The following is a 144,179-nucleotide window of genomic DNA, read 5'->3' as shown; positions in this document are numbered from 1 at the left end:
TTCTCAAAATTATTTTCAATACCTATTCTCTATAACACCTCAGATTAATCTTCAGAGAATAATAGGAACAAATTCAAATCATGCAAAGTAAGACTAAATAATTCTTAACATAATAAAATGCTGTTGAATAATGATTTAAACCAAAACTGAAAATGTGTATCTGAAGTTTGAGGAACAAAATCTAAAGATCTGATTATTCAAAGATGTAAGGTAATTATCAGGTAATCAAAGGCAAATACACCTCACGTTAATCAATTATGTGAGGACAATTAGTATTATCTCTAAGATATAAAGGATTTTTACAGGAAGCAGTATATTGGACGATGTCTTGCAAATCTACTGTAATTCTTTAAGGAACGAAGTTGATTACTGGATAATGCCTTTTGGAAAACATAAGTAAGAAGGTAAGTTTCATAAGGAAAGAAGTATAAATAGCAAATTAACTTATTGAGAACTGGGTTGCAAGCAAAATATGTAGAAAATGATCCTGCTATTAGCTCTGTAACAGAAATAAAATACCATGGATGCTGGGACTGTGACATTTGCAAAAAAAAACACTAGCACAGAAACTCCTGAATTTACAGAGCAGCTTTTGAAGGTTTTTTTTTGGATTGTGGGCATCACAGGCAGATTTCATTACCTGATGTTAGATGGCCTTGAGAAGGTGTTACTAAACCACGTTCTTGAATTGCTGGAGTTGTTTTGGTCCAGGTACAATGCTTCCACAATGATGCTTGTGAGAGGATTTAACTTGATGAACTTCAAGAAGTGCTAATGTTTCCAAGTGAGGGTGGTGTGAGACTTGGAAGGGAACTTGCAGATGGATCATGACAGCGTGCACCTGCTATTCAATTTCGTCATCATAATAGAAGTTGTGGGTTTGGGAGAAGCATTTGAAAAAGCTTAAATGAGTAACTGCCATGGAATTTGATGCACAAAGGAGGCACAATGTTTCAAAGGTAGAAGGGATGAATGTTCAATGTGGTAGATCGGAGTCAAGCAAGCTGTCTCCTGGATGGTGTTGGAGCCAAATGATTGTATTCCATCACTCTTGACTTGATTCTTGCAGACACCATTAAGACTTCAGGCAGTAGGAGGTAAGTCAGGCAGTATGGGTGGCTCTGCGGCACAGGAGGGAAGGAAAAGGAGTGGGAGAGCTATAGTGATAGGGGATTCGATTGTAAGGAGAATAGACAGGCGTTTCTGCCGCTGCAAACGAGACTCCAGGATGGTATGTTGCCTCCCTGGTGCAAGGGTCAAGGATGTCTCTGAGCGGCTGCAGGACATTCTGGAATGGGAGGGTGAACAGCCAGTGGTCGTGCTGCACATAGGTACAACGATATAGGTAAAAAACAGGATGAGGTCCTACAAGGTGAATTTAGGGAGTTAGGAGATAAACTAAAAAGTAGGACCACAAAGGTAATAATCTCTGGATTACTACCAGTGCCATGTGCTAGTCAGAGTAGAAATAGGAGGATATTTCAGTTGAATATGTGGCTTGAAAAATGGTGCAAGGGGGAGGGATTCAAATTTCTGGTGCATTGGAACCAATTCTGGGGGAGGTGGGACCGGTATAAACAGGACGGTCTGCACCTGGGCTGGACTGGAACCAATGTCCTAGGGGGAGCGTTTGCTACTGCTGTTCAGGAGGATTTAAACTAATGTGGCAGGGGGATGGAAACAAGTGCAGAGAGACAGAGGGGTGTAAAATGAGGGTAGATGCAAAAAGTAGTAAGGTGAAAAGTAAAAGTGGCAGGCAGGCAAATCCAAGGCAAAAAGCAAAAAAAGCCACTTTTCAACATAATTGTAAAAGGGCTATGAGTGTTGTAAAAACAAGCCTGAAGGCTTTGTGTGTCAATGCGAGGAGCATTCGTAACGAGGTGGATGAATTGAATGTGCAGATAGTTATGAAAGAATATGATATAGTTGGGATCACAGAGACATGGCTTCAGGGTGACCAAGGATGGGAGCTCAACATTCAGGGATATTCATTATTCAGGAGGGATAGACAGGAAGGAAAAGGAGGTGGGGTAGCATTGCTGGTTAGAGAGGAGATTAACGCAATAGAAAGGAAGGACATTAGCCTGGAGGATGTGGAATTGATATGGGTAGAGCTGCATAACACTAAGGGGCAGAAAACACTGGTGGGAGTTGTGTACAGGCCACCTAACAGTAGTAGTGAGGTTGGGGATGGCATTAAACAGGAAATTAGAAATGCATGCAATAAAAGAACAGTAGTTATAATAGGTGACTTCAATCTACATATAGATTGGGTGAACCAAATTGGTAAGGGTGCTGAGAAAGAGGATTTCTTGGAATGTATGCGGGATGGTTTTCTGAACCAACATGTCAAGGAACCAACTAGAGAGCAGGCCATTCTAGATTGGGTATTGAGCAATGAGGAAGGGTTAGTTAGCAATCTTTTCGTGCGAGGCCCTTTGGGTAAGAGTGAACATAATATGGTGGAATTCTTCATTAAGATAGAAAGTGACATAGTTAATTCAGAAACAAAGGTTCTGAACTTAAAGAAGGGTAACTTTGAAGGTATGAGACGTGAATTAGCTATGATAGACTGGCAAATGATACTTCAAGGGTTGATGGTGGATATGCAATGGCAAGCATTTAAAGATCACATGGATGAACTACAACAATTGTTCATCCCAGTTTGGCAAAAGGATAAACCAGGGAAGGTAGTGCACCCGTGGCTAACAAGGGAAATTAGGGATAGTATCAAGTCCCAAGAAGAAGCATATAAATTAGCAAAAAAAAGCGGCACACCTGAGGACTGGGAGAAATTCAGAGACCAGCAGGGGAGGACAAAGGACTTAGTTAGGAAAGGGAAAAAAGATTATGAGAGAAAGCTGGCAGGGAACATAAAAACTGATTGTAAAAACTTTTATAGATATGTGAAAAGAAAAAGATTGGTCAAGACAAATGTAGGTCCCTTGCAGTCAGAAACAGATGAATTGATCATAGGGAACAAAGACATGGCAGACCAATTGAATAACTACTTTGGTTCTGCCTTCACTAAGGAGGACATAAATAATCTTCCGGAAATAGTAAGGGACCGAGGGTCTGGTGAGATGGAGGAACTGAGGGAAATACATGTTAGTAGGGAAGTGGTGTTAGGTAAATTGAAGGGATTAAAGGCAGATAAATCCCCAGGGCCAGATGGTCTGCATCCCAGAGTGATTAAGGAAGTAGCCCAAGAAATAGTGGATGCATTAGTGATAATTTTTCAAAACTCCTTAGATTCTGGATTAGTTCCTGAGGATTGGAGGGTGGCTAATGTAACCTCACTTTCTAAAAAAAGGAGGGAGAGAAAATCCGGGGAATTATAGACCGGTGAGTCTGACATTGGTGGTGGGGAAAATGCTAGAGTCAGTTATCAAAGATGTGATAACAGCACGTTTAGAAAGAGGTGAAATCATCAGACAAAGTCAACATGGATTTGTGAAAGGAAAATCATGTCTGATGAATCTTATAGAATTTTTTGAAGATGTAACTAGTAGAGTGGATAGGGGAGAGCCAGTGGATGTGGTATATTTAGATTTTCAAAAGGCTTTTGACAAGGTCCCACACAGGAGGTTAGAGTGCAAACTTAAAGCACACGGTATTGGGGGTATGGTATTGATGTGGATAGAGAATTGGTTGGCAGACAAGAAGCAAAGAGTGGGAGTAAATGGGACCTTTTCAGAATGGCAGGCAGTGACTAGTGGGGTACCGCAAGGCTCAGTGCTGGGACCCCAGTTGTTTACAATATATATTAATGATTTAGACGAGGGAATTAAATGCAGCATTTCCAAGTTTGATGATGACACAAAGCTGGGCGGCGGTGTTAGCTGTGAGGAGGATGCTAAGAGGATGCAGAGTGACTTGGATAGGTTAGGTGAGTGGGCAAATTCATGGCAGATGCAATTTAATGTGGAAAAATGTGAGGTTATCCACTTTGGATGCAAGAACAGGAAAACAGATTATTATCTGAATGGTGGCCGATTAGGAAAAGGGGAGGTGCAATGAGATCTGGGTGTCATTGTACACCGGTCATTGAAGGTGGGCATGCAGGTACAGCAGGTGGTGAAAAAGGCAAATGGTATGTTGGCATTCATAGCAAAAGGATTTGAGTACAGGAGCAGGGAGGTTCTACTGCAGTTGTACAAGGCCTTGGTGAGACCGCACCTAGAGTATCGTGTGCAGTTTTGGTCCCTTAATCTGAGGAAAGACATTTCTTCAGATGAACATTGTGCAATTGTCAGCAAAGATCACCAACTGTTTGTACAATGGAAAGAATATCAAAGGTTTCAGGGGTCCTTTTAATGTCAGGGAAATGTATACAATACACATCCTGAAATACATTTTCTTCGCAACTATCCTCAAAAACAGAGGAATGCCCAAAGAATGAATGACAGTTTAATGTTAGAACCCCAAGGCCTCCCCAGCTCCCCCTCCCACACATAAGAAGTACCAAAGCAATGACCCCCCCCCTTCCTTCACCAGCAAAACAAAGCGTTGCCACCCCCCCACCGAGCAGTCAAGTGTGCAGCAAAGCATCAGTAAAGACACGGACTTGCAGTACCTCAGAGGCTACTCGTTCACCTGGTAATTTGACACACCACAGACTCTCTCACTCCCTAATAAGGGAAAAAGAGGTGTCTCCATTTCACAGCGCGAGGGGAGACATAACAATCAACTCACTGACATACAATGTTTAAAGTTCATTGTGTTGCTTTTTCTGAGCTTTGTGCCCAAAGAACTCGGGTCTCTGGGCACACAGCCAGCAACCAGCTTGCTCTTTCAATCTTCCGTCTCCCATGATACACCAGGCAGCAGCACCGACCTTGAGTCCGCCCACCTCCAGAGCGATAAAGTCCTGGAACTCTGAAGGCAAGCTAATCTTCTCGGCTGCGTCTTTGGCATACCGAATAACAGCCTGTCGTGAGACCCCGAGAGCTGGTCCCATTCCCACAAAGAACTGTAGTCAGCATGTAACTCCAGGTCAGGGTCTTCAAAAGAACCCTGAAATGGAAAAATAGAGATGCTAAAGATAGAAATAGAAATATCATTGAATATCATTGAAGAAGCAATTGAAAAATGTTTAGGTGAAGGCCAAAGCCCCAAGGAACTCTTGCAGTGTTATTTTGGGGCTCTAATGATGGCCTCCAACAACATGACCACTCTCCTCTATGAGATATAATTACTGTCATTGGAATCCATTCCCTTTGCCGCACATTGATTTTGGATACCAGGGCTTTTCAATGTATCATTCAGTAAAATGCTACTTTAATGATAAAGTACTCATTCCTATCTCACTTCTGGAATTCAACTATTTAATCTATATATAGACGAAAAGTATAATGAGAATTGAAGTCATGTGGTCTTTGCAAAATCCAAAATGAATGTTGATTAGCAGGTTATATGTGCTAAGACAGGGCAATTGTTGAAACGCTATTTTCATGATGACAGAATAATTTTGGTATAGGTGGCAGTTTACTAGATTCCATTTCCACTGCTTTTTGTGGACAGAGCTTATCTGATGTAATTGTTCAATTTGTCATTTAGGTCGAATCAATAATGTTTTGGATTGATGGTCTTTTACCGTAAGTAGGAAAGCTTGAAGACTCTCTGTAAACTCAAAGACTATTGTGCCTGAAGATTCCAAAAGGTCAGCAGTTTCTGAATACTTAAACCATCCCATCATTCCATGGTCAAAGCTACTTAGATCACATTTCTTCCCTATTCCGATGTTTGGTCTGAAAAACAACTGAGCCTCTTGACCGTGTCTGCATGCTTTTATGCATTGAGTTGCTGCCACATGTTGGCTGAATAGATATTGCATAATGAACAGGTGTACCTGATAAGGAAGCCACTGAGTGTAAATAGGAAGTACTGTAAAAGAAATGCTCTGTGGCTGAAATCATTCAATTCAGTGTTGAATCCAGAAGGTTAAGATGCACATGATTAGAACTGGAGGCACTCTTCATCAATCTTGAATTAAGCTTCACGGTCCTTAGCCTTGTGTTTTTTTTTATATGAACATACAAGCAGGAATGTGAGTGAGAATTACTGTGACTGGCATGTGGAAGTTCAGGATAGCACTTGGGACCAGGGCTGAAATGTTCAAAGTAGTCACTTAGTCTGCATTTGGTCACTGCTGTTACAGGAGGCAGACAGCAGTGAATACAGTGCATTAAATAGAAAGAAATGCAAATTAATTACAGCTTCAACAAACAAGCTGCAGGAGGAACCCAGTGGAACCAGGCAGCATCGTTGAAGCCAAACGGATGGTTGACATATTGTGTTGTAATCCTGACTGAGTCTTGATGCAGGGTCACTTCCAAAAATGTTCACCATCCCAGACTACAAGTGCTGCTTCACCCACTGAGTCCCTTCAACAGTGTGTTCATTGTTCCATTTTCCAGCAACTTCGGTTCCTTTTGTATACAAACCTGGTACAAATCTGCTGTGATACTATTCCCACAAACGTATGTTACATACATTATACAAAACACAGCAGAAAGATCTAATGAAAATATGTTAGACAATACACTGATAAGTAAACACAATTACATCATGAATAGACAGTGACCGGAAGAGGCATAACATAACATAAGAACATAAGAAATAGGAGCAACACACACAAAATGCTGGTGGAACACAGCAGGCCAGGCCAGGCAGCATCTTCGTCCTGACGAAGGGTCTCGGCCCGAAACGTCGACAGCGCTTTTCCCTGTAGATGCTGCCTGGCCTGCTGCGTTCCACCAGCATATTGTGTGTGTTGCTTGAATTTCCAGCATCTACAGATGTCCTCATGTTTGCATAAGAAATAGGAGCTGGAGTAGGCCATCTGGTCTGTCGAGCCTGCTTCACTATTCAGTAAGATCATGGCTGATCTGGCCATGGACTCATCTCCACCTATCTGCCTTTTTCCAATAACCCTTAATTCCCCTACTATGCAAAAATCTATCCAACCTTGCCTTATATATATTTACTGAGTCTCCACTGCTTCATTGGGCAGAGAATTCCACAGATTCACCACTCTCTGGGAAAAGCAGTTCCTCCTCATCTCAGTCCTAAATCTATCCCCTGAATCTCGAAGCTATGTCAGCTAATTCTAGTCTCACCTACTAGTGGGAACAACTTGCCTGCCTCTATCTTATCTATTCCTTTCATAATATGACCAACATGGAAAGACCTTTAAGTTGTCAGTGATCTCATTGTAAAAGCATCTAAGTACCTTGAATTAGTTATGGTACAAATGAGATGACAGCAGGACCAATTGTATCTAGAAGGCACTGGATAACACATCAGATGAATCATGAAGTCATTTCTAAAGCACATTGTGTATTAATGGTGATTCTCCTATAATAAATAAAGACTGACAAAATATGTTTAGGGAGAAAATAGTTCAGAAATGAATCAAAAAGGATACATACTATAAAGGATTGACTTGAATGATTCCTCACCAATGATGTATTCATTATTAAAATATTCAAAGGGAACATCTTTCAGAGAAGGTTATCAATTTATATTCAGCTTGCACATACAAAATGCAGCAGTATTATTTATTTTGTAGCATTGTAAGTTAAAAATCATTCTAAAATGAAATATTAATGAAATATTACAAAACATTTTATAGAACATTTCCATTGAACATCTGCCTTGATCACACTTGCTCCAGAAAATTCACTGAACAACTTTTTCAAAGTCTAAAACCCAAATAAGCAATTTGGGTGGTGTGGTGGAGATACATCTCCACCAAAGGAGGTGTAAGGTGCTCCTTCCCCCTGCTAGCCTGCAAGTCACCCTTGGGCAAGATGTAGTACCAGCTTAGCCCCCCTTATCAGGGTCTGGTGAAGCCATGGGAGCAGGTGGTCGATGGTCATATGAGCAGCTGGTGCATATCACAAATCAAACCAGGCAGACAATCTCTGCAGAGTATTGATAACGACTGGGGTCACCCATCCTGTAAAGACACTGCCCAGAAGAGGGCAATGGCAAACCTCTTCCATAGAAAAAATTGCGAAGAACAATCATGGTCATCTGACCATGATCGCCTAAGTCATACAACGCAACACATAATGATGATGAGATATGCTCAAGTTGTTTTTTTTCCCTTTATTTTCCTTGATTCTGATATTCCCTTGACACAAGAGTACTGCAGATTCTGGAAATCTAGAGCAATACACACAATGTACTGGAGGAGCTCAGTAGGTCAGGCATCAGTATGGATAGGAATGAACAGTCCTGATGAAGGAACTCAACTCAAAGTGACAACTATTTATTCCCATCCAAAGCTGCAGAGCTCCTCCAGCACATTTTCTGATATTCTCTAACTTCGTTTTCTGTCAGTGTTCAGTTTAATATTTAATTTACTCACAAATTCATTACAATCAGCCTTTCTCTTTTAGTTTCTCCGTTAATTCAGGAGGTTCACAGTTTGGCTCCGTTGTTCATCAAAGTCCCAAGCCCCGTGTTGTCTGGCTGCACTATTTTAAGCTTGCACTTCAAGCAAATAACAAATCAAACAAAATTTGAGTTGAAGGGGGTAGGAAAACATCTAACAGCCAGGCACACCTCAAGTTGCCCTGTTCAAGGAATTCCAGCCCAATGTCTAGACATTGAAAGTAACGTGCCAATCTTCACTCCCAGGCCTATTTCTAAATGTTCTTGTATTAATTTCATTCCATTCATTGTATAGAGATGATGAAATATTTTGGCCTGCGTATAATACTTCTGCACTTAAATTTCATGTGCCATTTATTTTTCCAATTACATGAACCACTTGGGAAATCTTTTGCTGCATCCTTTGTCTACTCTCCCTTTTTTTCGTGCAAGGATAAAATTATTATGATGTTCTCTGGAATACATTTTTAAATAATAACAGCCAAAACAAATAACATTATATAAAGCCCGCAGCAATATTTAATGTCTGAAATGAGCTCATGTTTGCATTTGTTTCCCAGCTACTCAGAGACACTGATGAAGAAGGGTCTTAGAAAAGGAATAATGAACCTTCGTGGCTCATTATGCCATGTGCTTCATTGTCATTCTGACAAGCCTGTCTTTCTGAAGGTTCTTCTCTTGATAAAATCTTTCTGTACAGGTTGTTAGTAATACCATTGTGCAAACACAACTGGCAGGTAAATATTGGGAAAATATTAAATGTGTGAATAGTCAGAAGTCACTACTGAAGTTTATTCACTTGTAAGTGACAATGTTTGAAAAGCTCATATTTGGTAGGACACTTATAGATGCGTGATCTTCATTTCTGGCATTTCCATAAAAGTTTACATGCAGTTCTTCATTTTTATGTGCAGGGCTGCTGAGAATGAGCATTCTCCAATTTACTTGCAAAGCATAGAACTACACTCAGTGGCCACTTTACTAGGTACATCTGTACACTTGCTCGTTAATGCAAAAACCTTATCAGCCAATCAAGTGGCAGCAACACAATACATAAAAACATGCAAACATGGTCGAGAGGTTCAGTTGGTGTTCAGAGCAAACATAAGAATGATGAAGAAATTTAATCTAAGTAACTTTGACCATGGAATGATTGTTGGTTCTAGACGGAGTGGCTTGAGTATCTTAGAAAGTACTGATTTCCTGGGATTTTCATGCACAATAGCCTCTAGGGTTTACAGAAAATGGTGTGCAAAACAAAAAAAAGGTATCCAGTGAGTGGCAGTTCTGTGGGAGAAAATGCCTTGTTAGAGAGAGAGGTCAGAGGAGAAAGGCCAGACTGGTTCAAGCTGACAGGAAACTGACAATGTTTCAATTAACCATGTGTTAGTGGTGTGCACTAGAGCATCTGTGAATGCACAAGAGGTTGAACTTTCAAGTGAATGGGCTACAGCAGTAGAAGACCACACCAGGTTATACTCCTGCACCTAATAAAGTGGCCACTGAGTGTATGTGCTCAATGTTTGAGAACAGCTTTTCAAATCAACCACTTAATTGACATCTGATTCGTGAGTTTCCTCTTCAAATAGTATCATCAAGTGTGACGACAGTATGCATAATGGAATGTCAATAATTTTTAAGGAAAGCTCTAGATGTGGAAGGTCAAGTGATCAGAGTTGAAATTGAATATGTTGGTCTAGAAAGCAGATGGTCAATGGCTGCTGTCTACTTCACTAATATGTCCTCAATGTGTTGTTCAGGGTAAGTGATGTGAGTACATAGAGGATGGTGATGATAAAGGCATTGTTACCTATATTTTTATTTGTGTATTTCATCTTTACTGTATTTCTGTTTGAAATGAGCATAGAATGCATTGACCTCATCAAGGAGGGATATGTTAATACCATCAATACTGCCTGACTTTGATTTGGAGCCCATCATAATTGACAGGTGTTTGTGTTTGTGTTTGTGTAGCCTCAAATTTGGTCTGGTATTGTTGCTTGTAATCCTTAGTGGGTTTCTAAAGGTTGTACCTAGACTTCCTGCATAGGTCAGTGTCACAAGATCTCACCATCCATCCATCCATGGTTTCTGGTTGAGAGATCCACTCTGCGACTGACCAGCTGAGCCATCATGATTAATTCTACCTTTATCATCAGATCAGTCCTCAACCTGAAATGCTGAATAGAGATGCAGCATGGACACAACATTAAACTGATCGAACTTGTGCACTAATCTTAAATCAATCCCATTTCCCTGTATACCATCAGCTGCCCTGAATCCGACCATTCATTGGGGGGAGTTTGCTGTGGTCAATGTACCTGCTAACCCACATGTCTCTGAGATGGAGGAGGAAATTAGAGCACCTGGAGATAGTTTGTTTTATTTTCCACAGACACTCAGTGTTAATAGCATTTTCTGTTTTTGTTTTCAGATTTCCAGAGCGACAGTTTCTAATGTTCATGAGAGTTTCATAGCTGGTACTCAGGGCTTTGTGTGAACCTAAGAATGCTTCTTTTGTGGCTGCAGACTTGCTTCATATTCAATTAGTGGAAACTCATGCAGATGATGAACATTCCCTTGTAATCTGTAGGTGAATGAATCATCACTGCACATAGCTGATGTCGCTATGCAGTGGGAAACAAGTTAAAGCTCCAGCCCTTCACTCTCTCTAATTGGTGTCATGCCAACCAAGGTTAACGTTCTCACAAAATGTGCCACCCAGGCAATCCATTAACTGTAAAATCCTAGTACAATCCTGGAAAATGCAGAAACAAATAAGCAGAATACGCTGGTGATTTTGGTACCTATGAATGTTGAATGCCCGTTGAGTTCAAGTAATGGCTGGTTCTGTTCCATAGGTTTAAAATGTCATTTCATTCAACACCCTCTGTTTCCTGAGTCACTTGTACGCAGATACATGGAGGAGGCTTACCCTGCAGTATTCCAGATGTGGTCTTGTAGGGTTATGTCATTGGTGGAAATGTACATAATTCACAAGCACTGACATTGACTTGGGGTTCACTTTAAGAGGCTAGTCTGACAGGATGATACAATTACATAAAGGACTTTTACTGTGCTTTCTGTTCAGTTTTTTGGAGTTCAATAAATGAGTTGTTACAGTTTTTCTTAACCATAAAGTGCCTTACGTCATTTTATTTCCAAAAACCTACAGTCTTACCAACCCTTTTAACAATTTCCTAGTTCTGTGTTCAATTTCCCTTTCAGTAAACAATAAAGTTCTGTGAGCATTTCCAGTTACTTGCTATTCTTGCTTGTTAGCCTTTTGCAGTTATGCACTGAGGCACCTAGATCCCTTTACATCTCAAAGGCCTGCAATCTCTCACTATTTGTTAATATGCTTCTTTTTCAAATTCCTTCCCCACTAAGAGGACAGTTTTGCATTATCCACTATTTTCTAGATCTTTTCTTTTGCATTTAACCTTGCTGTATCCATAAGCACCTTATGTCCTGTGCACAACTTAATCTTCTACCTGTCTTTGTGTCATCAGAAAATGGAGGGACCATACCTTTTCTGCCTTCATCCAGAATATTTATATACATTGCAAAGAGGCTGAAGCCCCAGCACTGATCCCTACTACACACCATTCATTATACCTTGCAAACCAGAGAAAGGAAGAGAGAAAAAAGCCAAAGAAAGAGCCAGCTTATTTCTTCATATTCACCACTCAGTCTTCTATCCACAACTGTGAGCTTTTATTTTCTGCAAAGACGTTTGGCACGTTTCCTTAAAGCCTTCTGGAGATCTAAGTATTTGCTCTGTAGCCATTTTATTAGGTTCCTCCGGTAGCCAATAAAATGGCCACTGAGTGTACGTTCGTGGTATTCTGCTGCTGTAGCCCATCACTTCAAGATTCAATATGTTGTGCATTCAGAGATGCTCTTCTGCACACTACTGTTGTAACGTGTGGTTATCTGAGTTAGCGTCGCCTTCCTGTCAGCTTGAACCAGTCTGGCCATTCTCCATTGACCTCTTATTAGCAAGGCATTTTTGTCAACAGAACTGCCACTCATTGGATGTTTTTTGTTTGTCATGTCATTCTTTGTAAACTCTAGAGACTACTGTGTGTGAAAATCCCTGGAGATCAGCAAATTCTGAGATGCTCAAACCACCCTGTCTGGCACCAACAAACATTCAATGGTCAAATTCACTTAGAGCACATTTGTTCCGCATTCTGATGTTTGGTCTGAATAACAGCTGAACCTATTGACCAAGTCTGCATGCTTTTATGCATTGTGTTGCTGCCACTGACATTTGCATTAACAAGCACGTGTATCTATTGTGGCCACTGAGTGTCATATGCTAGCTGATTGCCCTTTATCTGGTCCTTATGGAGGGTCATGTCCTGAAATGTCGACTGTTTATTCCTTTCCATAGAGGCTGCCAGACCTGATGAGTCTCAGCAGCATCTTGTATTTGCTGCTCTTTATTCACAGCATGTTACTTCAACAAAGAATGGAATAAATGGATCAAAATATTTTCAAGGTTGGGGACAGAGTTAGTCATTAACCTTCATAGGACTCCTCAAAGTATCTCTGGTATTCAGCGGCGCTTAGTATTTATTAAAACTGGTTAAATTATTAAATTAAATAAATTTTATGAAAGAAGCTAGAAACTTCTTACTGAATCTCATTAAAACATATTTAATATTTTTATTCATTTTTGTACCTAACCAATTTATATATTTATCATATTAATTAATCATTCATTCATTCTTCCATGTATTTATTTATTTATTTTGCTCTCTGTCTACTTATATATTTATTTACTAAAATAAAAGAAATAACTGAGCTTACTGTTTACTTCCTAATCTCCAAGTCAGGAATTGCCATGTGGATGAAAGCGGATTTTGATCCTATGGTGCCAGGTTAGCTTAAGATCAGAAAGGTAGAGTTTCCTGTTTATTCTCAGCAGTTATGAGCTCTGCTGCTAGACTCCAAGGTCCTATGGTATCATATGGTGTCATTTGATCAACACGTCCTGGCAACTATTAGTTAGTTTGTTGGTGTGACCACATAAGTTTGGGTGTAATTACATGCAAGAGACTGAATGCCTGCAGACCACACCCCCCCCCCCGAACTACTAGACACCTCATTTGACACACATCTTCATCTTTCCTATTCTTGCCTTTTCACTTGCCACTCTTGCACCAGGTGCAGTTCTAAGGTCTATGAAAGGACAAAAGCACAAGGGCAGGTTGCTGATGAAAGGAATACAGTAAAGTAAGAGGTAATCTGCTCCTCATCAACAGCCATTTTATTCAGAAGAGCTTTCTGTTGAGAGCAAAGTGTAATTAGGAAGGAAGATGGCATCATCTGCTAGTATTTTGTCCTACTATTGGACACAGCCTTAGAAACAATTATTTCAATAATTGTAAGATAAAATATCCTCAGTGTATGTATGTACATAGCCCTTTCAAATTCTCTAAGCCATTCAGAAAAACCATGGCTGATCTTGTACCATATCCACATGACCAACTTACTTACCTCTGAATCCCCTTCATGTCCTAAAATCATGTGATTTTCGACAAATACATGCAGACATAGCACACGCTGATGCATGAGGGAGATAATTCAAAAGATTTACAACCAACAAGCTAGGAAATTTCATTTTACAGTCTTAAGTGATTAATATCTTTTTCTGAGACTATGGCATCTAGTTCTGAATTCTCGTTACATGAAATAGTCTTTGAGAATTTATTCAGTTCCACTCAGATTCTTGTTTCTAAATTCAGTGCTAATTTCTTCACACGGGACTTCATCTATGCTTTGATATCAAGGCATGTATATCCTTCTGTAAGTATATAAAAAAACAAATCTGCAGATAGTGTACCAAATCTGGTCTCAATAAAGTCTTGTTAAATTTCAGTAATATATCTTCATTTCTGTATCCCAATCCCCTTGCAATAAAAGGAACTATTCTATTCATTTTTGATTTGTGTATTCTGCATGCACTTACTCTTTGCATTTCATGAGTCAGCACATTGATCACTTCTGTAATTCACTGTTTGCTGGTTTCTCACCATTTAAAATAAAGCTGCTTTTATTTGTCTTGCTGAAGTGCGTAATCTCACATTTTATCACCTTGAGTTCATGTTCCATTTTCCTGCCCACATCTGACCTGTCTATAACCTCTTTGCAGACTTTTTTCCCCTCTTTTCGCACTATATTCCCTTTAATAGGCACTAGCCTACGTAGCTTTGTATCATCAGCTTTCAGTCATACTTACATTCTATTTTTACATTCATTAATGTAATTTATTAATAACCGGGCTCTCAGGAATGATCACTTTGGTAACCCATTGATTGACAATCCCTAGAAACAGCTCATTTATTTATGTCCTTTCCTTTGTGATGGAATTGTGTTCAGTGTCTGCAAAGACCTAAACTCAAAAGAAGATTTGAAACCCCATCCGATATAGCTATCTATGGGTACCCTCCCTATACAGGGGTTATAATGTATCAATCTACTCCTCGAGCACTAGCTTACTTCCCTGTCTAGTCTCTGCGGCGATGTCTAGCTGTCAATGCCCACTATTTGAGTGGTGAGTTCGCCCTCCCTACCAAAGAATAGATACTTTCAGCTACAAAGTAGTTTAAATACACTTTATTTTATTTTTAAAGATACATGTATAAATTTAAACAAATAGTTTTTAACACACATTGAAAAATCACAGAGGAAATCTCAATTATAAAAGATTTCCAAATTCCAAAAATTTTATAAACTACAAAGGATTTCCAGTGAGGCCTCCATAGGTTGGGTCGACCATGGATGTTCTATCCTAGCTTTCTAGAAAGGCAAGCCTTGGCAGCGCAATATGGTGAGCCCACGTAGCAATCTCCCCCTCTCCATGCATCTGATGAACTCAAAGTAATGGCAGAGACTTGTACAGTTTGGCACCAACAGCATTGCAGGCGTTGCCAGTCAGTGTTGAACTCAACATAGGTCTGCCTCCAGCTCCGGATTTTTTCCTTGGGCTTTAGTCCCAAAGCAAGGCAGCAGAGGTTTAAGATCAGAGTTTTCCATCTCCTGGATGAGCTGCTGACGGGCCCCATCTACCCAAAGCGACAGATTTTAAGGTGCCATTCACTCAACTTTGCTCCCTCTCCTCTTGGTAGAAACAGTTCCACTGTGCTTACTAACTAAGCCACACATGAGGGCTAGGAGCTGGACTTGATTGTCAGATGCTATTTGAAATGCACACCATTGGAAGCATTGAATAGTAGGAGCTTATTCCCACTACCATCCCCGGCTATGACAACCTTAAGAAACCAAAGGATTTCCAAACATAGGTATAATCATTACGAATTAAAACAACAAACCGATGATTTGCAGGTGAACTAGTTGTCCATAACAGAAACCAAAGGCTAGGGCATGAACTTTAGTTCTTCTTTCTGTCACCCAGTCTTTCTGCCATTCTCCTTGTTACCAGTTGACACTATTTACAAGTGATGTTTTTCAGATACCTTTGCTGGGACAAATTAATTCACACAAGTAGCCTAAAGCTTCTACAGCAGAGATCTCAGACACCCAAAATGAATCAGGAAGGGCTGACTCTCAGAGGACGCAAGTATCTAAACTATCAATAATACCCATGATAAATTAGGTCTAGTCCGCAAGCTTCCTTGAATATAATACAAATAACATATCTGTGGTCGCCTGGTTTGATGTCGGCAGTGTTTGTTTGCAGAGCTGTCCTTTTAACATCAGACTGATTATGGCTTGCAATTTATATTAAGAACCAAAGAGTGGTTCTTGTTTACAAGAAGAAGCTGAACAAGGAATTTTGATTGGAAGTTTAACTTTATCAAAAGCAACACTGACCCCTTGCTAGAAAGCTGAGGTTAGAAATAAACCCTGAGTCCTGGAAAGTGAATAACCATCACTCCTTTAATCAATCCACTGTCCATGCCAACATCCCCAACATCCTGACCCTTAGATTATACAGAAATCCTTTATGCAGTTCCTTATTAAATGCCTTTTTAAAACAGATATCCATTCACTTGGTTCCTTTTATCATTTTGCAGGTTACATACTCAAAAATCCATTAGCTAATCAAACATGATTTTACTTCTGTAAAAGTACATTGACTCTTCCCATCACATTGTGATTTCCAAACTCTCCCATTTCTGTGTCTTTCATAATGAGTTCAGCAACGTGCCATCAGGTCTTTATTCCAGACTCAAGAACATCTGCAGTTGCTGGAAATCCAAAGCAATCCAAATCCAATACTGGAGGTACTCAGCAGGTCAGGCAGCTTCTATGGAAAAGAGTAAAAACAGTCGACATTTTGGGCAGAGACCCTTCTTCAGGACTGAGAGGGAAGAGGGGAGATGGCTGAGTTAAAAGTTTGGGGTGGGGGAGGGAGAGGTTAGCTGGAAGGTGAAAAGTTAAGCCAAATGGCTGTGACAGGACTTGAGAAGATTGAATCTGGTAGGAGAGGAGAATGGACAATAGGAGAAAGGGAAGAAAGAGGGGACCCAGAGGGGAAGTAATATCTGCATTTGCCTTCTTTACCACTAACTCAACCTGCAACTTAACCTTCTGGGACTCTTGCAAAAGGTTCCAATTCCCTTTGCACCTCAGATTTTTGATTTTTTTCTTTGTTTAGAAAATAGTCTACGTCTTTATTCTTTCTACCAAAGTGCATGACCATACACTTCCATCTGCCACTTCCATTTATTCTATTTGCCACTTCTTTTTCCATGCTCCCAATCTGTCCATGTCCTTCTGCAGACTCTCTGCTTCCTAAACACTTCCTGCCCTTCCACCTATCTTTGCATCATCTGCAAACTTGGCCAAAAAGCCATCAAACCCATCAAATTGTTGACATATAATGGGAAAAGAAATGGTCCCAGTACAGACTCCTGTGAAACACTACTTGTCACTGGCAGCCAACCAGAATAGGCCTCCTTTATTCTGGCTCTTTGCCTCCTGACAATTAGCCAAGCTTCTATACATGCTGTATCTTTCCTGTAATACCATGGACTCTCATCTTGTTAAGCAGCCTTATGGATGGCATCTTGTCAAAGGCCTTCTGAAAATCCAAGTAAACACCATTCTCTGACTCTCCTTTGTTTATTCTACCTGTTGGTTCCTCAAAAAATCCAAGCAGGTTTATCAGGCAAGATTTCCCCTTAAGGAAACTACCCTGAATTTGGTTGCGTGCCTCACAGTATCCTGAAACCTCATCCATAATAATAAACTCCAACACCTTTCCAACCGCTGAAGACAATCTAACTGGCCTATAGTTTCCTTTTTTCTGCCTCCCTCCTTCTTAAAGAGTGGAATGACATTTGTAATTTTCCACTCCTCTGGGGCCATTCCAGAATCTAGTGATTCTTGAAATATCACTACTAATGCCTTCAGCTACCTCTTTCAGGGTGTAATCCACTTTGTCCAGGTAACTTCTCTATGTACCTTACCCCCACCTCACTGAGCTCCTGTGCAAACTTGGCTTGTTAGCCAGTTCTGCTAACAGCCACTGCACCTCAGTGACGAGAAGGCCATCATTCTTAAACAATATGTGTCTAGGGTCGGGATGATTTGGGCCCAACCAAACTGGAAAGTTGGGATGTTTCAAATACAAGCACCATGAGCAGGACACACTGCTTCTACAGAAAGCTATTAAATGAAATACACTACAGCATTAGCAGTAAAAACCTTAACCAGGCTATTAAATCTATCTTCAAACATTTCTGACCCTTGACACACTTCAATTTCTGACACACTGGTGTCTTCCACAGTGAAGACTGATGCAAAATATTTATTAAGTTCATCCACCATTCTTTGTCCCCCATTACTACCTTTCCAGCATCATTCTCCAGTGATCCAATAGTTACTCTCATCATTCTTTTCCTCTTTATATCTGAATAGAACATTTCATATCCTCAATGATATTTTAGCTAGCTTACCTTCATATTTCATTTTTTCTCTCCGTTTTTTTTAGTTGCCTTCTATTGGTTTTTAAAAGCTTCCCACTCCTCTAACTTCCCACTAGTTCCTGTTATATTATATGCCCTCTCCTTTGCTTTTATGCTGTCTATGACTTCCATTGTCACCAACGGTTGCCTCATCCTCCCTTTAGAATATTTCTTCATCTTTGAGATGTATCTATCCTGCCTTCCAAATTGCCCCAGAAACACCTTCCATTGCTGTTCTGCCACATTCCCTGCTGGTATGCCTTCCAAATCATTCTGAGCCAGCTCCTCTCTCATGCCTCTGTAATTCCCTTTGCTCCATTGTAGTACTGATACATCTGACTTTATCTTCTCCCTGTCAAATTGCAGGGTAAATTCTATTATATTATGATCACTGTCTCCTAAGTGTTCTTTTACCTTAAGCTCCCTAATCAAATCTAGTTCACTACACAACACCCAATACAAAACTGCCTTTTCCCTTGTTGGCTCAACCATAAGCTGCTCTATCTTGTAGTCATTCCCCCTCTGGTGATCTAGCACCATTCTGATTTTCACAAACTACCTGCATATTGAAATACTGCATGACAATCATAACATTGACCTTATTACATGCCTTTTCTATTTCCCATTTAATGTATACCCACATCCTAGCTACTGTTTAGAGGCCTGTATATAACTCTCAGCAGGGTCTTTTTGCACTCGCAATTTCTTTACCCAGAAGGATTTTACATTTTCCAATCCTATGTCACCCCTTTCTAAGGATTTGATTTCATTATTTTTACCAACAGACCCACCGCACCCCCTCTGTCTATCTGTCTGTCCTTTTGATACAACGTGTATTCTTGGATGTTAAGTTCACAACTATGATCTTCTTTCCTCTATCTTGTCCTAATGTATCTTACACATCTCAAGCTAGTCACCATTTGCCTTCTACTTCATGATATTTGTGAAACTAAATAATTCTAATTTAATTTGAAAGAACCTGTTAGAAATGACAAATTCATATAGTTGCCATGTTTTTCAGAAGTTCCTTATTCTTATCTAATTACATGAGTGATTGAAAATTATTAACAGTTGGTTCTCAAAAAGTACCTGGAACATGAATAAAGAAACACATGGTTGGTTTATGAAATATTACAGTACCATGTAAGACATTGATTGTTTGATACAGTCCAAGCCTTCTTAGGTTTCTAGTATACGTGTACAACTAAAGCTTGGAGAAATACCTACTTTTCTCTTTAGCAGTTTCTGGATACATCAAATTGTATTCAGCTAGAAGCAGTCCTCGCGATTTAAGGCTGGACATTAAGGCAAGGGTAAAGAATGTTCTAATCAAAACTCAGACAAGGGAAGATTATTGTTTGATTAATAAATGTGAAATTCCCAGCTGTCAATGTACAGTAGACATTGCCAGTAAAAAAAAAATGACTAACAGTCAGGAATGCAGTCATGGGGTTTAGAATATTGAAGAATGATGCTGAAAAGACAGATTTGATACAGATCTGATTAAAATTTAAACAAACTAAATGCCCATTTATGGAAAATATTTAATATCCAGGAATAACACAGTAATCCCATGTAATAATTATAACAACATTTCAGTGTTCCCAGGTTATTTTAATGTTCTGCTGTGAAGTACTTGAAAAATGCCTTTGAAAATTTCCTTAAAAGTCAATAATGCAGAGAGTATTCAAGAGCAAGTTGAGGGGCTTCCCTTTTTTAACCCTCAGGCAGCAGGTTGAACCAGCTATTGCGAACAACCTACATAGGCCAGTGAAACCCTGCAACATTCCTTCCTCAGTTTAACTTGCAGAGGTTTTATGAGGCATTGCCTTACCCAGAATTTCAGGGTAGAATGAGCAGGTGTGCCTGACCAGATCCAAGGTTCAAGATTGTTTAATGTCATTTCCTTACACTTGTGTAAGGAGAACAAAATAATTGTTACTCCACATCCGATGCGGATGAAGATAAAGAACACAATAACAAAACTAAAAAAAACACACACTATAAATATAAATGTATAATTTAGCTTATATACCTAGATTGATTGTTTGTCTATAATGTGACACTAGGCTCGATATAAAGTGACTGACTGAAATAATAAAGTAGTGCTGGGGTTAGCAGGTGGAGGTGTTGATCAGTCTTACTGGTTGGGGAAAGTAACTGCTTTTGTGTCTGGTGGTCCTGGTGTGGATGCTACGTAGCCTCCTCCCTGATGGGAGTGGACCAACCAGTTCTGATTAGGGAGTGGACCAATCAGTCCTAAGCAGGGTGTGTGGGCTCCTTCATGATGTTACTGGCCCTCTTCTGGCACCACTCTGTATATACATTCCTGATGGTAGGCTGGCTGGTGGCGGTGATGCATTGGGCAGTTCTGACTACCCATTGTAGAGCCTTCCTGTCCTCTGCCATGTAGTTTGCATGTCAAGCAGTGACGTGCATCTGTAGAATCACATGAGTATGAATGTGCAAAGTCCAGCTCTCTTCAGCCTCCCCATATTCCTCTAGAGCTGGTCTGTGTCTTTTTCATTTGCAGTAGCCTTCTTGAACATCTGACAGCTGGTCAACTCAAAAGAGTCCTGAAGCATAGAGATTAGAAGAAATATCCATTTGTGCTTCAGAGTTCCTGCAACTGTGTCTTGGAAAAGAAGCTTATCCTGCCAGTGAGCTCTTGTACAAATAGATATTTGTTCTTTTTCAATCTTTTTCCCATCTCCTCAATGAAAGCTACCCCAAAGCCATTAGAATAAAAGTTATGTCTTCAATTGTAAAGTAGTGAAGTAATTTTGTTGATGACGCAAAGATTGGTGGCATTATGGATGGCATATAAAATTATCAAAGGATACAGTGAGATGTAGATCCTGTTGATCTCCTCCTAGATGGCAGTCAACACAGGTATATCTGAAGGATGTGTGCTTAGCCCACTGCTCTACTCTCTCTACACTCATGACTGTATGGCTAGGCACATCTCAAACGCCATCTATAACTTTATAAATGACACCACTGTTGTTGGCAGAATTTCAGATGGTGACAGGGAGGTGTACAGGTGTGAGATAGATTGGCTGGCAGAGTGGTGCCACAACAAAAACCTCACATTTAACATCAGCAAGACCAAGGTATTGACTGTGTACTTCATTGAGGAAATCAGCACATTGACGCAATCATGAAGAAGGCACGTGGCTCTCTTCCATTAAGCGCCTGAGGAGATTTGGTAGGTCACCAAAGTTGCTTGTAAATTTCTACAGATGTACAGTGGAAAGCTTTTTGACAGGTTGCATCATCACCTGGTATGGAAACTCCAAAGCACATGATCGCAAGAGGCTGCAGTAGACTCAGCTAGTTACATCATTGGCACAACCCTCTCTAACATTGAAGACTTCTTCAAGAGGCAGTGCGTAAAGAAGGCAGCATCCATTATTAAAGACCTTCACCATCTGAGACATGCCCTCAGGGAGGGGGTACAGTTACCTGAAGACCCACACTCAATGTTTTAAGAACAGCTCCTTCCTCTCAGCATCAGATTTCTCATCCATAAATCCATGAATGCTACCTCGTCATTCATTTTTTACCCTATTTATTTTTGTAATTTACTATATTTTTATGTCTTGTACTGTACTGCTATTTCAACACAATAAATTTCATGAACCTGTTTCTGGTTCTGCAGATATGGGCAGAAAAGGGCAAGTGGAGTCTAATCTGGACAATTGTGACACACTGCAATTCAGGAGATCCAACATGAAGGGAGATTACACAGTTAATGGCAAGACCCTTAACAGTGTTCATATACAGAGAAATCTTGGGGTGAAAATCCCTGAAAGCATTACACGGATTGATAGGGTGGTAAAGAGGCATATGGCATACTTGCCTTTATTAGTTGAGGCACTGTGTTCAAGAGCCAGGAATTTATGTACCAGTTTTATAAAAGTCTGGTCAGGTTACATTTAGAGTATGGCATCCAGTTCCAGTTGCTGCATTATAGGAAGGATGTGAAGGCTTTAGAAAAGGTGAAGAAGTGCTTTATCAAGACACTGTCTGGTTTGGAAGACATGTACCATGAGAAGAGATTGGACAATCTGAGGCTACTTGTCTAGAGTAGTGGAAGCAGACCAGAGATTTGATGCAAATTTATAAAATTATGTGAAGCCTCTACAGATTAGACAGCAAGTATCTTTTTCCCTGTGTCTGGTACCAGATGGCATATATTGAAGGTGAAAGAAGATAGTACAAAGGAGATGTGCAAGGCAATTTTTCTTACACACAGACAGAGGTGAGGGCTTGGAATGTACTGTAAGGGGTGGTGGTATAGCAGAGTTAAGAGATGGACACATGATCTAAATAGAGAGGGGAGAGGTATGATCAATGTGTTGGGAAGAAGGATTAGATTAATTAGGAGTCATTAATATCATTAGTTCGGCATGACACTGAGGGCCAAAGGGCCCGTTCTTTGCTGTTCTATGTTTCATGTTCTTTCTTCTCAGGCAGTACCTCTGGCTTGGGGATTCCTTGCTTTCAGTCCAATATTCTGATTTTTGAGGTGCCCGAATAGGCCAGTGTGGGATCCACAGACTCTTTCACAGATAGGATAGTAATTTGGGGTGGGGTGATGCTGTAATTCTTCAGGGAAGCTTTGAGTATATTCTTGAATCCTTTTCTCTGGTGAGCTGGTAATCTCATCCCACAATAAAGCTTGGATAGAGTGGCTGATGTGGTTACCTTTATTCAAGGGGAAGGAGATAGCAGTCACTTGACGGCAAGGGTTCAGCAGAAAACCCATGAGCTACTGGATGATGTGAAAAGAGTGAGGGCTTAAGGCTCAGTAATTCACTGACCTTTGATATAAAACTTCCATGCTGTGAAAGCCACCAACAATTCATTAAAAAACCCCAACCCAATGAGAGCCGAGAGAAGGAGGGAACTCATCAGGGACAGAGAGACAGTCAACACCAGTTGGAAGGAATACTCCTCATTCCTAACTCTGTCATTAACGTACCCTGATCTGTACACTACTGCAATCTACTCAAGCCAGTCTTGTTGCCATTGCTGACAGAATCAGATTTATTATCACATTGAAATTTGTTGTTTTTGCTGCAGCAGTACAGTGCCAAGACACAAAAATATATAAATTTTAAAAATTATAATGCAAAAATTAATTTGCGCAATAATAAGTCAAGAAAGTTATCTCCAACTCAAAAATAACTCACTAATAACCTGCTACTGAAGCCCAGTTTGAACCTGCATGGAAATAATTGCCCGAAAGGATGGGACAGAAACAAATCTTTATAAACATGCCAGGCTCACCTGAAAAACCACTATGAGTTGGGAAATGGAATTAAGTCCAATTTTGGTCATTGTGGATATGATGGTTAAAATTGCATCTTCTGTGTTGTAAATTTCTGTTTCTATGGTGTAGCAATGTTGTTTAGAGAAGTAAACTTGCAACACTGGTTTCGCTACTCCCAATATTGTTTCCAGTACCAAGTGCTTACCTTTAAAATAGAGAACTAATGAAATATTATTAACACCTTCACTACTTTTTAAACAGCTGATGTTCAGAAATAAATGCAACTTTGCTGCATCTTTAGGGGTTTTTGACCATCTGGATTGATACAGCATAATATTTTCTCTTTGGAAATTCTAATACTCTTAGTTCTTGAATACCCACATATGGAATCAGTGGACCTTATTTCTCTTTCACAACCACATCCTACACAGATAACAAGGCAAAATTTGCTAGATTACCCATTTACAAGTGTGGACTAATTATATTAACTCTCCTGTTATTAATATATTTTGTTGTAGTAACTGTCTTGATGACCATAATGTCTTCTTGTCACTATGTCATGAACTAAGAATTTGAAGCCAAATCTAGAAAATATAATTTATAATTCATATTTATCAATCTAGAAGAAATATATTACCATATAACAATGCGGATTATAGACTAGACATACTTTAACGATTGGTATACAAATTGTAGAGTATTTCTTTATTGCAATCCTACATATTAATGAACTTAACATTTGCAATAACTTTAAACATTTCACCAATCTTAATTATAATTCCGTGTAATTAATAGGAAAATGGATTGGAGAACTAACAGCTTCCTAAACATTTTCAGATATGCTTGTACTGAAATCAGTTTCCTGCCACCTCACTACCTAGCACTGTTATGTAACAACCAGTATTTTCATTTCTAAATCCAGACAGCATTAGACACTGCTTACAGTCAAAAATGTAGACACAGACATGTGTTAGCGGCCAGCACAGCAATCTGCAGACTGCAGAAGAGTTTGCACAATACATAACTCAGCCTGTTTTAGTAGGCTTTAGTATGTATATAGCTAGGAAAGTAAACAGAAAGGAAATTAAATCAACAGCTATTATGTCATCCATAGAAAAAAATCTCAGACAACCTTTTGTTTCTGGATGAAAAGATTTTCTGTAATTAATATATCTGAAGAGAGATTTGCATTTCAAATTAGATCATGTTCAAAATATATTCAGAACTGTGCTGTAAATTGTCAACCAAGTCTTAAAGAACAGCTCAAGCCCTGTCACTACAGGGCCTGCAGTTCCTAAACATCCCAGATCAATCTCCAAACGCCCAACCGACTTCTCATCTGCTTTACAGATTATAGGTAGCTTGCTTCTTACTGAGATTCCTTTCATATTTAAGACCTTGGAATGTATTTCTACATTAAGTGTGATATTTCACTGTAAGTTACTCAACATTGTTTTACGGCAGACTAACCAGAACTTGTTTGAAGAATTAACGGCCAAATTGGAAAGCCCTTCAGGATCATGATATGTGATCAATTCACATTTGTAATAATGGAATACAGTAATTTGTTCATAATAATCATTTCGTGGACGCTGCATAAACTGTGCTATGCAATGTTTGAATGTGTGCCGACATAGCCCAACGTTGTAGGTCATCAAAACCTATGTGCATCATTGTCAAGTAGTTTACTGACTTAAAGGGGAGGTGCATTTTAGTTGCAGCAAGTATTAATTTGTACATAAAGACTGAAGTTTTCCTGGAAAACAATGAAGAATGGTGTAGCATGATGTCCTATAAGTATGGCCAGGAACCTACACTCAGATACATTCAGTGAGAAACAGAGGCAGACAGGAGTGGTGACACAAGAAACTGCAGGTGCTGGGAGCAAAAGCAAACTGCTGGAGGAACTCAGCGAGTCAGGAAGCATCTATGGAGGCAAAACAATAGTCAATATTTGGGGTTGAGACCCTGCATTGGGACAGGAGCTATTTGTTGATTTTAGCTTATGTGTTCAACATAATTCAAGAAAGTAGGTACTGTTAGACCTCTAGAAAATTACAGGGTTGCTAGGAAGGAGCTTAAGAATGGTATTAGGAGAATCAGAAGAGGCCGTGAGGGGGCCTTGGTGAGCAGGATAAGGAAAACCCCAAGGCATTCTACAAGTATGTGAAGAGCAAGAGGATGAGCCGAGTGAGAATAGGACCAATCAGCTGCAATAATAGTGTGCATGGAGTTGGAGGAGGTAGCAGAGGTACTTAATGAATACCTTGCTTCAGTATTCACCAGGGAAAAAGACCTTCCCAATTGTGTAGATGACTTACAGAGAACTGAAATGCTTGAGCATATAGACATTAAGAAAGTAGATGTGCTGAAGCTTTTGAAAAGCATCAAGTTAGATAAATCACTGGGAGCAGATGAGATATACCCCAGGCTACTGTGGAAAGTGAGGGGGGAGATTGCTGAGCCTCTTGCGATGATCTTTGTGTCATCAATAGGGAAGGGAGAAGTACTGGAGGATTGGAGGGTTGCAAATGTTGTTTCCTTGTTCAAGAAAGGGAGTAAAGATAACCCAGGAAATTATAGACCAGTGACTCTTACTTCAGTGGTGGGCAAGTTGTTGGAGAAGATCCTGAGAGGCAGGATTTATGAGCATTTGGAGATACATAATCTGATTAGGGATAGTCAGCATGGCTTTGTCAAGCGTAGGTCATGCCTTATGAGCCTGATTGAATTCTTTGAGGATGTAACAAAACACATTGATGAAGGTAGAGCAGTGGATGTAGTGTATATGGATTTCAGTAAGACATTTAATAAGCTTCCCCATGCAAGTCTCCTTCAGAAAATAAGGAGGCATGGGATCCAAGGGGACTTTGCTTTGTGGATCCAGCATTGGCTCGCCCACAGAAGGCAAAGGGTGGTTGTAGATGGTTCGTATTCTGCATGGAGGCCGGTGGCCAGTGGTGTGCCTCAGGGATCTATTCCGGGACCCCTCCCCCTTATGATTTTTATAAATGACCTGGATGAGGAAGTGGAGGGATGGGTTAGTAAGTTTGCTGATGACAAAAAGGTTGGGGGTGTTGTGGATAGTCTGGAGGGTTGTCGGAGGTTACAGCAGGACATCGATAGGATGCAGAACTGGGCTGAGAAGTGACAGATGGATTTCAACCCAGATAAATGTGAAGCAGTTCATTTTGGTAGGTCCAATTTGAAGACAGAAGAATATAATATAAATGGTAAGATTCTTGGCAGTGTGGAGGATCTGAGAGACCTTTGGCTCCGTGTTGATAGGACACTCAAAGCTGCTGCGCAGGTTGACAGTGTTGTTAAGAAGGCATATGTTGGCATGGATTGAGCTCAAGAGCCATGAGCTATATAAGACCTTGGTTAGACCCTACTTGGAGGACTGTGTTCAGTTCTGGTTACCTCACTACAGGAAGGAAGTGGATACTGTAGAGAGAGTGCAGAAGAGATTTACAAGGATGTTGCTGGGATTATTAGAGGGCGTACCTTATGAGAATTGGTAGAGTGTGCTTGGCCTTTTCTCCTTGGAGCAACGGAGGATGAAAGGTGACCTGATAGAGGTGTATAAGATGATGAGGGTCATTGATCATGTGCATAGCCAGAGGCTTTTTCCCAGAGCTGAAATGGCTAACATGAGGGGGCACAGTTTTAAGGTGCTTAGAAGTAGGTACCGAGGGGATGTCAGGGGTAAGTTTTTCTCACAGAGAGTGGTGGGTGTGTGGAATACACTGCCGGTGGCGGCGGTGGAAGTGGATACAATAGGGTCTTTTAAGAGCCTCTTAGATAGGTACATGGAACTTAGAAGAACAGAGGGCTATGCAGTAAGGAAATTCTAGGCAGTTTCTAGAGTAGGTTATATGGCCAGCACAACATTGTGGGCTGAAGGGCCTGTAATGTGCTGTAAAATTCTATGTTCTATGTTCTATGTAATAATCCCATCCAAACTCATCATCAAGCTTCAAGGCCTGGCCATCTGTACCTCCCTTTGCAATTGGATACTTGAACAGCTACTTCCTTTTAATTATTTGTTTCTTGAACCAACAAGCAAAACCCTAATCACTGACACAGTGATGGCCCGAGTGCAGAGGGAGAGATGAAGCAGTAGAATGGACAGATCACTGAGCTTTAATAGAACAGGGCTGCTAACTAAAAACTCTCAAACTAAAATCTCATGTTGTCACAGCAGTTCGAAGCAATAACTTAATTTTAAATTAATACCATTCCCTTGCAATGTCGATCTAAACTGTAAGTTTCTTTTCCAAATGTGGACAATGGTAAGCAGGGAGTGTTCCATTGCTATGCTTCGGTCAAAACAAAACTGAAACGTAAGGAAGGGAGTTAAAAGCGGCCACAAGTAAATCCTAATTAGCCGGAATGTGCACTCTCACGGCCCCATTCAGCTGCCCACCTGTGAGGGCATTCAGACTCCATGCAAGAATAAATGGTTGTGACAAATCACTATAGTTCAGCAACACTATGACCACTTTGACTACCTTGCACTAAAACTGATTTTTTTGTTCTAATTATGTTTTCTTATAAAAGTTGGGTATCATTTACGTTTATGCTTTTCATGTGAATGCTGCTTACATGCTTAGTTTTGCTGCTGGTATATTTTTCATCGGACTTGTACATTTGACAATAAACCCAACATTGACTATAAGCCACTGAGCTTTTCCTGTATTTGTATTTCTGATTTCCAGCAGCTATCATACTTTGCCTTTGGAATCCTAGCAGGCATGTTCAATCCAAAACTGGTCTTTGGCAAAAGAAAATAAAATAGTCTCATTGTTTAGAGAGCACCAGCGACTTGCATTGCGCAACAGTAAAAATCTGCCGATGCTGGAAATCCAAAGTAACACACACAAAATGCTGGAGGGTCTGGTGAAGAGTCTTGGCCTGAAATGTCAGCTTTTACTCTTTACTCTTTTCCAGAGATGCTGCCTGGCCTACTGAGTCCCTCCAGCATTGTGTGTGTGTGTGTGTGTGTGTGTGTGTGTGTGTGTGTGTGTGTGTGTGTGTGTGTGTGTGTGTGTGTGTGTGTGTGTGTGTGTGTGTGTGTGTGTGTGTTGTGGAGAACTGTGAGAAATGTCTAGCAAATATCCCCAGCTCCTGCCTGGATGTGTAAAATTCCTTTGCCAAGATAGACTTCACATCCACTGGCAATCCAATGCTTTGTGACTGTAAACATTACTGAAAGTTTCAATGAGGATGTCCTTATTGAAGGACAAATTGACCTTCAAAACTGGTTCAGCTTTGTTTTAAGCATGTGGTTCATTAGGACTCAAGACTGCGGTTTGAGCTTTTTTTATTAGAGAAGTTGTTGAATAGTCTTCTGATTTGTTGTGTTTGTTTGTTATTTTCAGTAATATTCTGTGTAAGAACTTGAATGTTATTGAAGTTTGACACAGAAGTCAAATCTTGCTAATAGACACCTTTGTCATTATACTTCACCTGCATTGGCTGGTCGCTCCCTGATGAAAAGTAATTAGATCAAGTTAAATTAAATAAGCAGCAGTTTTCTATGAGTCTGTTGTATGAACATCTACTCTCCAAGGGCCTATTTTTCACAGGGTTTAACTATGGCACTATTTTTGTATACTGACTTGGAATAACTTCATTCTGATAAATAGTCTGCAGGAAAATTTATGAGGATAGAAACTCCAATATGCCCAACTATATTTATGAGTTACTTTATATTTGACAATTGACTCATATGGACATCCGGTAAAAAAAAATGTATCCAGGTTAATATATAAAATATGTTCCAGAATTTCCAGAAAACAAAAAAGAATTTTAACAATCACTTTATTATTTATAACTATCATTCCAGAGGTTACTGCGTATAATTGTAAGTTCAAAGATCCTGTTGTGGTTATTGCTCAAAAAAATTGATTTGCTACAAATTGCTGCCATTAGTTTCACAAGTAAAGGGTATCACATCTAACTTTCTTGTAACACACAGACAAAATGCTGGTGAAACTCATTAGATCAGGCAGCATCTATGGAAATGAATAGATTGTCGATGTTTCGGGCTGAGACCCTCCTTCAAGACTGAGGAGGAAGGGGGAAGGTGCAGAAAATAAAGGCAGGAGAGTGGAAAGAGGCCAGCTGAAAGGTGACAGGTGAACCTAGGTGGGTGGGAAAGGTCAGGAGCTAGAGAAGGAAGAATCTGATAGGAAAGGAGAGTGGATCATAGGAGAAAGGGAAGGAGGAGGGGGCCCGGGGGAAGTAATCCACAGGTGAAAAGAAGTAAGAGGTCAGAGTGGGGAATAGAGGAAGGGGAATGGAAAATTTATTTACCAGAAGGAGAAATCGGTATTCATGCTATTAAGTTGGACGGTACCCAGATGGAATATAAGGAGTTGCTCCTCCACCCAGAGGGTGGCCAAAATGAGGCCATGGATCGACACATTAGACAGGAATGGAAATGGGAGTATAAATGTTTGACCACCAGGATGTCCCACTTGTGGTGGATAGTGTGGAGATGCTCGAAGAAGCAATCCCCTAATTTACAGTCAATCTCACCAGTGTAGAGGAGGCCACATTGGGAACATTGAACACAATAGACACAACAGGTTCTCAGGTGAAATGTTGCCTCACCTGGAAGGACTGTTTGGGGCCCTGAATAGATGTGAGGGAGAAGGTGTATGAGCAGGTGTAGCACTTAAGCCTCTTGCAGGGATAAGAGCGGGAAGGAGAATTGTGGGAGGGATGAATGGACAAGGGAGTCACAGAGGGAGTGATCCCTGTGGAAAGCTGGGTGGTGGGGGGGGGAGCAGAAGGTGTGTTTAGTGGTAGGATCCCTTTGGAGATTGCACAAGTTACGGAGGATAATTTGTTGGATGCAGAACTTTCTGGAAGTTTGCAGGTCTACTAAATAAATAATATAAATCTGAATGAATCTGGCACAAAACAATGGGATTGCAACTCCCTGCAAACAGTAGTGCCTAACCCCCATGATTAGTGAATAGATTCTCTTCTTGTTTTAGTTTGAAATTTGTAACATCTGCTAGCTTTTGCTTCTTGTTTCTCACCACATATCCAATCTTCCTTTCCTTCCTCTTATTTCCTTTTCTGTAACTAATTTGATTTTACTTCACACTATTTTGTTCCCATGTATTCCCTTGATATGGTCAAGCTCTTGGTCTTAATTCATTCACTTTCTGAGAGAGATCCCACTGTAAAATAATGAACTATCAGTATGATTCTGGCCTGGGTTGAGTTAAATATTCTTAACCAGACTGCCAGAAAAAAAGTCTACAATTGACCTCAGCGTTCATGGCTTATGAAGGAAAAAATAGGTCAGCATTTCCACTCCTTATTTCTGTCCAGGAACTCTTTCTGCACATTGACAAGATTAGCAGCACTCTTTGCTGTGACATTTCACAAAATACTGCTTCGGTTGTTGCATGTTTGTCCCAGTAAGGACGTAGGTTACAAACCTCACTTAAGAAACTTGTGACTGCAGTTTCATAACGTTTAATGCAAAGCTCAGAAATGAGCTGGAGTGGGCCATATAGGTGAAACTGGTCATTACGCCACATACACTAACTAATAAGAATTTGGGAATTTTCTTGCAAGTGGGTGTGAAAGCAGGAATCCTCAAGCGGCTGGGTAGTAGTGCTCTAATGCTAAATTCCACATGTATTTCAGCCTGGGAGAGGGAATTTAGATTAAGTATACTACCCTTATTTCTTGCAGTTTCTGGAGAATTCTGTACTATATCCAAAGAGGCACAAAAGGTATTTGCCATTTAGTACAAATGGAAGGGAATAACTGCAAGAGCCTTAGGTAATGTTTTGTAGTATAAAAAAGAGATTATTATCTTCCCAAGTATATATTTTAAATTACTAATGGCTTGTAAACTTACTTTCTTAAGTCTTTAAATCTGTTTCAAAGTATTCAGGTCAAAGTGTTTTAGGTTTTAATATTTTAAGATTTGATACTTAATTTCTTTCTATGCTTTTGAATGACTTTGAAAGTTTCTAAAACATTTTGAAACATCCAGAGTAGTGCTAAAAGGTTTAAAGTTTGCCAGTTCTTGCCAAGTCTGGAGCCACAACACAATTGGCTCTCAATTTTGACTAGAGCTTATTCTAACCACACCACTTAATGACCCTTATGACTCAGACATTTTAATACACAGGGCCTCACTGTGGAGAATGTTCCTCGCTGTTTATGGAAGTTCCCACTGGCAGAATTCCAAAGGTAGGTCTATTTTTATTACCAAGGGTAGTGGCTAATTGACACTGAATTCTTCTGATGGCAGAATTCACTCATCATAATAAGAAGGCTTCAGAAGACTTAATAGCACTATTGGGAGCACTCGGTTTTTTCCAGTGTTCTTGCTCATAAAAATGGATAGCAGGGCAATTACCACTAAAACATAATGTCAGTTCGCTATTCCAAAAGAGCAAATATTAAGATGGGTCCATTTGTGCATAGTGTTTCTTATGTTACAATACTGTCTGTCATTCAAATATCCTCATTCGTGCACACTTTGAGATATCTAATGCCCAATATAAATGCAAGATCATTCTGTTTTGTTTTTATGAGCATTAACCATAATGATATACTGTAAATATTTTCTTGTATGATACAATGAAGGATACATGCTCCTCCAGAACTCAGTACAGGGGAAATGTATCCAACAATTCCTGTTATTTTCCAATGTCATTGGAGATTGGAGAGGGGAATAGTTATAACCTGGCAATTACTGCTTCCTTTATAATTGGATAAACACTTTCTGAATAAGCCATGCTACATGAAATCATTGACCATCTTCACTCTTCCAGCAGTAATTCTAATTCCTAGATTTGGATTTCTTTAAACTTCGATAAGCTTTATAGACCAGGTGAAAATAGCATCTGATGTTCGTAGAAGAGACAGTGCAATGTGGAATAAATCTTTGGAAAGGTCTAGGTCATGTTTTAAAAGGGGTATCTTGAGAAAGGTTAATTTTAATTCTTTTCTTTTACATTCTTTATGTTGCTTCAGTGATAACATTATTGTTTTACATCATCAAGCTTCAATACCTAGCGCATAACATGAGCTGATGCACTTCGACATATTCATCCAAACAAATGTATTATACAATTGTATTATAGATCTCCAGGAGGTGATGATCCTCTTATGGCTAGATATAGCTCTTGTTAACTTACTTCATGCATATTAACTAACTTATACCCTTAAGTTATACCCTTAGTTTAGCCTTACAATTAACTGGATTTGTCCTTTTGTTAGCAAAGTCAAACCCACAAGGGAAAGAGGAGCAATGAAGAGTAATGTGATGGATCTTAATTCTTATTTAGATTAAATAGTGTGAATGGATAAAGGGGAAATGCTGATCTCTTATATAGTTTAAGGCTTAACTTCAAAGAATATAGTTGATCATTTGAACATCATGAAAGAATGCAATATTAGCAATCTATTTCATCATTGAAAATTGAATACTTTAGAGGCACACCAGATAAAATTATGCACTAAGGCAGCTATGTGAAAAGACAAGTAACCTTTATGGCCATCAACAGTACGTATATTTAAAGGTGATCAATCAATAGATTCTCTATTGTGAAGGGCCTGCCTAGTAACATCTGAGCACCTGACTCGTGCAGTAAAAAATGACATATGCTGCAAGTGAAGCCATGTGGTGAATCACAGTCCATTGAATAAAAAACATTTGCTAATTATTTGATAACAGTGGTAACAAGAACCAACAAATGCTTAGTAAAGATGTTTGAGGTTGTTCGAACCACAGAATGCCCAAGATATAATTGCTCCAGGTAAAGAGATTATTCTCAATTAAATACTTGATCATATATATTTGTGGTGTCAACGATCAAGAAAACTATGTACATATTGTATCTCCTAGAAACTCTTAAGCAATGGGAGAGAATAGTGTGTGTTGTCAAATAGTGTCAACTACAGAGTGTCATCTCCCAGCAATGATGTACTTGTAGACTTTGACCATGATACAGTTGGAATGATCAAACCAACCTTCTATATGAAGGAAGAAAATAACAGAGCAGCTGTACTGTTTTGAGTTTTTATCACTCTTCCTATTGAAAGACTTAAACTGATACACTATATTTGAACATCACTAATTGGATTTTCTTCCCTAGCTTTCCGAACTAGAGATCTACAAAGATATAGGACAATCTGAGAAGGAATTCGTCCCCAGCCCCATCTAAATGGATGATTTTTTATGATGAAACTATACTTCAAACTCTAGGTTTTCCCATGTGAAGAAACACTATCAGTATATACTTGGTAAAACACTTTGTCAGTAACTACCTGCCAGCCCAATCGCCATAGAAGGACCATCTATTGACATATCCATACTGCACAGAGTTACCTTGGAAGTTCTTCCCAGGATTACACACAAAGATTGATGCCGTGGCTGTGGATCAGATGGACAAAGCAGGATTCTTACTTATTAGTATTTATTTTATTATAGCCACGTTCTTCCTTGTTTGCAACTTTCTTTATCTCCGTGTTCTAGCTCTCCTGCTTATTTGCTGAGGCGGCATTCTCTGCTTCCAGATATAGAAGTCTGGTTCAACTAAGGACATCCAATATTTTTCACTCCTGGGGACATCCAATATTTTTCACTATCTGTAGAGCCAAGTCTTCAACCCAGAGGAGAAATCTGTAGAGAGACTGGAGATTGGATGGGGTGGCAATAGTGGGTGGATTGGAAATTGATTGGAGATTGGGAAGGTTGGGGTGTGAATACATTTCAAAAGACTTGGGATTGAGAAGAGGGAACTGGTGTTAGGAAAGGAAGTGGGGAGTAAGAAGTTTATATAGCGATTGGAGACCATAGGAGCAGGGAAAAGACAGGAAATCAGTGGCAGTGAGAAAAGCTTGAGGGTTTGAGCCACTGGGGAGGAACTGGAGATCAGGAGTAGTGAGCAGAGATCGGGAAATGGGAGAGGGGAAGACAGGATTGTGAGGGGTTATTTGACATCAGAGGGAATGTGGGTAGCAGGAAGGAAAATGAGTAATGGAAGGGTTATATATTCCAATAAAATCGGCTCTGAGGAGCCAAACTCTTCATTCCAGGGAATGGGTACATGGAACCTTCAGTAAACTGACTTCAATGCGAATCCAAAATAAGGAGACTAAAACTGTATTCAGCATTCCAGGTATGCTCACACCAATGCCCTGTACAACCACAACGATACTTCTCCACTCTTAATAATCAAGGCCAACATTTTGATTGTCACTTTAATTAATTCCAGTATCTAGATGCCAACTTCCTGTGCTTCAAGTGTAAGGACACTGGGTTCTGCTATTCAGCTGTTCTCTGAATAATCTCTCCATTCAAATAGTATTCTGATATTTGTCACTGTTTCCTCCCAACAGCCTAATAACTTTTCACATTATACATCATTTGCCAAAATTATTTCATATAATGGATGAACGGAGAGGCAGGCAGACTAAGTATTTGTTCTTCAACTTCACAGCACCTGCTCCATTACCTTGTGGTTTAGAATTCTTCAACTGCTCAGCGATTGTGATTTATACTGTTCCCCATATATCTGCATTAACCTATTTTTCCTGCACCCCTATTGCTAGCTCCCACTACCATCTCAGTGTGGAAGGATGAAAGGACTGAAATTGTTTGTTCAATTATTCCTCTTTTCAAAACATGGCTCATCACATTAGTTATCTTCAATCTGAACGCACCAAGTCTATGCATTTTTGTTTGAGCTCAGAACATGTGATAATGCTGTCTGACAATACTTGTAATGTGTATAATGTGAAGTCCTCCACAATTTACTTTTCAAAACTTCACTTTTTCTCAGTTTAAGTATGTGCAACATGGTTCTTTATAGTGAAATTTGAACTAATGTGATTGCTTATAGGCTGCTACATATATTTTGCCTATACACAAGTTGCTCTAGTCATTCAGTCAAGTCTATTCTTGGTTCTAATTTTACCTCTTATGTATCAATAACAGCTCTTCATGCTAACATTAATTGCATTTGTTAATATTTTCTTAAGCACATTCTTTTGCTTCAGACTTTATTTATCTAATTTTACCCTTGCATTATCTATACCAGTGCTAGCCTTACTGTTCTCTGTGAGGGGGCCCCCTCCTCTCTACTGGGACTGGTTTGCCATTCTGACCTAAAAAGCAAAAAGTCGAAACAATAAGATTGAATCATAAAACAGATACCTCAGCTGACCACTGTGTGTGTGTGTGTGTGTGTGTGTGTGTGTGTGTGTGTGTGTGTGTGTGTGTGTGTGTGTGTGTATAGGTGTTCAATGTGAGTAATTGCCAGAGAGGGAAGGTTGTAGGAAATTAATGTTAGTATGAGGTACCCAATCAGTGAAGGAGATCAAGTTGGTGGGTGAGTGATCACAGCGTGGAGCAAAAAGAGCACTTTAAAGTACCAAGGCTTGCATGAGCTGGTAGCTCTTCACACACAACCCCAGTTACATGGAATGTTACTCCTGTCTTTCAGATTTCATGCCAACATCATTGTTTAGATGTTGCCCTGAAAGACCTTAATGTGCCTGTCTCCTGATGGCAGCTGCCCAAAATTGTTTAGAATATTTTCTGCAGGAGTGCAAGTTGTTGATAAGCCAACATTTGTGAAAAAAAACCACTTAGCTATGCCTCTGCATAGTTAGTGGGATAGAAGTATGCAATTATTTGGGACCTTTGGGAAGAAATATTGATGTCTTTTCATCAGCCTTTTCCGGAACAGGTTACATTCTACATTAATCTTTTTTTTCAGAAATATTGGCTCAGAGATAAAATGTTGGCTAGGCAAGAGGAATAATTCTTTCACTCTTCATCAAAATAATTCCATGGATCTTCACATCTATTTAAGAGAATAAACAAGGATTCAGGTTAACATCTTATTCACGAGGCAGCATTGAAGTGTAGCTCTTCCTCACTACCACAGCACTCACCTACTGGAGTGAAGCCCAGAGCCTTCAGACTCAGACACAAGGAAGTAATTTCATTGGAACTGATGGCTTTGTGGCCAAGTTTGTGGATGATACAAAGATTGGTGGAGAGGCAGGTAGTACTTAGGAAACAGAGAGTCTACAGAAGGATGTAGGCAGATTAGGAGAATGGGCAAAAAATGACAGATGGAATATAGTGTAGGGAAGTGAATGGACATGAATTTGGTAGAAGGAATTAAGTTGTAGACTATTTTCTGAATGTGGAGAAATCATAGATGCAAGAAGACTTGAGAGTCCTCGTCCAGGATTCTCCAATAGTTAACTTTCAGGTTAAGTCAGTGGTAAAGAAGTCAAATGCAAATGTTAGCGTTCATTTCGAATGGATTAGAAAATAAAAACAAAGATGGAATGATGAGGCTTTATAAAAGACTGGTCAGATTGCATCTGGTGTATTGTGAGCAGTTTTGGGCCCTGATTGAAGAAAGGATGTGCTGATATTGGAGAAGACCCAGAGGACATTCACAAGAGTAATCCCAGGAATGGTAGCGTTAATGTGTGAGGAGTGTTCAACAGCTCTGGGCCTGTACTCACTGATTTTAAAAGAATGAGTGGGGATCTAATTGAAACTTACCGAATATTGCAAGGCCTAGATCGTGTGGATGTGGAGAGAATGTTTCCTATAGTGGAGGAGTCCTGGAACAGATGGCATAGCCTTAGAATAGAAGGGTGCTTCTTTAGAACAGAGATGAGAAGGGTGGTTGATGGTTTCTTCATTAGTAAAGGTGTCAAAAGTTATGGGGAGAAGGCAGGAGAATGGGGCTTTGAGGGATAAAAAACAACTATGATGAAATTGTGGAGCAAACTCAATATGCAGAATGGCCTAATTTGGATCCTATGTCCTATGGTCTTATTGTCTTATGATTGTGCCCAGCTTCCATGGAGTTATGTTAAATAATGCAATAATGTCTGGAATTGCATTCAACAATCCATCATACTCATGACTTGTACCTTAAAAATGCTTAGGAATGTCATGTGAGCCACTCACCAAAGGATACCTAGGTTCTGTGATGGTTTTCTAGTCAAAGTACTTAATTCATGATTGTCCAGTTAACTTTTATGTGAATGATGATCTAATAAATTGCAGGATAGCGAGAGAATAACAAAGTGATCGGATATTAACAGTTAGAGATGGCCTGTGCCTAATAGAGTTTTGGATTGAATGTTATGTGCCATTTATCAGTTCAGTAAAAGGGCCCCAACCTGTAATGTTGATTATCTATGTCTCTCCATAGATAGTGCCATAATTCTCCACAGATATGCCTGACTTGCTGAACTTTTCAATGTTTTCTGTGTAGCTCCAGATTCCAGCATCTGCATTGTCTTGTTCTGTTAGAAAAGATATGGCTTACCAGACATCCCAGTTGAAAGTGTGGGTCAGAGGTCCAAGCACAGGAAAACATGGCCAGGAAGCAACCTCTTGCACTTGTTGACTCTCCTACCCCACAAGGATGAGGAAATGAACATACGAAAGTGAACAGAAGAGAAAACTGATGAGTGTAAAGAACCTACAATTTGCCACTCTATTTTAACATGTTGTTAAAATTATCAATAACTATAATTAAAATTATCAGCTGGCTTCAAATGAGGATTCAGTCAGAGACACTCCAACAAGAACAATTTCCCTTAATTGCTGACAGCACAGAAAAGAAAACTTTGCCATTTGCAGCTACCTGCTCCAGGAAATTACAATTAACATATTAAATCTTACATCTGCAGGGCACTGTACCCAGAGAAAACATTAAGAAACATCTTCAGAATATATTTTAATTTTGATATTCATTTCTGGTTTTATCAACATTGAACAGTGATGTACAACTATAACATTTTATAGATTCCCTACAAAGGTATAAAAGTTCTGGTTTAAACACATATGGTGCTGCTGCAGTCTAAAATTCCATGTACATTTAAGGATAACATTTTTACAACACATATTAACCCAGCTTGTTCACGTACCAAATGAAAAATATCAAGGGCATCAGTTCAACTCTACCTACTTGGACCTATTTTTTTTGGTTAGTGTGGTGAACTATGTGCCTGTTGGGACACGCCCCTGCTGACTGCTCCTGTGGCTCCTCCCACAGGCCCCTGTATAAAGGAGACCTGCGGCCTGAAGATCGGCCTCATTCTCCAGGACCTTGTATGATAGACACTCACTCCTGGTTCCTTCTTCCAGTCAATAAAAGCCGATATCTCGCCTACGTCTCAGTGTGAGTTATTGATGGTGCATCAGTTAGTTTGATGAATATTCATCTAATTTCATAAACAAGCCGAGTCAAGAGTCAGAATCATATCTACTGTTACTGCCATGCTGTGACATTTGTTATTTCGTGGCAGCAGTACAGTGCAAGACAAAAATTACCAAAAGTTACAAAAAGTAAATAAATAGTACATAGAATATAGAATAGTACAGCACAGTACAGGCCCATCGGCCTACAATGCTGTGCCGATCCTTAAACCCTGCCTCCCATATATCCCCAAAACTTAAATTCCTCCATATACCTGTCTAGTAGTCTCTTAAATTTCACTAGTGTATCTGCCTCCACCACTGACTCAGGCAGTGCATTCCATCCACCAACCACTCTCTGAGTAAAAAACCTTCCTCTAATATCCCCCTTGAACTTCCCTCCCCTTACCTTAAAGCCATGTCCTCTTGTACTGAGCAGTGGTGCCCTGGGGAAGAGGCGCTGGCTGTCCACTCTATCTATTCCTTTTAACATCTTGTATACCTCTATCATGTCTCCTCTCATCCTCCTTCTCTCCAAAGAGTAAAGCCCTAGCTCCTTTAATCTCTGATCATAATGCACACTCTCTAAACCAGACAGCATCCTGATAAATCTGTCCTGTACCCTTTCCAATGCTTCCACATCCTTCCTATAGTGAGGCGACCAGAACGGGACACAGTACTCCAAGTGTGGCCTAACCAGAGTTTTATAGCGCTGCATCATTACCTCGTGACTCTTAAACTCTATCCCTCGACTTATGAAAGCTAACACCCCATAAGTTTTCTTAACTACCCTATCTACCTGTGAGGCAACTTTCAGGGATCTGTGGACATGTACCCCCAGATCTCTCTGCTCCTCCACACTACCAAGTATCCTGCCATTTACTTTGTACTCTGCCTTGGAGTTTGTCCTTCCAAAGTGTACCACCTCAGACTTCTCTGGATTGAACTCCATCTGCCACTTCTCAGCCCACTTCTGCATCCTATTAATGTCTCTCTGCAATCTTGGACAATCCTCTACACTATCCACAACACAATCAACCTTTGTATCATCTGCAAACTTGCCAACCCACCCTTCTACTCCTACATGCAGGTTGTTAATAAAAATCACAAAAAGTAGAGGTCCCAGAACTGATCCTTGTGGGACACCACTAATCACAACCCTCCAATCCAAATGTACTCCCTCCACCACGATCCTCTGCTTTCTGCAGGCAAGCCAATTCTGAATCCACCTGGCCAAACTTCCCTGGATCGCATACCTTCTGACTTTCTGAATAAGTACAAAAGAGGATATTGGTGGAGTGTTCAAAGGCAACACGAGTGAATCTGCAGATGCTGGAAATAAATAAAAAACACAAAATGCTGGCAGAACTCAGCAGGCCAGACAGCATCTATGGGAGGAGGTAATAACGACGTTTCGGGCCGAAACCCTTCATCAGGAGTGAAGTAACATGGAATGGTCGAGGGGGGATAAGAAGTGGGGGGAGGGATGAAGAAGAGAGCTGGGAAGTGATAGGCTGGAGAGAAATGGGCTGGGGAAAGGTGCAGAATTATGGGAAATAAAAGAGAAAGAAAGGTAGGGCTGGGGGGAGAGATTATAGTGAGGAGGGACAAAGAGAGAGAAAGAGAACCAGACTAAAATAATAGATAGGGATGGGGGTAAGGGTGGGGGGCAGGGGTATCAACAGAGGTCAATGAGTTGGATGTTCATGCCAGCAGGAAGGAGGCTACCTAGGCAGGAGATAAGGTTTTGCTCCATCGACCTGTGTGTGGCCTCATCTTGATGGTAGAGGAGGCCATGGACAGACATGTCGGAGTGGGAGTGGTCTGTGGAATTGAAGTGTGTGGCCACAGGGAGATCCCGCCACTGCTGGAGGACCCAGCGCCGGTGTTCGGCGAAACGGTCTCCCAGTCTGTGGCAGATCTCCTCAATGTATAAATGGCCACAATGGGAGCATCGGATACAGTATATCACCCCAGTTGACTCGCAGGTGAAGTGGTGCCTCACCTGAAAGGATTGTCTGGGGCCTGGGATGGTGGTGAGGGAAGAAGTGTGGGGGCAGGTGTAGCACTTCTTCCATTTGCAGGGATGAGTGCCCGGAGGGAGGTCCGTGGGGAGGGATGGGGAGATGAATGGACAAGGGAGTCGCGTAGTCCCTGCGGAAAGCCGAGAGTTGGGGGGGGGAGGGGAAGATGTGGTTGGTAGTGGGATCACGTAGGAGGTGGCGGAAGTTACGGAGGATTATACATTGGATCTGTAGGCTGGTAGGGTGATAGGTGAGGACCAGGGGGACTCTATCCCTGGTGGGCTAGCGGAGGGATGGGGTGAGGGCAGAGGTGCGTGAAATACGGGAGACGCGTATTGCCCTCCATCACAAGGCACCATTTGATCTGCGAGTCAACTGGGGTGATATACTGTATCCGGTGCTCCCGTTGTGGCCATTTATACATTGGGGAGATCCGCCAGAAACTGGGAGATCGTTTCGCCGAACACCGGCACTCGGTCCTCCAGCAGTGGCAGAAACTCCCTGTGGCCACACACTTCAATTCCACAGACCACTCCCACTCCAACATGTCTGTCCATGGCCTCCTCTACTGTCAAGATGAGGCAACACGCAGGTCGATGGAGCAAAACCTTATCTCCCGCCTAGGTAGCCTCCTTCCTGCCGGCATGAACATCCAACTCACTGACCTCCGTTGATTCCCCTGCCCCCCACCCTTAACCCCATCCCTATCTATTATTTTAGACTGGTTCTCTTTCTCTCTCTTTGTCCCCCCTCACTATAATCTCTCCCCCCAGCCCTACCTTTCTTTCTCCTTTATTTCCCATAATTCTCCACCTTTCCCCTAGCCCATTTCCCTCCAGCCTATCACTTCCCAGCTCTCTACTTCATCCCTCCCCCACTTCTTATCCCCCCTCGACCGTCCCATGTTACTTCACTCCTGATGAAGGGTTTCAGCCCGAAATGTCGTTATTACCTCCTCCCATAGATGCTGCCTGGCCTGCTGAGTTCTGCCAGCATTTTGTGATTTTTATTGGTGGAGTGTTAATTGATTCATGGAAATCTGATGGCAGTGGAGGGTGGTGGCGGGGAAACTATTCCTAAAATGTTAAGTGTGGTTTTTCGGATTTCGTTGCCTCCTTCCCAACAATGGTAATGAGAAGAGGGCATATCTCAAATGGTGAGTGCAGTCAGTCAGATAGTCTTTGCAGGCTTTTGTCCAAAAAAGTACAATTACTTTCCATTAGAATGCCTCAGAATAATTGTTGTAAATTATGCCTGTTGAATAAACTGCTTTAATCAAGTTGCCTGAGTAATTTATAGCTTATATAGGTGCTAGAATTTATCATGCTTCATTGTCACAGCTGGAATGCTTTATTCAGAAGCTGCTACTCCACTTAATTCACACATCGCAAAACACTTCAACAATATTGTGGGGATTTTAAAGGAGGGCATATGGTGTGAAAGCCCTTGATTCATCTCACAACTGTCAGCAGATTTGAAGTCATTCATTCTTCCACTTGCTCTTTATATAACTATCTTTAGGCTTGGTGTAATCTCGCAGAAAGGTCCATGGAACTTGTTAGAGTTTCATATAAACAAAGAAATGAAAAAAGTTCCAAGAAGTTGGGTATCAGATGTAAAAAGAGATTTTGGGTATTGAATACCAACTGTACATATATTTTTGCTTCACAATTACAAAACTCCTGCAGCAGTAGGGCAGTTAATGTCTAGGACACTGTCCAGAGCATTTTTAAATTGTGGAAATCGAACAGGCAATGCTGGACAGCTATTCTTCTGGACACTATTGGTCAATGATTGAGCATTTTTTAAAGTATCTGAATGATATGAAAATAAACATAAATTCTTTATTTGGAAATTCAGAAATTCTGTGGAAAAAATTGGTTGAGATTAGGACCTCCATCAACTCCCAGCTGTTCTCGGTACATTACAATCCTGAACAATCTATTCTCAAAGCCTTAAATACACCTTTCCTTCTCTCTTCTGCTTTTTTTAATGAAGTTTTTATGGTTTACATAGTCCATATTTTCTGTTCATTTGCCAACACAATAGTCTTTGTAACACTTTTCTTCAGCTTTTTTTCCTGGCCCCCTCCCAAATGGAATACTGCTGTTTGACAAGAGAATCTGACTCAGAATGCCATACAGCATTCCTTTGCTCTCACTCACTAGACGCTCCATTTTTGGCCTCAAAATCTTTTTAAAGATACACATTGCTTAATACAAATAACTCCCAATCGAACCATATTTAAATTCTCAAAGTGAACTCAGGACAGCTTCTTCATAATTTTTCATGAACTCCAAGAACACCTACAGCTGCAGTGTATAATAAAGGGAATTTCAATGCTCCACTCTCCTCAACAATATACGAGAGGTAATTGATAAGTTCGTGGCCTAAGGTAGAAGGAGTCAATTTTAGAAAACCTAGCACATTTATTTTTCAACATAGTCCCCTCCTACATTTACACACTTGGTCCAGCGGTTGTGGAGCATACGGATCTTGGACCTCCAGAAAGTGTCCGCAGATTGGTAATTGATATGTTCATGGCCTAAGGTAGAAGGAGATGTTATACAGCTCTCATTACATGCATGTGCAGTTCAACTCTTTGAGTGATTATGCAGAAAGTTTGAAATTAATAACTCATCTCCTTCTACATTAGGCCACAAACTTATCAATCACCCTGATGAGTTATTGACCGATGAGTATTAACTTCAAACTTTCTGCATGATCACTCAAAGAGTTGAACTGCACGTGCATGTAACGAGAGCTGTATAATTCATCTTCTTCTACCTTAGGCCACAAACTTATCAATCACCCCTACTGTGGACACTTTCTGGAGGTCCAAGATCTGTATTCTCCATGACCGTTGGACCAAGTGTGTAAACGTAGGAGGGGACTATGTTGAAAAATAAATGTGTTAGGTTTTCTAAAATTGACTCCTTCTACCTTAGGCCATGAACTTATCAGTCACCCCTCGTATAATCAGAGAATCACTGGTTCTGTTTAAGCTGAGAAATTACCAGATACGAGATGTCAATGATATTTGCTTAATTAATCTGGGAATGAAAGAAATTTGCCTGGATGATAATGAGGAAAATAATTATTTATTTGGGTTCTATTTAGTTTGAATAATACTGGCCTCATTGTCATGGATAACAGAGTCCTCAGTTTTCACGGATTTGGAAAAAGGGCATCATTCCTTCTCTATTCACTTCACACCTGTGACTGTGAGGCTCAGCACAGCCTCGACACCATATTCGAGTTTGCTGATGATACCACTATGGTGGACCACAACAAAGATGGTGATGAATCGGCACACAGGAGGGAGGATTAAAAACTTGGCTGGGTAGTGTCGCAATGACAACCTCTCACTGAATGTCAGTAAGACCAAGGGAATGATTGTAGGCTTCAGGAGAGGGAAACCAGAGGTCCATTAGACAGTCCTCATTGAAGGGTCCGTAACTTTAAATTCCTGGGTGTCACTATCTCAGAAGACCTGTCCTGGACCCATCATATAAGTGTAATTCTAAAAAAAGCATCACAGCACCTCTATTTCCTCAGGAATCTGCAGAGATTTGGCATGACACCAAAAACTTTGACAAACTTCTATAGATGTGTAGAGGAGTGTGTATTGAGTGGCTACATCATAGCCTGGTATAGAAACACCAATACGTTTGAACAGAAAATCCTACAAAGGGCAGTGGATTCAGCCCATTACATCACAGGTAAAGCCCTCCCCACCATTGAGCTCATCTACATTAAATGGTGTTGTAGGAAAGCAGCATCCATCATCAAAGATCCTCACCACCCAGGCCATACTCTTTTGTCATTGCTGCCATTAGATAGAAGGTACAAGAGCCTCAGGACTCGCACCTCTAGGTCCAGAAACAGTTACCACCCCACAGCCATCAGGTTCTTGAACAAAAGGGCATAGCTACACTCATCTATTGAGATGTTCCCATAGCCAATGATCTCATTGCAAGGTCTCTTTATCTTGTTATTTCATGCTCTCATTATTTATATTTGTATTTGCGCAGTTTGTTGTTTTCTATGCTCTTAATCTTTCACTGATCTTCTTGTAGTTACTATACTATAGATTTGCTGAGTATGCCTACAGGAAAAAGTATCTCAAGGGTTGTATTTGGTGGCAGATATGTACGCTGATAATAACACTTACTTTGAACCAGTATTACTATAACATGATGGAAATGACTGGACTGGCAGAGCTATTCTTCTTGAAACTACCTAATGCAGCCGTGCTTTCTAATGCATCATAGGCCTAAGAAGGAACACATAGCCCATTTTCACCATTTTTTGAACATGGGTCAAATATTACAAATCTCACTAACAAAGAGAGGCATAACTACCAATGCTCTAGTGGCATCGTGTCACGAAACAATCTTTTTCTCAATGTCAACCAAATGTCATTGACACTGGGGTGGTGCACACAATCCGGTTTATGCCCACATTGCTGAGGTCGAAATGTTTCCTAGGAGTAAAAGTCATCATTAGCCTGACCTGATCCAAGCACTTTGATGGCAAGAAAGCTCACCAAAGCCTCTTCCTGCTCAGGATGCTAAAGAAATTTAGCATGTCCCATTTGACCCTTGTTGTAGATGCGCAATAGAAAGCACTCTATCCAAAAGCATCACAGCTTGGTATGGCCCAAGATCACAAGAAACTGCAGAGAGTTTTGGACACAGCTCACCAAGTTACAAAATCCAGACCTCCTTCCATGAATTCTGTCTACACTTCTTGCTACCTTGGTAAAACAGCTAACATAATAAATCATCCTCCTACCATGGACGCTTTCTCTTCTTCCACCTCCAATCTGGCAAAAGATGCAAAAGCCTAAAAGTACATATCATCATCTTAATGATATCTTCAATCCCATTGTTATCAGACTACTGAATGGACATTCTGTATGTTGGGATGGACTCTTGGCCTCACAATCTACCTTATCATAGCCTAGAACAATATTTTCTCTACTTTCTCTATAAATGTAACACTATTATCTACATTTGGTTATTGACTTTCTTTTGTATTATCTTGATGTAATGAAATGATTTGTATTTTTGGCACACAAAACATTTTTCACTGTATGTTGGTGTGTGACAATAGAGTCATAGAAAACTACAGCACAGAAACAGGCCCTTTGGCCCATCTAGTCCGTGCCAAAGTCCCATCAACCTGCAACCAGACCATAGCTCTCCATACCTCTCCCAACCATGTACCTATCCAAACTTCTCTTAAACACTGAAATCAAAATTGCATCCACCACTTGTGCTGGCAGCTTGTTCCATACTTTCACCATCCTCTGAGTGAAGAAGTTTCCCCTCATATTCCCATTAAAAATTTCACCTATTTTTACCTTTCGCCCTTCACTCATGACCTCTATTTGTCGTCTATCGCAACCTCAATGGAAAAAGTCTGCTTCCATTTACCCTATTGATATCCCTCATAATTTTGTATGCCTCTATCAAATCTCCCCTCAATCTTCTACATTCTAGGGAATAAAGTCCTAACCTGTTCAATCTTTCCTTATAACTCAGATCCTCTAGTCCTAGCAACACCCTTGTAAATTCTCTCTCTACTCTTCCAATTTTTTTTACAACTTTCCTGTATGTAGGTGACCAAAACTGCACACAGTACTCTAAATTTGGTCTCACCAATGTCTTATATGACTTCAACATAACATCCCAACTCCTCCACTCAATACTTTGATCTATGAAGGCCAATGTGCCAGAAGTTTTCTTGATGGCTCTATCTGCCTGTGAGTCCACTTTCAATGAGTTATGGACCTGTATTCCCTGATCCCTTTGTTCGACCACACTCCTCAGTGTCCTATTGTTCACTGTGTAAGACATCCCCGGTTGATCTTCCTGAAGTGCAACACCTCACACTTGTCTGTATTAAATTCCATCTGCCATTTTTCAGCCCATTTTCCAGCTGGTCCAGATCCTGCTGCAAGTTTTGATACTCTACCTCGCTATCGTGACATAGATGATAAACAACAACATATCCAGCACCGATCCCTGCAGCACTCCACTAGCCACAGGCCTCCTCCAGTCAGAGTGGTAACCATCTCCTACCACTCTCTGGTTTCTCCCGCAAAGCTAATGTCTAATCTAATTTAATACCTCATCTCGAATGCAAGGCAATTGAATCTTCTTGACCAACCTCCAATGCGGGACCTTGTCAAAGGCCATACTGATGTCCCTGTAGATAACATCCACTGGCTTACCTTCATCAACTTTTTAGGTAACTTCCTCAAAACTCTATAAGGTTAGTTAGGCATGACCTACCATGCTCAAAGCATGCTGACTATCCCTAATCAGTCGGTGTCTATTTAAATACTCAGTCCCTTAGAACACCTTCCAATAACTTTCCCACTATTTACGTGTGAGATTACCTGAACTGTAATTTCCTGGTTTATTCGTAGAACCTTTCTTAAACAGTGGAACAACATCAGCTATCTTCCAATCATCTGGTACCTGTCACAAAGGATGATTTAAATATCTCTGCCAGGGTCCCTGCAATTTCTGTACTTGCCTGCTACAGGGTCTGAGGGAACACCTCGTCAGGCCCTGGGGATTTGTTGACCCTGATTTGTCTCAAGACAGCCAACACTTCCTCCCTGTAATCTGTATAGGATCCATGATCTTGCTACTGTTTTGCCTCACTTAGACTCTGTGTCTGTTTCCTGAGTAAATACAGATGCAAAAACTCCATTTAAGGTCTCCCCCATCTCTTTTGACTCCGAGCATAGATTACCATTCTGATTTTCTAGAGGACCAGTTTTGTTCCTTGTAATCCTTTTGCTCTTAACATATTTTCAGATTCTCCTTCAGCTTGTCTGCTAGAGCAACCACATGCCTTCTTTTATCCCTCCTGATTACTTTATGAAATATTCTCTTGCATTTCTTACAATCCTCAAGTACCTCATTTGTTCTTCCTTGCCTATACCTGCTATGCACCTTTTTCAAAACCAGGGCCTCAATATCTCCTGAAAACCAAGGTTCCCTAAACCTGTTATCCTTTTCTTTTATTCTGACAAACATATACAAGCTTTGTACTCACAAAATTTCACTTTTGAAGGCCTCCAACTTACCAATTGTGCCTTTGCCAGAAAACACCCTGTCCCAATTCACATTTGCCAGATTCTTTCCGATACCATCAAAATTTCTCCAATTTAGAATCTCAACCTAAACCTCAATCTCATACCTATCTTTTTCCATAATTACTTTGAAAGTAATGGCATAATGATTATTAGGTGCAAAGTGTTCTCCTATAAAAACTTCTGGCATCTATACTGTCTCATTCCCTAATAGCAGATCAAGTGTTGCACACTCGCTCATTGGGACTTCAATGCTTCAATGTACTGATTAAGGAAACTTCCCTGAATACATTTGACAAACTCAGTCCCATCTTGTCCTTTTACAGTATGTGAGACCCAGTCAATATGTGGAAAGCTAAAATCACCTACTATCACAACCTTAGGTTTCTTAAAAAAGTCTGAGAACTCTCTACAAGTTTGTTCCTCTAAATCATGTGGACTGTTGGGTGGTCTATTGCAGTGGTCCCCAACCACCAGGCCTCAAAGCATGTGCTACCAGGCCACAAGGAAACAATATGATTTGTTGATATGAAACGATATGAGTCGCTGCACCTTTCCTCGTTCCTTGTCATGCCCACTGTTGAACTTGAACGCACTCAAGGTCATTACCCACGTAAGGTCATCAGTCACCTAACGCGGCCAGCGAGAAGTGCCGTTGGTACTGGCCTGGAACGCAGACAGATGGGTGCCGCCTCTAAACCTGTTTGTGGGGAACCTGGTGCTAAAATATTCGCAGACCTAATTCGGGCTCAGGGTTTCAAGTTATAATTGACTTAACACTATGTTCATGCGAGGAAAATACATGCTATGTGTTTAATATTAAATTTGTTAGATAAACCTTTTTAGAAACAAAATTGAGTGTATTAGCCATTTATAAGTGACTTATATTTGACTTACTACCTATATTCCAGTCATGATTAACACCCACACCCCTCCTCCCCCCACCCCCATCGGCCGTTCCGCAAGAATATTGACAATATTAAACTGGCCCGTGGTGCAAAAAAGGTTGGTGACCCCTGGTCAATTGCATAACCCCATTAACATGGTTATACCTTTCTTATTCCTCAATTCCCCCCCCATAAATCCTTAATAGACTAGTTTTCCAGTCTGCCCTGACTGAGCACTGCCATGCTATTTTCCCTGACTAGTAACACTGCCTCCTCTTCCTTTAATCCTGCACACTCTGACATGTCTAAAACAATGGACTCCTGGAATATTGAGTTACCAATCCTGCCTGTCCTGTAACCAAGTCTTACTAATGGCTATAATATCATAATTCCATGTTTCAATCGATGCCTTTAACTCATCTGCCTTTCCTGCAATATTTCTTTCATTGAAGTATATGCAACTCAGGTCATTAGTCGCACCATACTCAACCTTTTGATCCCTGACTTTGTCTGATATCTTAAACGACATCTGTCTCCACAACCATTCCACTATTAGTTCTGGCACTCTGGTTCCCATCCCGCTGCAACTCTAGTTTGAGCCCCCCCACCCCCAGACCTTCCCACTAGGATATTAGTCCCCTTCCAGCTCAGGTGAAAACTGTTTCTTCTGTACAGGTCCCACGTTCCCTGTAAGAGAGCCCAATGATCCAAACCCCTGAGGCTATCCCTTCCATACCAACTCCTTAGCCACGTGTTCAATCACATGATCTGCTTCTTTTAGGCCTCTCTAACACATGGAATGGCTGGCAACACTGGATGTCCTGTTCTTTAACTTAGCACCTAACTCCTGAACCCATTTTACAGAACGTTGTCCCTCTTGGTACTTATGTCATTGGTACCATCTGGGTGCTCATCCTCCCACTTAAGAATTCTGAGGACTCGATCGAGTTTTCCCAGACCCTGGCACCAATTTACCAATTTTTCTGCTGATCCTGGATGGAAGGGCTTCAGCGAAATGAAGAAAGAGCTGGATCTTGCTGCATGCAACCTTTACAGGGTCGATCTGCCCACACAACATACATTACTGAGCTGGATGCAAAAACTGACTCTACTGCCATCAGCACTCTTGTCTCAGGAAACAAGGCCCAGTACAGAGTAGGTCTTACAAGTTGCAGCAGCTCTTTCAGAACACCACAGGAAGGTTTTGACAACTGGCAAAGATGTAAACAGGACTTTGTAGCTTTCCAAATGATAATCAATCTTAACAACGTTTCAATGTGTCTACACAAATATTAAATAATCAAAATTTAAACAAAAACAAATGTTCACACATAACATAATTGAAAACATCATAGGCTGCGATTTTTAAAAGCCCGTAAAATGCTACAGTGAAATGTGCAATAATATCAAGGTGGTTTCATTCTTTCATCAAACTTCTAAGAAGTGAATTCCCAATGTACCATTGGGGTGTCTCAGCCAGAATACTGTATCTTTATGGACTTGGTGAGACGGGATAAAAACATTACCTGCCTAGTGGCAGTTCTATCAGCAAAGGAGACATGAAGTTGAAATTTGCTAATATCAGTTTCTTAGATCATGAATTATGCTGATATTTTGAAGTAAAGCTGCAGCCAGGCCACACTTACATGAAGTCATAATACTGTCTCCAGTGAGGAGTGGAAAGTCTCCTTGAAACTTGGACCACTGGATTTGCTTTCCTTATATCCATATTTCAGTGCCATCAGAATAAATTACTTCAATTATATTTGTAAATGGCAATCATTTTTAATCAAATCACACCGTTAGATAAATTGTTAACATGGCAACACATGAGTCGCTAGCGCATGCCTGAGGTATGTAGAGTGGGCAAGTTAACGATGTCAGTCTTCAAGTGACGCTGATTTGAAAACATCGCTGCCAAATTAGGTCAGAATGATCCAACTAAGGTCATGTTAAGCATGCATGGGAAATTGGCATTAACAACAGGAATTCAGTTCCAACCCCTGCCTCTCTACTAACATAGCATCTTCCCACCAGAAAACATAAGCTATTTAGAGGCATTGACAGTGACTTGCAGATTTTATGGATAACATTGGAGAGGAGAGTTGGGTGGAGAACATTTTCACTATCTAAAGACATGATCAAAATTTAAATTCTTCAGGGATTGAATTTTGAATTCTTTCGCCAGTTAGATATGATTGGAAGGCAACACAAGTGAATCTGCAGATGCTGGAAATAAATAAAGAACACGAAATGATGGCAGAACTCAGCAGGCCAGACAGCATCTATGGGAGGAGGTAATAATGACGTTTTGGGCTGAAACTCCTGATGAAGGGTTTCGGGCCGAAACTCCTGATGAAGGGTTTCGGCCCAAAACGTTGTTATTACCTCCTCCCATAGATGCCATCCGGCCTGCTGAGTTCTGCCAGCATTTCATGTTTTTTTTATTTTTTTAGATATGATTGGATATTTCTCTATGCTTTCAAGTTGAAAGACAGGAGGAGAGAGCCTGCAGAACAGAACAACGTGACAGAAGAGGAAAGGAGATGTAATTCAAACTTCATTGCAACCTTTTCTGGACATGTGATTGTTTTCTATTTAAAGATGTAATAATATTTTTAATTTAGTCTTCCTTATCTTTATCTTAGACAATATCAGGACACTTTCCCCCTTTATTGTTACATTTGGAACTTAAGAGTAGAAATAACTCATTTAACCTACTTTACCGTTAAATGGGATTGTGGCTGACCTGTGATCCAACTTCATAGACCATTCGCTGAATTATATCCTTTAGCTTTAGTTAACAAAAATCTTAACTTTGAAATATTACATTTTAAATGTAACTTTATTTTAGTTCCAGAGAACATATGCTTACTTTCTGCAGTTTCTCCTGATAAGTTTGGGAATTAGACATCACATTAATAGAACGTAGTACAGCGCAGGAACAGATATTGCAGCCCACAAAGCTGTGCTGAACCAGCTAAAAAGGCAAATCAAAAACACCCAAACACTAATGCCTCCTAACTCCATCACGCCTATATCCCTCCATCTTCCTTACATCCATGTGCCTATCCAAACATCTCCTAAAAGTCTCTAATGGATTTGCCTCTACCTCCACACCAGGGAGTGCATTCTGGACATTCAGAACAGCCTGAGTAAAAAACTTGCCCCTCTCACCTTCAATGCATGCCCTCCTGTATTAGACACTCCAACCATGGGAAACAGCACTCTGTCCACTCTCATAATCTTGTAAATCTCTATCAGATCTCCCCTCAGCCTCCACTGCTCCAGAGAAAACAGCTGAAGGTTATTCAGCCTCTCGTGATAGCACATGCACTCTAAATCAGACAGCATCTGGTAAACCTCTTCTGCACTCCTTCCAAAGCCTCAACATCCTTCCTATAGTGGGGGCGACCAGAACAGTACGCAATACTCCAGATACAGCCTAACCAGAGTCTTATGAAGTTGCAACATAACCTCCTGACTTTTGAACTCAATTCCTTGACTAATAAAAGCAAGCATTACATAAACCTTCTTAACTTGTGTAGGCACATTCAAGGAGCTATGAACTTGGATCCCAAGACCTCTCTGTTGAGCGACACTGTTAAGGATCTTGCCTATAACAGTGTACTGCTTCTTTGCATTTACCCTGTCTCACATTTATCTGGCTTGGCAGAACATCGTGGGTCAAATGGCCTGTTCCTATGATGTATGTTCTATGTTCTATGTAATAAATATACTCAGCATTCCCAACTTGTCCAACATATTCTTCCTTAGGAGTGATGCCCAGAACTGCTGAGATTACTCCAAGTGTGGTCTAACCAGGCATTTGGAAAGTTATACTCCCTGCTTTCCAGCCATTCACATATTCCATTGGCACTGGCCAGCCTTCCATCATCTCACATTATTTGGCCTTTGTAAATAGTTTCAATACTAGTTCATGCCACTTTGAGCATCAATGTATAAAGGAGTCTTGAGACTTTCACTGCTTTTAGCTTTTTGTTTTTTTAGAATGTATTATTTTCTTTCCATTTGGGTCCAAAGTTGTCTACATTGAAAAGCATCTGTGGTTAATCCACTGAAAATGCAGAGTAAATTTACTGCTCTTTTATGTAGGTATAAAGAATCATACACCCTTCATTCAGGGAGGGTATTATATTATTTATCTTCCAATCAACATTTCCTAGATTAGATTAGCTGTAATTTCCGCAGTCCTGCTTGTCAAATTTGCTGTGTTAAATTTATTGCTGTTCCATTATTACAGGGATCACCAACCTTTTTTGCACCGCGGACCAGTTTAATATTGACAATATTCTTCTGGACGGGCCGGGGGGTGGGGGGCACGATCCGGTTGTTAATATCGACCGGAATATAGGTGATAAGGGAACTATAAGTCACCTATAAATGGCTAATACACTCAATTTTGTTTCTAAAAGGGTTTATCTAACAAATTTAATATTAAACACATAGTGCATATTTTCCTCGCATGAACATAGTGATAAGTCAATTATAACTCACTTATAAGTCAATAGCATCATAACACTTTAAGTAACGTTTGGATATTAAATGCACAGCACATATTTTCCTCGTATGAACATATAAAATCATTGCAACATACCAGTGAGAGGACAAGGTAAGGGCCGGAGGCCCCCATACCGGGGCCACAGCGGTCGCAGTCCGGAGAGAGCGAGCAACCGAGCGAGGAGTGCGACAGAGCGCACACCCATCCCCCTTGTAGGTAGGTAGGATCTATTGGCCAACAAAGGTTTCGCTGGAGGGATGACTTTCAGTAGATCGCAGCGAGGTAACTGCTCTGCTACTTACAAAACCCTGAGCCTGAATTAGGTCGTCTGTGAATATTTTAGCACCGGGTTCCCCACGAGCATTTGGTGTGTTAAACTGGTTTAGAGGCGGCGCCCATCTGTCCGTGTTCCAGGCCAGTAGCGTCGGCACTTCTCACCAGCTGCGCGAGGTGGACGGTTACCCGAGGCCAACCAGTGATCCCTGGCACAAGGGTATCACTACGTTTAGGCAACTGATAACCTTGCGTGCGTTCAAGTTCAACGTTGGGTGTGAGAGGGAATGAGGAAAGGTGCAGCTGACTCATATTGTTTCATATTGACAAATCATATTGTTTCCTCACGGCCCAGTAGCACATGCTTTGCAGCCCGGTACCAGTCCGCAGCCCGGTGGTTGGGACTACTGCATTATTATAACTGTGACAACAAAATTACATAATTGATTGTAAAGAACTTTACCAGAAAATGAAAACATACATTGTAAAAAAAGCCCTTTGTTTGAAAATCTTAATTGATCTCAGTCATGTTATGATTGGTAAATAATCATACGCTTACAGTAGATTGTTAGACTTTCTGGATAAGCATTCATTACTAATCTAAAACATCCCCCTAAATTGTTGGATGTAGGCATGTCTTTAGAAAATTATCTGAAACACATTCAACTAATTCACTATTTGTTTATTTAGAGATACAGCACAGTAACAGCCCCAACAAGCCTGCACCATCCAGTTGCACCCATGAGATCAATTAACCTTATGTCTTTTGAATGTGGAACGAAACCAGAACACCCAGAGGAAGCCCACACAGTGACAGGGAGAACATAGCTGTATGCTTATTTCTTCTTTATCACTGAAGTGATTTGATCCTTGGATACTAAATCTATTCTCCATAATATCCATTGAACCCATCATCTTTCCTTTACATCTTCTCAATTTGGGTCACATCGGTCCACTCTCCTCTCCAGCTGATTCCTTCTTCTCCAGCCCTTTACCTTTCTCACCCACCTGGCTTCACCTATCATCTTCTGGCTAGCTTCCTCCACCTCCCCCCACATTTTTTATTCAGGCATCTTCCCCCTTCCTTTACAGTCCTCCGCCCAAAACTTGGACTCTCTACTCATTTCCTGTTGAGTTCCTCCAGCATTTTGTGTGTGTTCTCAGTTGCGGTATTTGATTCCTTGTCCTGATGACCATCTCAGTTGCACTTAGCACGTACTTCTGTGCAAGTTGTACTTTCCCTCCATTGCATTTAATGGTCCTTAGATTCCATGTGGTTGTTCTTATTTGGGTCACACTCCTAACCTGCTGGAAAGGGCAAGAGCAGCATTTAACATAGATGACAATATAGGTTAAGCAAGGATGAGCCAAGTGTTCTGTCGGCAAGTGGCACGTAGATTTACCTGTGCTTTTACCTTACTAATGCAAATAAATGTAGGTTTCTTTAAAGTTCGCTCTCAGTTTATTAAAAAGATACAAAGATGAAACAAGCTTTTCCAAAAAATATTTACAAAAGTTATTACTGATGATATAATTCAGCAACAGGAAGTAATAACATGGGGTTTCTTTTCCAGAAGAAAGCCAAGTCGGAACTGCAATAAGACTATCATGTACTGTATAATAATTCTCAACGAAGCATTCTGTACTTTTCTAAGTAGGCTGATAGCCAATTGTTTTTGCCTGTCAAGATTTACAACTGCTATCCCACTGTATCGCTGATCCTGGGAAGAAGGACACAGTTATTTATTAGCTATTATTTTGTTTGTAATGCGACCATCTGAATGAGCAGAATAGGCTTTCTGAGCAACAGAAGAAAATAGACAGTAACTATTAACATGGTTTGTCTGTTTGGAGCAAACATACATGTCACTGTCAGTATAATAGACTGATTCATATTCTCTCGCAGCAATGTGCACCCATTTACCATGAATTGCTTTGCCACATCTGGATATAACATCAGTTGTTGGGAAGCTATTAAATTTTTTCATTAGGGATAGTGTGAGTGGGCACTTGAACAAATATGTGGTGATCAGGGAGAGTCCGCATAGTTTTGTTAAAGATAATTCATGTATAAATAATCTATCTGAAGTTTAGGAGGAAGTTATTAATAAGAAAAACAAGGAAGCTTCAAGTGTGTCTCATATCTACTTAAGTAGAGAAAAAAAGAGTCATTTATCATGGTGTACAGAAAAAATTGGCATCCCTTGAAGCCCTGTATTTCATATTTCTTAACTTTTCATTGTTTGCATTCTCAACCTTGAAGTGTCTTTATCTACTTTGTTCATTGTATCACTCTCTGTCTAACTGTCCCTTTTAACCCATTGACAGATCACCTCTACAGTGGTGCTAGAAAGTTTGTGAACCCTGTAGAATTTTCTCTATTTCTGCATAAATATGACCTAAAATGTGATCAGATACTCATGTAGGTCCTAAAATACGATATAAAAAAGATCAAGAGAACTCAATTAAATAAATAACACAAAAACACAATACTTTTTATTTTTTTTTATTGAGAAAAATGATCCAATATTACATGTATTTGTGGAAAAAGTATGTGAACCTCTGGGGTAATGCTTTCTACATAAGCTAATTGGAGTCAGGTGTTCCAATCAATGATGTGAGATTGGAGGTGTGGGTTGTAGAGGTGCCCCACCCTATAAAAAAGACACAAAGCCAGGTTACTGACAGAGCCTGCTCTTCTCATGGAAGATCTGTCTATGTGCACCATGTCTTGATCAAAACAACTTTCAGAGACCCTTAGAAGAAGAATTGTAGAGATGCATCAAGCTGGAAAAGGTTACAAAAGTATTTCTAAAGACCTGCGTGTTCATCAGTCCTCAGTAAGAGAAATTGTCTACAAATGGAGGAAACTCAGCACTGTTGCCACTCTCCCTAGGAGTGGGCATCCTACAAAGATCACACCAAGAGCACAATGTGCAATGCTGAAGGCGGTGAAAAAGAACACAAGGCAAAAGACCTGCAGAAGTCTCTAGAACTTGCTAATGTCTCTGTTCATGAGTCTGCTATAAGAAAAATACTGAACAGGAATAATGTTCATGGAAGGACACCACTGCTCTCCAAAAAGAAACATTGCTGTACATCTCCAGTTTGCAACACTTGGATGTTGTACAATGCTTCTGGGACAATGTTCTGTGGATAAATGAGACAGAAGTTGAACTTTTTGTTGCAAATGCACATTGCTATGTTTGGAGGAAAAGCACACTCCACACCAACTCCAAAACCTCATCCCGACTGTGAAGCACGGTAGAAGCGGCATCATGGCTTGGGGCTGCTTTGCCACCTCAGGCCTTGGACGGTTTGCAGTCATTGAATACAATGAATACAAAATTGTATCAAGGCATTTTACAGGAGAATGTTAAGGTCCATCACCTGAAGCTTCATAGAAGTTGGATAATGCAATGATCTGAAAGACAGGAGTAAATCAGCAATGGAATGATTTAAAAACAAGAAAATTAGTATTTTGGAATGGCTGAGTTAAAGTCCTGACCTTAATCCTACAGAAATGTTGTGGAAGGACATGAAGCAAGCAGTTTATGTGAGGAAGCCCATCAGAATCTCAGAGTTAAAATAGTTTTGTAAGGAGGATTGTCCTAAAGTTCCTCCAAGCCAATGTGTAGGACTGATCAACAGTTACTGGAAATGTTTAGTTGAAGTTATTGCTGTACAGGGACACACCAGTTACTGAAAGCAAAGGTTCACATACTTTTTCCAACAAATACATGTAATATTGGATCATTTTTCTCAATAAAAAATGAACAAGACTAATGTTTTGTGTTATTTATTTAATTGGGTTCTCTTTGTCTAGTTTTAGGACTTGCATGAAGATCTGATCACATTTTAAGTCAAGTTTATGTAGAAATACAAATAATTCTGCTGGGTTCACAAACTTTCTAGCACCACTGTATAATGTATCCCTGCAGTAATTCTGGCCTTACCCTATCACAGGTTTTCTTTTCTAACTGGCCCACCTCTCTGCAATTATTTCTCTCTGTTTTCCAGATTAATTGGCTGCTTCTGACTTGAAATTTTAACATTGTTCTCTTTTCATTTATGTTGTTTGAATGTTTCTAGACTTCTTCTGCTATTACTGCCGAGAGGTAATCATGAGTAGCTTGAGTGCAGATTAGGAGCAGGAATCAGGCCAGAATGCAGATGGAAGAAAGCTATCTACTGATTGTGTAGTGTGTACAATATTAAATGGTCACCTGTTTGAGATCTTTAAAATGCCAAAGAATTCGATAGACTCAGCTATTACAGCTATTCCCCGGTGGGGAATCAAAAATATGAGCAAAAAAATTCAGTGGGGCAATTTTGATGTAAATCAAGATTACTTTTCATATAAAGGAGAATGTTCTCCATATCTTTGGGTGTAAATCAATTGGAACTTTCAAGGCTGTGATCAATTGTCGTTAAATAAATTTGTTATCAAACATCATGGAGCTAAGTTACTGCTTCCTCTGGCTGCTCCAGCTTCCTCTCACAATCCAAAGACGTACCGATTAGTAGGTTAATAGGTAAACTGTCCTGGGATTAGGTTCAGATTAAACCAAGGGATTGCTGGGCGGCCTGGCTCAAAGTGCCAACACAGCCAATTCTGTACTGTATCTCAATAAACAGACAAATAAAAAGGTAATTGTCCTTTAGGTTATGAGTGCTGTAAAAAGATTTTAATGATTGCAGCTCAAAAATAATAAGACCATCTAGATGATAACACTCAATGCTTTTAAGTGCTAGGTGGTAAAAGTTTTATGAAAATCCAAACAATATAGGTAGCACATATCGATAATTCAGATGTGTGTCTCTGTGAGAATGATGTATACATGGACAGAGGTTATCACAGATTGTACAATGGTCATTTAGCATTATTTGTGCAATATTGTACTGTACTCAGAGGCCATGCATTGAAAGGTCTGATCTGGAAGTCTGCATCCTATTTTGGTAATATTTAAAATGTGCCTGTACCACTATCAAGAACTAAGATACATTTGACTACTTCCAGGGTGCCACTTCTTTAAGAATTCCTTCTCAGTTACCATCCACACCCCTAATGTCTCTTCTTGCCCACATATAATGTCCTCAGGTTCTACCTATTCTCTACAAACCATCCCTCTCCAGTTCTCCCCATCTCTCCCCTCCACTGATCACCCTTGGCTAAATTCCCTAATCCTAACAATCATTACTGAAGACTTAATATCATAAGAGAAACAATGTTTTCCAGTAGTAAGTCATGCTGAAACTGAAATATCTCTGTATTGTGTTCACAAACGCATTGAGACACAGCATAATTCCCTTCAAAGAAGTGGCAAGTTACTTGCAAGTTATGATGATGATGATGTTGATGATGCTGATACCTGTCTGCCTTGAAAGACATTAGAAATATAATATGTGTTATGGGTCAGTCTGTTGGAGGGCTGCAACGCCTGCTATGTGTACAGTCCAATTTTGGAGCATCAGGTTTTGCTGCATGTGAATGTTGTGACCTATGCCAGTCTTATGACTCCTAACTGCTGCCTCCCACGTTGGTTCTGTCACTGCAAACAGTGGCACTGGAGTGACCTCTCCAGAACACAAGCCTGGGCAGAAAGTTTGGAGATCTCCGGATGCTCAGTTGTCAAGATCCTCTCCTCAGCCTCACCGGTGCAGCCCAAAGGAACGCAAAGCAATACGTTTGGCACCAGCTTGGCTACAGGAACCGCCAGAACAATGTTCAGTGATGTCCAGCCACCTTTGGGCCTCCACTCTGGATTCTCTGTCTGCGTTTACTCCTATAGCCCTCGTCTCTCCCAAGGCTGCCCATGAGGCAGTGGGACTATTTACCCGTAGCTGGGGATCTGGTTGCAGGCCATAATACTTAAACTTTTAACACAAGTTAGCACAAAGTACCCAGCTCTTCATGGCTTGCTCCATTGTTGAAAGCAGGCGCACCTACCTAATTCAATCACAATATGAACACTCAGAAAGAAATACAGAGAACAACATGTTCATGCTTCAAAATGTAGTATACTGCTCCCACTTTTGAACAGTTAATCATTATGCAAACTTACTGAACATAAATCTAGGCTCAGGGGTTTCAGAATCTTCCTGGTCTACTCACAGGTACTGAGGTTGAAACAAATGTTGGATAGATTGGTTCCTGATCTCCATTCAACGTTTTGTTTCTTTGTCAAAATTGTTATTTCACTCCTTGAGTCTGTTCTTGATCCAGTTCAGACACAATGCACTCCTACTGTTCTTTTGAGTTTCCATAAAATTTGTACCAAGCACATCTTTCCCTCATCCCCCTTTCTGCTTTCCGCAGGGATCGCTCCCTACGCAACTCCATTGTCCATTCATCCACCCCCATTCCTTCCCACCGATCTCCCTCCTGGCACTTATCCTTGTAAGCGGAACAAGTGCTACACCTGCCCTTACACTTCCTCCCTCACCACCATTCAGGGCCCCAGACAGTCCTTCCAGGTGAGGCGACACTTCACCTGTGAGTCGGCTGGTGTGATATACTGTGTCCGGTGCTCCCAGTGCAGCCTTTTATATATTGGTGAGACCCGACGCAGACTGCGAGACCATTTTGCTGAACACCTACGCTCTGTCTGCCAGAGAAAGCAGGATCTCCCAGTGGCCACAAATTTTAATTCCACATCACATTCCCATTCTGATATGTCTATCCATGGCCTCCTCCACTGTCAAGATGAAGCTACACTCAGGTTGGAGGAACACACCTTATATTCCGTCTGGGTAGCCTCCAACCTGATGGCATGAACATTGATTTCTCTAACTTCCATTAATGCCCCTTCTCCCCTTCTTACCTCATCCCTGATATATTTAGTTTTTCCCTCCCCTCCTTTTTTTTCTTTCTCTGTCAATCACTCTTTGCCTGTTCTCCATCTCCCTCTGGTGCTCCCCTCCCCCTTTCTTTCTCCCTAGGCCTCCTGTCCCATGATCCTTTCCCTTCTCCAGCTCTGTATCTGTTTTGCCAATCACCTTTCCAGCTCTTAGCTTCACCCCATCCCCTCCTGTCTTTTCCTATCATTTCAGATTTCCCTTTCCCCCTCCTGCTTTCAAATCTCTTACTATCTTTTCTTTCAGTTAGTCCTGATGAAGGGTCTCGGCCCGAAACGTCGACAGTACTTCTTCCTATGGATGCTGCCTGGCCTGCTGAACTCCACCAGCATTTTGTGTGTGTTGTCTCATGAGGAAAAGGCAACTTTTGTAACTCACAGTACATATTTGCAGAACAATTTCAGAAAACTGAATATAATTCATAAGAAAATGTTCAGGGTCATTCAGCACAGATCAATGAAGGAACTGACTTCCAGATTTACTTTCTGGTATGATAATTTTTGTAAGTTTGAAAGTTGTTGAAAGGTTCATTACTCAAAGTTTGACAGTAGATAAGTGAAAAATCTTTAATAACTAGCCAATGGATAATGTAGCTGCACAATAGAACTACGGGACATCTTAGCTTTCACGATCACGAAAAGCAGTGAACCCCATCTTTGAAATCTAGTTTTAGGATAGGCACCACAGCATGTTAAGAGGTATGGGTTAGGAATTTGTTTTTGCTCTCAAATTAAAGCTTTCAAACAGCATGTGTCACTCATACAGTTTTATAAAGACTTCAAAGAATTGCAGTCTTGTATTTGATCCTTGTGCAACAGGCCAAGTACGTTTATTTTTACAAACACTGTCTTTTATGGCAAATAGTGTACTACTAAAAAGATGTAAAGTAATGTTACACAGCTGCTGGCACTAGGCCATACAGCTGTGACCTTGGACTCCTGCCATTTAAGAGACTCATACAACCCAGGCATACCACTGCTGCAACTTTACCTAATGATCCGCTGTGAAATTAGTCAACATAGGGGATCAAAGATGGTCTCCATGGACAGGGGCGAGAAATACTGGGAGAGACAATCACACACAGGCCAGGAGATACAGAAACAATCCAGGGCAACGTTAGGCCTCAGCTGGCAGGAAGTTCCCATAACCCATGAACTCAGTTTCAAGGACTCTTCATCTCAAGTTTTTGATTCTTATTGCTTATTTATTTATTATTGTTATTATTCTCTTTTGCATTTGCACAGTTTGTCCCCTTTTGCACATTGGTTGTTGAGTACGATGTTTCATTGATTCTATTACGGTTATTGGATTTGCTGAGTATGCCCATAAGAAAATGAATCTCTGGGCTGTATGTGATGACATATATGTACTTTGATAATAAAATTACTTTGAGCTTTGAGATAAAGAAGTTGATAGCCAGGATTTCTTAATGCAACACAGAGAAGCGTTAGAGACAAAAAAAAATCCTTGATTTTACAAGGTTAGAGAAAGTCCACCACACTCAGCATTTGCTATTAACATAAAGCACATTTAGCACCTACCCTGTGACCATTCAGCCACCAGCTTTCGCTTCTCCACATTCTCTTTCACACCGCCCACACAAAGAAAGGGGTTACTCATTAAGATGTGAAAGGGAATTCCATCCATGGAAATATTAACTAATCCATGTGGGATGGGAAAACAACTTGAGGTAATGAATGGTAAGAGACTTATGTGACTTAGTGATCCTGGAATGCATATTTGTGAGTCCACAAAGGGCCAGAAAATTTTGAGGATGCAGTCTGTGGACTTCAAATGAGTGGTGTAGCAGATTTTTACAAGTGAGAGTACAATTGCTGCAGAGAGTACAATTCTCTCACAACTCCAGCGAATTGGATTCAGCCCTGATCTCCAGCGACGTCTGTGTGAGCTTGCATATTCTATCTGTTAACACATGTGCCTCCCTCAGGTGCTCATAGTTTCCTCATCCCAAAGACACGCAGCCTGTTAGCTTGAATTGCTACTGTAAATTGCCCCGAGTGTAGCTGATGGTGTTAATGGACATGTGGGAAAAAAGTAAATTATTGGGAAATTGCATGAAAGAAAAGAATTAATGGGATCACTCTGAGCATCGTGTCATCTCAAAGGGGTAAATACACGCCTTCAATTTCATAATGAAATCAGACAAACTCTTCCATAAAAATGAGAATTGCAGATGCTTTGGTGAATGGGCTAAGAAGTGAATGAAGCCATATGGACTGAAGGTCTCATCACACAGATGGGAGTAAATTGTCAACCCTCTTGCTCCTGGCAATAATATTTAATTCCTAAGCACCAGGCAGCCATAAAATGTATCTCTGGAACCAAAACAAAAGGCAAAGCAAGAACACTTCAATCTTCTAAAGCAATACCACTGGAAGACTACTCATTTTTTTCCAAAAAAAGGAGTAATAGAAAAAGTAACGATAGTCTAATATCCAAAGCGAAGACCATTGATAATTCTGAGAGACAACATCAATTCACCTTTAGGAAGGATAGTCAGTCTGGATTTCAGGAGATGCAAAACAATAAGACCATAAGATATAGGAGCAGAAGTAGGCCATTCGGCCCATTGAATCTGCTCTGCCATTCAGTCATGGGCTGATCCAATTCTTCCAGTCATCCCCACTCCCCTGCCTTCTCCCCATACCCTTTGATGCCCTGGCTAATCAAGAACCTATCTATCTCTGCCTTTCATTTCATTTTTCAATCTTTTTATTGATTTTCAAATAAAGAATATACAAATCGGAGGAGGAGTTTAGCAAATAGATAATATAAAAGACATATAAACAGCAATAATAAGAACAGAAAGTATACAATGTCAAAATCAAATAGGTAAAATATTATGCTGTTATATATACAATGGTCAAAAAAAACTTCAACTCCTGATAGGAATCATAAAAAAAGATGGGAAATTTTATTGATAAAGAAAAAAAACCCACTAACTAAACTGAAACAAATAAAAAGAGAAAGAAAAAAAAGGAATATCTCTGCCTTAAATGCACCCAATGACTTGGCCTCCACAGCCACTTATGGCAACAAATTCGATAGATTTATCACCCTCTGACTAAAGTAATTTCTCCGCATCTCTGTTCTAAATGGACATCCTTCATTCCTGAAGTTGTGCCCTCTTGTCCTGGACTCCCCTACCATGGGAAATAACTTTGCCGTATCTAATCTGTTCATGCCTTTTAACATTCCAAATGTTTCTATGAGATGCAGACGCTGTCATCTGGAGGGACAATCAGGCTGAGCAGCATCTGTAGAGTATAGGAACTGAGGAATTTGGAAAGCTAATTCATGACCAGTTGAGTTCCTTAAATCTTTGTAAGAGGCCACCAGTAAATTTGATGAGACCTTGATATAGTCAATATAAACTTCCTCATGGTCTCCCAAAGGCTCACCTGGTATATCGACAAGGACTAGATCAGTCCATGGAATCCAAGGAGGAGAAGAAAGGAATGGATATAGACTTAAAACAAAAAATCATTTTTTAATACACAATGTAATCTCTGTGACTGGGAGGCATTATTAATTCCCAGCGATCAGCAATATTTTAATGATACTTAATAATGACGTATTTTAAAATAGCTGTTTACTAACCTTGATATCATTACCAACAATGTAATTGATAGGATTAAATAATGAGATGGCACACACAAGGTTTAGTCACTAAAATGTGAAAGAGAATCCAATTAATGAAAGCATCAATTAATCTATGTGGGTGACTAAATGATAGGACCTCAGCAGGCTACAGTGACTTTGGAAAGCAAAATAAGGGAAAACAAACACACCACACGCTTACATTCAATGGACACGTTAAAGGTACAGGTGGTATGTTCATCATCTTCTGCTGCAGTAGCCCTACTATATATATTGAATGGGTAGGAATTTCATCTTTATTGAGGCCAAAGCCCATTAGGCTGTAGGCTGAGTATATCAGCAATAGGGAACAACTATTACGCTTCATTCTCTGGGTTTAAAGAGAATCAGGAGGATAACTATTCCTGGAATCCTCAAAGCTGCAGCAGCAAGATGATAATGATAAAATACTGGACTTCCGGTAAGGCACGAGGCAAGATGGCAGCACAGTACTGAGCGCTGACATATAACCCTCTTTTTTCACGTTCCTTAGGGCTCATAGACAGTCTTAATACAAGTTTGAGCTGGAGAAAGACCTAACTAAAGGCATGACCTCAAAAAAAGATCCAAATTCAACTAAGAAACAAGTCACCAGCAGACGACACCAAGCTAGCAATTCATGTGAGGAAATAGCTATGCTAATTAAGCAAACAATGGCAACAGAGGTGGAATCACTGCAAGAAACGGTAACCCACTTGCAAAAGAAGTCAATGGAAAAGGCTCTTGACCCCATACAGAAGCGTATGGCAGAGAATGGCACCATTCTCCAGTCATTAAAGGAGCAAGCGGGCATTCATGCTAAAAAATTTAGCACGGTCTTCAACAAAATAGACAACATTCGGGTTAGCTGACACAAGAATGAGAAAGATACTAGCTCCTGTCTCTCGGAGGTGACTAAGATACGGAAGAAGTTAAACGACTTGGAGGATAGATCCAGGAGAAACAATGTGCGGCTGGTCAACTTACCGACGCTGAGGGCGACGATTTGAGAGGCTGCCTCCAGGAGATGCTGCCTAATTGGATTCCAGTGCTCAAGAACTCCCACAGCCCTCCATTGGAGATCGATAGAGCACATAGGATCTTTTCCAACAACACCTCAAGACCACGGACCATGGTTTTTAGGCTTCTACGGTACACCAGCTGGCAGGCTGTCCTGGAGGGCGCGAGGAAAGCCAAACCTACTCTCGCTGATGGCACCCAGCTGCAGTTCTTCGCCAACTACAGCCCCGGCACAATGCAGGAACGGCAGGGATACAAGGAGATCCACGCTAAGCTTCGACAGAAGGGGATCGACTCATTCCTCATATACCCGGTGATTTTGAGAGTGAATATCAAGGGTATGAAGATGTCGTTAACGCGACAGAGGAAGCAAAAGAAGCCCTGAAATAATCAGTGCTGGGCGATATGGAAGAAGACCCTGGGCAAAGTCTACACGCCCCTCAGGAGGCGATGGAACTGCATTAAGAGCTTGGACCAGCCTGTATGCGCAATTGACAGGCATGGGCAAGTTAACGTCCTAGGTGTGAAATACTCTGGTTATTCTTTTATTGGAAAGTCATTCGATGCACTTTTGTATTTAGTTAATTAAGGGGCCAGTTTGTTTCTGAGTATTGCAGGTCAGAGTTTTAAAGCAATGGCTCAGTTAACTTGTTAGTACAAGGATAATATGGCAATGTGATATAAGTCCGCCTGGAATACATTTTTTATCTTTTATTTTCTAAGGTGATATCCAAAATACCCAAATGTCATACTTCATCAAGAATGAAGCTGAAAGCCAGCAGTTTGTTCTGAGTAACTTTAGTTGTACATGTTCATTTCAGGTTATGTCTCCAGTAGACTTGTTTACATTCCTGGGCGCAAGATAAGACATCACTGGCGTCATCGCTAAGGAACGGTCTATTAAAGCAACAGTCTCCTGCAGGAGACTGTTGGGATCTTGATTATGTGTTATACTATATTTGAGATGGGAATGGTTTTAATTATATAGGTTAATGGGTTTGACCAGGTTTGTTTTTGTCTCTTTGATATGATTGTCTATGAGAACCACTTTGCCTTTCTAATGTGTTGGTGCTGTGGGGGGGGGTTAATGTTCAGTGTCGGACATTGCTAAGTGAAACTCACAGATGTTACAAAGTAACGGGTTGAATGGGAGGGGTGATGGAAGCGGGTTGAAGGGGGTAACTCAGGGCTCTAACTCCAACTTACACCAACTGATCCAGGGGAAGATGAGCAACACAGATAAATTAGAAAATCTTACTATTGTATCATTTAATGTTAGAGGATTAAACTCTCCCTACAAGTGAACAATCATAGGTTTTGGATTTCTGACGCAGAAAGAAAACAGATACTGTTACAGGAAACACATCTTAAACCTAATGACATTCCCAGGGTTCGAAACCGCTTTTATAGACCCATTGTGGCATCAGCTGATGATACTCGTATGAAAGGAGTGATGATATTAATGAGACATAGTATTAATGTATCAATTGAAAGGTCTGGCTCCGACAATGAAGGATGTCTAGCTTTTTGCTGTACATCCACTCAGGGTAAAAAAGTTGCATTTATTAGCCTATGTGCCCCAACTATATTCAAGGCTGAATTTTTTTCCCTCAATTACCTCACAATTACTGAAGTTAAGTGACTACCAACAATATGTTGGTTGGGACATGAATGCTTTGGTAAACAATAACCTCAATAAATATTCCTCAACTATATCAAGCTCTCAAGAATCTGCTTCCAAAGCACTTAACCTCTTTCTAACGGATTTAAATTTAACTGATGTGTGGAGGGCGCATAATCCATCTGCTAATGACTATACTTTCTTCTCCACAAGACATAAAACTTTCTCTCGGATAGATTACATTTGCCCCCACGGAACCGTTGGCTCTTTTATACATGTTGTATGGGAATGTCCAGGGATTTTTGGTTTGTGGGGGAAGGTTATCAGTACTCCTACAGAACTAATGGGGGTACGATTACCAATGGACCCCGCTGTACATCTTCTAAATGATGACTCCCACCTTTTACTTACAGAAAAAACATGCAATATCCGGCTGGCAGGCCTGACTGCATCTAAGAAGATTGTAGTGATATTTCAAGTACTCACTGGCTTCTGAGCTTTCTGGATATTTCTTACCTGGAATTATCATCAGTAAGAGTGAATGATGCACGACCAAACACAATCTTAATGTGGACAAATTTGATATCTGATTTAAAAGATCTTCTGTTAAAAAAGGAATGCTCTGTCTAATGTATGCATTACTGTTCAGTTGGTTGATGGGGGCAGAGAGATGGGTGGAGTGCGAGGTGGGGATGAGGGTTGGGGGGTGACTGGGTTAAACAGTCAAAATGTATTCGGCAACTGGTTGTATTGAATGTAATTTGTTGGGGTTGCAATAAAAATTAGTGATAAAATAAAGAAAACATAAAATACTGAAAAACATAGCAAGTACACAGTTATCTGGTAGAAAGATAAATACAGTTAATGCTTTAGGTCAAGGATCTTCCACCAAAATTGTTTCAACCTAATGTTAACTTTCTTTATCTTTCCACAGAAGCTGCCTAATTTGCTGAAAATTTATAGCATTGTCTACCTATATTTCAGATTTTATGTGCTGCTTTTTAATTTTCATAGACTCAGAAGTTTTACATGGTGCCTAAATATGTTCTGTTATTCTGAGAGTATAAGTATAATTTTTAACATATATGTGGGTTTTTTTGGTTTTTGGCTTTCTGAAATGGCTAACAAAATTAAATGTTTTTGTTTAATTCTCAGATGGAAAGTGACTTGATTTTATTGTCAAGTCCTCAAGCTGTCTATAAAAAAGTGAGCTACCTTCTTGAAAAACTGTAAGTCTTTACAGAATTGAATGAAGAATAAAAACATTTTGAATTTACATGACTCCCTAGTAAATAGCTATTATTCACTAAATGTGAATCATTTCTATGATCATTTCCTTTCACTTATGTCCTGAAGCCAGTTCAATTGATAACTAATATGTCAGTTCAATTATCACACAAATGAGGATACTCTGAAAAAAGCATCCTATACGTTCCTGGTGTATATGATATATAAACTCTTCTCCGGCTTCCAGCCAGGTCCAGGTGTTGATTTTAACCAACGTTTTGATGACAGACTCCGTCTTCTTCATCAGGGATGATGCCTAGGCATATCTCAACTCAACTCCCGTCGTCCGTCCCTCCTGATTGGTTAGTCTTCAACCAATTAGGTTTCCGCTGCCCCAACTTGTTTAAAATTGTATTCCAGTATTTACTGGAAGCGTGACCTTCATCCTTCTTGAAATTCTTATTCTCTAATCTTATTTCAATGGAATTGAGGATACTCTGCTTTAAAACTTACAATGATCTAGCAATTGCTGAATGTTCTTAAGAATTTAGGAGTTTTTTCTTTTGATTTTGCTGAAACTTTTGCAGAGAGCTTTTCCTCTGCTTTTGATGTCCCCAAACATTACACAAGGTACTTCTCTGTTCTTTATTCAAAATAAATGGATGGGTCTTCATGCTACACAGTACGTACAGCAAAGGTGCCTGGTTTACACTTGCAGGATTGAGTGCATATGCCCAATCTAGTCAAAGGTAAATCCTGGGAGCTAAATTGATAAATCTTCTGAAACAATAGATTTGGAAGATTTGAAGAGCAGAGCATTTTCAGAATAACAAGCTGTGTTTGCTAAATCCTAGTAGCTGGATGCCCCATGGAATTGAGGGTTATATTCTGGATTTTGGTGAATTTTGCATCTGTGTAATTAATCTTTACCAGTAGATTTTTCTGTTGCATTGTTGCAATGTAGGCTGTACTAACTGCACCATTTATTGGCTGATCACATCAGAAGGGGCCCATCTTTGTGATTGGCTAGCACAACCTAAAGCTGCTCAAGGTTATTATGCCTATTTTCCACTGAGGTTGGCGAGGAGCCTCCTTCCAGTCTCACTTGTATTGAGGGAAGTCCAAGATTTCCATTATGGGGCCATCTGCAACAAAGAGGAAGTACACATAGTCTGATTTTTAAACCAGCTTGGAATGAAACTCAAACTGTAAAATATTCCACAGCCACATAAATTTTAAAAAAAGAAAGTCGGGAAAGGAATGGAGCCACTAAAAGCTGATCAGGTTTGAATTGTGGTAAGTTTTGTCAAATTGGCAAAAACAGCAAACAATTATTTTGATTTGTTATTTACCAGGATGATGGAACAGGTAGGTATGACATCAGAAGTGAGATTAGAAACGGTATAGTCAATCATAGAGCAGAAATATTAAACAAAATTAACAAACAAATAATATCACAACATTTGTAAAAGAATCAAGAGAAGAACCATTCGAGGCAGCATTATGGTTTTTAATAATCTGTTAGAGAAATGTGTTTTGTCAGAGGACTGGTGAAGTGATGTTATCATACCAACGTTCAAGAACTGTGAACATGTTTAGTAAACTCTCTGCTTAACACTGGTAGTAGAAAAAAATAATCAACTCCTACTGAAGTAGAAAACAAAATAAAACCAGAATCAAGAATGAAGACCTAACATGGATTTCAAGAGATAGTCACACATGACTAACTTCTCTGATTTTATTTAAAAGAGGTAATACAACAGATGCATTATAAATCAATTCCAAAGTGCTCTTGAATAACATCAAATACATAATATCTAAGCAAGTGCAATTAAGGATGAAGATGCAAGTCAGAAAGACGAGAATGAGCAACAGAAATCAATGTTAAGTGTTTCTATTCATTTCTTATCATTTTTTTCCTGTAGAATATTTTACTATTATTTTTTGTTCACTTTAAGAGATTCAATGGCAGAAGCTGGAAGTGAAGTCCCACAAGCATCAATGCTGGGAGCGACGCTGTTCACAATTTATTTTAATGATCGACCACCTCAAGCCAGGAACTGTTAAATGTGCCAGTGAACACACCATATGGCTCAGGATTGATTTATTTCTAAAAGAATTGCAAAGGGAGTTCTAGTGCAATATTTAACATAATACTAACAATTGAGAAATGAAGCTGTTTGCAAGATCACAATGCAAGACCCTTTAGTTTTTGTCTTAAACTTTTCATTCTTGTGCTCCAAGTTGCTAGGTGAGTAACCATGAAGGACACAGGATTCTTTAACAGGTCCAACTTATGCCAGCAGTGAAGGAAATGTGCTCAAATGAGCTCCTATATCATTTAGCTAAATGACTGGGGCTGGACAAATGTCAGGTCCTCTTGGTTAGTTACACAAGAGCGTTCTCAATCCCCTTTTCTAATGGTCACAAATTGACCAGAAATGATTTTTGGCACGATCAAATGTGTAGGAAAAGGTTTTAAAGTATGAGTGCTGTATAAATAGCATGTGCAAATCGGTCAAGTAAGAGTCAGGTGTGTAATTTAAAATAGTATGGAAATCTGTCAGGTAGGAGGTACAGAAGACAGAAGACACACACTCAGTGATTCAGAAACAGCTTCTTCCCCTTTGCCATCTAATTTCTAAATGGACATTGAACCTGTGAGCACTACCTCCCTACGCTTTTATTATTATTTTTGCAATACTTATTTTAACTATTTTATATATATATGTTACTGTAATTCTTTTCTTCGATATTTATCATGTGTTGCATTGTACGGCTGCCGTAAAGTTAACTAATTTCACGGCATATGCCAGTGATATTAAACCTGATTCTGATTTGGTGAGGAAGAACTCCTTGACCTGGAATAATCAAAATCACTTTTATGGAATCCAGGCCAATGCTGTACCATGTTTTGACAATTCCATAAGACAACAAGACCAGTGGTCCCCAACCACCGGGCCGTGAGGAAACAATATGATTTGGCGATATGAAATGATATGAGTCAGCTGCACCTTTCCTCATTCCCTGTCACGCCCACTGTTGAACTTGAATCCACGCGAGGTCATCAGTCACCTAAACGCAGTGATACCCTTGTGCCAGGGATCCCTGGTTGGTCTCGGGTAACCAGCCACCTCGTGTGGCCGGCAGGAAGTTCCATTGCTGCTGGCCCTGAGCGCGGACATATGGGCATCGCCTCTAAACCTGTTTAACACACCAAATGTTTGTGGGGAACCTGGTGCTAAAATATTTACAGACGACCTAATTTGGGCTCAGGGTTTCGTAAGTAGCAGAGCAGCTACCTCGCTGCGATCTACTTGAAAGTCATCCCTCGAGCCAAACTTTTGTCGGCTAATAGATCCTACCTACGAGGGGGGCAGGCACGCGCCCTGTCGCACTCCTCGCTCAGTCGGTCACTCTCCAGACTGCAACCGCTGCGGCCCCGGTACGGGGATCTCCGGCCCTTACCTTGTCCTCTCACTGGTGTGTTGCAATGATCTTATATGTTCATCCGAGGAAAATATGCACCGTGTGTTTAATATCCAAACATTACTTAAAATGTTATGACACTATTTATTTATAATTGAGTTATAATTGACTTATCACTATATTCATGCGAGGAAATGTGTGCTGTGTGTTCAATATTAAATCCTTTAGATAAACGTTTTTAGAAATGAAGTTAAGTGTATTAGCCACTTATAAGTGACTTATAGTTGACTTATCACCTATAATATAGGTCCTATATTCTGGTCGTGATTAACACCTCACCCCCTGTCGGCCGGTCCGCAGTATTAAAAAGGTTGGTGACCCTTGCACAAGACCATAAGATATAGGAGCAGAAGTAGGCCATTCAGCCCATCGAGTCTGCTCCACCATTAAATCATGGGCTGATCCAGTTCTTCCAGTCATCCCAACTCTCCTGCCTTCACCCCATACCCTTTGATGCCCTGGGTAATCAAGAAACTATCTACCTCTGCCTTAAATACAGCCAATGACTTGGCCTCCACAGCCACTCGTGGCAAAAAATTCCACAGATTTACCACCTGTGGTATTATTCCCTGATAATTTAGTTTTATTATCACCTTCTCTATGTATCTGCTTTATATTCCCATTTATATTTTCTTCTGTTGTCTATATACGTACTCTCAACTTATCCCTGATGTCTTTATTAATCCATGCCACCATGTTAGTACATGCAGTCGGCCCTCCTTATCCGTGAGTTCCACATTCGCAAATTCAACCAACTGCGAATCGAGAAAACCCGGAAATGCTCTTCCAGCACTTTGTTGTTCGAGCATTATTCGCCTCGCGTCTCATTCGTTCGCTACTTTGTTCCTGTGAAAAAATGGCTCCTAAAAAGCAATTAAGTGGTCAAAGCAATTCCTCAAAGGCTAAGAGGGAGCATAGATCTTTTGAAAAGTGGCATGTCGCTTTTTGAAGTGGGCCGTAAGGTTGGTAAGAACAAATCGAGCATTCGCACAATAAAGTAGAAAGAAGCTGAAATTTGTGGAAGTGTTAATGCTGCCCCTACAAAAGCAAATGATCCTCAACTACGATCCTTCGATGGAACGAAGCCTCCATGTCACCTGAGGGATAACAACGTGCCTACAACCACTGCAAGATGTGTTTGATGATGCAAAGAAAAAGGAGGGACAACTTCCAATAACAATGTTTCTAACTAAAGCATCTGCAATTCTGAAGTCTCGATAATCAACACTTGAAGATTCTCAGCCCTCAAACTCCACAGTTCCTGACTTCAGTATTACTGAGCCTCCTCCAAAGCATCCTTATTCCCTAAACAAGACAGTGTAACAACTACTGTACAGTATTACAAGTTTTACTCATTGTTTGATCATTGTTCGCCTCGCGTCTCGTTCGTTCGCTGCTTGTGTTGTGAGCGAGAGGAACATGTCCAGTTTTTTTCTTGTCAATATTCCCTAAACATTACAGTATAACAGGATTTACACAGCATTTATATTATATTAGGTATTATAAGCAATCTAGAGATGATTTAAAGAATATGGGAGGATGTGCATAGGTTATATGAAAATACTACGCCATTTTATATAAGGGACTTGAGCATCCATGTTTTTTGGTATCCGCGGGAGATCCCAGAACCAATCTCTCGCAGATAAGGATGGCCAACTGTAGTTGTTTTCTAACTCTTTGGTGTACTGCTGGTGTAGTCTGTTAATACTATTTCAAATGTTGCTTTGGTTACTCATTTGCCAATACTCTCCAGTTTCATTCTACGAGTTCTGTTCTTGTCCTCTCGAAAATGACCCAGGTTTGCAGGCATGATGATGACAGAATGACCACAGATGCAATTGATTCTATCATGGAAATGACACTAAATGGTGGACTTTGGCAGGTGCCGGGTAATCATTGGAAATCCAGCAGATGCTGTCAGTGACCCATCTGCCTCTGTATTGTAATCCTCCCCAGCGTAATCAAGTAATTGACAATAAATTCAAGTATTTCTGAACTACATCATTATAATGATGTAAAAGAGTGTTATACCTTGCTTCATGAAATGTGAGCTTTCAATGATATACTAAGTCATAATTACTGTTTTACAATTTCTCTGGGACTAAATAGAGGTAATTTAAATGTATGAATAAGAAATTGTAGGAAATCCATTTCTTTATGGAACTTGATCTACCTCTTAATTAATTAATTGTTAGATAAGCAGTATGAAGACTGTGTTACTTTTTTCCCACCTTCAATATATGATGCTTTTAGATAGCACTACTTTTGTGTTTACTGGAGCAGTTATTTGTCCTAGATATATGCAGCTTCAAACATAAATAATAGGGAGAATAGATTATTCAGTCCTTGTACCACTGAATATGACTATTCTTTCCTGCACTAACACCACATCACTTGATTCACTAAATACCTAAAAATCTATCAATTTCTGGTGTAGCTTAGTCCCATCAGTATCCCTGGTGCTTGCGAACTAGATCCCCAGCAGTGGGGTAAAAAGGCCCATGGGTAAATTAAAAGCAGAAATTGATAGTTTCCAGATTGGTCAGGCCATCAAGGGATATGGTGAGAGGGCAGGTGTATGGGGTTGAATGGGATCCAGAATCAGCCATAATGAAATGGCAGAGTGGACTCGATGGGCTGAATGGCCTAATTCTGCTGTTATGTTTTCTGATATTATGGCCCCACTGCCTTATGGGTAGTTTCAGGAGAGACCAAGGTCCCGGGAGTAATCCCAGACTGAAAATTCAGAGTGCAGCCCCTGAAAGGGCTGAACGTCACTGAAAATCCTTCCGGTAGTGTGGTGAACTACATATACCTGTCTGGACACACCCCCTGCTGACTGCTCCTGTGGCTCCTCCCACAGACCCCTGTATAAAGGCGATTGAGACCTGAGCCCGGCCTCTCAGTCTCCAGGATGTAGTATGGTGGTCACTCACTGCTGGTTCCTTCTTCCAGTCAATAAAAGCTGATATCTCACCTTCACGTCTCAGAGTGAGTTATTGATGTTAGTTCCTGCAGCCAAGCTGATGTCAACTATATTGCTTAACGTTCCTTTGGACTACACCAGTGAGGGGGATCTTAACGACTGGGCATCCCAAGATCTCCATACCTTCCATACAGGCTTGTGCCCTGGAGAGGTCACCTTAGTGCCACTGTTCGCAGGAACAGAACCAACATGTGAGGCATCAGTTATAAGTAATAAACCCTCACTGATTGACGGAGGTAACGGCCGCCATGCGCTGTCCTTGAAGAAACTATAGCAACACGTGCCACTGCAAAATTGGGCTGAGCAGCCATAGCAGGTATTGCAGCTCCATAATGAACTGACCCACAGGAAAATTTCTATTGTCCAGCAAGACAGAGAGATGCCATCATCCCTGTCTTATTGAAGATCTTGTGTGATTGTTCCACAGGCATAATTAATTTGTAGGGGCAAGTCCTTTTGTTTCATGGTTAAGGGTCAAATCAGAAGAATGACATCACGAGCAAGATACCATTTACTGCTCAACACCTCAAAGAATAGTCAATAGTCAATCAGGTTAGAGGGTCCTAAAGTACATTATAAGCTGGGCTAGATAAAATAAAGCATGTTGTAAGTTTCTCCAATTTGGCACAGGATATCCAATCCTTTTGTCTTCATAGCCACAATCAAACTTTAAATTATTAATGCCATGTTTTTGAGCTGTGAATATTAATAAATTTTGATTCTAATTTATATATCAGTGAAGTAATTGGATTTAGTAAAACTCATACAGGTATCCAGACCAAAAGATGTTCGAACAGGTAATTAGTATGGGGAATAATTTTAACTGGAACAGGGGCACAAGTCAGGGAATAGAGGCTTTATGTGCATTCTATACTACTTTTACAATACCAATGAAGCTGAATTTTCCTTCCATTAACAAAGATAACACCCATGGCTACTTTATTTTGAATGTATAGTGAGCCCACACCTTGGGAGAAAATTGGAAAAGAAAGGTAAAGTTCGACACAGAACATCTCAACACAGAATAATCACATAACCATATAACAATCACAGCACGGAAACAGGCCATCTCGGCCCTCCTAGTCCGTGCCGAAATCTTAATCTCACCTAGTCCCACCTACCCGCACTCAGCCCATAACCCTCCACTCCTTTCCTGTCCATATACCTATCCAATTTTACCTTAAATGACACAACTGAACTGGCCTCTACTACTTCTACAGGAAGCTCATTCCACACAGCTATCACTCTCTGAGTAAAGAAATACCCCCTCATGTTTCCCTTAAACTTCTGCCCCCTAACTCTCAAATCATGTCCTCTCGTTTGAATCTCCCCTACTCTCAATGGAAACAGCCTATTAATGTCAACTCTATCTATCCCTCTCAAAATTTTAAATACCTCGATCAAATCCTCCCTCAACCTTCTACACTCCAATGAATAGAGACCTAACTTGTTCAACCTTTCTCTGTAACTTAAGTGCTGAAACCCAGGTAACATCCTAGTAAATCGTCTCTGCACTCTCTCTAATTTATTGATATCTTTCCTATAATTCGGTGACCAGAACTGTATACAATATTCTAAATTTGGCCTTACCAATGCCATGTACAATTTTAACATTACATCCCAACTTCTGTACTCAATGCTTTGATTTATAAAGGCCAGTGTTCCAAAAGCCTTCTTCACCACCCTATCTACATGAGACTCCACTTTCAGGGAACTATGCACTGTTATTCCTAGATCTCTCTGTTCCTCTGCATTCCTCAATGCCCTACCATTTACCCTGTATGTTCTATTTGGATTATGAATTTTTTAATTTTTTTATTTGAATCAACTATTCATTTATTACATGAATCTATTTTGTCAAAAGGAAAAAGTTATGGCCCAGTCCAATGAATATCTAATATGATTATTTTGGAGTGTAGACACCTTACTTCAGTCTTCTGAGGTTGATAGCAGAACAGAAATGACAAATAATACTGTTCCAGATGGCTTGTACATTCTAGATTTTCTATAATTCCAAGCTCCATGCCAATCAATATAAGACCATGTTGACATTTGAATTGCTAACTGACATCAGTATTCTTGACAGTGTGCAGGTAGATCTTGTCAGTGCTTTATTCTTGGATGAGGAAATTTGGATGTATGTGGTTTGAATGAGTAGACAAAAGCAAGAAACAAACCTACCTTAGTTCCAAGCCACTAAATTCTGAGTAATTACTGGGGAAATGGATAACAATGAAATAAGTGTCCCAGCTGAATTTTCCTCTGCTAAGTACTGTCAGTCATAATTGCACAGAACTTTGCAAAAATGATTGAGCTTCCTCATTTATTGACCACAGGAATTTTGATGTTTCCATTGATATTTATAGCATTTTCTAAGTATTCCAGTATTTTTGTTTTCCTGTGTCAGCTAATTAAAATCATGTTTTGCAATCTAGGAGATTATTTTGGATTCTTTGAGAAGTTTTTTGATTAACAAAGCTGGTCTAGTAATTTAATAATCTGCTTGTTTAACTATGGTTTCAACAAAAAAAGGATTATTTCAAAATGTGCAAGTACACTTTTTCACTGGAAGTAACACAACCAACAAATGTCAACTACAACCAATTGCTTAGACAGCAATTACCAGCTATGCTAAAATACAGCACTCCAGCAGGAACTAGAGTGAACTATAACTTATCAAGCTGTTTTTACCTTCATAGCTGGTATCAGATGGTAATTACATTAAAATGATATGCAAGGAGTAAGTAGATAGTTTTTGCCACTTCAAATAAAATTTAACTTCCCAGCACACAAATATAACAGATAGCTTTATGAAAACAGAAATAGTGCCCAAATGAAAACAGTAGAAAGGCTTTTAAACCATCAAAGAAGACCATGGAAAACTTAAAACCCTGAAATGTTTACCGAGACCTAAAACTGTTTATGTTTTACAAATAATATTATTCCATAAGCTTGTAACTTGTAAGCTTGAATTTGAAAACAAATTACATGTAAGTTAAAAGATATAGCTGGAATATAACTCAAATAGGTGTCTTTTTGGCCTGGGTCACTTCATGTATTATCAGAATGTTTTGAAAATATCTGGGGTTTTAACCACTACGAAGATTTTGCAGACTTTCTTTGCAATAATGATCCTTGCCCTTCAGTAAGTTGCAGACATTCAGAGTTCAGTTTATGTCTCCAGAAATGAAGGTTCATATTCAACATCTAGGAATTTTTAGTGACTTGTCAAAATACTTTGAGCGCTGCTGTGTTTTGCTTCTGAATTTTATTGGCCAAGGTCAAGGAAACTACATTTCAGAATTAAGCTGGCTGAATCAGTTATTACTGAACTAATCAGAAATCTTGGTAAGCTTTGAATCTCCAAGGGTAGGTTTTGGCATTCTTGAAGATACAAGCACAGGATAACAGACGGATTTTTTAAACTACACCAATTGAAAATCCACCTGGATATTGTCTCCATCCTTAACCTGGAAGACTTCACACATCATAATTGAATTACCAAGAGTTTCTGCAAAACTCATTAAATAAAGATTGAGATTAGTTTTATTTGTCATATATACATTGAAACATTGAAATAATGAAATGCATTGTTTTGCATCAATGACCAACACAGTCTGAAGATTGTGCTAGAGAGAGCCCACAAGTGATAAAACGCTTCCAGCGCCATCATAGCATGCCCACGAATCACACTCTATTCTTTGGAATATGGGAGGAAACAGAAGCACCCAGAGGATACCCTTGTGGTCACGGGGAAAACATACAAACTCCTTACAGACATCAGTGGGAATTGACCCCCAAGTGGTGATGGCTGACACTGTAAGATGATTGCGCTAATCACTAACATTGGGAAATGCAATTCCAAACAACTTGAAATATGATACTTAGCTATTTTACTCATGATTCCTTTGTGATAATTTGTCTAGCTGATTTTTTGTTATCACCTGTTTCCAAGGTGAATCTTTCCCTAAATATGAATATTACAGACCAATATTTACAACTGTTCTTCAAATTTTAGTAACTGTTATCACAATATAACCATTTAACAAATATAGGTGCTCTAGAAACCTCAGAGTTCAAAGCTGTTTGGCTGGCCCTGCAGACCCACAGGGCTCATGCACCTCTGAGTCAGCCAGGGCTTGTGGTTGGGCTGTGAGATAACCGTTCTTGAAGTACCAACATCGTCTACACACCTACAGAAGTAGTTGGTGACAGATGAGGCATACCTCTTGAGGTTTGTGTCTTGTCCATCTATGGCATCCTGCTCGAACATCTGTGAGTTAGTCCGTTCAAACAGACCTGAAGTATAGAGAGTGATTACAGTGATGGTCCTCTTGACTGTTTTTTCCATTTTTAGCAGTGGTCGGTACACAAGGATTAGCATTATGAAGATGTTACCAGGGAGGACAAGATGAGGGCATGGGGTGGCTTGTAAGTACTGCATCTCATTGTATAAACATGGTCCAGTCTGTTAGCTTCCCTACTGGCCATGGTGATGTGTTGGCTGAATTTGCAAAAGATGCCCTGCAAGTTAACGTGATCAATTGCAGTCTCTCATGAAGAGACCGTCCAGATGCTTTTTTTGTAGGAACCTGATGATACTGTGAAGCTTTCCTAGTGCGTCCTTTGCATTCATGCTCAGGGAGACGTAGACAGTGGTGATGAACACAGCAGTCAACTCCCTGAGCAGGTAATGTGGCCGCCATTTCATTATAAGATGGTCAATTGTCCCAGAACAGTGACTGCTCACTACAGATGAGTTTGTGCACCGGCCTTTGATAATGTAAACACAGAGTCCACTTCCTTTGTATTTCCCTATTCTATCTGTACAGAACAGAGTCCTTCTGTCAAGTTGAAACACTGAGTTGGGGATGTTGTGTTTTTTGGCCACAGTTTGGAGAAAACCAGAATGCAACAGTTTCTCATCTCCTTCTGTGTGTTCATTCACAGTCTCAGTTCATCCAGTTTATTCTCTAGTGAGCAGACATTGGGCAGGAAATGTGACAATACCACTGGCCTGGTTGGGTTAGCCCTCAGACTAGTTAGTGTCCCAGCTGTCTTGCTGTGTTTCTGCTTCCTCTCACACTGCCTACATCTGCTGCTCCCTTGGCCAGGTCACTGTCACCAGGCCTCGTGTCCAGAGAACCCCTAGTCTGATGAGCACCATTATTAACTCTGCTGCTAGTGGATCAAAAGTAATTTTGTCTAAGCGTTTGGTGGTGCTGTATTCACAGAGGTTTGGTTGACCGAAATCACAGACTAGAAATTTTGAAATACTAAAAATTTAAAACTAGTACTTTTATTGGGAGCCGGAGAAGCTGCTGTATTTCTGAGTGCCACAAATGTCCAGGGACTGGAAAATGGAGAAACCATCACCAATAACAATCGGTTAGAGCAGAGAGAATCTGCCTTTACTGACAAATTCCTTTATTGATTTAATTAACAAACACATATTGGAGGGAAGTATTCCAAACTTTTTCTGTACTTTTTAAAGTAAATTTTAAGCTGAATCCTTTGACCGCCTTATTTGGTATTGTTGGAGAGAAAGATATCATTTTGAAGACATTTGACTTGCACATTCTGGCTTTTACCTCTCTTATGGCTAGGAGAGTGCTCTTGCTTAAATGGAAGGATGCTACTCTGTCTAATCACGCTCAGTGGTTATGGAATGTTATGGTAAGCTTAAGTTTAGAAAAGATTCATTGTTCAATTTCTGAATCTAACCAAGATTTTCAAAATTTGTGGGGACCGTTCTTGAATTATTTTCAAAGCCTTTACAGTATTTCCCGTTAAAGTACAGGTGCTGGTTAATAGCATATTTCACTACCTGATAAGGTTTTTTTCCCCTTTTTTTTAACCAAACAGCTTCAGCTTTGGTAGTGGGGTATAGATTTTTTTTCTATATAAAAAATTATTCATATCTCAACATATGAATTAATCTAATCTACATGAATATAGGGTAAAGAGTTTGTCAATGTAATTCAAATATAATGTATTTGGTATTATTATATCTTTCTTTTGTTTTATAATATGTATTTTCTTGAACTCTGTATTCTTCTATGTAGAAATTAATAAAAATATTGAAAAAGAAGAACAAACACATGAATTTACAAAATTAAATATCTGTGTACACATTCATCAGGTTTCCCTGATCTTCCCTGATACCCCCTAAAGAAAAGTTAATATCTAGGGAAAGGAGTCCATACTGGTCAAGCATTCACCTTGATCCCAATGTTATCTCCACTCTTCCAAAGTTAGTTCATCCTTTCTGCAATGATAGGTCTCCACAGAATTATTGCTGCCAAAATTCTCCATTCTTATCCTTTTCCTTATAAGATCACACTGTTATCTTTCAATTTTGTTGGCTTTGGCTCATCTGACTGACCTGTGTCAGCTTCTTGTGGGATCTTGCCCAAGATGTCACCCAAAATTTTACGACAGGTAATTTCTGTTGATCTTTCCAGGTCAGCCAAACACTGGGCTCAGGCTCCTTCAAGTCACAGGTTGTTCTTTCTACAGGCCTGTGATTTTTACATAATAAACAGATTCTTATCTGAAAATGGTCTCAAGTTTAGCAGATCAGCAGCAGAAAACTCAGTGTGTCCATGTTCAGTTATTCTGATTAAGCTGATAGCTATCTGATTAAGCTATTAAGAAGAACTAATTTGTCGGTAATAATTATTTAGAAACTTTTCCAAGCTGGCCTGGTTAAAATCCCCCATAATGATGGTGAAGGCACCAGGATGTACTGTTTCATCCTTGTAGATCATGTCACACGGTTTGTCCAGAGCCTATTGATATTGGCATTAAGTGAGATGTACATTGCTGCCAAAATGATCATTGAAATCTCCTGTGGCAGGCAAGATGAGCATCACTTGATTGCATGGTGTTCCAGGTCCAGTGGAATCTATCTATCCCTCCTACCTCTGATCTCTAGCTTCCTCTCTACTCAGTCCATCTGGCTGCATCTGTCCATCATCCACCCACCCCAACTCCACCCCCACCCAAACCTTTCACCAGCTTCTATCTATATTCTATAACCTGCCAGTTGCTGCCTTACCCATTTCCCTCACCTCTTTATACAGGGTATTTTCCCTCCACACTCTCAGTCCTGATACAAGGTTTCAGATGTTCCTGCATCTCCAAAGATTGCTGTTTGATCCTATCAGTTCCTCCTGCAGTTCACTTTGTGTTTATATTCCATCAACCGCAGTTTCTTGTCTCTCTAGTGTTTAACGCAAATTAATAACTGCAGACCATTTAGTGCTATAATTATCTGACTATTACTTTAAATTATTCCCAACCACACTCCAAACAACTGTTTTTTCCTTAGGTAATATTTAATCATTAATCACAGCATTTCAACAGCCCATGCACCAAACAATGAATGCATCTCTGCTAAGTCATCTTGAAGCTTACATACAGATGAATGCTTGCAATCTGTTCTCCCAGCGTCTGCTTGAATTACTTTCTGCTTTGTGAAGTTTAAATTTAGCCACACTATGCATGTACATTACATTCAGATCACACCTCCTAGACAGAGCACTGCCTCTTGGGCATCTTTTCTGAAAATCAACTTCTTTACCCTCTTTTGGACGACAGCTAGAGTGAGACCTGGAGCAAAGTAAAGTGTGTGGATTAATGGTAAATGTTGTTGAATAGTGCAACTAATGACATCCATCACTTTGCAGATGATTTAGAATAGATGTGTAAACTAGCTGCATTGTGTTTATTCAACTTCCTGCAGACAGCAATATTCCACAGTGCTATTTGAGTGTGGGTGTACTCAAATAGCCGGGGTAAAGTCTGGGTTGTGCCAATTCAGAGTCATTGGATATTATGAATGGACAATTAGAACTATTTCACTTCAATTGAATTCAATTCAAGCTTAATTGTCTTTCAACCATACATGAATTCTGTCAAACAAGACCGCATTACTCAACAGTGTGTTACTCAATTTGTCAATGGTGCACTTTGTGCCTTTTTAATTCATATCCTTTAAATATACTGCACATACCTCTGAATAGATAGATTTCAATCTAACAATTATAAATAAATGTCCTTCATTTTTTTTAAAGACCCAACTTATATTTTTCACAACCTTTTATTTGTTAGTGACTGGTTCCATGCTAGTCCTGTAATAATTGGGGGGGGCACCATTTGTTGTATAATCAATGCAGCAGCTCTGTGGTAAAGCACGGGCTTGCACAGTTTTGAATGTGAGTGAACTGTTTTTTTGTTTGGGATAGAACATAGAATTCCACAGCACTTCAACCCACAATGTTGTGCTGACCATGTGACCTATTCTAGAAATTACCTAAAATTTTGCTACTGCATAGCACTCTATTTTTCTAAACTCTGTGTACCTAACAGTCTCTTAAAAGACCCTATTGTATCAGCCTCTACTACTTTCACTGACAGTGCACTCCATGTACCCACCACTCTGTGTGTGAAAAACTTACCTCTGACATCCCCATTGTATTTTCTTCCGATCACCTTAAAACTATGAGTCTTCTTGTTAGCCATTTCAGCCCTGGGAAAAAGACTCTGGCTATCCACACAATTAATGCCTCTCGTCATCTTATACACCTTTATCTGGTCACCTCTCATCCTCCGTCGTTCCAAGGAGAAAAGGCCAAGTTCATTCAACCTAGCCATAAGGTATGCTCTCCAATCCAGGCAACATCCTTGTAAATCTCCTCTGCACTCTCCCTATAGTATCCACATCCTTAGTGTAATGAGGTGACCAGAACTGAACACAGTTCTCCAAGTGGGGTCTAACTAAGGTCTTCTATAACTGTAACATTACCTCATGGCTCCTGAACTCAATCTCATGGTTGATAAGGCCAACACACCATATGCCTTCTAACAACACTGTCAACCTGCACAGCAGCTTTGTGTGTCCTAAGGACATGGACCCCAAGATCTCATTGATTCTCCACACTGCCAAGAGTCTTACCATTAAGATTACATTCTGTTTTCAAAATTGACCTACTGAAAAGAACCACTTCACACTTATTTGGGTTGAACTCCATCTGCCACTTCTCAGCCTAGTTCTTGTGGTAAACTATGTATACCTGTCTGGACATGCCCCTCTGCTGACTGCTCCTGTGGCTCCTCCCACAGACCCCTGTATAAAGGCGATTGGGGCACTGCTCCTCCCTCAGTCTCCGAGATGTTGTGGTCCCTTTTTGCTGCTAATAAAAGCCTAACATTCACTTCCGTCTCCAAGAGTTATTGATGGTGCATCAGTTCTGCATCCTATCGATGTCACACTGTAACCTTCGACAACCCTCTAGACTATCCACAACAACCCCAACTTTATGTTAGCTGGGTCTTTCTGTCAACAGTCGAAATTGCAGGCTGAGATCCTTCATCCCAAGACAGATGACGGGTCTCGGCCCACAACATCAAATATTTACTCTTCTCCATAGATGCTGCCTGGCCTGTTAAGTTCCTCCAGTATTTTGTGTGCATTGGCTTGGATTTCCAACTTCTGCAGATTTCTCTTGTTTCTAATTCTTCTACAGTTGTTCAATGGCTGCAAAGTTGGGCTACATAGTTTGGTTTTTATTATGCCACCCATCAATTTGCTCAGAATTTCATTCACATATCTCAGAGTTTGGGATGACAGTAGCATACATACACATTGGAAGCATGGAGATTGGACAGTTAGTGATATCAATCTTTGTAGAAAACTGACTTGATGCTGTCCCCATCTCACTGTCCACAATACCAAATAGTTGCCGCTTAAAAGGGATCTTCAGCGACTTGCAGGCTTGATGTGATGTTATTCATAAGCTCTGTGCAGAGTGAGAGTTTTCATAGAAAAAGGTGTGCAAGAGAGTCCTTTCCATGTAGACAATGGACTCTTTGATGTTGTGCTGCTGATCACCTAGACGCCAAGGAGAGAAGAGAAGGTAAAAGTCAAGAATGCTTGAGTAGAAGCAGCAAAGCGGAAGACAAGATGGGCAAGGAGAATAAGCTGGGCTTACCCAATTTCCCTCGAGATCAATAAAGTATGTCTGTCTCTGTCTGTCTATCAAAGTTTTCGGGGGGAACCAACCATATAGGCACCCAAGTGGAGCAAAGTACCCTGAATCCAATGTTCTTCAAAAATCTGACACCTACTGTAAACTGAGTTTTAACTACAAGATGTAGATAGCTTTGCCTGCAGTCCTTAAGAGTGCCCCTGCATATTAGCCAGTTCTTTCAATTAGCAGCCAACTTCTACATCTGCAAGGTGACAGGGCCTATCCAATCAAGGAGAAGAGAATTCATCTCCTCCTCATGCGGAGTGTGCATGCATTTAGCATTTCCAATGCTGCTGTGAGAATTGCTCACAAGACATTGCATTATGGGCTCCATTTCAAAGCCCTACCCCATACTTTCACTCTCTTGATATTCTAGCATGATCAGATGATGGGGTTGTGAATACTGTTTACCAATGGAGTTCATTCTAAGTCATTTCACTGAGCCATCTTCATTCCATCTTGAGAGTGGCTACTTGGGATAGAAGCTTAAGTCCTGAATTAGACCATAAGCCCATAAGACATAGGAGCAGAATTAGGCCATTTGGTCCATCGAGTCTGCCTGGCAATTCATCATGGCTGATCCAATTTTCCAATCAGCCACAATCTCTTCTCTTCTCCCCATATCCCAACATGCCCTGGCCAATCAAGAATCTTTCATTTTCAAACTTTTTTTATTGAGTTAAAAAATAAGAATAAATACAAATCAGAGGAGAAGTTATATCAAATACATATTTCAATAAAAGTACAAACAAAGAAAGGAATATACACTGCCAAAATCATGTATAGTACAGCATTGAGCTAATATATAAAAAGAACCACAACTCCTCTTAGCAATTCATAAAAAAAGACTCAAAATTTCTATTGTTGAGAAGAAAAAAAAACACTAAACTAACCTAAAAGAAGACTGGGCAATCCATTTGAGGATATAATTACAAAAAAAGGGGAAAAGTCCTTCTGGTCAAATCTGAAACATCAGAAGAAGAAAAGAGATTACCTAAAAAAGTAAAAAAAAAGAAAATTTAAATCATATGAAAATATTGAATGTAAGGTTGCCAGGTTTGCTCAAATTTAAAAGATTTATCAAATGTCCGACTTCTAATTTCCTCCAAGCTTAAACATGACATAATGGAGGAGAGCCAAAAAAAAAAGTAGGTGGATTAGAATCTTTCCAATACAACAAAATAGCTCTCCTAGCCAATAAAGTTGAAAAAGCTATAATGCGTTGAGCGGAAGCAGGAACATTTCCTGCTTCCTTCGGAGTGATCCCAAAGATTGCTGTAAGTGAATTAGGTTGTAGGTCCAAACCTATGACTTCAGATAACGTCCTAAAAATATCTCTCCAAAAATTATTTAACTTTATACAAGACCAAAACATATGAGTTAACATAGTCACCTCAGCATTACAACTATCACAGGAGGGACTTATATTAGAAAAAATATGTGCTAGTTTGTCTTTTGACATATAGTGCACTACCTTGAACTGAATGTGAACCTTTTAATATTGCTAAAAATTATTTTACCTATCTTGGTATTAAAATTACTAAAAAATTTAAAGATTTGCATAAGTATAATTTTCTTCCTCTAATTGAATATACAAAACAAACGCTTTCCAAATGGTCACTTATGACAATGCTGTTAATTGGTCAAATAAATGCTATAAAAATGGTAATTTTACCAAAATTTCTATATATGTTTCAAGCTGTTCCATCCTTTGTCCTGAAACCGTTCTTTGATAGAATAGATTCTATGATCCTGTCATATATCTGGAATAATGAGAGTTCTAGACTGAGTAAACCTTTATTACAAAAATTAAAAATAGATGGAGGATTGGCGTTACCAAATTTTAGATTTTGTTATTGGGCAATTAATATTTGTTATATTACTTTTTGGATTTACAGTATTGTTATGTACCCCTAGGATTCATATTTTCTGTGCACTATCACTTTAAAATGTTGGGACTTTTGGATACTTTTGGATACTGTTTGTGCTGCTACTAAGAGAGAGAGTCCAGTGCAATGAGAGAGAGAGAGAGAAACTGTTCGGAAGATTGATGTTATGGTCTCTCTGAAAGTTGTTTACCTTTCTGCAAGGACACTTGCCTGCTTGCTAAAGTTCCTGCAGAGAGAGGAGGGCAGAGCAGGTTGATGGACAGTTGGTGTCCAACATGTGGAGATAAAAGCTGGGACACAGCCAGACACACGCCGTTTCGGACACTGTACAAGCTTTGTTGCACCCACAAGAAGGTGGGGCTTTGGAGAATCGATACGGGGAAATCGATCAGTGGCTCACAGTGTGAAAAGATGAGACCGGTGGGGAATTATTTGTGTGTCCATCCTTGCCTGGATGATAATTCCACCACTGAAGAACGGTCGTACTTGTTATGGTCATAGTCGGTGACCACAACAGGATTTTGGAAGACAACGGGAAGGTCGACAGCATCAGCTCACCTCTCACCTCTCTCTCTCTCCAACGTTACTCAATGAACTACCTCGAACTGAAATGAACACTCTTCATCATCGTAAGACTCTATTCATTCACCCCTTGGTTTTAAAAGGGCCTAGTTTTGTTCCTAATTCCACACTTATGTATATATATATATATATATATATATATATATATATATATCATTGCTAACCTGTTTGATATTTTTGCATTTATAGTACTGTATTGCGTAGTTTACTAATAAACACTATTAGTTAACAGTAATACCAGACTCCAATGTGTTTTCCATTTCTGCTGGTTCTTTAACCCAGTCACGGGGTACGTGACAGTATAGATAATCAGGACTGTCCTTCACGGTTGGACTTGGAGGAGAGCTCGGTAAGGGGGGTTCCTTTGGCTTCCTTACTGGGAGCTCCTCTTCCTTTTTTGTTCTCTAGGATTGGTCGACAAGATATTAGTCCCATTGTTAGACATACATTAAAAATTTGGTTTCAGTTTTGTAGATTTTATGACTTAAATAACTTTGTTCTCTCTAGTAATATCCATTTTCACTATTTTTTTTAAACCATCAATTCTGGATAAGGCCTTTTTAACATGGAAAACTAAGGGAATAAAAACTCTTTTAGATTTGTTTTTAGAGAATTGTTTAATGTCTTTTTCACAGCTAGTGGATAAATATGATATATCTAACGCACAATTTTTTAGATATTTACAAGTTACGAATTTTCTACAAGATTTGTTGCCGAATTATCCATTTGCTCATTTACCAAATACGATAGATGTTATTTTTCAGCTTAAACCATTTCAAAAAGCATTGATAGTGATTATATATAAACGGCTCATGGATTTACGAATGATGTCTAATGATAAGGTTGAATATGCTTGGGAATTGGAACTATGGGAGTCACTTTCAGATGATCAAGAATCTTTCAACCTCTGCCTTAAATATACATAAAGACTTGGCCTCCACAGCTGCTTGTAGCAAAGAATTCAACTGATTCACTATTCTCTGGCTAAAGAAATTCCTCGTCATTTCCATTCTAAAAGACCCTCTATTCTGAGGCTGTGTCCTCTGGTCTTAGACTCTCCCACCATAAGAAACATCCTCTCCACATCTACTCAATCAAGGCTTACCACCATTCAATAGTTTTCAAGGAGGTCACCACTCATTCTTCTGAATTCAGCAAATACAGGCCCAGAGCCATCACAATATGGCACGCCATTCAATTCTGGAACCATGAATCTCCTTTGAACCCTTTCCAGTTTCAGCACATCCTTTCTAAGATGAGAGGCTCAAAACTGCTCTCAATACTCCAAGTGAAGCCTCACCAGTGCTTTATAGAATCTCAGCAAAACTTCTTTACTTTTATATTCTATTCCTCTTGAAATGAATGCTAACATTGTATTTGACTTTCTCATCACAGACTCAACCTACTTAGAGAATCCTGTGCAAGAACTCCTGTTCCTTTGTGCTTCAGTTTTTTGTTTTTCCTCTCCATTTAGAAAATAGTTCAACCCTTTCATTTCTTCTTCCAAGTGCATGACCATACATTTGCCAATGCTATATTCTATCTGCCATTTCTTTGTCTATTCTCCTATTCTGTCTAAGTCCTTCTGTCCCTTTCTATCTTCTCAAAGTACCTACCCCTTCAGCTTTCTTCATATCATCTGCAAACTTTGCAACAAAGCCCTCAATTCCATCATTCAAATCATTGAGATATAATGTAAAAGAATCGGTCTCATCCCAGAACCCTGTGGAACACCACTAGTCACCAGCATCCAGTCAGAAAAGGCTCCCTTTATTCCCACCCTTTGTCTCCTGCCAATCAGTCACTGTTTTATCCATGCCAGAATCTTTCCTATAATACATGGGCTCATAGCTTGTTAAGCAGCTTCATGTGTGGCAACTTGTCAAAAGCCCTTCTGAAAATCCAAGTACACAACATCAACCGATTTTCCTTTTCTATCCTGCTTGTTATTTCTTCAAAGAATTCCAACAGATTCGTCAGACAAGATTTTCCCTTGAGGAAACCATATTGACAATGGCCTATTTTATCATGTACTTCCAAGTACCTTGAGACCTCATCCTTAATAATCAACTCCAAAATCTTCCCAATTCCTGAGGTCAGACTAACTGGCTTATAGTTTCCTTTCTTCTGCCTCTCTCTCTTCTTGAAGAGTGGAGTTACATTTGCAAATTTCCAGTCTTCTGAAACCATTCCAAAATCTAGTGATTCTTGAAAGATCATTACCAATGCCTCCACAATCTCTTCAGCCACCTCTTTCAGAACTCTGGGGTGCACTCTATCTGGTCCAGGTGACTTATCTATCTTCAGACCTTTCAGTTTCCCAAGAAACTTCATATTCTTCATGACCTCTGACACCTAGAACTTCCACCATACTGCTGGTGTCTTCCACCATAACAACTAATGCAAAATACTTATTCAGTTCAAATTGCATTTCATTGTTCCCGCATCACTAGCTCTCTAGCATCATTTTCCAGTGGTCCAATATCCAGTCTCACTTCTCTTTTACACTTTCTGTATCTGAAGAAACTTTTGGTATCTTCTTTAATATTATTGGCTAGCTTACTTTCACGTTCCATCTTTACCTGCTTAATAACTTTTTTAGTTGTCTTCTGTTGGTTTTTAAAAGAGTTCTTGTCTTATAATCTTGCCAAAAAATCTATAAAGGATAATGCACTCCTATGTTAAATGACAATAAACTTGACTTCACTTAACATTATTGGGTAATGATTAATCATTAATCATTTAATCACTTCCAGTAAAGACTTTATCACAAATGAATGAATGAGACAAGAACTGAGCAATATTGAAACATGGGCTGATGAGTGGCAATTAACTCTCCTATTAGAAAATGACAATATCCAACAAGAAGGAATTTGACCATTCCCTTTTGATATTCAACAACATCGTCATTTCCTCATTCCCCATTTTCAATGCCCTGAAAACATACAGAAGTTATTTCCTACAGTGAAGGCATATTTGAACATGAACGTGGTGAGCACTAGCAGATGTTCCTGCTCATAACCTACAGACAATGAAGCCAAATGTGAAGTGAGGATTTACACAATGCCTTGCTGTTGTCACGGCTGAGATCAAATAACTCAGCAGAAACTAGGAATTCAAATGTGAACTCTGGATTTATATAATTAAATAGCACCTATAAATTTATCCACTGAACCATCAGGGAAGTGGGTCAAAATTGTTGTTGTGGATCTTGTGGACAGTCAGAGGCTTTCTCCCAGGGCTGAAATGGTTTAAGGTGCTGGGGAGTAGGTACAGAGGAGATATCAGGGGTAAGTTTTTTATGCAGAGAGTGGTGAGTGCGTGGAATGGGCTGCCGGCTACGGTGGTGGAGGCGGATAAAATAGGGTCTTCTAATAGGCTTTTAGATAGGTATATGGAGCTTAGTAAAATAGAGGGCTATAGGTAAGCCTAGTAATTTCTAAGGTAGGGACGTGTTTGGCACAACTTTGTGGGCCGAAGGGCCTGTATTGTGCTGTAGGTTTTCTATGCTTCTTTCTTTTCTATGAAGAAAATAGAATCACTGACTCGGAGAACACAGAAAGCCATCTATCAATCCATTTAATAGTTAATTTTAAGAACTGATTTCCCCATTAAGTAGTCATTCACTTTATTACTTTGAAAGTTTCACCTGAATCTACTTCCAATCAGACAATACCACCACTCCATTCCCCTGGCCCTTCCCAATACCACTTCTTTGTCTTGCTGCTTTCAACCAAAACATTTTAGGCCATAACAACTCACTACTTTAATTTCTTCCATTAGCCTCTGGCTCTTTAGTCAATTACCTTAAAATAGTCCTCCTAGGCTGCCAACTCTCCTTCTCCTGGAATGAGTTTCTCCTTTACTCTGTCCAAACCTGTTATGATTATGAACATCTCCATAATTCCCCCATCATCTTTGCTTTAGCAAAATCAACACCAGCTTTTCTATTGTTTCATGTGATGCCATTCTGATAAATCACCCCAATATGTTATCTAAAGTCCTCACATTCTTCCTAAAATATGATCCTCAGATTTAGACACATTTGGCCAAAAACATGTTACTATGGCGACAGCATTCACGAGGCATTGCCAACTTCATTATTTAAAGCAAACATGACCACAGGAGTTCTGTGGATGCTGGAATCCAGAGAAGAAACACAGACTGCTGGAGGAGCTCAGCAGATTGAGCAGAATATATGGAAATGAATAACCAGTTGATGCTTCAGGCTGAGAACCTTCATCAGGATAGGAAAGGAAGGGGAAGCTGCTAGAATAAGAAGGTGGGGGGAGGGGAAGGAGTACCAGTTAGAAGGTCAAAGGTGAAGCTAGGTGGGTGGGGGAAGGGGAATGAAATAAGAAGTATTACTTTTTACCATGCTGTATCTCTAAATAAAAATAAATAAAATAAAAATAATTCATGTACTTCATGTGTTTTTAGGTTTTGAAATATTATCCTGTGTGTTTTTTTACATTTTACAGTTTTGAAGATGTGAGTGATAAGAGGGGTGGGGGGGGGGAGGGAGGTGGGGATGAGGGTTGGGGGGTTACTGGGTTAAACAGCCAAAATTTAATCAGCAACTGGATGTATTGAATGTAACTTGTTGGTGTTGCAATGAAAATTAGTGATTATAAAAAAAAGATGTGAGTGATAAATGTAAATTAACCAAGGAAATTCCAACTACTAAGCATTACGTTCAAACACTTTGCATATTCACAATACATTCTGCATATGACAATTTCATTTAGGTGGTAACCTGGATAAGTTGTTTATGTATATAGATCACCCACCATAATTTGTATATGCTTTTGGAACAAATCACTTTCTAATAGCTGGTCAGCAGAGATGATTTTGTTCTATGGCCTTGACACTGGTGTTTGGGAGCATGAGACTGTTACTAATAAACATGAAACAGCAAATGAAAGAAGTGTGCAATAATTTGCACTGACTACACTCTCTGGTTAGTGTAGGCTATTGTTAATCCTCCAGATTGAGCATTAACTATTTCTTTTCCCACACATGCAACCTAACTTGCTGAATATTTCCAGCATTTTTTCTGTTTTTATTTTAGATTCTCTATTGCTGACAAGACCACTATGTCCAATCACATCAAGGTTTCTTTACTGAGACTAAAAACAAAGGAGAGTTTATCAGGGAAAGAGAAGCAGTTGCTGTCCACCGGAACACGCATTTGAAGAACTCCATAACTTCAACACTGCCCTCAGCATGATTATCCTTCATACCATCTCACAATAATATATCAAGACTAGCTGTCACCCCAGACCAACAACAAGTTGAAGAGGACATATGTCTATTGAAGAAAAACAAATCCTCAGAATCAAGTGAGCAAGTGATATCCCTGTCAAAGTTCTAAAACTTGGCTGAAAGGAAATTCAAGCATAAATTTGCAGCATCAACTCCCACATACGTAAAGGGAAGAATACATAAAAAGGATTAACATGAGAGATTTACAAGGTTATGAGGGGCTGTAATAGAGTAAATAGTCAGAGAATTTTCCTCAGTGTCAGGCAATCTAAAACTAGAGCACATGGGTTTGAGGTGAGAAAAGATAAATTTGAGGGAGGTGCAAGGTTCATGCTTTGTAGAGAGCATGGTGATTTTATGGGACAAGCTGCCAAAGGAGGTGGCAGAGGCAAATATGATTATAATATTTGACAAGCGTTTGGATAGGTACTTGGACAGGAAAGACTAGAGGGATAAGGGCCTAATGCAGACAAGTACAATGTGTCACATTCAGCACAGACAATTTGAGCCAAAAGGTGGTTTCTGTTCTGTACAGCTGTATGACATTGTAGCGTTGTTTTAATGTGAGAGGTGGGAGTTTTAAAGAGGGAGTGAGGGGGAAGTATTTTACAGAGAGACTGATAAATGTCTGAGAAGTGTTGTTGGAGAAGATGCTGGAATCAGTTACCATTTATGACATTTAAGAGGCATTTGGACAGGTATTTAAGTAGGCAAGGCATAAAAGGATGTGATCCTAAAGCAGAGAAAAGGAATTAGTGCAGATGGACAAGAAGTTCAGCATGGACATGCTGGGCTGGAGATCCTATTTTACTCTATGACTCTGTGACTGCTGATACATGAGAATTCAGGATGGTAATCAAGAATGTCAAGCCAATTCCTCAACAGCTCAGCTTAAATTAAAATAGAAGTTGTAAAATTAGTCAGTTCTATCATGGGTTCTAGCCTCTATAGTATCCAAGACATCTTCAAGGAGAGGTGCCTCAGAAAAGCAGCTTCCACCATCAAGGACCCCAAACCCAGGACATGCCCTCTTCTCACTGTTACCATCTGGAAGGAGGGAGAGAAGCCAGAAGGCATACACTCAGCAATTCAGAAACAGCATCTTCCCCTCTGCCATCAGATTTTTGAATGGCCATCGAACATCTGAACAGTTGCTCGCTACTTTTTTTAAAATTTCTGTTTTTCCACTACTTATCTTATTTTAACTATTTAAGATACATTTATATACTTTCTGTAATTCAGTTTTTTTCCTATATCATAGGAAACTGTTGCCTCAAATTTCACAACGTATGTCAGTGATATTAAACCTGATTCTAAATGGCAAAGGACAAACTTTCCAAGCCATTCACCCCACCCATCATGTCAAGCATCTCTTGCTCCACTCACAGCAGAGTGTGAAGATCCCATAGTGGCTCATCAACTACAAACAAGACAAAATTTGCAGGTGCTGGAATAAAATACACAAAATAAAACACACAAAATACTTGAGGAACTCGCCAGGGTGGGCAGCATCTATAGAAAAGAGTCAGCAGTCAATGTTTTGAACTGAGACCCTTCATCAGGGCTGGAAAAGAGCGATGAGAAGTCAGAGCAAGAAGGTGAGGGGAGGGGAGGAAGAAGTACAAAATGGTAGGTGACAGGTGAAACTGGGAGAGGCAGACGGGTGAAGTAAAGAGCTGGGAAGATGATTGGTGAAAGAGATAAAGGGCTGGAGAAGGGGAAATCTGACAGGAAAGGACAGAAGACCATGGAGGAAAGGGAAAGGGCAGGAGAACTATAGGGAGCTGATGAGAAAGTACGGAGAAGGTGAGAGAGGGAAATAGGAATGAGGAATGGTGAAGGATAAGAAGGGGGTTGTAATTACCAGAAGATCAAGAAATCAATGTTCATTCATCAACTTGGCTCATCAACTACCTTATAATTCAAGGAACTGGAAAAGGAGTACCATTTCCAAGGGACAATCTAGGAAGAGAATGAAGAAGATGTAGCATTTAGCACAGTGTAACCACTCAACCATACATGATCCAACATTAAAATAGATTATCAATTTATATTTCTAATTGTTTAATGCAGCCAATGTCACATAATAACGTATAATATTCCATGCTCTATGCTACAATGTCAGTTGCTGCATTTAACAAAACATGAAATTATTTTGCGAACTGTACCTTTTGAACAATGCATGTTTGATTAAGTGCCTGAGTCACCGAGGCTGTCATGCAGCATATCATTCTTTTGTGCTGTCTGTTGACTGATGACACATGGGAAACAGATGCTGCCTTTGTACGGTATCAATGCCATTAAATTAATATAAATGCATTAGATTCCATCCTTTCAACATTTCTGGAGCACATACCGACTGTGGGAATATTTCCTTGAGGCCCTCTATAGCCATTTGATTGGGGCCAATTAATGTTGGGAAAGAGCAGCTCAATCTTTCAGCTCATAAATTCACTTTTAAGTTACTTAGCAAGTTTCTTGCTCTTTGCTTGTTTTATCACAACGTTTATTGGATCCTTTTTCGGAAATGATGGAGTTGCTGTACATTGTACGAAAAGTAAGATTATCTCTGTTGATTTGCAATGCTGTTGGAAGTCAAAGGAACAGTATTTGTGTCTAAGGATACTAAATTCAATAAATTAAAAATGTTTGTTTTTAATACTACTTTAGAGGGAGGGTTATTTTTGAGATCATGCTCCTTCCATTTGCTGACCTGTGCAATATGAGGATGTATCTCCCTACTGGTACAATAAAGATAGAATATTAAACTTAGCCTCTCAATGGAGTGTACTTAACTCTGTACCTTTTTCTAGCTTTAATGTCAAGAACAGATTTTACATTTCTGGTTCACTGATCTATTGCAACAAGGGATTGCAAAGATTCCAAGTATTCCAACACTTTCTCCATTAAGATTTGCAGCAGGATCTGAACAGACATCTGGCAGTAAATGGAAATCAGTCCTCACAGTGCACCTCCAAAATCTGGCAACAAGCATAGGGAGCTTAATTACGAAAGACACTCTTCAGAGGCGCATTTAGATTCCTCTAATTGATGAGCTTTCATCAATGAATTATAACTGCTGGAGCTGTTAAAAGTGAAAACAATCTACATGAAAGAACAATTTGGTAAATTTTCTTTCTTATTTAGGAGTCAAAGTGACAGTCCAAGACCACAGAAGAGTTCACAGCAAAGGGTGAAAACAAAGAAGAAAATATCATAATATGCAGAAAGAAGTGGTGAGTAGCTGTTTAACAGACTATGGGGAAATATAGTGACATTCCATGGGTTCTGAAAGCTCATTTGAATATATAGTATACTGTATATCTCGCTTTATGCAAACAGATCAAAATATAATGTCAAAGTTTTCAGATGAAATGAAATGGAGAAATGTTAATATTGAAAAGAATAAAAGCTGAATTTCACTACAATCATTTTCTCACTGACAGTAATGAAAATTATTTTGAAAATTTATTCTGTGTTTTTTTCTGACTCAGCAATGGGCATTTGCAAAGGAGGTACTGTACACATGTTAAACCAGAAGAAATCACTTTATTAGATTAATATAAGACATTCAATACAGAAAGGGAAACAAATGGTTAACAAAGTAGCGGTATAGAAAACAAACTAATACCTATCTCCCTTTTCTCTCTCTTTCAACAGACTTGTCCCGATCTTCTCCAACCCTTTGCACGGACACTAATCCTAAGAGAAGAAGCTCTCTCAGCCTTCTTCTCTCTTCTCGAACAAAGGAATCGCCCCATTTTATACCTTTCAAAACCACTGACACTAGTACTTTCCCAGGAAATTCCCATGCATTTGGTACCTGCACCTGCACCTGCACAATGATCTCACCTTCCCAGACAGACATGTTTTTAACCGTCATCCACAATTTTGACTGTAGCCTTGTACTCCCTTAACTTTGTCAAAACATTGCTGTGGACTGGTTATCTTGTACTTTCCCAAAACAATCCCACTCCAAGCTAACGCCATTTTGTCTTACAGACTTCCATTTTATTTTAGTATGTACCAAGGAGGACACAGACGTAACACTTTCCTTTACTTGTGACCTGGTTCTCTGGAGTAAGTATTGTTGCATTGGGGGGGGGGGGGGAGGGGATGAGATTGGAGATTGAACTCTGTCACCAAGTGTTGAAAGAGTTATACCTCTCCGTCTATAATAGCAATGGATTCTGGCTTCCCCTTGTGCAGTGGTAAATTGTAAGATTACAGGAAGACCACCTTAAAATCTTTGCATCGCTCAGGCATTCTGAGATTTCTTCTTCTGGTAAAGTGAAAGATTTATGATTTATGATCACACTCAACTCCATTTTGCTGCCTTCTCCTTGTAACCTTTGTACTATGCACTTTTCTTGATCCTAACGAGCAGTGAAATCTGTGTCGATAGTGCTGCTGCAGGTTTTCACAAATAAAACGAAGTGGGGCGTTTTATGTTTAATGAAACACATTCTATTGAACTCCAAAATGTAAACAAAAAAGTGCTAAAAATCTTCGCGTAATAACGTCATCACATCAGACTAGCCTCTTAAAGTGAAACCTCAACTCACTGCTGGTGATTGTGAATTATGTACCTTTTTCCCAATTATGTTACCCTACAGAGGTCTCCCAGAATTCACTAAAACTGGCATTTTGAGCCTGTCTGAGGTTCAGATGAGCTGCCTGGCTCAGGTCCTATGTTCCATGGGTGGAGGAACAGCGGGTGTCTCTGACTTGTCCAGAGGTGCCTTGACACGCTCATGGTCATGGTGTGATGCCAGAGGCAGGGCAGCGGAATACTCTAGGTCGTGGAAGGCCGGGTTAAGGCAATCTACTGAAAATGTTCAGGTTTACCCCTCTTACCTATGACAAAAGCAGAATGGACCATCATAAGGGGGCCTGAGGGGATGTTGCTGTTCATCATGGTGGACAAAAACAAAGAGACGAAAGGTTGGTCAACAGGAACTGAAGAATGCCATGATGCGAGGTAGGAATAGATGAAAAGGAATTGAATTCACTGAGGAGGGTGGAACACTGTTGAGATGCTGAGCAGGTGGTTGTGGAGTCAGGAATGAAATCTCCTGGCACTTGTAATTGCTGCCCGTATACCAACTCTGCCATGATCAACTGCAGGCCCTCTTTTGAAGCAGTTCTGAGCCCCAGCAGGACCTATAGGAGATGATCATACCAACTCGTCCATCAGGGAAGCCCTCAGAACCGTTAAGGAGCAATGAAACCACTTGCAAAGGCCATTGGACTGCAGGTGATGTGCTGTGTTGTGATGTAGCCTAACGTCAAGGTTCTGGGCCATCACAACCCAGAGGTCTGAAATGAATTCGGGACCATGGTCAGAGGAAATATCAGATAAGGTGCCAAACTGAGCAAACCAGTTGCTGATGAAGGCCCAAGCCATTTCTGCGGCCATTGTTGATGCTAGAGCGATGACATTGGCCACTTGCTGGTAAAGCTCACCATGGTAAGAAGGTGCATGAAACTGTGGGGGGGTGGGGTGGTGGAAGAGGACCGACAAAGTCCACATTGACATGGTCAAGCTGTCACTCAGATACCTCAAAAGCTGCCAAAGGCACCTGAATCTGATGGTTAATTTTTGCCCACTGGCACTCCATAGAGGCTGCAGTCCAATCACGCACATCCTTTCTAAGGACGTGCCAAACAAACTTTACTGCAACCATTTTCTGTGAGGCCTTCCAGCCGAGATGCGAGAGGCCATGTATGGAGTCAAAAATAGTCTGTCTCCAGTTTGCGGGCATGATGGGCTAGGGCAACCGGTTGGTACATTGCACAGGAGAAAACCCCAGCTTCTCAGAACCTAACATTAATCGTAGGCCCGTGACTGCTGTTCGGTAAGCCTGCACTTCTGGGTGAGTAATTTAGTCGGCTGTCATGCTGGCATAGTCAACTCCTATGTGTCCGGCCTTAAAGGCTGGCTGTGAGAGGCAATGAGCCACAGCATTATTTTTCTCCCTGATGTGTTATATATCAGTTGTGAACTCGGATATGTAGGCCAGGTGGTGTTGCTGTCAAGCAGACCAAGGGTCTAATATTTCAGCCAGCGCGTGCACGAGGGGTTTGTGGTCATCAAGCACTGTGAAATGGCGACCCTCAAGAAGAAAATGAAAATGGCAGACAGACAGATAAAGACTGAGAAGCTCACAGTCAAACATGCTGTACTTATTTTCAGGGAGAAGGAGCTGCCGGCTGAAGAAAACAAGCGGCTGCTACACGCCTCCAACCAACTCTTCATGCACAGCCCCATAGCAAAGTCTGAAGCGTCAGTAGTAATAGCTATGGGTGCGTTGTTGAGCAGGTGTGCCAGTAGGGCCACGTTGGAAAGAGCCTGTTTGGTATCGTACAATGCCCTGGTCATGTCTGCATAAGCTTGTGGAATGAAGAGGTGATAGAAATTTATCATACCTAAAAACTCCTGTAGTTATTTTGTAGTGAGGGGTGGTGGGAAATCCATAATAACAATTACTTTTGATAGGAGGGGTATAGCACCTTCTGCAGAGATGCGTTGGCCAAGGAAGTCAATGGCATTTAGCAGGGTTAATAATCGACCCTTGATGGCTTAGGCACACAGATGAGATATGTGTTCAGATTTGAACACACTGGCAACAAGTACATCATCTAGGTAAATAAAAAGAAAATCTCAGTCTTTTAGCACAGAGTATATCAGCCATTGGAAAGTCTGTGCTGCATTTTTCAGTCCAAAAGGCATGCCCAGAAACTCAAAGAGGCCAAACAGGGTTATCACAGCTGTTTTGGGAATGTCTTCTGAGCACACAGATACCTGATGGTAGCCCCTAACTAGATCAACTTCAGAAAAAATTAACTTTCTGGCTAAGTGTGACAAAAAATCTTGAATGTATGGGACCAGGTAACAATCGGCAGTGGAGGTCTCATTAAGGCACTGGTAATCACCACATGGGCGGCAACCACCATCAGACCTAGGGACCAGATGGAGGGGTGAAGCCCAGGGGCTATTCAACCAGCGCACAATTCCAAGTCTTTCATGTTGGCAAACTCAGCCTTCGCAGTTGCCTGCTTTTCTGGGTCCAGTCTATGCGCACGGGCATGGACTGATTGGCCAGTTGTGAGAATGTGATGCTTGATCCCATGTTTTGAGCTTGTAGTGTAGAATGTGGGCTTGGTGAAGTTTGGGAATTCTCCTAGCAGTCATGTAAACTTGCATGCAGTTCTGCATGTGCTTGACAGAGACGTTGTGAGGAACTTACTGGGGGAGCAGGGTAACGACCCAAAGTATTTGACATCCACAAGCTGGCAGTTCTTAAGATCGACTAACAGTCCTTGGGTAGACAGGAAATCTGCACAGGAAGTCCCACGTGCAATATCACCCACCAAAGCAGAGCGACACTCATTGTGTCTCGTGTCTGGATCCTGCTGTTGCTGGCGGCCTCCAGCAAGGTTTCATCGCTCTTTGCCTTCTCATCAATAGGCCTCACTTGAGCCCCCGTGTCACACAGGAAGCATGTCCTGAAAGGGTTTCCGTAATGAACAGTAAACAACCTTAGCAGCTGGAACCCTTGGTGTTCACAGACACTTGATAACCTGATGCCCTGACATTGTCGAAGCTGCACGGCAGTCAGCACTTCCTAGTGTTCATACCAAAGTGAATCTGGTAAAAGCACAGACCTAATGTTGTCTGTTTCTTAGATGTAGGCATCTTTATGTTGGGGTCCTTGCTGACCGAGCTTATTGAGGTAGAGGTTGGAGGAAGAATGGTGCACCACTGCCTAGCTAAGTGTAGACTAACAGCCATTTTAGCAAGCTCCCTATAGTCCTTCATGGATGCATTAGTGAGGGCTATGTGAACTTGATCAGACATTTGCTGCATGAAGAATTCTTTAAAAATAAAAAAAAGGAGAGACAACATATGGTTCATTAGCTCCAAAGGCCTAGCATCGTTGAGGCTGTGTAAGGAGAACAACATTTTGACCACACAGAATCCAGTGGTCCAAAAGTCTGCAAAAGGTGAGTTTTCAGTGATTGGTATTTATCATATTCAAGCAAACTCACCACTCTTGCAGCTGTGGAGTTGCTGAGAATTTGGTGTCACTGCTTGTACAAACCAAGTGACGGCATTTTGCTCCCAAAACTCCAGCAGTTTCAAAACAACTGCATTGGTGACATGTTCAATAACTCTGGAATCAAACCTAGAGCTTTGGGATCACCAATGTAGGTTTTTGCAAATAAAAAGAAGTGAGGGATTTTATGGTTAAAAAACCTGTAACATATTTTATTGAACTTCAAAACCTAAACAGAAGAGTGCTATAACTCTTTATGTAATAATGTCATCATGTCAGAGCAGCCTCTTAAAGTGAAACCCCATCTCAAAGTCCGTGGTTGTAAGTTATGTACATTTCTCCCAATTATGTTACCCTACACAATGGCTGGAGGGAAAATGACACTGTATCTCAGAGAGGTTCTCTTTTGATATACTGGTGATTAGGTAGATGAGAATTATATGGGCCAGAACCTTCCCAGCAATAGACAAGAGGGACATGCCTCAGTAATTACCACAGTCAGCTTTTCTCTCCTTCTTTGTGAAAGGCAGCATGATCATGGTATCCTTCAAGTCTTTAGGCATGTCTTCTTTCCAACTGCACATAAGAATGCTGCGGAAGGTTTTGGTTACAACGGGACCTGCCAACTTGAAGATCCTGGTGGGGATTCAATCCTGCCATTGGGATTTTCCATAGCCTGTTCAATCAATGGATTTCCTGACCTCGTCTGACATAGGAGGAAGTTCGAGGGTGTCAACAAAAGGTTTACTGTGGGATCTGGTCAAATGCAGCCTGGTGTACATCAGAGGGCCCATTGAGCAGGCTGCTGAAGTGTTCCCACCTGGTGTTGTTTCATCTGATGACAGGAGAGGCATGGTACTTGGTATATGTGGTCCGTAGATTTCTTTTATAGAACTGAAGAACAATTTGAAGTTCTTGGCATTGGTGTGGCACTTTAATGTATTTGCCAATGATGTCCTTCTGATATTGACACATCGTTAGCTCCTCACTTCGTTAAGATCACATATGCAATGCCTGCATCCAAATACGTCTATCCCAACCCCAGTCGCCAGGAAGTAAAGGTTGCAGAACCGCGCAGCCAACTTCTACAAATTGAAAAATCGCTGCTTGCTGGCCTTGCAGCAATAGTAAAATACGGAGATTTGTGTGAGTCCCAACAGAAAAAAAAGATCATTGCTGGCAAATCATGGCTTTTTATAAAACAGCAAAACAATACTGCATTCACCATGGGAATTCTGCCAGATATACTAATATTTGCACAGCCTATGTATACATATCTTCCAAAGATACCCACATGATAGTTGATCAACAACTATGCAAGTATGACAAAGCCAAGAAAAACAGCGTGAAAGCTATGCAGAGAAACACATGAAATTCAGATCTATGCCTTTAGAGCCTGGGGACATAGATCTTGTGAAACTTGATAACCACATAGGCATCTAAGCAACTCCACATGGAGTGTAGCCACTTGAATAGGATCCATGATCACAAAATCATATGGTTTGCAAAACATCACATGAAACTTGTCATTCTTCAAAGTACACAAAACATCCATTGTCAGTGAATGTGAAATGGATAACCTTGAATTTGCAGACAAACTTGAATGATCCCATTTGATATAATAGCTAACATCTTCAAATCTGAAAATCACTAAATGATATCCATCAAGCAAGCGGAACACTCCCAGATATCCGAAAGAAAATCAGTTGTTGTTACCTCATCGTTAAGAGTGTGTCTTAATCTTTCAGAAGTATAAGGGCTGGAGCAGGCAACATTTGCGCAGTGCGCAAGACATCCAACTGCACTGGTGTGTGGCTTCATGCCTCGATGCAGGCCCAACATTTTAAATGGTGAGCATTACTTAAAGTTGGCCTGCTTGCCACCTTCCATGCTAATGTTTTTTCTCCAGTAGTGGTTATAGTCAAAAGTGCCTGAGAGCATATTGTTTTATTTTTCACACCTTTCGTTCTTCCCAGAAGCATGTCGTGGTTCTATTCGTGTCACCTTCTAACCCTTTAGCCTCCATAAATGATTATCCGTGTAAAGTATTTGTGCCTAATGGGTTCTTAATCTCAAAGTATGTCTATTGTAGAATATTCAGAACTACACACATGAGACATCAGGAATTCAAAGAAAGCATGTGTTGTTTATTCAAGTGTTCGTCAGAGATTGTTTTGGGAATTTTTTCGTAAACATTGTTGCAGCCCAGAAGGCAGTCATGAGACACAGATCTTAAAATAATGATAGCCTTCAAGTAACCATTGTTCCATTGAACTAATATAACATATACAATAATACCATGTCTTTTACAGCACTTACAAAGTGATGCCTCCAACAATCACAGATTCTTGTTCATGCCCTTTCAGCATTTCATCGAATTGGTTTCCACAGTGGCAGCCTCGTCCACTCCTCAATCACCACTCGTCTCCTTCCCCAGACAATTTCCTATACAAATGTAAAAGCTGCAACACACGCCAACCTTCCCAGTATTCATAATTCCAAACTCTTTTCAAAGGGACAAGCCTTCTGTCAGTGCTTCTTGCATTTGAGCATTCTCTGTCTACTGCTTACAATGCAGTGTCCTCTACAATGAGGTGTCAAAAACAGACCAAACTTTGTCAGCTCATAAGTGCAATCTCAAGTCCCGTCTCATTTCATCTTTGCATTCCTCTTCTGTTGATGTTTCCCTGTCTTCTAGTTCCTGCACTGCTACAACAAAGTTCAGAATAATTGATGCACGACAGCTCAGAAAATGGAATAATTTTTCAGATATGGGTGTTAATTTCCTTTGAATTTTGAATTGGGAATCTGAATTGCATATTGAACAACTTAAACTACTTGTCAAATTAAACTTCGTAGGTTCCCTTGGTACAAGCATTATGAAAGAAAGGAATGTTGAGCAGATAAATGAAGGCCCTGGGGATTCAAGGGTTGTTGGCAAGTTGCATCTCAAGTTGGCGAGGAAACTAGAGGAAATGTTTGACAAGTGTTTTAGTGACCAAATGATTTGAAGCATGTTGTGGAAAGATTTTTTTCACCAATTGGTTGGAGTCTAAATTGTTGATTGAGGAAGAAACATGCAAAACACTTAATTGGTAGATGGATAAATTCTTGGCCTAATGTCTGAGATGACGAACTTGTTGTTTGAGGAGGGATTAGTAAACAGGGCCAAAATCTGCTGGAGTTTAGATGAATGAGAGATGATCTCATTGCAACACACAAATTCTTAATGGACTTGACAGATGGATACAGATTTAATGTTTCCCTTGTCAGTGTTGTCTAGAACTAAGGAAAAGAATATCGAAAATAAGGGGGTTGACCATTCAAAATTGAGATGAGGAGGAATTTCTTCACAAGAGGGTGGTGAATCTTTGCTAGTCTCTTCTCAAGTGCTACATAGCTGTTGGCTGACAGAACACCTTTGTGCTGTGTTTAAAAGGAAATTGAGACTTCAGGAATTGCATGATATAAAAGATGCATTCATGCCTCTTTACCTTGCATAATATTAGACCTGGACCTTCTCTAAATCTGACATTCTCTGCAATCTCTCTGGCATCTATCTAAGCATTCTTATCAGGTAAAATGATGAGATGTATTCTGAATATGTCGCTGTGGATTTCCAGCACCTGCTGAATCTCTTGCCTTTATGTCTTCTTCAATGTCTTGCTACTTAGGCATCATTATTGGAGCTATTGTGAGTTCTTGGCCACTTAAAGGGTAAGAAGACTCTGATGGAAGTTATTTACATGCCTCCAAATGGTAGAAAGGAACTGGTCTACAAATTACAGCAGTACATATAAGAAGCATGACAAAAAGGCGATGTTACATTGGTCATGGGGTATTTCAATATGCTGAATCCCAAGAGAGAGAATTTGTGGAATGCCTCCAAAATGGCTTTTTGGAGCACCTTACGGTTGAGCCCACTAGGGGATCAACAATTCTTGATTGGGTGTTGTGTAATGGACCAGATCTGATTATGGAGCTTAAGGCAAAGGAACCTTCAGGTACCAGTGATCATAATATCATAGAGTTCACCCTGCTGTTTGAGAGGGAGAAGCTAAAGTTATCAGTATCAGTATTACAGTGGAGTAAAGGAAGTTACAGTGGCATGAGAGAGGAGCTGGCCAAAGCTGGTTGGAAGGGGACACGAGCAGCGATGATGGCAGAGCAGCAGTGGCTGGAGCCTTTGGAAGCAATTCAGAAGGCACAGGATAGATACCTTCCAAAGAAGAGGAATTATTCTAAAGGCAGGATGAAGTAACTGTTGCTGACAAGGAAAGTCAAACTTAACAGTAAAGCAAAAGAGAGAGTCTATAATAGAGCCAAAATTAGTGGGAAATTAAGGGATTGGGCACTTTTTAAAAAACCAACAGAAGGCAACTAAAATAACTATTGGGGGTAAAGATGAAATAAGAAAGTAAGCCAGCCATTCATATCAAAAATGGTAACAGAAGTTTTTCAGAAATATAAATAGTAAAAGAGAGGCAAAAGTAGATATTGGACTGTTGGAAAATGATGAGGAGATATTTTAAAGGGGAGCAAGGAAATGGCATTCTGTGGAAGATCTTAATAGTATGTCAGAAGTTTGAAAGTGTCAGGGTGCAAAAGTGAGTTCACTTGCTATTACAAGGGAGATGGTGCTTGGGAAACTGAAAGGTCTGAAGTTAGATACGGCACCTGGACCAGATGGACTACACCCCAGGGTTCTGAAAGAGGTAGTTGAAGAGATTGAGGAGGCATTAGTTAAGACTTTTGAAGAATCAATAGACTCTGACGTGGTTCCAGGGGACTGGAAAATTTCAAATGTCTCTCCACTCTTCAAGAAGGGAAATTATAGGCCAGTAAGACTGACCTCAATGGTTGGGAAGATGTTGGAGTTGATTGATCAGGATGTGGTTTCAGGGTACTTGGAGACACATCACAAAATAGGCCAAAGTCAGCATGCTTTCTTTAAGGGAAAATCTTGCCTGACAAATCTGTCGGAATTCTTTGAAGAAGCAACAGGTAGGATAGACAAAGATGAATTGGTGTGTGTTGTGTATTTGGATCTTCTGAAGGCCTTTGACAGGTGCCATATACGAGACTGCTAAACAAGGTAAGAGGCCAAGGTATTACAAAAAAGATATTATCATAGGTAGAGTATTGGCTGATTGGCTGGAGGTAAAGAGTGGGAATAAAAGGATCCTTCTCAGATTGGCTGCTGGTGACTAGTTGTCTGGGTTGGGACTACTTCTTTTTATGTTGTATGTCAACAACTTGGATGAAAAAGTTGATGGCTTAGTGGCTAATTTTGCAGACAATACAAAGATAGATGGAGGGGCATGTAGAATTGAGGAAGCAGAGAGGCTGCAGAAGGACATATACAGATTAAGAGGATGGAAAAGATGTGACAAGTGGAATACAGTGTCGGGAAGTGTATGGTTATGCACTTTGGTAGAAAGAACAAAAGCAAATTTAAAAATCCGAGTTGTGAAGCGATTTGGGAGTCCTTGGGCAGATTTCCCTGAATGTAAACTTGTAGGTTGAATCAGTGGCGAGGAAAGCAAATGCAATGTTAGTATTCGTTTCAAGAGGACTAGAATATAAAAGGAAGGATGTAATGCCGAGGCTGGCTAAGGCACTGGTGAGGCCTCACTTAGAGTATTGTGAACAGTTTTATGCCCTTTATTTAAGAAGCAATTGACCCTGGAGAGGTTTCAGAGGAGGTTCACAAGAATAATTCTGAGAATGAATGGTTAATCACATGAGCAGTGATTGAAGGCTCTGGGCCTGTACTCTCTGAAATTTAGAAGAAGGGTTGGGGGGTGGGGTGGGGGAATCTCTTTGAAATGTATTGTATGTTGAAAGGCCTAGATAGAATAGATGTGAGAAAGATGTTTCCTTTGGTGGGGGAATCTAAGTTTAGAGGGCACAGCCTCAAAATAGAGGGATGTCCATTTAGAAAAGAGATGAATTTCGTGAGCCACAGTTCATTGCCACAGGCAGCTGAGGAGGCCAGGTCACTAGGTGCATTTAAATCAGAGGTTGAAAGGTTCTTGATTTCTCAAGGATGAAAGGTTATAGGGAGACAGCAGAAAAATGGTGTTGAGGGAAATGATGAAATAGCAGAGTAGACACAATGGGCCGAATGGCCTATTTCTGCTCCTATGTCTTATGGTCTTATGACCTAAAGCAGAAAAGAAGGTGGTCATGGTATGGAGAGAAAGCAAGAAAGAGGGGTAACCTTAAACCATCTCCATATCCTAAATCAAAGTTGGCAGAATGATAATATAAGGAGAATTTAACACTAGCACATGGTCATTTTCAACAATGTCTCATCATTGCTACCCTTGGGGCTATCACCATGGGAAATGGTGTTGCCTACTGCCAGTACAGCTCACATGTGCAGAGAAAGTGTACAACTGAGTGATATAATGTGTTTGCCATTGCTGAACATCTGCCAAGTGTGTGGGATGTGTGAATGAGTGTTGAAATAAAATAAATGTGAGAGTGAGCTGGAGCACAGAAATAGTAATTAATTGTTGTTGATGGACATTGTCGGATAACTGATGTAGACGGATAGTATGAGCAAGTGCCTGTCTAGTTGTGCAGCTGTTTGTCAGTGAGACTTTAACAAGTTATTCAGAGAACTTCATGATTTTATGATTCAAATGTCACTGTACTCTAGCAGTAGGTGCAATATTTCTGGAGCTGAATGGGAATCATCCCATTACAACATTGTCTTATTAATCACCCAATGGACTTCATTCACCCCTGAGCACAGATAACCTCTTTCCTCTTCTCCATTGCACTTGTTTATGGAGGAGTATCATCCAACTGGGGTTCCTGCCCCTTTCTTTGCTCTGCTATGATTCAAGCTAACTTTCCAAAGACTCTGGAAATGCTTTCCAAAAGCAGCTGGAAGAAATGCTAGAAGAGGGAATCTTCCCTTTAAGACATGACTTTAATCAAGGGCAGCCAACAGCAACTGGAGCTGGTGAATTTGTGGCTGGAGAAATGTTGCCAGATTTAATGGCCGTGAGATAATTTTCCAGAGCCTGACCAAATAAGTTTGCTTAGAACATGACAATGGAAAAGAAGCTAATAGAGATGAACATTTAGTAATTATTAAAGCACCATGATAACAAAAGTTTGTTGGAGATGAAATACATCAGTGAAGCTGCAGGGACTGAAAACACTCAGAGAGACAAGGCTGCAAAAGGCAGATTATGATAGACTGGAAATGACATCAGATCAGACAGAAAAGGTAAAGGTGCTAATGTCAGCTGGGATGTTAACTTCAACTGTTATCAATAAACTTTTAAAGAAGAAACATGACCATGATAAGCACTACAGAAATAATTTTTAATACATTTCATCATCAAACAATCTCAAATACCATGCATTTTGGATTTTTATGAATGTATAAAAACATAAAAAGCAGCATTTGTGAGCATGAAACACTGTTTTTACATCAAAATGCAACTGATATTCGTTTTACTTTTCCTGGTGAAATGCAATTATGCCCACATCTGATTTGTTTTAAACTATTCTAAACACGTGACCCAGCATTTCCTAGCATCCTTGAAGTCACAATAAGTGTAAAATTATTTCCAAACAACACTCCAACCTCACCAGGCTCTGCACCAATTTTCAACCCTTTCATCCACGATGCTCCCAAGTCCTGAACCAAGACGTTACAACCTACTGAGGCCACTGTAGTTTCCAAACTCTCCGACATCCTAACTCTCAGATGTATTTAGGCCCACAATTTCTGACAATTCATGGCCTTAGCACATGCAAATTCATTTGCAGTTCAGAGATTGCAAAGTTTCACTATTTAGGAAACGTACTCTTTTTCTATTATCATTCCATATTCCATATCCATTATCAAAATAGATAACATTACATTTCTCCTCATTATGCTTCACTCATATCATTCCTCATTTATTTAATTAATGTGTGTTTCTTTGCAGGCTCTGTGCTATTAACTAACTTTGCAACCATATCTTCAAACATCATCACTTTCTGAATTGTAAAAGATTGAGGCTCCAACACTATTCCCTGTGGCGCATCATTCATTACATCTGATCATGTTAAAGATGAGCTCTTAATCTCTCATGGCCCTTATCTACCTGCACTTAATTTTCTCTGTGGCAGTAACACTATTTCCTACATATTTTTTTCCTCTTTTGTACTATGCCAATGTACAGTACTTGTGTTCAAAGGCTCAAAGTACATTTAATATCAAAGTATGTATGCAGTATACAACCCTGAGATTTGTCTTTCCACCAGACATCCACGAAACAAAGAAAACCATCAAAGAAAACATTAAACATCTAACGCACAAAAAAAAGAGCAAATCACACAAAAGGCAAAAACAAAATGAGCAAGAAACATGTCCAGGAATGTTCAGTTTAGTTCAGTTCAGTTCAATTTAGTGCTGCATGGACTGATCTACTGGATTGCATACAGACAAAAGCTTTTCATTGTATCTCAGTACATGTGACAGCAATAAACCAATTATCAACAGATAACCCCATCTGTGCTTCCTCGCTTTCCTGCTGTCCAGCAAAACATCTCACAATACATTATCTCCTACATTCTTGAGCTTCTATTTTCTTCCATAACTTAAAAAATGCCTTCTGTTCATGTGATACATTATGTTTAGCTCTGATCTGTGCCACCCTCAGAAGGATTAGTTAAATCTATTTAAGCTGTTGGAGTTGCTGCATCTGCTTGTTTTGAAGCTTGAAGTGGACAACAGGAACGCAACATTGCAGAAAGCCTCCAGCAGATTTGAAAGAGCAGGGGTGAAATTAGAAAGAACATTTGGAAGCCAAAGCAAGTGTAGGAAAAAAACATACCAATAGGTGCTTTATAGATATGTAAAGGGAAAGAAAATAATAAAGAAAGAGAAGAGGTACATTTTAATTGAAAACATTTCCTTTAGAATACAAATCCAGAGTTCCCTGAAAGCATCAGAACGGGTTGAGAATGTGCTTGAGAGCAGGGATATTGTGCTGATGCTTTATGAAACATTATTTAAGTCACAACAAGTTTACTGCAAATGGTCCAATTCCCCACACTGAAGGAAATATGTGATAGCATTAAAGAGAGAGTAGAGGAGATTTATGAGAATATCACCAAAGCTGCAGTACATCAGTTATGAAGGTGAATTGTTTAGCTTAGCTTGGCCCAAGGATAAATAAAAGAAGCCTTCACTGAAGTGAACAAAATGGTCTAGACAGGGTGAAGAGTGGGAATCTGTTATGTTTCATAACTTCAGAAAATAATTAAAAGAAAAATACAGGATGGGAATAAACATGTCTACTCCGTTTTTACTTTTAGTGGAGCACGCACGTATGACATGGTGTCGTAATGACATATGGTATAACACTAATGAATTATGTCAAGAAAGGATGCTTAATCAAACTATATATATATATATATATATATACATATATACAATATTATTCAAGTCTTACTGAAACATTAAATACACAACTTTCCCCCCTGCTTAGCTATAAGCTCCAAATCAATATAGAATGCTCAACTTATATATACAGTATACTATATAATACAACTACTATAAAGACATCCACAGCACAATGAAGATTAAATTATCCCAATCAGGCCTAAAGCTTTAATCGCTGTGGAGGATTTTTTACTCTAGTGGGATAATTTCTTACTCTCCTGCTCCCTTGTCTTAGAATGTCTTTCCTGAGCAGGGGGTTGGTGGCAGGATGAGGTTTCTCTTCTTGGCAAGAGAGAATTGTAGCTGTGAAACAATCTCGGGTTCTGGGCATCCTCCATGGTGGTTGTAGGAGCTAACTCTGGGACTACAGGAAGTGATTCTGGCAGCTCTGAACACAACTCTTCTCTAACAAGTGACTCTGCTCTCCTCAACTGTTATTGATGTGTTATCTCCAGATAATATCAGACAAAATCATTAAGTAGGAGAGTAGTCTAGTTACATCCTTAATCTTTCCAAGTATCCACTTTTAATCACCTCTGTAGTCCCATGCCAGTGTTGTTTGTCTAAGAGTGAAACATTGAACCTCCTTGTCTGAGAAGCCCTCAATTTGTCCTGCATCCTCCTTCTGAGATTGGGTTTGTAGAGATCCAAGTATCAGCACAAGGGATGATCCTGGAGCAGCATTAGCTGGTGAGTTGTTGGTGGTGGAGTGTGCTGCATTATGACCTGCAACAAGGAAATTGGCAAGCTCCTAATTCCGTGTTAATGCAGTGCATTCTATAAACCTTTCCGACATGCCACTTGCAGCTGAGTGGTATGGAGCAGATGTAAAATGTCTTAGTCCATTCATTTTCAGGCATGACTGTAACTGCTCTGCAACAAACTGTGGTCCGTTGTCACAGACCAAATGTTCTGGAATACCAGTCCCCGAGAAGAGGCTTCTCAACACATCAAAAGTGTGTGAGGTTCTAGTGGAGTCTACTGGCAACACTTCTGGCTGATTTGCTGTTGCATCCACTATTATCAAGAAATTTGAGCCCATGAAAGGTCTGGCGAGATCCATATGGTCCACATGGTCTGCCAGGGCAATGCCGGCCATTCTGAGGAATGGAGAGGTGCTACTCTTGGTGTCTTCTGGATCTGTTGGCTTCCTGAGCAATGTATAGCAAGCTGCTCAATCTGCTAATCTACCCCGGAAAACCAGGCAGAGCTTCTAGCCAATGGATGAACAGCACGTAGCTCTTCCAAAATTAAGCTCTCAGCTTGGATGGTACAACAACTCTCAATCCCACATAAGACAGCCTCTGTCAAGGGCAAGTTCATACCTGCACTGGTAAAAATGGAGGAACTGGGAGCTCTGCTGCACATTCCAGCCATTTTGTTTTGCCATGTAGACCTGTGGCAGTGTGGGATCTTTTCTGGTTTCCCTTTGGATCATCTCTGCCGTAAGAAGGAGACTTTCGATTTGCATTATGGAAAATACTTCAAGAGGAGTCTTCTCTTTTGTAAATTTTTCAGGTATTTCCTTTTCCGAGGGCAAATGGAACAATCCATCAGCATTTCCATGATTATTCGTCCTCTGGAGTTTGATCGTGTAATTATGTCCTCCAAAACCCATGAGCCCATGTCAGCATTTGTGCTCCTACTGTTAGTGGAACATCCTTCAATGGATTGAAAATAGACACCAGTGGCTGATGATCAATATAAGGGTAAACTCCCTTACATACAAGTACTGGTTGAAATATTTTGCACCCAAACCAGACACTAGGCCTCTCTGTTAATCTGTGTGTAATCTTCCTCTTCAGTGGTAAGGGAATGCGATGCAAAGGCTATGGGACATTCATTTCCATCACTCATAACATGTGACGCGACTGCCCCTATACCAAAAGTCGAGGCAGCCCAGGTAAGCTTCACTGGACAATGTGGATCATAATGTGTGAATGTAGTGTCTGACGTCACCATTTCCTTTGCCTTTTGGAAAGCCATCTCACACTGCCTTGTCCTTCTGATCTGATTCAGATACTTCTGATCTGAAGTATTGAGTTCAAGAATTGGACCACAGTAGCCAGGTTGGCAGGAACCTGTTATAGTTATTGACAAATCCTAAAAAGGACAACAACCATGGCACGTCCTTTAGCTTTGGAGCACCCACCACTTCTTGAATTTTCTCAGCTCACTTGCGTAATCCTTGTGCATCAATGGTGTGACCATATTAAGAGACGCTGGGTTTGAAGAATTCACACTTGGTGCCTTATGCTCTAAGACTATAATCCAATAATCTTTTCAACAGTGTCTTGAGATTTTGGAGAAGATCCTTGTCATCTTTACCCGTAACAATAATGTCATCCTGGTAACACTGAGTGCTGGGTTCATGGTTTTCTATCAGAGTTCAGGTTCAGATGCTACTCCAAAAGTAAGCCTATTATAACGATGAAGCCATTTGTGAGTGCTTATAGTGACGAATTCTTTGGACTCTTCTTCCATCTCCATCTGCAGTCAGGCCTCATCTAATTCCTCTTTGCTGACCTGTTTTGCTCCAGAAAGGTTTGCAAAGGTATCCTCTATTCTGGGAAGGGATCTATTTTCAGTACTGGGTTGATGGTGACCTTAAAGTGACAACAGCTCCCAATAGACCCATTTTTCTCGGTCACTGGGACCACTGGCATTGTTTCTGAGCTCCACTCAACCTTGGAAAGAACTCCTTTAGCCTTCATGAAATCAAGCTCACTAACTAATTTATCACGATGGTATAAGGAACCAGATGGGTCTTGTAAAACTTGGGAGTGGCATATTCATTTTATCACTATTTTACCTTTGATATATTTGGGTTTTCCAATGTCATCTTAGACTTACGCACCCTAGCTATATACATGTGCTTAAGACTTTTCCACAATGCTGTAAATAATTAGAGAGACTAAGACTTTTGTATAGTACTGCAGTTGTCAATGTGGATTAGGGAGAAAGTGTGTAAATCTGACAGGAGTAAAGGATGTTGGGAATGGTGAGGGTAGGTGCCACAGGAAGTGGGTAGGACAGATGGCAGAGAAAGAGTGCCAGGGTCGGAGGTGGCGTGCTTGCAGACACTTTTTGTTTCCAAACAATTGAATTATTGATCATTACAGAACATGTCTCTGGTGCTTTCTGCTCCTTCCCCTCTCCGTTCCCATTTTCCCAACTGTGAGTCCCCTCTCCCTGCCCTCTTCCCATTCTCAGTTCTCAGTAGAGACACATATCAGAATCAGGTTTATCATCATTCACATGTCATGAAACCTGTATTTTTTTTGCAGCAGTACAATGCAATACATAACATTAATACAGTACTGTGCAAAAGTCTTAGGCACCCTAGCTGTATATACAGTATGTGCCTAAGACTTTTGCACAGTACTACATTACCCATAAAGAATTAAGCAAACAAACAAAGAATGTTTATTTAAACAACATATATATACATATTACTTAAATATTATTGAAATATTAAAACACAACAGAATCTACTTGCTTGAGGAGAAATAGAGATACAATAACTGGTAGAACCTTTGACAGGTGTTCTGCAAATGTAATGAATTTGTAACTTACTGTGTGAAAGCATGAAGGAGGCTGGAATCCTCATTACATCTGAGTATGTTGCAGGCTACAGATCAAGCAGTGGGAGTCAGATTTGTTACCACAGTTCTGTTGTTGACACTTGGGCTGAATGTCCTCCATCTGTGACAGCAACTTTTGTTATTCTGTGAAGTGATGCTGAGTTGTCAAGTGTACAGACTTGCAAGGATCCTGCAACATCCTCTACTGGAGAAATAATGAAAGGAAATCAGAGAAATATTCCTGGTGTAGGAAACCTAGCAGAAGGCAATATTTTAAAAAGACACAACTTAGCTCTGACGTTACACTCTCTGAAATTGTTCCAACCAATAAAATATTTCAACAAGATAAAGAAATGTAGCTCATTTTTCACACAACTACGTCCCATAAATCAATAACTGGAGAGTCTGTTTCTTTCACAGAATTACAAAATGATCCAGAACAGGTGGAGATTTACCATTTTGCTCCAGACAGAAGCAAAGTTGCTTGTTTTCCATAGTTTGCACTTTTCCCAATTAATTCTTCCCATTTACCTAATTACTTTTTGATTGCGATTGAATCTGTTTCCAACATCATTTCACACAAAGCAGTTAGGATCACATTTTATTTTGTAAAGAATGTTTCCTCTCTTCATCTCCAGATATTTGCCGATAATCTTGATTATCTACTTGCTTTACACATCTGAAATATTCATATTATCAAAATTGTATAATTTTGAAAAACCTCTATCAAATTTCTTGTTAAATGTCTCTGTTAGGAGGATAATTCCTGCATCCCCAATTTTCCCATCATCAGAATATCTAGTATCTTTTGAGTGTATTTCCCTCACACTCTTCTCAAAGCATTATGACCTTTGTGAAAAATTGCTCAGATCTGGTTGCTGGGTGGCCACCAGCCTTTTTTACCAATTCATTATAACTTCCATTCTTTTGGGTTTTTGTTCACTAACAATAAAATCAAAGGTCCAGCAACCAAAATTGGACCAAAGGGACCTACATCCATTTCAAACAACCTTCTTAACTTGTTCTATTACTTCTAAAAGTTAGTACATTCATATCCTTGAAATTGTCAGTTACCATACTGATTTTGTTCAGTTGATATTATCTTTCTTCAGTCACCACATTAAAATGTATAATTTTATACACACTACATTAACTTTCTCCTGTTGTCAGCTCATTTTTCTGGATTTCTTTATCAATATCAATTCGTCATTATTTACTACATTCCCAAATTATGCATCACCTGTAAGTTTTGAAATCCTTTCTTTCTAAGTCATGCCCAATAATTTACAACAAAAAAGTGGTAGACTATTATGAACAAGAGTAAATGTGCAGTTGCTGGAAATCCAAGCAACACACACAAAATGCTGGAGGAACTCAGCAGGCCGGGCAGGATCCATGGAAAAAAGTACAGTCGGCGTTTCATCGAGACAGGAGAAAAAAAAGATGAGGGGTAGAGTTAAAAGGTGGGGGAGGGGAGGGAGAAACACAAGGCGGTAACTGAAACTGGGTGAAGTAAAGAGCTGGAAAGTTGATTTGGTGAAAGACGTGAAGGGCTGGAGAAGGAGAAATCTAATAGGAGAGGGCAGAAGGCCAAAGAAGGACAAAAAGCGGGAGGATCACCAGAAAGTGGCGATGGGCAGGCAAGAAGGTGAGAGGGGGAAAAGGGAAAGGGGAAAGAAGAATGTTGAAGTGGGGGGATTACTGGAAGTTCTAGGAATCGATGTTCATGCCATCTGGTTGGAGGCTATCCAGATGGAATAGAAGGTGTTGTTCCTCCAATCTGAGTGTGACTTTGTTGCGACAGTAGAGGGGCCATTGATAGATATATCAGAATGGGAATGGGAAGTGGAATTAAAATGGGTATGTTCATGCTTGAACAGGACAGGAGGAGGGGTTGGGAAGAAATGAGGGATTAACATATTATACTCTCGTAACTGTATTTTAATCTCAAGCCTTAATTTTACTTACAAACCTCTTGTGGGGAACTTTGTTGAATGCTTTTTCAAGTTTATAGGAGACATCTATAATCCTTAACTCTTGTTCACCATCAGTTAGCAAATCATCCCAGATGCTTTTTAAATAGTGCAAATTAGTGGGAGGATTGGACAGTTAAATATCAAATTCAAAGTTAAGTTTATTGTCATATGATTGACCATGTGCACACATAGAGCCTGCATCAGATAAGCAGCACTGACAAGGAAAGCATGAATTAAACTTAAATTATACTCAATTTTTACAAGAAAGGACACACAATTAGAGGCCAGTGACAAGTACATGATTCAGGCAAGGTGCTATCCGAATCATTGTAGCTCATGCACCTGCCTGAGTTCACTGCCTGCAAGGAATCAGATTTGGCAGGAGAGTGATCATAGATATGTGCTACATACTGCAGACACAGCAGCAGTCCTAGTCATGTCTGGATAGCACTGCCTCTCATTCAGGTCATAATTGGTTCTAAGCAGATGTTCCAGATTTTAGAAATGTTTTCCAGTATACTGCCCACTCATGTTTCAGGGAAGTATGTACAGCATTCTCTTCTCAAAAGGAAACAATTTGCTGTCTTTTGTACTGGGAGGAGTTGGAAGTAGTGTATGGGTTGAGTCTGCAAATATCCAGGTTAAATGAATTGGCTCCACTTTTTTTGCTCTGTACATTATTTAATGTCCTATAATTTCTTCTGTCCTGCTGCTTCATTGTATTTTCCTGCAATTAGATAATTACTGGTGTTAGTTGATAGTCTTGCAATCCACTTTTATATGCCTTTTGGAGGAAATAAAAGGAAAACATTGCCATCCCCAGTGTTTGTTCACTTTATAAAAAAGTCTTCAACATGCCTTCCTAGTCATGGTGTAAAAAGGCACAGATTCCTATTCAGCTGACTTTACCTGGACAAGGGTCTAACAATAAAGCACCAAAATCCAAATGTACATATTCATTAAAGCACACTAGAAGTCAGCAATGTAATTAACATTTTAAAATTTAAAACAAAACTGGGAGATTTACACTCCATATTTTTAAAATGAAAGCTGCCATAACAATCAATGTCTGTTTTTTTATCTTTATGAAACAGTTATACTATAGAATTGATGCTTACATTAATCAATTTTGGGTACTAAATGAATCTAAGATATCATCTTGAGTACTTGCAGCAGATAAAATCTGAATTCAAAGTACATTTATTATCGAAGTTTGTATACCATATACAACCTTGAGATTCACCTCCTTACAGCTGTTGTGTATTTAATATTTCAATATTTGTGTAATCATATATACATTGGTTGATTAAACTTTCCCGTTTCTTTAATTCATTTATTACGGGTTATATGTATCAATACGTGAATTGCATATGTCATCACGCTACCTCGCTTAAAGTAAACTCAAAGTTAGACCCACATTTTGGACTCCCATGTCTTCATTTGAGTAAGTTTAATTTTTTGAAGTTACCACACATAACATTGGTGATTTTTAAACAAACCTGTGATGGCTACAGACTAGTTAATTTTAAAATGCATTGAGATCTTCGACTACATTAAAACATGGCAAGTAAAAAGTACACCCCAGCACATTTTAAAGCAGCACCGAGATGTTGAGTTAAAAATAGGCCATAAACAGCAAAATTCAGGGTTTATAAAGTGTAACAGGTGATAATAATCATAAAGAAAAAGCAGAAATGGATGGCTATGTTGGAAAAATTGACGCATTTGATTACACAACGGGTAATTGGCTCATGTATACTGAGCTATTGGAACAGTATTTTGAAGCAAATTAAATAGCAAGTGAGAAGTGAGTGCCAATTTTCCTAAGCGCATTGGGTTTAAAGGCATACAGTTTGCTTCAAAGTTTGACTGCTCCAACCAAACCAGCAGAGATGAGCTTTCCTGATATTGTAAAATTAAAGCAGAAACACGTAAAACCAAAGTCATTGTTGATTACAGAATGCTTCATAAGCAGAATCAAAAGGAAGCAGAGTCCATTTCAACGTATATGGCTGAAATGAAGAGATTGCCTGGGTATTGTCAGTTCAGTAATTGGCTTTGTGATACACTAAGAGATCTTTTAGTTTGTGGAATCGTAAAAGAAAGCATTCAAAAATGACTGCTAACTGAAGCTCAATTTGCATTCAAAAGAGCAGTTGAAATCACTGTTTCAGTGGAAACCGCAGACAGAGATGCCGTTGAGTTGCAGTCGGGAATAAAAATGGGTGTGAATAAAATTGGAGCATCTAAACAGAAACTAGCCTGGCCAAATTGTATTACTGCTGCAACAGGGGCTCACATACATGAAAAAATGCAAGTTTAAAGGTGAAAGTGCAACAAAGTGGGACACATATAAAGAGAATGTCGGACAGAGAAAAATAAATGGACTGCAAGGAGAAAGGAAAAAAGATAATAAGTCAAGTTGCAGTTTCAAAACCAGCACTAATCTTTACGCTGTTGAAAAATCTGATAATGATGAGAGTGACACAGGACTGTGTAGCCTTGAGATTTTCAATGTGGACATTAACAACAGACAAGCAACGTGGCTTACACCACAAGTGAATGGCAATTAACAAAAATAGAATTATGCACTGGTTCAACTGTTTCAGTCATTCCACAAAATAAGTTGCAGAGGCATTTCAAAGACACTAAACTGAAGTCTGCAGATATTCAAATAAGAACTTATACTGGAGAAAAGTTAATTCCTGTGGCAATGACATTAGTAACTATGAATTACAACAAACAACAAGCCACATTGAGTTTGTATGTGGTAAAAGCAGAAGGACCAACATTGTGGGGGTGTGATTGGCTGAGACAACTACAACTTGACTGGAAATCCATCCATCAGTTGCATGCCACGTTTTCCCTTGAAAAATCCCCAACTACAATCCTTTGGCAGAGAAGGAGCACTTGGGCTGCTATTGTGAATATCAAAGCCATACATCAAGAGCACACAGAGGTTCTGCATAAGTAGAGTAAGGACCAGATCACATTACAAACCATTACCAGTCCAATTGACTACCACCTTCCCCATCTCTGAGTGAGACTAATTGGTCACCTCAGAACTCACAAAATGACAGCAAGTGCTCATCAGTCCTCAAAGATTCCTTAATATCATGCAGTGAATCAAGTTGACTGAAGATTGGCTTCAGTTATAATGGCAAACTTAGGACTTCTGACTGATGTATTACTTCTGTACATTATTATTTCAAATCACTAGTAGAATCCTTGCAAAACTCCCATGCTGTACATATCAGACATCCCCTCACTGATCAGGAATGAGGCATCTAATGTGCAAAAATACTACTGCCCCATAGTTCTGTTGCTGCGATTCAGAGCCATTAAGGTTGGATGGGAACAGAAAACCACTTTTTGAATGCCAAAAGCAATAAGGTATTGGGAAGGGAAGGCTAGAAACAAACAGGTGCCAAACCAAATGTTTGCCAGTTTGCACTCAAGAACAGGTGAAATTGATAGAAAACAGCCTTTGTTCACAACTATGTCCCAGAAGAAAGTTTGGAACCATAGAGGAAACATTTAAACTACATCTGTCAAAACTTGGCAATATTTACGATATCCATAATAAGCTTATTTGAATCCATTTAAACAATCGTCCTAGGCTTCAGTTTCAAATCACACATTAAAAGTAGATTCCCAGACAGTGAGTGTTATACTTTTTTGCACTATGCCCTGCTGTTTGACACTTCTGTTCAATCACAAGTGCCTTTGTGTCATAGAACACCCTGTGGATGGACAACATTCTGTTCTGTATTCTCCTGTTCCACTTCCCCTGACACATGCTCATGGCATGAAATAAATTATCATTTTAGACCAACTCTTCATACATATGATCAAAAGTTCTAAACAGGGGAAATGGGACACTGAGCAGGTGATGGGGATGTTTGAAGAAATAGAGCAGTGTTTTGAAGAGAGAGAGGGAAATTGTGTACAGAATTTTGGAAGAAATGTGTTTGAATAAAAATCCAAGGCCAGGAAGCTGACTAGCTTAATCTTTCCTTGGTATCTGTGGATGAGAATTTGTTTTTTTTTAAATTGAGAATTGTTACACCTTTGTACTGTTATTTATGCTTTCAGTAAAGTGATTGGTGTAGCTGGCCGGATGCCATATACAAATGTTAAAAATATGCAGAGGAGCGAAATGTGGTGACCTCATTTATTGTGTAATATTGTTTTGACAAGTGCTCTGCCAGTTGGCTGCATTCAGCCATTCAATAAATGTCCTTCTGCGAACCATGCATGACAAACCGGGTAGAGAGAATAAAGGGAAGTTAGGAACAGGAGAAGGCCAGTGCCCTCTTCTATCAATGAGTCATGAACAATGTGTGACCTACAGCAGGTATCAGGAGTGATTTCTTAAATAGATGTGCAGTGGAGAGTGTATTGACTGCCTGCATCATGGCCTGGCATGGAAACTCCTACAGAAGGTAAGGGATTCGACCCAGTACATCGCAATAAAGCCCTCTCATGTTTCATGAAACACTGTTATAGGAAAGCAGCATTCATCATCATCGATACCTTCAACCTTCCCCCCCCCCCCCCCCACCCAGCACCCAGGACATACCTGCTCCTCACTGCTAACATCAGGAAGAAGGTACAAGAGCTTCAGGGTTTGCATCACCAGGTTCAAGAACCGTTACTACCCTCAACCATCAGGCTCTTAAATAAAAGGGAATAACTACACTCACTTGCTCCATCATTGAAATGCTCCTAGGATCAATGATCTCACTTTTGGACTCCTTATCTCATTGTCTCATGTTCTTGATAGTTATTGCTAATTATTTATATTTGCATTTGCACAGTTTGGTGTCTTCTGAAGTCTGGATGATCTTTCACTGATCCTGAGTATGCCCTCAAAAAACTGAATCGCAGGGTTGTATGTGGTGACATCTATGTACTTTGATAATAAAATTTACTTTGAACTTTGAAGAATGTATGTAACACAGGGCCAGAAAAGTTAGTTCAGGCTAATGTCATATGTTGTGACGGTGAACAGTGGAGGTAGGGCTTTATCTATCATGACATTTAAGCCTTCAGAAGGACACCTTGTGGACCGTCGTCTTAATTATTTATTTAGCAATTCTGCGTGGAATAGGCCCTTCCAGCCCTTTGATCCATACTGTCCACAACCCTAATTTTAACCTTAATGTAATCACGGGACAATTTACAATACTGGTGCATCTTGGGACTGTGGGAGTAAATGGGAGTATTTGGAGAAAATGCACGTATTCCATGATGAAGATATACAGACTCCTTACAGAGGATGCTGGGATTGAACTCTGACTCTGACGCACTGAGCTATAATAGTGTTGCACTAACTGCTACACTTACGTGGCACCCAAGTTTTCTTGAAAGAAATACCATAGAATCGCTCCAAACTCAAAGTACATTGAATTTTATTTGCTTAATATTAAAACACAGGTGCCCCTCAGGGCTGCGTACTAAGCCCCCTCCTTTACTCTCTGTATACCCATGGCTGTGTTGCCACCCACAGCTCTGATCTGCTAATTAAATTTGCTGATGACACTATGACCAATGATCTCACTTAAAGGACTCCTTATCTCATTATCTCATGTCCTCTATCGGCTTAATCTCAAATAATAATGAGGCAGCCTTCAGAGCAGAAGTCATCACAGTGATGTCAAGAAAACAACCTCTCCCTCAATGTCGCAATAACAAAGGAGCTGGTTGTGGACTACAGGAAGAACGGAGACAGGCTCACCCCTATTGACATCAATGCATCTGGGGTTGAGAGGGTAAAAAGCTTTAAGTTCCTTGGCATAAACATCACCGAGGATCTCACGTGGTCTGTACATACCAGCTGTGTGGTGAAAAAGTCACAACAGCGCCTCTTTCATCTCAGACAGTTGAAAAAATTTGGTATGGGCCCACAAATCCTAAAAACTTTCTACAGGAGCACAATTGAGAGCATTCTACTAGCTGTTTCACTGCCTGGTATGGGAACTGTACTTCCTTCAATCGCAGGACCCTGCAGAGAGTGGTGCGGACAGCCCAGCGCATCTGTAGTTGTGAATTACCCATGATTCAGGACATTTACAAAGACAGGTGTAGAAAAAGGGCCCAAAGGATCATTGGGAACCTGAGTCACCCCAACCACAAACTGTTCTAGCTGCAGCCATCTGGGAAAAGGTACTGCAGCATAAAATCCAAGACCAACAGACTTTAGGACAGCTTCTTCCACCAGGCCATCAGACTGATTAATTCATGTTGATACAACATTATTTTCTATGTTATATTGACTATTCTATTGTACATACTATTTTTTAAAAATGACTATAAATTGCACATTGCACATTTAGACAGAGGCGTAACATAAAGACTTTACTCCTCATGTATATGAAGGATGTAAGTAATAAAGTCAATTCAATGCAAGGAGCTGATTCAGTAAAAACTCAATTGTTATAATGCTATAATTATTTAAATATCTGGAGACTGACAAATGCTTCCTTTGAATTACATATTTACAATGTAACCAACAAGACACCTCTAAATGTTTTGACATACATAAGGAACAAGTGGGGCAGCCATGGTTGGGAGTAGGCCAGTAGTGAGAATAGGAGTGACAGGTTTCAGCTCAGAAGAGGCATCAACTCTGGGTAAGTTTCTGTTCAGGTTCTCTTTTTTTCTTATTTTACCTAGTGTAGTAAATGGCTGTTGTATGCTTTTCATGCCAGATGTTGGAATCCTGGGCAATCTAGACTCTCCCATCTGTGTGGTACACCCAGCTGCAGCTCCTTGAAGACAGTGTTAGGTATCTGGAACAGCAGCTGATGACCTTCAGCTTGTATGGGAGAGTAAGGAGAAAATCATTCAGAGCTACAGGGAGGTGAGTAGCTGAGTGGCTTTCAGGAGATACGGAAATGTGAATAGGCAGTTAGTGCAGAACACCCCTGTGGCCTTTCCCCCTCAATACCACTTTGGATACTGTTGTAGGGGATGACCCCTGAGGGGAATGCCACAGAGGCCGGGTTACTGGCACTGAGTGTGGGCTCATGGTGCAGGAGGGAAAGAGGGAGAAGAGAGAAGTGGTAGTGATAGGGCACTCAATAGTCAGGGTAACAGACAGGAGATTCTGTGGATGTGAACAGGACACCTAAATGGTATGTTGCCTCCAAGGTACCAGTGACAGGGATGTCTTGGATCTAGTCCAAAGCATTGTGGAGCGGGAGGAAGAGCAGTCTTGGTTCATATGGTACCAATGACATAGGAAGGAAAAGCAAAGAAGTTGTGAAAATAGGATTTAGAGAGCCAGGCAGAAAGCTGAGAAGCAGGATCTCCAGGGTAGTAATTTCTGGATTGCTGCCAGTGCCACACACCAGTGAGAGTAGAAACAGAATGACTTGGCAGATAAATGCGTGCCTGAGAAGCTGATGCAAGGGGCAGGGCTTTAGGATATTGGATCATTGGGATCTCTTCTGGAGGAGGTATGACCTGTTCAAAAGTGACGTGTTGCACCTGAACCCAAGGGGTCCAATATTCTTGCATGCAGGTGTGTTAGAGCTGTTGGGGATGGTTTAAACTAACTTGTTAGGAGGTGGGAACTGGAGTGATGGGACTCAGGATAGGACTGATGGTAAAAAAGCAAAGATTGTGTGCAGTCAGACTGTCAGGAAGGGCAGGAAGATGACAGGAGAAAATTGTAGCCAACAGGGTGAGCATCAGTGCGTTAGAGATGCACAATCAAATAGTGTAGCAAATGCAATTCTCAAAGTGTTATATCTCAATGCATAAAGTATTCGAAATAAGGTGGATGATCTTGTTGCACTAGTACAGATTGTCAGGTATGATTTTGTGTTCATCACTGAATCGTGGCTGAAGGATGGTTGTAGTTGGGAGCTGAATGTCCGAGGTCACATGTTGTATTGGAGGGATAGGAAGGTAGGCAGAGGGGGTGTTGTGGCTCTGCTGGTAAAGAATGGCATCAAGTCAGTAGAAAGATGTGACATAGGACCAGAAGATGTTGAATCCTTGTGGGTTGAGTTAAGGAACCGCAAGGGTAAAAGGACCCTGATGGCAATTATATACAGGCCTCCCAACAGTAGCTGGGATGTGGACCACAGATTACAATGGGAACTAGAAAAGGCATGTCAAAAGGCCAGTGTTATGATAGTCATGAGAGATTTCAACATGCAGGTCGATTAGGAAAATCAGGCAGTAATGGATCTCAAGAGAGTGAGCTTGTTGAATGTCTACAAGGTGGCTTTTTAGAGCAGTTTGTTGTTGAACCTGTTAGGGAATCAGCTAGACTGGATTGGGTGTTGTATAATGAACTGGAGGTGGTTAGGGAGCTTAAGGTATAAGAATCCGTGGGAGGCAATGATCACAATATTAATGAGTTCAACTTGAAATTTGATAGGGAGAAAGTAAAGTCTGATGTAGCAGTATTTCAGTGGAGTAAAGGAAATTATACTGGTATGTGAGAGGAGTTGGCCAAAGTAAGTTGGAAGGAGATGCTGGCAGGGATGTCAGCAGAGCAGCAATGGCTTGAGTTTCTGGGAAAAATGAGGAAGGTGCAGGATAGATGTATTTCAAAAATGAAGAAATACTTAAATGGCAAAATAGTACAACCGTGGCTGACAAGGGAAATCAAAATTAATGTAAAAGCAAAAGACAGGGCAAACAACAAAGCCAAAATTAGTGGGAAGATAGAGGATTGGGAAGCTTTTAAAAATCTACAGACAGCAACTAAAAGATCACTAGGAAGAAAAAGATGAAATACGAAAGCAAGCTAGCAAACAATATCAAGGTGGTTTGTAAAAGCTCTTTTAAGTACGTAAAAAATAAAAGAGAGATGAGAGTGGATATAGAATCACTAGAAACTGAGGCTGGAGAAATAATAACAGGGGACAAGGAGATGGCAGATGAACTAAATGAGCATTTTGCATCAGTCTTCACTGTGGAAAACACTAGCAGTGTGCCAGATGTTGAAGGGTGTGAGGGAAGAGAAGAGAGTACAGTTACTATTATAAGGGAGAAGGTTTTCAAAAAGCTGAAAGACCTAAGCCTGCTGAGCTCCTCCAGCATTTTGTTTGTGTTGACTGCACCAGAGATGATTTGGTGTGTCATATTAAAGGGGGTGAATCTTATGCAGTCAATTATTTTGTTTGATATTTGTATTAATTCGGATCACTTTGTAGAGATCTGTTTTCACTTTGACACAAAAGAGTCTTTTTCTGTTGATCAGTGTCAAAAAAGCCAAATTAAATCCACTGTGATTCAATATTGTAAAACAATAAAACATAGAAACTTCTGGTGGGGTGGGGGGTGTGAATACTTTTTATAAGTTCCATAAGAAAAGTTGTGCTGGCATTGGAGAGGGTTCAGAAGAGGTTCACAAGAATGATTCCAGGAATGAAAGGGTTATCATACGAGGAACATTTGATAACTCTGGGAATTTAGGAGAATGAGGGGGGATCTCATTGAAACCTTTTGAGTGTTGAAATGCCTAGACTGGGTAGATGTAGAAAAAGATGTTTCTCATGGTGGGGGAGTCTAGGTCAAGGGGACATAGCCTCAGGACAGAAGGGCATCCATTTAAAACAGAAATTTCTTTAGTGAGAGAGTGGTGAAGTAGTGGAATTTGTTACTATGGAGGCCAGGCTGTCGGGTATTTTAGGCAGAGCTTGATATGATCTTGATTGGACACAGCATAAAGAGGTTACGTGGAGAAGGCAGGAGAGTGAGGCTGAGGAGAGGGAAAAAACGATCAGCCATGATTAAATGGCAGAGCAGACTCGATGGGCCAAATGGCCCAATTCAGTTCCTATGTCTTATGGTCTGAATGTTGAAAAACCTTTGCAGGATAATTCACAAGGTAATTCATAAGGATGGTCTAAAAGCTTCTGAGGACAGTGAACGTGACACCCAAAATTAGCATTGTAAGGTCTGACTCTGACAATGATGGATATCTCAATTATTAAAAGATTGCAAATATTGTAATAATAATTTTTTGATGTGGTATGTGATAAACCAATCTGGTCTGGAACATTTCTTGATCTCTTTCACAACGGAACAAAGCAACTTAGTGAAGAGATAGACGCCTGGTTTGCTGTAAGCTAATTAACTTTACCGATATTGTCTTAAATTTGGCTGGAGCATATAGGAATATCTCATGATCATTTCAGTTTGCAAACCATATCTCCTGAGTGGCTTCCTGCTGTGAGCTGCCAGTCTGTGTTCTGTACACAGTACTGTTTGTTTAAAAAAGCTGTCTTTTTGGTTTAAAAACTGATTATTGTTTGTAGTTTGAACAGATTTTTGTTTAAAAGACTATCTCAAGTCGAGACGAGTTGTCACATGTACAAGTACCATGAGGTACAGTACACTGAACAACTTATTTGAAGCAGCATTACAGGCCTGCAGGTACAGACAACACACAGAACATTAATTATACAAGAAGTGAAGAAAATAACTGTGCAAAATAAAACGTGTACAGAATTAAAAACAAGCAGAGAGAAGTCAATGTTAGTGCAAAAGGTAGTCTGTAGTATTATGCTAGCTGAGGTAGGAATATGGTTGTGTAGGTCAGTTCAGGAAGCTGATGGTTGTAGGGAAGAAGCTGTTCTCCCAAAGTGTGCAATTTCAGGCTTCAGTGTCTCCTGCCGAATAACTGAAGTGAGAAGGGGGCATGCCCCATTTTGGAGATCCTTGATGATAGATACTGGTTAAGTTAATGTCTACTATCTACACAATCCTGAAGGATGTCCTATGTCTAACAATACCTAACACCATACAGTAACATTAACATTGTTTTTAATTAAGTGACCAAATTAAAGTGAAAGGAATGGAAATGAAATATTGATAGGGCTAAATGAAGAATGGTGGAAAGGAGCTCACAGGAACATTAAATGCTAGCACTGATATAGTTCTGTAGACTATGTAGTCCCATACAATAACACATATTAAGTTTTTTTACAACCTATTAAGCCATTAGAACATTTGCATCTGGATAACTTTACAGCATTTTGGTCACATTAATGCAGCCATTTTGCAAGTTAGTGGAATTGCAGCATGGAACTTTATTATTTCCTGTCAGTCTCTCTTGTGCCTAGTGTCCCGTTAAGGCTATACAATCAATGAGTTGTATATAAATTACCTTTTGTACAAAATTTATATTTATTTTGTGTTTTATTATTACTGAGTTCTTTATCATTTGTTCTGTGCTGCTTCATGTCCAGAGTAACAATGATTTCGTTCTCCTTCACACTTGCATACAGGAAATGAATCTTGAATCTTAGAGAGGCTCATCAATTTTTCTCTTTGTGGAATATACAGCTCCAAGTTTAATGTCACCTTCTCCTTGTAGAACTCTGGATGGAACTTTTAAGTGGTTCTTGGACTATTTCAGGAATCCTTCCAAAACTTTATTCAAAGCATAGCAGAATCAACAGCTGGCGGGGGCAGAGTCGGGGTTAATTTTTATTTTAGCTATGTAATTGTCACTAGGTACAGCAAGAAATTATGGTCCATTCAAACTGTTAAGAATATAAAGCCTAATGTTTCTAGCCTTACTAATGGAGAATATAAAGAACAATAGACCATTTAGCAGCAGCTCCATCTGTTGGAGCATGGCTTTGCCTGTGTGTTGCTGAGTAATCCACCCTGCTCCTCATCCCCACCCCCACCTGCACAACCCTATTACCTTGATTCTCTTAGTATCTGATGGTTTATTGATCTAATAATTATGCACATCTGCAGATCTCTAACGCTGATAATTCAAGAGGTTTACAAACCTATGAGAAGACATTTCTCCTTATCTCAGTCCTAAGCACTGACACCATAGCCTGATACAATGCCCCCAAGGTCTAGATTCTCCAAGCTAAGGAAACAACCTTTAAATGCTTATCCCTCAGGATATTGATATCATCTCCTTGCCTCCAGTGAGGTTAAGCCAACCCTACTAATTAACACTGTCTGGAAGATCTTATCATGTCAGGTGTGAATCTCATTTCTCTTCACGAATGCCAAGGCATGTATTAGGGGTGATTGATAAGTTTGTGGCCTAAGGTAGAAGGAATTTTAGAAAACCTAGCACATTTGTTTTTCAACATAGTCCCCTCTTACAGTTACACACTTAGTCCAGCGGTCGTGGAGCATAGGGATCTTGGACCTCCAGAAAGTGTCCATAGCAGGGGTGATTGATAAGTTTGTGGCTTAAGGTAGAAGGAGATGAGTTATACAGCTCTCATTGCATGCACGTGCAGTTCAACTCTTTGAGTGATTATGCAGAAAGTTTGAAGTTAACTTATCAATCACCCCTTGTATATCCTCTCTTGTGTATGAACACCAGAATTATACACCATTTCCTCCACTTCACCTAAAATATATTCATCATGATTCTCTATACCCCTTGAAATAAAAAGTAACATTAAAGATTAAAGATTAGCTTTATTTGTCACATGTACACCAGAATATCAGATCATACTGTGAAACGCGTTGTTTTGCGTCAACAACCAGCCCAGTACAAACATGTATTGGGGACAGCCTGCAAGTGTTGCCATGGTCCAGTGCCAACATAGCATGCCCACAGCTTTCAAACCTTAATCCATACGTCTTTGGAATGTAGGAGGAAACCAGAACAGCCAAAGGAAATCCAGTAGTCATGAAAGAACATATAAATTCCTTAGAGACAACGGTGGGAATTGAACCTTGATTGCTGGTGCCATACAGCACAATGCTAACCACTACACTACCGTGCTGCCCTATTTACTTTCTATATTTATAACTGCTTTCCCACCTTTCTTCTGCTATAGGCACCTGGTTTGATGATTGGATTTAAGATGGAATTAGGAAGAGGCTAAAGTATCAGGTGAAAATACATCATGCTGTGCGTTTAGAAAGAATTATTTAGCAAGTTATTTAACTAAATTACCTTTGCAACACTGGAAACGATAGACATTCAACAAATGAGAGTAATTTTTGTGATTGGGAAAAAATAACTTTTCAAATTTCTTTAAGATAGCAGAGAATTAATTAATGCTTGATTGACTAACAATCCATAATTCTGGAATTACATTACTTTAGGATTATGTGACTCTTTTAAGGATAAATTAAGAACGAATTATTTAATAGTGCTGATTGCCTTTCTCGTCAGTAACAACTGAGGAATGAGATCAGGCGGGAGTAAATTCTGAATCCTTATAGCCAACCTTCTTTTTTCATACTCTGAATAAGTTGGGCAATGCCTCCGATAAAATTGGCAGTAATATGTTGGAAGTATGAGAACCAGATAATCCCTTACTACATTCTTTTGTTATGTGATATTATTTGCTTTCAATTATTAAGTGCTTATGAGGTGGAATTTATCATCCACCCCTGAGCCCATTCCACGATTGATCTACATCATACACAAGTTTAATTAACTGTCCTAATTTTGGAACCATTAATACCCAGGCTGAAATACAAAATTCTGGTTTTGGAATTTTCTGTTGATTGGAAAATTTTCCAGCCAAGCCCTCATAACAGAAAGCAGGCAAACCAGTCCAGCTAAATAATGTCTAGGAGCTATGGTCATCAGCAAGTTAATAGATAGTACAATTAACTGTGCTATCAGGCAGAGTTTACACATTAATAATTTGCCCAGTTTGGGGTCCACCAGGTCCACTTGGCTGTAGATTTCATTCCGAATATGTTCAATCATGCGCCCAGGTGCTGACTTGCAGGCACGAGATGATTGTGACTACACTTGACATCAAGGCAGTATTTGACCAGATGTGACACTGAGAAACCCTGGTGAATGGGCATAAAAGGAAAAGCATTCCAATGGTTGGATGGTACCTTGCACAAGGAGATCAACTGTGCCAGCCCCAGAACATGGATGCAGAGTTCCTCAGGACAGTGTCCATCCAGATCTAATGATCTCAGCTGCTTTGTGAAGGATCTCCTGTCCATCTGTCCGCTAGTGGAGTTTACTCTGAACCAGTCCCCTTACAGACTTCCACTGCGGAATTCATAGGGCAGTGTTCACATTCGGCCGAAAATGCAGCAGCGCAGGCCGGGTTAACAAATCGCGGCAGCCCATGCCGCCTGACAACCACAGTGCCATTGAAAACCAGCTCCCCATATATCCGCAAGGACCGCTCTCCCCTGTACAGAAATTACGTGTGTCAAAAGAGGCAGCCAAGGCTCGGGAACTCCTAGCCTGCCACGAACGGCAAATCCAACCCACATCAGGACTGCTGAGGCCAACTTGGTTAACGAATTGTATCCGGGCAAATGGTTAACCAAAAGTCCTTGGACAATTCATTAACTGACAACTCAGCTCAGGCACATGCAATTCCATGTGATCTTCCTCAAGAATAAACCAGTGCACACTTGTATGCAGGAAGATCTCAGCAAAGATCATGCATGGCTGATAGGTAGCAGACAACCTTTACACCACAAAGTGTCCAATTACCATCTCCGGGAAGGAAGACTCTATCCACCTATCTTGACAGCCAATGACATTACTACAACAAACCTTCCACGTTAAATATCTTGGAGGTCACCATTAACCAAACTTTTAACTGGGCTAATTATGATGTGGCTATATGGGAAAGTCTTGAGCTGGAAAACCTACAATGGGTGTGTGACTTACTGACACCCCAGAGTTTTCTGACATTTGCAAGGCATTGCATAGTGAAATACCTCCCATTTACCTGGATAAACACAGCTCTAACAAATCTCAAAAAAATCAGCTCCAAGTCAAAGCAGCCAACTAAAATAGCATCTGGTCCATCATCATCAACACCATCACAACATGGCTGCAGTGTGTTGGCTGATATTCACAAAGGCTGCTCCAACATCTTCTAGCTGAAGTTGCAAATCACTCGCATTTATTGCAACTGATACTGTATTTGGTGTTCAGAACATGTCCTCTATATTGTAAAACCAATTCAGTGATCACTTTGCAAAATTCCTTCATTCACCCCACAAAAGTGATCCTAAGCTTCTAGTCTTCTGTCACAGTTCTATTTCTACCTCTTTCTCTTCAGATTCGGCATTATTCCAGTATTGCATGATGTATGCTTAAGGAGCAGCATCTCATTTTTCTACTTGGCTCTCAGGACTTAATAGCACATTTAACAATCTCAGGTAATGTTGTTTCTCCAGAGATGTGGCCTGAACTTTAATTTTTTTTTTTGTTCTTTGTTTCTGGCTGTTAGTTTTGATGTTATTGCCTGCATTCTATCCTAGACATTTTCTCTGTTCCCTCCACCCTCCTCTTCTCTGCAATTTAAAACATACCTGTTTTTCTACTTGTCCAGCTCTGACGAAGGGACCACGATATAAAACAGATTCTCTCTCGGCACCTGTGGCCTGACCTGGGGAGTGTTTCCAGCATTTTATGTTTCAGATTTCAACTTTCAGCATCTGCAGTTTCTTGCTCCAAACTAGCTCACAATACTTTTAAGGAGGGATTAAGCACCTAAATTCATGTTCACAAGACAGGGTATATGTTTAACTAAAAGTAGGATTTCAGATATTTAGTTATGTATTAAATAATAGGTATTGAACAATTTATAAGATTATCTTTTGAAAGTGGCTTGTGATGGTCATTGGGTTCACGTGGCACTTTATCTGATATTAAAGACTAAAAATAAATGTTTAAGAATACATAAGGCTTGATTGTAAATATGATTCTATTACCATTTCTGATCATGCACCTTTAAAGCTATCTATTAAGACAATGGATTCATCTTCTAATGCTAAATCTTGGAGGTTCAACTCTATTTTATTGCAGGACCCAGACTTTCTTAATTTTATTAAACAACAAATTTTACAGAAGAGATCTCTAGTGGAACATTATGGGACACTTTTAAAGCTTCGTGAACAGATTATTTCATACTCTGCTGAAGTTAGTAAATGAACTAATTCAGAAATATTAACATTGGTTGATAAAATTAAAGCAATTGATAAGATTTATTTAGTGACCCCTAGCAAAGAACTTTATAAAAAAAGAGTTGAACTTCAAATGGAGCATAGTCTGTTGTTATAAGTAGAAGTAGAGTCTGTGTGGATAGAACTGAGGCACAGTAAGGGCAAAAGGACCCAAATGGGTGTTGTCTACAGGCCACCAAACAGTAGCATGGATATTGGGTGCAAGTTGAAAAGGGAGTTAACATTGGCATGTGGCAAAGGTAATGTCGCAGTAGTTATGGGGGATTTCAACATGCAGGTGAACTGGGAGAATCAGGTTGGTGCTGGACCACAGGATAGGCAGTTTGTAGAGTGCTTACGGGATGCATTCTTGGAACAGCTTGTATGAGAGCCGACCATGGACAAGACTATTCTGGATTTAGTGTTATGTAATGAACAGGATTTGATAAGCGATCTCGCAGTAAAGGAGCCATTAGGAGGTAGTGATCACAATATGGTAAGCTTTTATCTGCAATTTGAGAAGGATAAGGGCAGCTCGGAGGTGTCAGTGTTGCAGATGAACAGGGGAAACTATGGAACCATGAGGGAGGAGCTGGCCAAAGTTAACTGGACGGATATCCTAGCAGAAAAGACAGTGGAACAGCAATGGCAGGTATTCTTAGGAATAATGCACAAGGTGCAAAATCAGTTCATTCCCCAGAGAAGGAAGGATTCAGAAGGGGGGAAAGGGGCCACAGTGGTTGACAAAGGAAGTCAAAGATTGCATAGCATTAAAAAAAAGGAAATATGACAGAGCTAAGGTGAGTGGGAGGACAGATGATTGGGAAGTTTTTAAGGAACAACAGAACTTAACTAAAAAGACAATACGGGGAGAAAAAATGAGGTACGAACACAAGCTAGCCAGGAATATAAAGGAAGATAGCAAAAGCTTTTTTAGGTATGTGAAGAGAAAGAAGATAGTTAAGAACAATGTTGGGCTCTTGAAGAATGAATTGGGTGAAATTGTTATGGGAAACAGAGAAATGGCAGAAGAATTTAATGAGTACTTTAGATCTGTTTTCACTAAGGAAGCCACAAGCAATCTCCCAGATGAATGGATGGGCCAAGGACATAGGGTAACAGAGGAAATGAAACAGATTGACATTCGGAAGGAAACGGTGATGAGTGGACTGATGGGACTGAAGGCTGACAAATCCCCAGGTCCAGATGGTCTGCACCCTAGGGTACTAAAGGAGGTGGCCCTGAAAATTGCGGATGCATTGGTAATCATTTTCCAATGTTCCTTAGATTCAAGATCATTTCCTGAGGATTGAAGAATGGCTAATGTTATCCCACTTTTTAAGAAAGGAGGGAGGGAGAAAACAGAGAACTACTGACCTGTCAGCCTGACATCGGTGCTGGGAAAGATGCTAGAGTCCATTATTAAGGATGAAATAGTGGCATATCTAGATAGCAGTGATAGGATTGGGCCGAGCCAACATGGATTTACCAAGGGTAAATCATGCTTGACTAATCTGTTAGAGTTTTTTGAGGATGTAACCAGGAAGTTAGACGGGGGAGATCCAGTGGATGTAGTGTACCTCAATTTTCAGAAGGCATTTGATAAGGTCCCACATAGAAGACTGGGGGGTAAAATCAAAGCTCAGGGCATCGGGGGGAAGGCATTGACATGGATTGAAAACTGGTTGGCAGATAGAAAGCAAAGGGTAGCGGTGAATGGGTGTTTCTCGGAATGGCACGTGGTGACTAGTGGGGTGCCACAGGGCTCAGTATTGGGACCACAGCTGTTTACCATTTACGTTAACAATTTGGATGAAGGCATAGAAAATAACATCAGCAAATTTGCTGATGATACTAAGCTGGGTGGCAGTGTGACATGTGAAGAGGATGTTAGGAGAATTCAGGATGACTTGGATAGGCTAGGTGAGTGGGCAGATACTTGGCAGATGGCGTTTAATGTGAATAAGTGTGAGGTTATCCACTTTGGGAGTAAGAACAGGAAGGCAGATTATTATCTGAACGGTGTAGAGTTGGGTAAGGGAGAAATACAAAGAGATCTCGGAGTCCTTGTTCATCAGTCACTGAAGGTGAATGAGCAAGTGCAGCAGGCAGTGAAGAAGGCTAATGGAATGTTGGCCTTTATTACAAAGGGAATTGAGTACAAGAGCAAGGAAATCCTCTTGCATTTGGACAGAGCCCTGGTGAGACCACACCTGGAGTATTGTGTACAGTTTTGGTCTCCAGGATTAAGGAAAGACATCCTGGCTGTAGAGGAAGTGCAGTGTAGATTCACGAGGTTAATTCCTGGGATGTCTGGACTGTCTTACGCAGAGAGGTTAGAGAGACTGGGCTTGTACACGCTGGAATTAAGGAGATTGAGAGGGGTTCTGATTGAAACATATAAGATTATTAAGGAATTGGACAAGATAGAGGCAGGAAATATGTTCCAGATGCTGGGAGAGTCCAGAACCAGAGGGCATGGTTTGAGAATAAGGGGTAGATCATTTAGGACAGAGTTAAGGAAAAACTTCTTCTCCCAGAGAATTGTGGGGGTCTGGAATGCACTGCCTCGGAAGGTAGTGGAGGCCAATTCTCTGGATGCTTTCAAGAAGGAGCTAGATAGGTATCTTATGGATAGGGGAATCAAGGGATATGGGGACAAGGCAGGAACCGGGTATTGATAGTAATTGATCAGCCATGATCTCAAAATGGCGGTGCAGGCTCAAAGGGCCGAATGGTCTACTTCTGCACCTATTGTCTATTGTCTTTTATCCTCTTCGATTGAAAATCAGTTAATTAAATCTAGAACCCAGTTTTATGTACATGGAGATAAATCTGGCAAATTATTGGCTAATCAATTGAAAACTGCTTCAGTTAAACGACAAATTACTAAGATTCATAAACGGGATGGCACTTTGATGATTGATCATAAAGAGATAAATAAAGCCTTTCTAGATTTTAATAATTCTTTATATCAATCAGAATTTGTTGAGGATTCTTCTATAATGGATGAATTTTTAAGAAAATTGAATATCCTAAAATTAACTACAGAAGATAGTGTATTTCTCGATGCACCTATTATGGAAAACGAAATAAAAGAGGCTATTTTTTCAATGAATTCAGGTAAAGCCCCCGGTCCGGATGGTTATACTACAGAATTTTTTAAATCCTTTCCCTCTATACTCTCTCCTTGGCTTTGTAAAATTTTTAAAGGTGTGTTAACTGTAGGTAAATTGCCACAATCTTTTTATGATGCTTCTATTTCTCTAATTCTTAAAAAAGATAAAGACCCCACTGAATGTGCATCCTATCAGCCTATATCTTTGCTGAATACGGACTTTAAGATTTTTAGTAAAATTTTGGCCACTAGATTAGAAAATATATTACCTCGAATTATCTCTGAAGATCAGACTGGATTTATTAAAAATCATTATTCATCTTTTAACATCAGAAAATTGATTAATATTATTAATACTCCATCCAAACTACCAGAATGTATAATTTCTTTAGATGCTGAAAAAGCATTTGATAGAGTTGAATGGCCATATTTATTTAATACATTACAGCATTTTAATTTTAGTTCGAGATTTATATCATGGATTAAGTTAATATATCATAAACCTTTGGCTTCGGTTTTCACCAATAATCAAAGATCTCCTTTTTTCAGTTATTCTGTGGTACGAGGTAAGGCTGTCCTTTAAGTCCTTTACTATTTGACATTGTTTTGGAACCCTTAGCTATCGCCATTCGTGAATCACCTAATATTTTGGGTATTACCCATGCAGAAGGGACTTACAAGTTATCATTATAGGCTGATGATTTGTTACTATACATATCTGACCCTGAGAGAGCTATTCCTGCTATTTTATCCTTGCTTGCTCAGTTTAGTAGCTTTTCTGGTTACAAACTGAATTTTAATAAGAGTGAATTATTCCCATTAAATATGCAAGTTCCAATTTATAAACACTTACCATTTAAAGATGTCACAGATCATTTTATTTATTTGGGTATTAAAATTACCAAGAAACATAAGGATTTATTTGAAGTTAATTTTTTTACCTTTAATTGACCAAATTAAGCAACTTGTTACCAGGTGGTCCCCATTATCTTTGTCATTGGTTGTTCAAATTAATGCTATAGTGTTACCCAAAATTTTATATTTATTCCAAGCACTACCAATTTTTATTCCTAAATCTTTTTTTGATATTATTGACTCTAAAATATCTTCGTATCTGTGGCAGAATAAAAATCCTAGACTAAGCAAAAAATATTTACAGAAGCCTAAGTAGGAGGGTGGTTTGGCTTTGCCAAACCTGAGATTTTACTATTGGGCAGTCAATATTCGATATTTAATATTTTGGACACAAGAATCGATTATAACATCTTGCCCACAATGGGTAAATTCGGAATGTAAATCTGTACAAGACTTTTCATTGTTTTCAATTTTAGGATCTTCACTTCCCTTTTCTTTATCTAAATTGAATAAACAAATAACTAATCCCATAGTTAAACATACATTGCGAATATGGTTTCAATTTCATAAATTTTTTGGCTTGAATATGTTTATCTTATCAAGCCCTATTATATCTAACTTTTTTTTTCAACCCTCTTTTATGGATCAAGTCTTTATATTATGGAAATCAAAAGGTATAACATGTTTATGTGATCTATTTTCAGATAATAGTTTTATGTCCTTTGAACAGCTATCTAATAAATATAATTTACCTAAAACTCATTTTTTTAGATATTTGCAAGTTAGAAATTTCTTGAATAATATTTTACAGTCTTTTCCGAAATTATGTCCAATGGACATTACGGAATTTTTTTTTAGCTCTGAATCCTTACCAGAAGGGTTTAGTAGCCACCATTTATAATATGATCATGAAAATACAGCCAGAAGTATCAGAAAAAATTAAGAAGGAATGGGAAAAAGAACTTCATTGTCTTATACCCTCCGAGCAGTGGGAGAAAATTTTACAATTAGTCAATTTCCCTTCTATTTGTGCTAAACATGCCCTAATACAATTTAAAGTTGTACATAGGGCTCACATGTCCAAGGATAAACTTGCTCGATTTTATTCTTATGTTAATCCAACCTGTGACAGATGTCATTCTGAAGTAGCTTCATTGACCCACATGTTTTAGTCTTGCCCCTGCTTGCAAAATTATTGGAAAGATATTTTCGGTATTATTTCAAAAGTTCTGAATATTAAATTGCAACCGCATCCTATTACTGCAATTTTCAGTTTACCAATGGTGGATAATAGTTGTTTATCCCCCTCAGCCCGGCGGATGATTGCATTTGTTACATTAATGGCTAGAAGATCTATTCTATTATATTAGAAAGAAAGTAATCCTCCAACCATATTTCAGTGGTTTTCTCAAACTATCTCTCGTTTGAGTTTAGAAAAAATTAGAAGTGTTGTCTTTGATTCTTCAGTTAAATTTAAAGAAACTTGGAAACCATTTATCCAACATTTTCATATCAGTTAAACTGACTTTTCCTAAACCCTGCTTCTATTATCCTTAATTATTTGGATGGAGGTGTGGAGTTATTGACGCCACTGTGTATATTTGACATAATGCAATGGCCCGTGTTGGTTAGTTGGTTAGGTTTTTTATTTCTTTTCTTTTTTGGGGATTTTTTTTTCTTCTTATTTACTCCCTTTTTTCGTAATTACTATGAGTTTGGGAGGTTATTATATATGGATTATCATCTATATGAATGTATACTTAACCTATTAATTATGTACTTTCAAACTCTCTGTATTCATGTTTCACTTATGTTTGTTTAAAATTAACAAAAAATATTTTAAAAAATACATAAGGCAAAAAAAAACCATGATGAGTGAGGCGACACTTCACCTGTGAGTCGGCTGGTGTGGTATACTGTGTCCAGTGCTCCTGGTGTGGCCTTTTATATATTGGTGAGACCCGACACAGACTGGGAGACCGTTTCGCTGAGCACCTACGCTCTGTCCACCAGAGAAAGCAGGATCTCCCAGTGGCCACATATTTTAATTCCACGTCCCATTCCCATTCTGATATGTCTATCCATGGCCTCCTCTACTGTCAAGATGAAGCCACACTCAGGTTGGAGGAACAACACCTTGTATATCAGCTGGGTAGCCTCCAACCTGATGGCATGAACATTGACTTCTCTAACTTCCGTTAATGCCCCTCCTCCCCTTCTTACCCCATCCCTGACATACTTAGTTTTTTCCCCCCTCTTCTTTTTTTCTCTCTCTCTGCCCATCACTCTGCCTGTTCTCCATCTCCCTCTGGTGCTCCCCTCCCCCTTTCTTTCTCCCTATGCCTCCAGTCCCATGATCCTTTCCCTTCTCCAGCTCTGTATCCCTTTTGCTTATCACCTTATCGGCTCTCAGCTTCACCCCACCCCCTCTTCTCCTATCATTTCACATTTCCCCCTCCCCCTTCTACTTTCAAATCTCTTACCATCTTCCCTTTCAGTTAGTCCTGACGAAGGGTCTCGGCCAAAAATGTCGACAGTGCTTCTCCCTATTGATGCTGCCTGGCCTGCTGTGTTCCACCAGCATTTTGTGTGTGTTACCATGATGAAGTTATTCTTTATTATGAGTTATCATATCTTTCATTTAACAGGGATATTTTGGTCTTACCTTATTGAATATCTTCCAATTTTAGAATAATTATGGATCTTCCTGTTCATTTTTCTTCACACTTGGGCCAATACTTGAAATACATTAGAAAAGTCTGTTTAAATGTCTGGGTACTGTACAAAGTTTTGATTGTGCAGAACATGCTGTTACCTACCTCTTGTTCTTTAGAGCTACCTACAAGTTCTCACAGCAACAACATTGTACTCCCGATACAGATTCACCGATGTGAAATGTCAACATTTCTTCCCTCCACAAAATGCTTTTTGCTTTGCTGAGCATTTCCAGCATTTGCTTTGACTTGTCTGGCATGCCTATTGGAAATGCAAAACTACCTACAGATGGTCCAACCAGAGTTTTATGTTCACATTGAAATATTCTCTGAGCAAAGTTCATGTTTCTACCTACCAATCAACATTACATACATATTACTACATTTCCCATTCTGCCTTCTAGTTGACTCCTTCAAAAGACCTTGTATTACACATTATTAAATGCATTTTAGTAGCCCGTATGGACTATTTCAGTGGTATTTTTGTCGTCTATCCAGCAAACTCTCAAAAACACCTTGCCTTTTCAAATCCATTTGAACTATCCTTGATTAATCTGTGAATTGTGACATTCTGACAGACTTTGTCCCAAGTTTGTTTACTAACTGTTTTATGCACTCTCAGCTTTTGTTCATGGAACAAGACTGGAGACATGATTAACTGACACCTCAGCTCATAAATTGGCACTTCCCAGCAGCTAGATAATTCAGGAGAATTAGAAGCGGATATTCCAGAGTGGTTTCTAATTAAGCAAATGTGAGGTACTGTGAATTTCATTTATCTGTAATCTACCTCGGCTGCAAACAGTGCTTACAACAGCTGCACTTCATTTCTTTTTACAAGGCATCCAGCCATACCTCTTGGAGAAGAAAGTAGTTTTTAATGTAGTCCACCTAGTGAATGGAATTGGAAAATTTCACAGTGGGTTTAGTTTTTACGTAAGAAGCTAGCCCATCAATAGGTTATTCCTCTGTGCAATTTGGTCTTCCACAATTGTTCCATTTTAAGCATTTTCCAGTAGCAGGTGAATAATGACTGCTGGTAGAAACCTTGGCTGGTACGTCCAAGTTTTTGTGCCATGGTAACTCATTATATTGCCTCTCAAAGTCCAATCCTATGTCTCCCCGTCAGGAGAGGTGGAAACGGATAAGGCCAGTTAACAGGTGAAGCTGCATAGGCCAATCCCCTGTACAGTGGATACAATGGATTACAGAAACATTGGTGAACTCCAGCCATACCATCAACTTTGTGGATGTTGGAGATGTGAGGTTATCGATGGCCTGTGCTCTACTGGGAGCTAAGGGCCCAAGAAAATGAAATCATTACACTCCTGATGCTGCTCTGACTGAGACCAGTTACTTTAACACCCACTAAAGACCTTATTTTGGATGTTCTTGGCTTGGAGGTCATGGTATGACAGGTGGATGAGAATAATGTGCCATGATGAATCCTTAAATCCTATAGTAGAGATGCAGATATATAATAAAATCTTTTGCTTGCAGTTCAAAGTAACTCTCTGCACTCATTCATGTAATATTTCATTTCTTACAGTATAACATGGGGTAGGATAACTGTCTTCCACCACAGAGATAACCAATACACATAAATAGACCATTTTGTCCATGCTGTTCTTTAATTCAGTGTATCCATACAATAATTGTTTAAGTTCAGAAAGTATTTCTTTTACAGTGGCATTAACCTGCTTGGCAATAAACTCCCACAAAGTTTCCATCACCTTCAATTTTAATCTGCTATTACGATGGGCCAGAAACATCAATTGCCTGCAGCTGATAAGGTCCTTCTTAAAGTATACAGATTGGCATTTAATATCATCCATTGATTTCTCCTAGTTGCAGTTCTGAATGTGCTTAGAGTGATTTTTTTTTATAAGGAGCATACAGGGGAAAGAAGATCTAGAACGAGAAGGTATGTTTGTTTTTGTTTGTTTCATACCGGAGTTCCTTTGGACTTGAAAAGAAAATTCAGACCTCTATTTCCTAGGCTCTACATTGTTTCCAGAAGCACAACAATACCTGTATACATTTGCTTTGATTTACTCAAGTGCCATTTTCTCTTTGGCTTCCATGTAAGCAATGTTTCAAGTGTCTCCCCCTCTAGTCAAAATGCATTATCAACAATTCCATCCTTATCCATTATTTACCTGAGGTAGATGAAGAGACAAGGCAGTATGCGACCCAAGAGTTAATTCAACCAAATTGGGTTAATCAAAGATTTGTATTTTTTGCTGAAATTATATTCTTATAAATGGCCCATAATCAAATAGCATGCACAGAACATATTTAATTATATTCTTGACTCAGTACTCCCCCTTCCTTTCCACTCCATAAGACATAGGAACAGAATTAGGTCATTCAGCTCATTGAGTCTGCTCAGCCATTCCATCATGGCTGATCCTGGATCCCACTCAACCCCAAATATTAGCCTTCTTGCCTGCAGAAGGGTCGCGGTCTGAAACGTAGACAGTTTATTCATTTTCATAGATGCCGCCTGGTTTCTGAGTTCCTGCAGTATTTTCTGTGTGAGTTGCTTTGGATTTCCAGCATCTGCAGACTTCCTCATATTTAGTATTTACAGATCAACCTTCCTAAAAGCAGAAATATGTCCTGACCTCCTTCTGAGATCATACTTACCTTTGTCAACTTGGAAGATGAATTGGTCCAATAATACTGAGATCTATCTGTCCATGCATCATGACTCCCTCAATCGTCACACATTCATCTGATCTACCATCACAGCCAGATCAATCTCTAAAATCCTTGAAAGCCATGACTTTTAGAAAGTCAGCTACTAACTTTGTCACAGGATTCATATTGCACTATATCAAGAATTGTAATATAGTCACTTGTTTTTGCAGAGCATGTAGTACATATAAAACTGTTTAGATTACTATTTAGATCAACATTTTCTAGAGTTGGATCAATCGAATGTGATAGGATTTAATTACATCTCAAATAACTTCATAATGAATAGTTGCTCATCAGTATCTAGATCAGGGGTTGCCAACCTGGGGTACACAGACCCCTTGGTTAATGGTAGCCTTATGGCATAAACAGGGTCGGGAACCTTTGATCTAGATCAAAGAAAAATCTTGCTTAAGTGGCAAACATCTTCAGTTGATAGAATCTGAATGGTTTTGGTAAATATTATTCTTAATTGTTTCCATTTGCTACAGATCATGTGAGTGAGATCAAAAGTAGACATTTAAATAGGCAAACCTATGAGTCTCTATAACAATAGCACAAATATGTTCAGCATTTGCAGAAGAGGTTGATTTGGCACTCTCATGCTCTCATTTCATTTAGAGTGATGTTGTAGCTATGGTGGAACACTAAGACTGAAACAAGGGAGTTGCAGCTGTTTTTTTTCTGAGTAATTAAACCATTCCAGATGTTTAAATTGAACTGATTATTGCCTAAGTCTGAAAATGTAGGAAGGAGGTAAGAACTTAAAAAATCAATAATTGTTCATAAATAAACACAATTACAAAATCAATTTTAAACAACACATTTTAATCTTCAACATCACTGTTTAGCATGAATCATAAAAACAGAATTTCTGGAATTTTCCATCTTATTGTGTATTCTCATAGCAAAGAAACTGTCAGCCTCCTTTATTTGTTATTGATAATCTCTTCATCACTTAGGCAATCTCTTGGGATCTAGAATAACTTGCTTCCACTCTGGTCTTGTTGATTGTGAGGTAGCTAATAAGGCCAAAAATTATTAATGCGGTATATTGTGATGTGGTGATCCTCCAGCCAAGAATCCTACAATGGGATTCTAAGTATTCTTTCCATTTACAAAAGCACTGTAGGAAATGTCACAATTTGTAGCCATCACAGAGTTGGAATCCTGGAAAGGATGGAGCAAAATTTGTTTGGATGAAACTTACCGTGAGAAAGAATACTGGAAGACAGTAAAGCCAGGGCTATACTCATCACAGCTTTGTTTTTATATAAGCCTGCTCTGTACAAAAGGTGACTGTTTCCTGTCACAAAGTAGTGGTGCCCTGGAAACAGAAGCCAGATGCTAAGAGGTGAGGAATAGCAAAACAAACTCCTAAGAAGCTTCCACCTTCACTTTATCTGATGCCAGAAGTGGTTGAGGCAGGTACAACAGTTTTTATTTAAGAAGCACTTGGATAGATCTAAGGAGGGATGGGTTATGAGCTGAATTGGGACAACTTGGGTGGGTACCATGGTCAGCATGGACTTGTTGGGCCAAAGGGCCTGTCTCTATGTTATAATGCTCAATGTACTGCTCAATGACTCAATATACTGATAATGATGCTATGAAATCTGTGCTTAATCCTCAACTGTGATTTTTAAACAACAGTACATTTTATTTTAGAAAGAACATTTCTGGCAATCAGCACATGCATGAAGTATTTATGGTAAAAACTTACTCATAGTTGCTAGCATTTACTAGTGCAGCTGTGCCTTGGAGCTCTAGATCGGGAAAAAAAAAGACCCACAAGATATAGCCACACCAGAACTACACTTTGTATAAAGTAGGATGGGATGTGATGGAGGAGCTAGAGGAATGGAGAGTATTCACATATATTCTGAACAAAACCTAGAGATTCTAGGGGTAGTCCACAAGGAAAAAGGCCCCTGAACCAAGTTCCTGGAAGCTGTCAGGGCAACAGCCAGGAATGACCAGTAAGAAGTGAGGAGGTGAGCTTGCATCAAGGAGAGGCAGATATCCAGAGAATGCAGTGGTGTAGAAAGGAGTGGCACGAGGACACAAAATACTTCTACACCTTCATTTGATACAGACACAGTTAGCCTTTAATTCGAACAGAACAGTTAATGAGTACTAACTCTTCCTTCCAAACACCTCCTAAGGGTCAGAAAGCTATATTCTCCCCTACTCTGTGATGAATGATAACACACTTTCTCTTCAGTCTATACCGCTCTAGACTCCTATTCTTCCTGTTACTTATCTCATTAAGTTAAACCACCTCATTCCTTGTAACATGTGATTGAAATATAGGTGTTATTTAATTTACTTTCAATATAGTAAAATGTAACACAGTAAATTAAAGTAGGTGGCCACTTCCCACTTCCATTCCAACATGTAAGTCCATGGTCTCCTCTACAGCTGTGATGACGCCACACTCTGGTTGGAGAAGCAACACCTTATATTCCATCTAGGTAGCCTGCAACCTGCTGGCATGAACATTGATTCCTTGAACTTCCAGTAATGCCCCATTCCTCATTTTCATTTCCGTCTCTTACCTTACCTCCTTACCTGCCCATCAATTCCCTCAGGTGCTCCTCCCTCTTCCCTTTCTGCCATGGCTTTCTGTCCTCTACAGTCAGATTCCCCCTTCCCCAGCCCATTATCTCTTTCATCAATCGATTTTCCAGCTCTTTACTTTACCCCTCCTCTTCTCCCCATTTCACCCATCACCTACTATCTTATATTTCTTCCTCCCCTCCCGTGACCTTCTTACTCTGACTTCCCAACTTTTTCCTTCAGTTCTGATGAAGGATCTCAGCCCAAAACATTGACTGTTTACTCTTTTCAATAGATGCTGCCTGGCCTGCTGAGTTCCTCCAGCATCTTGTGTGTGTTGCTTGGATTTTCAGCATCTGATTTTCTCATGTTTGTGGCTGTATATCTATGTCGCTCATAAAATTATTGAGTTACATCTGACACTCCAGAGAAAACAACCCAAATTTGTCCAACTTCTCCTAATACCACATGTACTCTAATCAAGGCAGCTTCCTGGTAAACCGCTCTTGCACTCCCTCCACAGCCTCCATACCCTTTCTATAATAGGCTGACGAGATACGAATGCAATACTCCACGTGCAGCCTGTGATGGGGTCCTGATTTACCCCTACGAACTGTGCTTTTGAAAAGAGAGATGGAGTTGTTGTTCAACACCAGACACCCTATTACTAAGAGAGATGTGAAGACTGCTTGGAGATGGTGTTATGGTTTACACTTTTGCAAGGACACTGTCAGCTTCTGTATTCTTACAGATAGAGGAGGGAGGAGCTGTTTGATAGACGGTGTTCAGCACGGTGAGTTAAATAGAAGGTCAGCTGATAGACCTACAGACACATGGTTTTGGACACTGAATGAGCTTTGCTGTGCCCACAGGAAAGGTGGGTTTTGGAGGATCGTTCAGGCGGATCGATCAGTGGCTCTCACAGTGTGAAAATGGTGTGACCGGTGGGGAGTTATTCGTGTGTCCAACCCTCAC

At 40.0% G+C, this 144,179-nt stretch overlaps 1 long non-coding RNA gene across 2 annotated transcripts; it reads right to left on the bottom strand.

Annotated features, from left to right (window-relative positions):
* Positions 1 to 82,461: 82,461 nt before the first annotated feature.
* Positions 82,462 to 138,226, bottom strand: LOC132395923 (uncharacterized). Of its 2 annotated transcripts, XR_009512786.1 has the most exons (5): positions 138,051 to 138,226; positions 137,897 to 137,969; positions 113,378 to 113,590; positions 94,149 to 94,246; positions 82,462 to 84,409 (listed from the first exon to the last, which is right to left on the bottom strand). It is a non-coding gene; the product is annotated as an uncharacterized LOC132395923 (long non-coding RNA). The 2 variants fall into 2 exon arrangements; XR_009512785.1 differs by lacking the exon at positions 94,149 to 94,246.
* Between the last annotated feature and the right edge of the window lie 5,953 nt (positions 138,227 to 144,179).

The sequence above is a fragment of the Hypanus sabinus genome, chromosome 6 (assembly GCF_030144855.1).
Source record: "Hypanus sabinus isolate sHypSab1 chromosome 6, sHypSab1.hap1, whole genome shotgun sequence".
NCBI classification, from domain to species: domain Eukaryota; kingdom Metazoa; phylum Chordata; class Chondrichthyes; order Myliobatiformes; family Dasyatidae; genus Hypanus; species Hypanus sabinus.
This window is presented reverse-complemented; position numbering and strand designations above follow the sequence as displayed.